Here is a 144,179-nt window from a genome sequence, read left to right on the forward strand (position 1 = left end):
GTCAGAGGGAGAGTATCCATTTCCAGAAGTGGGAATGTTTGCTGATGATTGCGTAATGTTCAGCGCCATTCACGACTCCTCAAACACTGAAGTAGTCCATGTCCAAGACCTGAACAATATCCAGGCTTGGGCAAACAAGTGGCAAGTAACATTCATACCACACAAATTCCAGCCAATTACCATATCCAACGAGAGAAACTAACTATCACCCCGTGACATTTAATAGTATCACTGAATCCCTCACCATTAGCGTCTGGAGTTACCATTGATCAGAAACTGAACCAGACCAGTATATAAATGTGTGGCTCCGAGAGCAGGTTAGAGGTTTGTAACCCTGTGAAGAGTCATTCACCTCTTGACTCCCCAAAGCCTGTCCATCATCTACAAGGCATGAGTTGAAGTGAGGTGGACTGCCCTCTATTGGCCTGGGTGAGATCAGCTCCAACAAGCACAACACCATCCAGGACAGAGCAGTGTACTGGATTGCAACTCCTTCCACAAACATTCCCTCCCCCTATCACCGACAGACAATGGCAGCAGTACCTCCAATCTACAGGATACACTGCAGGAACGCAGCAAGGCTCCTTCAGCAGTATCTTCCAAATGCCACCACTTGGAAGTTCCCCTCAAGTCACTCACCATCCTGATTGGAAATATATTCCACTCCTTCATTGGGTCAAAATCCTGGAACTTCCCCTCTAACAACACTGAGGGTGTCCCTACACATCAGGAACTGCAGCGGTTCAAGAAGGCAACTCACCACCACCTTCTCAAGGGAAACCAGGGCTTGGAAATAAATGGTGGTCTAACCAGCAACACCTAATAAGAACATAAGAAATAGGAGCAGGAGTAGGCCATCTAGCCCTTCGAGCCTGCCCCGCCATTCAATAAGATCATGGCTGATCTGTTGTGGCTCAGTTCCACTTTCCCGCCCTCTCCCCATAACCCTTAATCCCCTCTCTTATCAAGAACCCATCAACCCGCTTCTTAAAAATATTTAGCGAGGCAGCCTCCACCACTTCAACGGGCAGAGAATTCCAGAGATTCACCACCCTTTGAGTGAAGAAGTTCCTCCTCAACTCCGTTCTAAACCGCCCCCCTTTATCTTGAGGCTGTGCCCCCTAGTCCTACTGTCTTTTTTGAGCGGGAAGAGTCTCTCCACCTCTATCCTATCCATCCCATTCATCATCTTATACGTCTCAATGAGATCTCCCCTCATTCTTCTAAACTCTAACGAGTACAAGCCTAGTTTATTCAGCCTCTCCTCATAGCTCAATCCCCTCAACTCCGGTATCAGCCTAGTAAACCTCCTCTGCACTCCCTCCAGGGCCAAAATATCCTTGCGCAGGTGCGGCGCCCAAAACTGCACACAGTACTCCAGCTGCGGCCTCACCAATGCCCTATACAGCTGCAGCAAGACCTCCCTACTTTTATATTCAATCCCCCTCGCTATGAAGGCCAGCATCCCATTCGCCTTCCTGACCACCTGCTGCACCTGCAAGCTGGGTTTTTGCGACTCATGCACAAGGACCCCGAGGTCCCTCTGCACCGTCGCCTGCTGCAGTTTTTCGCCACGCAAGTAATAGTCCTTCCGACCATTCTTCCTACCAAAGTGGACCACCTCACACTTGCCAACATTAAATTCCATTTGCCATTTCCTGGCCCATTCGCCCAGCCTATCTAGATCCTTCTGCAGACTCTCCACACCCTCCGCACAATTTGCCTTTCCCCCAATCTTGGTGTCATCAGCAAATTTCGACACCCTGCACTCGGTTCCCTCCTCCAGATCATCTATATAAATGGTAAATAGCTGAGGCCCCAGCACCGACCCCTGGGGCACCCCACTAGTCACCAACCGCCAATCCGAATAGCACCCATTGACCCCCGCTCTCTGCCTCCTATTTGACAACCAATCCTCTATCCACGCTAACACCCTACCCCCAACTCCATGTCCCCTGACCTTCTGCAATAACCTCTTGTGAGGTACCTTGTCAAACGCCTTCTGAAAATCCAGAAAGACCACATCCACCGGCTCTCCTCTATCCACTGCCCTGTAAAATAAATTATTAAAAATCAGTGATGGTAATGTCAAGAGGGGATGGTTGGAATCTCACTTTTTCAAGTTGGTCATTATCTGGCAGCTGTGTGGCATGAATGTTACTTATCACTTATCAACTCAAGACTGGATATTGTCCATCTCTTGCTGCATTTGGACATGGACTGTTCCTGTGTTTGAGGAGTTGCAGACATTGTGCAATCAAGAGCAAAAAGTCTCACAATGCCAGGTTAAAGTCCAACAGGTTTATTTGGAATCACGAGCTTTCGGCCGAAAGCTCTTACTGTGCCCATCCCAGTCCAACATGGCATCTCCACTTCAATCAACAGAAAACATCCCTACTTCTGATGTTATGATGGAGGGAAGGGTCACTGATGAAGCAGCTGAAGATGGTTGGGCCTAGGACACCATGCTGAGGAACTACTGCAGAGATGTCCTGGAATTGGGATGATTGACCTCCAGCAACCACTTTGGTCCATTATGGACCCTGAGCATGACTCCAACCAGTGGAGATGTTTCTCCTGAATCGCAAGTACTTGAGGTTTGCCACACTCAGAAACATAGAAGGCGTACAGTGCAGAATGAGGCCATTCGGCCCATTTAGTCTGCACTACCTCTCCAAAAGAGCATCCCACCCAGGCCTCTCCTCTGCCCTATCCCCATGAACTATGGGAGGAAACCAGAGCACCCGGAGGAAATCCACACAGACACGGTGAGAACATGCAAACTGTAGACACACTGTGACCCAAGGTCAGAATTGAACGTGGGTCCCTGGCGCCGTCAGGCGGCAGCACTAATCACTGTGCCACCGTGCCAACAAACTGCGTCAAGTGCTTCCTTGCTGATATTGAGCTGCATACATCACTCTGATTGAGACTGGGCTGCATTATTCACACTGGATTACTTTCTGCATTGTCATCAGGCTGTGTCCTTGCTCAAAATTGTCACTGGGCTGCATGCATCGCTCAGGATTGAAACTCGGCTGCATGCATCACTCAGGATTGTTACTAGGCTGCATGCATCACTCAGGATTGTTACTAGGCTGCATGCATCGCTCAGGATTGTTACTAGGCTGCATGCATCGCTCAGGATTGTTACTAGGCTGCATGCATCGCTCAGGATTGTTACTAGGCTGCATGCATCACTCAGGATTGTTACTGGGCTGCATGCATCGCTCAGGATTGTTACTAGGCTGCATGCATCGCTCAGGATTGTTACTGGGCTGCATGCATCGCTCAGGATTGTTACTAGGCTGCATGCATCGCTCAGGATTGTTACTAGGCTGCATGCATCACTCAGGATTGTTACTAGGCTGCATGCATCGCTCAGGATTGTTACTGGGCTGCATGCATCACTCAGGATTATCACTGGGCTGCATGTATTGTTTAGGATTGAAACTGGCTGAATGCATAGCTCAGAATTGACACTGAGTTGAATGCATTACTTCTGATTGTCACTGGGCTTCATTCATCACTCTGGGCTAACACTGAGCTGCATGCGTCCTTCTGGGTTGTCACCGGGCTGCATGCATCACCAGGGATTGACACTGGGCTGCATGCATCGCTAGGGATTGACACTGGCCTGCATGCATCACTCTGGATTGTTATTGGGCTGCATGCATCGCTCTGATTGACACTGGGCTGTATGAATCGCTTTGGATTGACACTGGCCTGCTTGCATCGCTAGGGATTGACACTGGCCTGCATGCATCACTCCGGATTGTCACCGGGCTGCATGCATCACTCCGGATTGTCACCGGGCTGCATGCATCACCAGGGATTGACAATGGGCTGCATGCATTGCTAGGGATTGACACTGGCCTGCATGCATCACTCCGGATTGTCACTGGGCTGCATGCATCACTCCGGATTGTCACCGGGCTGCATGCATCACCAGGGATTGACACTGGGCTGCATGCATTGCTAGGGATTGACACTGGCCTGCATGCATCACTCTGGATTGTTATTGGGCTGCATGCATCGCTAGGGATTGACACTGGCCTGCATGCATTACTCCGGATTGTCACCGGGCTGCATGCATCACTCCGGATTGACACTGGGCTGCATGCATCACTCTGGATTGTCATTGCGCTGCATGCATGATTGTGTTTCCGGTTTGCGGTGCCCCGGAAGTGACGGGGAGGCGCTGCCAGTTCCGCTCGCGCTGCGTTTCCCCGGGACACAGAGAGGCCGGGCCCAGGCCCGGGACTGGGACAGAGGGAGAGGCAGGGCCGGAGGCTCCGGGACAGGCACACCGCCCGGTAAGGCCGGGGAGGGCAGCGGGAGCTCCAACCGGGGGAGGGAAGGAGCGAGACAGGGAGCGTCAGGCCCCGGGCCCCGGGACAGCCGGCTGGGTAAGGCCGGGAGCCGGGCCGGGGAGCGGCAGCACCGGGAGCCGGGCCCTGAGCACCGGGAGTCTCGAAGCCCCCGCTGGCCAGCGGGGAGAGCGACTGGCCTGAGTGTGAAATAACCCAGTGACACAGAGAGAGTTAGTTACCAATAACTAGTGTTAACCAGAATAATAAACCAGCAATACTAGCAACTGGGATTAACCAGTCCATTCTTAACTAGATTAGTGAACACCTATTGCGTTAATACCATATTATTCATAACTAGCGTTAACTAGAATAACCAGGAGCCAAACCAGCAACCAAGGTAATACAGCGAGAAAGAAACAATACTATATACTGATGTATGTGACAATAAATCAAATCAAACTAGCAGCCAAGGTCCCAGTAACTTGTGCATTCATTGTTAACACTGCTGCTGCAAGTTATTCTAGTTAATACGTGGTTAAAATATCATTGATAACCAGCATTAATCACAATAACCGAGCCCCAGGAACATTGGTGACTAGGATTATCCACATCAGTAATGTTATTAGCTGAAATAGGCGCCATCGTTGTTAAACACTGATACTATAACCAGCATTAACTAGAGTAGCAAGCAACCAAAGTAATAAGTGGTTCTAGCTTTAACCTGACCAGTGAGTTGTGCATTCAGTGTTAACGCTGCTATTTCGAGTTACTCTAGTTAACGATCAGCATTAACTACAATAACTGATTCCCAGGAACGTTTGTAACCCAGATTAAGCACATCAGTAATGTTATTAACTCAAATACGCCTCATTGTTAACTGATACAATAACCAGCATTAACTAGTAGCGTGATAATTGCAGTAGTAGTAGTTGTTATTCAGAGTAACGTCAGTGGGTGAAAGATGGCAATATTAAATAGAGGATTGCTATTAACCAGCAGTATTAACTAGAATAACAAGCAGCACTGATGCCTGTTAGTGTGTTAAAGAATTCGAGTTGTACTAGTATTCAGTTGTGCTTATACTTGTCATAAACAGATGACGGTTGATGCATCCAATAGTTGGTGGGCAGAATACCACAAATACCCACAATATCTGCAGCATCAATGATATAAGCAGCAGTAATACCACCAAACATTGTCAGGAAGCATTCATGATGGCAATATCGAAAGCATTAATTAATGTAACTCTGCATCATCTCAGCTGGGTGACGGAAAGTGCTTTGTTGCAAGAAAAGCTGCTTTCACTGTCACTGGTTTCTTGTGTGTTGCCCAACAATGTGATGTTTTAATGTCTACTGTACTATTACGTCAGTGCAGTAAGTAAGTAGACAGCAGATTTGTCATTTGACGATGTTTTAGGGGGATTTCCGCACTAACTTCATTGCAGTGTGAATGTAAGCTGACTAGTGACAAATAAACGTTAAATGTTACACAGAGCATCTGAAAAGTGGCCAGATGGCTTAACATTTGCAGATGGATCCTTGATTGGTGGTGATGGGCTATGCTTTGTAAGAATTTTGCTTCAGTATCTGATTTCGATTCCTGTTTTATCATTGGCTGATTTCCAAGCTAATTCTTGAATGCAGTATGACACGGTTAGTTTGTGAAGAATGTAAGCCTGTGTTGAGAAATTGTTTTTGTCCCATCCTTCCCGCTTTTTTTCTTCACTACCCCACTGAAAGTTTCCCTGGTCACTGGGATACATTACCACTGATTCAGATGGTCAGACCAAACGGCTGCCATTTGTGTGTGGTGGGCTTGACACTGCACAGCAGCATTGCAGCTCCATTATTGCTATTACAGTTTTCCCAGCCAGACTGTAATATTTATTCCATACCGTGCAGGAGGTGGCAATTTGGCCCATCAAGACTCTCTCTGCATTGACTCTCTCTGACAAAGTGCCCTACTTGGGTGCTTTTACCACCCTATCCCTGTAACCCTACATATTTACCATGGCTAATCTAACCTAAACGTCTTTGAGTACTAAGGGGCAAATTGCATGGCTAATCCACCTAACCTACGTATCTTTGGACTGTGGGGAGGTGAGCTGGAGCAGCTGGAGGAAACCCACGCAGACATGGGGAGAATGTGCAAACTCCACACACAGTGACCCAAGGTTGGAATCGAACCTGAATCCCTGGTGCTGTGAGACAGCAGTGCTAACCATTGTGCCAATGTGCTGCCCCACTGTGCCACTCCACTTTCTTCCCCTCCTGCCTTCTAAAGGTTAATTGCTGATATCAGATAATTCACTACATGCTCGACAGCAAATGACTACAAGCTTCGGAAGATATTGTTGCCAAGGTTGAATTGACTGGGTGGGGTGTTCTTAAGAGACATGACACATCAACAGAGTGTTTGGCAATGGAGTTTGTAGCAAGTTAGAGAACAACATGACCATACGGGAATTTAAACACGTAGATAAGAATTTTAAATGAGAAGCATTGGATAACTTGGGCTGAATGTAGGTGAATGAAATGAGGATGATGGGAGGGAGGAATGGCTGCAGAGATTGAGTGAATTGAAGATTATCAAGGTTGTGAGACTGGCTGGGGGGTCATTGGACCCTTGAGATGGCAGGCATTGAGGGGGTGAGAGAGAGAAAATACTGAGATTTAGCTTTATGACTGAAAAAGAAATTTGGAATCTTGTGCAGTTTTCCAGGATAATCCAGTTTCAGAATGGTCCTGATCCTTTTGGGATGTCCTGATGTTGTAAAAGGCACTATATAAATGGCTATTGGTCTTTAAATTTGGGGTTGTCTGTGGCTAGAGTAATACTGCTGAAATATCAGGAAATGTGACACAAACTTGTGGCTTTTTTTTCACAAGAAAGCAGAAGACTCAAGTATTTCTCTGCTGTGAAACAGTCAGACCAGAGTTTCATACGGCCTGAATGTGATTTTTCCACTCTTGTATTCTGCTGAGAGCTTTTGTAGTTCTTTTCTGTTGGTTCTGTTGATTGTTGGTGTGATTAACTGAATGTTGAGTTAAATACAAACATCTAATTTTTAATTTGTGGTTGTTTCAGCATCTAGTTGTTCATCCTGTGTGCAATTCTTGAATGTTACCATTGCTCTCATTTCAGTTTTCATTGTTCTGTACATTGTACATTATTTGGGCGTTATTGATAGCCGTGTCACCAACATCAAACAAGCAGTTGTTTTTCCACCCTGTAGTGTACAACTGTCGGGTGCTAGCTGAGAGTCTAGTTTCACCTGAGATGCTGAGAACCAGTAATTGATGTGGTTCGTTAGATTTTCTTCAGGGTATGGGTGCCACTGCAATCGTGGACAGACATGCAGGATTGGCCTTTGGTTTATTTTTTTTGAGTATTTTGATCTGTGACCTGACTTGAAATCTGAGCATCACAAGGATCAGGATTTCTGTCGATGTTTTGAGGTGTTTGATTAATTACGTGATATGGTGTATTTTGCCTACTTCAGGTTTTATGAATGCATGGTTGTTCGAGTGTTGAGTCGTCTGGTGTGTCTGTTGATTATGCTTTCAAAGTATTGGAATTTGACCAAACCATGATCTTGGTCCCTGATAGACCTTTGAATAAGATTTCATCTGTTTCATTAAAGAATTGGGCAGCATGATGACAGTGGTTAGCACTGCTGCTTCTCAGCTCCAGGGACCTGAGTTTAATTCCCGGCTTGGGTTACTGTCTGTCTGGAGTTTGCACATTCTCCTTGTGTCTGCGTGGGTTTCCCCCGGGGGCTCTGGTTTCCTCCCACACTCCAAAGATATGCGCATCAAGTTGATTGGTCATGCTAAATTGCCTCTTGGTGTCCTGGGATGTATAGGTTAGAAGGATTATGCAGGGTAAATATGTGGGGTGATGGAGATAGGGCCTGGGTGGATTGTTGCTGGTGCAGAAGGAGGCCATTCGGTCTTCTGTAGGATTTCTATGAATTAGAGGAGATTGATGCAGAAATTCAGCTTGGGTGTAAGCTATTTTGTGCTTTTAACATATAAGAACATAGGAGTTGGAACTAAGAGTAGAGCATTCTAAAAGCGAGAAGGCTGACTGGTGACCTTTTAGAGCTGGTCTTGATATTATGCAAGGGATTTGATAGGGTAGTCGTGGAGATGTTCCAACTTCGAGGGAAGACCAAAACTCTGAGCTATAAATGTAAGAAAGTCACTGATTAATCCAGCAGGGAACCTGGGGAAAGATCTTCACCTAGAGTATGTAGTTGGCAGAGATCAGTTGTTCAGACAAATAGCTTGGATATGTTTTAGGGGAAGCTAAGTCTGAGCGAGAAGAATAAAATGTAAGGCTGACCGAATGACTTGGAGAGGTGTTGAGGAGCTAGTTTGGAACACAGCTGTGGACTGGAGTTATACTTGCTACATACTCAACTGCAGGTGGTCTTCCCTCTGTCTAGGTGCTATATTCTCAGCACTTGTAGAGATGTTGCTTTCTGTTCAGCTGTTGTGAGATGGTGTCAGCTTTGGGTCAACTTGTGTGTCTCACTTTCCTCTTTCTGTTAAAGGATAAGTGCTTCTCTTCTATCTGGTATGTTCCCACAAAGGGTTTGGAACTGACCATGCTGGGAAAGGCAATGTAATCTCGCTTCTGGCCATATTCATATGAAATATTTAGCATTTTTATTTTTCTTAATGCTGCATTATCCAATAGAATCATGTAGCTTTATCTATTTTTAACTAGTTTTAATTGTGCATTTGGAGTTCTTTAGTTAAGCTGGCATTAGGCAAGTTTGACCCTTGGTCTCAACAATTGTTAGATACCAGCCAGGGCAGCAGTACATTTGGCCTCAATTTTGGGCCTGGGATGGGGGAAACCATGGTTCTGATTGTGGTCCAATGATCCATGGTGGCAAGCACCATTTGTGACATGGACATCCAGAGAAGATTTGATTTTAATGTACCTTCAGAATAAAGTGATCTGGCAGCTCTTGCTGTTCAGATCTCCAAGTTAAGTATGGTCATTCAAACACAGTGGCAGCCATGGTTTAGTCAGTAACACTCAGCCCGAGTGAGTCAGCAGGTTGTGGGTTCAAGTCCCGCTCCAGTATCTGAGTACAAAATTTAGGCTGTCATTTCAATGTAGTACTGACAGAGTGCTGCATTGTTGGAGGTATCATTCTATCTTTGAACCAAGGTCCTGATTTTCTCTTGGGTGAGTGCACAAAATTCCACAGTATCAGTTTGAATGGGAGTAGCAGAGTTCTCCATGCTGTCCTAGGCCAATCATTATCCCTTGAGCTACATTGCTAAAACAGATTCATCACTTTCATTTTGTTGCTTGTGAAGGCTTGCTGTGTGCAAACTGGTTGCTGTACCCCTAGTCACTTCAAAAATACTGTGAAAGATGTTACAGAAATATGAAAAATTCTTTCCCATCAACAGCAAATGGCTACCATCTGGCCTGCATCATTCGGCCTGTACCAGCATGAATCAGTGACTTGAGAGGAGGCTATAAATTTTGCCAGAAAAAATTGATTGGAACTTTAAAATGAAGTTAGTTTATTAGTCACTAGTCAGGCTTGCATTAACACTGCAATGAAGCTGCTGTGAAATTCCCCTAGTCACCACACTCTGGTGCCTGTTCGGGTCAGTGCACCTAACCATGTCTTTCACTCTGTGGGAAGAAGCCAGAGCACCCGGAGCTTAAAATAAACCCAAGGGAGAGGGGAATACGGCATATTCCAAGTTCTGTCCTAGCTTTGATTGGATTCTAGTTGAAGCTTAAATAGAGATAAAGGCTGCATTTGAGTTGAATTCTTCATCTCTGCAGCCTTTGCTGTTTGGGGACTGTTGCTATCACTTAAAAAAAATAGGTTATGTCAAAGGCCTAAGTAATTTTTACTCCTTGTTGCATAGAGATACAGAACTTCTTGTTATCAAAACAATTCATCAGTGGATGAATGAGTGAACAAATGAATTTGTGTTGTAATGTTGGAAGGTGGACATATTTATGAGAGTAGCCCCTGACTTGGGGCTGGGTTATAGTTTAACGAGAAAGACAGTAAACTGTGATGGTACAAGTATTTTTTAATAATTCCAGGGATACATATCAAACTAATGTTTACCTGCTAGTAATTTGTTAATTCCTCCACATATTTCAAGATAAAGTAGGTGTGAATGTATTAAATAATGCAAGGTTAAATGACACCTATAAATACAATTTTAATTTTTGATTAGTCAACAATTAACATTCTGTCCCATCCTGCATATTCCTTTACTATGCTTTAATTTTGTGCCACTGTTATTCTTCCTTTTTCCCCCCCAGAGATTAATTCTGATTTGTGACTCACATCCTCTATGTTAGCAAAGCAGCATCCTTTGAACAGGAGCCCCAGTAAGTGACCATTCACCAGCTGTTCAACTGGATGAGCATTACAATTGAGACAGGTCCTGCACCCCCACACAAGCACTTTTGACTGGGTGACGACCAGGAAGAAGACCCCAGCCAACTTTTTTTTCTAAATCTAGCACCCAGGAGCAGACCCCTGTCAATGGCCTGGTTTAGTTCAGTTATGGATTAAACTGGAGACCATGCTAATCCATATAAAAGAAAACTACAGCACAGGAACAGGCCCTTAAGCCTCCCAAGCCCGTGTCGATCACAATGCCCTAACTAAACTACAAAAAAAACCTTCTGCCGTTACTCAGCCCATACCCCTCTCTTCCTCCCTATTTGTGTACCCATCCAGATGCCTGTTTAATGTTGCTAATGTTCCTCCTTCCATCATCTCCTCTGGCAGCAGTGCTTCACTGAAATGTCTTCACAGAGAGACAAGAATTATAAATATATGGTTCAGTTGTCAATTGAATTAAGCTCCTCAAAGCATATTTTCTGTCTGTGCCATCAATACCATGTTGAATGTGTTTGCTATACTTCAGTACTTGACACCAAGGCAGGAAAGAAGACATGGATCTTGCACGTGGACCTAAGCAATGAAAGTGGAGATGGTTTGAGTGGTCATTCCTACCACATTTTATGCTTCTTCTTTTGATACCTGAGTTCAAAGTATGAGGACATATTTATGAGAAAGTATTACCGTTGCCTACCATTTTACTAATTAGGTTCACTCTGATGTTTATGCTGCATGCAGATCTCTTCCCACCCTCTTCCTTCGCTCCCATCAACATGTCATAGAGTTCCTACATTGCGGAAAGAGGCCATTTGGCCCATCAAATCTACGTCAACCCTTCAACAGAGCATCTTATCCAGGCCCACCCCATCCCTGTTAATCCTGCTAACATATGTTGGGACTAATGGGCAACTTAGCATGGCCAATCCATGTAACTTGCACATCCTCAGACTGTGGGAGGAATCCGGAGCATCTGGAGGAACCCAAGCGCATATGGGAAACCATGCAAACCCCACACAGATGGCCACTTAAGGCTGGAACTCAACCAGGGTCCCTAGTGTTGTAAGACAGCAGTGCTAAGCAAATGACCTTCTATTCCATTTTCCCTCATGCTTATGTAGCTTGCCCTAAAATGTATCTGTGCTATGCACCTCAACATCTCGTGGCAATGAATTCTGCATTCTAACCACTCTGGGTGAAGAAGTTTCACCTGAATTCTGATTGGATTTCTTGGGGATTTTCTTGTATTATGACCCCTGGCCCTGATCTTATCCATCCTCTACATTTACACTGACAAACCCTTTCAGAATCTTAAAGGGCACTATTCAGCCTATCATTCTCTCAAGAAAAGCAGCAGACTGTTAATCCTTTCTCTTAAACTTGGGCTACTACGTCATTTGTCGTCAAATTATATGATTGTTGCGGTGGCCTTTTCCCTTCAGAGATCAGAATGCTGATTCAACCGTGGCCAGTTGGATGGAAGTCTCTTCGTTATATAAAGGGCCTGTGTGAAATTAGGCTTTCTCTAGCAGATATTGAGCCACAGCACTAAAGCAAAGAGACTTTGGCACCAAGTTTCTAGTCTCACTCATCATGGGATGATTCTTAAGGGGTGGGGGTAGTGTTGCAGTGCAGGGAAATATCACCTGAGTGTAGTGTGCTTTTGAGGTGGAGTAGAGATGGACAGTTTCGAGGGCAGTGATACTCTACATTTAACCACCTAAGGATGTCTCATTTGTGAGTGCAACAACGTAGAAGAGAGGGCAAATAAATCAAGCAAACTTGAATAGGTCCAGCAAACAACTTCATTTCAACTCACAGAAAATTGCAAATGGTGCATGTTGTGGGGAGACGGTTGTGACTAAAAAACTGAATTTTGAGCCATTTTTGCATTTGAATGAAGTGGGTGCTAAGAACATAAGAAATAGGAGCAGGAGTAGGCCTTCGAGCCTGCCCCGCCATTCAACAAGATCATGGCTGATCTGAAGTGGCTCAGTTCCACTTTCCCGCTTTCTCCCCATAACCCTTAATCCCCTTGCCTACCAAAAACCTATCTACCCGAGTCTTAAGTATATTTAGCGAGGAAGCCTCAACCACTTCAACGGGCAGAGAATTTTGACAGTGTCCTTGACGCTGGAGTATTTCCAGAATTTTGGTGCCATGCCAAAGTTGTTGCCACAGTAAAGCCAGAAAAACCAGCCCTGGAGCTGAAAAGCTGTCTATGGTCTAGAAAGGGTTGAGTGGCTTGTTCCTATTCAAATAAAACTGGTTTTAGAAGCTACTCTGTCAAACAAGCAAATTTATGTGAGTAAATTTAAGGAGGAGTTAGATTTTTAATTGGTAATGGGTTGAAAGGTTATGGGGAGAAGGCAGGAAAATGGGGATGAACATATCAGCCATGATCGAACGGTGGAGCGGACTTGATAGGTCGAATGGCCTGTTTCTCCTATATCTTACGAACTTTTGACTTCAGCGAAGAAGCTTCTCTGATCACTATGCTCCTTAGATTCACCAAACATTGCGACAGGTTCAAGAAGCATCTGCAGTCTGGAACTGTCTTTATAGACTTGCCATTGACATAGACCAATATCTGATGCAAAGCCCTGACATTAGAGCTTTTAGCAGTCATTCTGCGCCCCAAAACATTTATGCTTCCTGATGCCTTAACCAGTGATCGAGAGTTCTGAGTTTACCTTCGTGCTGGGACCTGCAGAACATGGATCTCAACAATGGTTTGCCATAGCATTGGTCTTTTTTTGATGTCTCAACGCCAGGGCAGATGTATCCTGCATAAAATCCCAGAGGTTCATGTATACAGATGACCACTGCTGAGGAACTATGTAGTAGAGTGCTGACCTGTGACTTGACCCTCCTAGGACTTGTTATGCCTCTGCCCTGATCCAGAAAAGACAACTGTTCCATCTAAACAATAATGTTGCTAATGCAGAACTCCATAGAAAGTGACTTGCTCATGACTCCCATCCAGAATACCCTTCTGTCATCCTGGCCAAGAATCTCACTGGCTTTATGGCTGGCATTAATGAGGTAAAAACCACAATGAACCTGGCCCAGAAGCTCTCAGGAACATCAGGGGAAACAAAGTTCATGACACCTTGTACTGCAGTGGTGGCCCTGGTTTACGAACAAAGAACAACCCAGCACGGGAAACAGGCCCTTCGGCCCAACAAGCCCACGCCGCCACATCTTCCTACACCTACTCTGCTGCTGAATACTGTTCTGCTTCCTAGTCTTGGAGCTGCCACAAGAGGTGATGGACATATAGCAAATAGCAGATGTGGGGACAGTGTCAGGGATGTTTAAGTCCATTCCAGCTGTAACTCCCTGTAGAGTCCCACGTCTCTCCACCTGCCAGTGCCATCACACTTGGTGAAATGTAACAAGGCATGAACATTCATGACTTGAAAAATCCACCAAAAAAAACTTGAAATAGCACCAGTCATTCTGGAAAAAAGCAACTGATAGAAGCCAGCTGTTCAGATGGATGGACTCTTGAGTACATGAATAAAGAACCAGCACTGTATCATTGACTGAACGATGTGGAGATGCCAGCATTGAACTGGGGTAAACACAGTAAGAAGTCTTACCACACCAGGTTAAAGTCCAACAAGTTTATTTGATAGTAGAACGTAGAACGTAGAACACTACAGCACAAACAGACCCTTCGGCCCACAAGTTGCGCCGATCATATCCCTACCTACCAGGCCTATCTATAACCCTCAATCCCATTAAATCTCATGTACTCATCCAGAAGTCTTTTAAAAGACCCCAGCGAGTTCGCCTCCACCCCCACCGACGGCAGCCGATTCCTCTCACTCACCACCCTCTGAGTGAAAAACTTACCCCTGACATCTCCTCTGTACCTGCTCCCCAGCACCTTAAACCTGTGTCCTCTCGTAGCGACCATTTCAGCCCTGGGAAATAGCCTCTGAGAATCCACCCTATCTATTCCTCTCAACATTTTATAAACCTCTATCAGGTCACCTCTCAACCTTCGTCTCTCCAGGGAGAAGAGTCCCAGCTCCCTCAACCTATCTTCATAAGGCATGCCTCCCAATCCAGGCAACATCCTTGTAAATCTCCTCTGCACCCTCTCAATAGCTTCCACATCCTTCCTGTAGTGAGGCGATCAGAACTGCGCACAGTACTCCAAGTGGGGTCTGACAAGGGTCTTATAAAGTTGCAGCATTATCTCTCGACTCCTAAACTCAATCCCTCGATTAATGAAGGCCAGTACACCATACACCTTCTTGACCACCTCCTCCACCTGCGAGGCCGATTTAAGAGTCCTATGGACCCAGACCCCTAGATCCTTCTGCTCTTCAACACAGCTAAGACTCCTACCCTTGATATTGTACTCCTTCATCCTGTTGGTCCTGCCAAAATGGATCACTACACATTTACCTGCGTTGAAGTCCATCTGCCACTTCTCCGCCCCATCTTGCATCCTATCTATGTCACGCTGCAACTTCTGACGTCCGTTCTCTCTCAGTAACCCACAGGCTTTCGGAATGCTGTTCCTTTGTCAGGTGAGTGGAAAGTTCTCCTTCGTCAGGTGTGTGGAAAGCTTGTGGGTTTACTATCATATAAACTTGTTGGACTTTAACCTGTCGTTGCCTGAACAGCAGGGGTTCCTAGTTTTAATCTCATTTGAAGACGGACAATGCTCAAGTTGAATCTTCATGGAGGGGATTGATGTAGCCATTTTGTTAGTGGAAGGCAACGGTCACCCTGAAGTGTGATTGTTGCCATGAGGCGCAGAGCGTGGAGCGCATCGCATCACTCTGAGGCACCTCACTTCTCCAACACCTCATTGGCATCTCTGGAGGCCATTGTGTGGATAACCAATTTGCCCATCCTATTGTAGGTTATTCCCATCATGTGAAAATAGCAGTTGCACTGCTGCCCCAGTCCTTGGCTTGCATTAAAAAAAAGTGTCATCTTCATGTTTTCCTGTAAGGCAAGGTGAAGATAGTTTTTTTTTGTTTGTTCCTAGCAAGGCCAGCATTGGTTACTCATAGCTAATTGTCTCCAAGGTTGTTTTATTAATTCATAGCGTATGGGTATTGCTGGCAAGGCATGTACTGCCCATCCCTAATTGCCCTTGAAGTCATGAGTTAACCAAATATTTGTGGATTTGGAGTTACGTATAGGCCAGACTAGGTAAGGATGACAGATTTCCTTCCTTAAGGGCCATTCGTGAGCCACATGGGTTTTTACAACAATCGACAATGGTTTCATTTGTCATCATTTGTCCTTTAATTCCTGATGGCAGGATTTGAACCTGGAACCTCAGAGCATTACCCTGGTGTCTGGATTACGAGTCCAGTGACTGTGTCACTTCCTTCCCCCATAGCTAGTGGAAGCTGTTGTCTTGAACCCTCCATCCGTGTGGTATAAGTGCACCCACAGTGCTGCTAGGAAGGGAATTCCAGGAATTTGATTCAACATCAGTGAAGAAATGGAGATGTAGTTCCAAATCAGGATTGTGTGCGGCTTGGAGGTGGTGATGTGCCTGTTTGTCTGCTGCAGATGCTCTTTCCAGACCCAGTTCTCAAGTTAGTGTTACATATATTCTCAGAGCTCCAAATTATTCAACAATTGGATTGACGGCCTCGAGGCTGAGGAAAAGGTGACGAAAATCAAATTAATATCAGTATGTTTATAGAAATCCCAGTAGAGGAAGAAAGCTCACCAGTGCAGAGGAGCATAAATTTCACATAGGCATCATTAATCTATGCAGAAATGCTGTCACAACCTGTCACTGTCTTGCATGCTCAGCTAAATATAATGTAATTAATTGTTGTTTGATTTTGCAAGTGCCTTTCTTTCTAGAGTTTCCCCATACTGATTCTTAGACTAAAATAAGTTGTAAAATTTAATCCAAATGATTTTGGGATGTTCAACCAAAATCTGATCTTTGTTTTGATGCTGTTTTATATGAAGGTAGTCAGTGGTGATCAGGAACAGAATGTCCAGCCAATTTTTTTGTCACCTTTTCCTCAGCCTCAAGGCCATCAATCGAATTATTGAATTCGAACCTGCTGTGCCAGGAGATCAATTTACTGAAGATATGGGTGGCCATGGTGGCACAATGATGAGCATGCTGCCTCTCAGTGCCGGGAACCAAGTTCAATTCCAGCCTTGAGTCACTGTCTGTGTGGACTTTGCACATTCTCTCCATGTCTGCATGAGCTTTCTCCCAATGCTCTGGTTTCCTCCCACACTCCAAAGACGTACAGGTTAGGTGGATTGGCCATTCTAAATTGACCCTAGTGTCAGGGGATTAAAAGGTAAATATGTAGGGTTACGGGAATAAGTCCTGGTGGATTGTGGTTGTGCGGACTCAGTGGGCCGAATGGCCTCCTTGTGCATTCACAATCCTATGCAATATGCCAGGATGTAGCAATATGGTATAGATGGTTTGCAGTCATACCAAGAGTTTGTTAATCTTCAGAGAACTAATAAATCAGGATTAAAGTCTGATTATTCAGCAGAATTTCTGCAACAAGATTGCAATTTTGTCATTAATGATGACCACCACAGAGTATCTACAGAAGAGAAACACGCCATTGGCTCAACTGGTCTATGTCAGTGTTTCTGTTCAAACTCCTCCTCCTTATCACATTTCCACCCTGTCAATTTATCCTTGTATCTTCCCTTTCTCCCTTATGCCCTGAACCAACTTTATCTCAAATGTAACTGGGCTATTCAGAACTTGAACTTATAAGTATACTTTCCATCCTCAGGATGTCTTGAAGTGCTTTCACAAATTACTTTTTGAAGAGCAGTCACCATTGAATAAGTGAACTTAGCAAGTGGATGGCTGAATGTTGGCCAAGAACAGAACACTTTTTTCTCTTCAGTCAATACCATGTGGTCATTAACATGGATCTGATCAGGTGGAAAAGGCCTCATGGTGCAGCCCTCCCTCAGCATGGCACTGACTGTACATAGGTTAAGTGCTAAAGTTTCTAGAGCCAGACTTTAACCCCCGATCCTCTCGTTATAAAAAGCTTGATATCCACATGTAATGTCTCAAATTAATTAAGAATTAAAGTTAGAGATTTTGTTCCTCAAAATGAGCATCTTGCATGAGGTGTGCAGCTGTTGGTATCCTCATTTAACCACTGTGTGTATTGTACTGCGTTTGCAAATTCATTTAATCCTTTGGATTACAAGGTTGAGGGTTGGGGGAGGGTTGGTTGAAGAGCCAGGAACCTTACTGCAGCATAGAATATGCTTTCCGGAGAGGAGGGAGGGTGATCGGTTTTGTAATGTCGTGGTTAACTTTCATTTGTTAATAGTCTCAATTGTTTTTGATTTTTTTTTACAGTCATTCAGAAGACAGTTGAAGAGGCAAAGTGACTGCTGACTTTGTAAACACTGCATCTTGTTGGGTTTGGTTAAATTTTTGTTGAATTCTCTTGCCTGTGACCATGTCAGTGGATATGAATAGCCAGAGTTCTGACAGTAATGATGAATATAATGGAGACTCTGAGGAGGAAGATCAGGGTGATATGAGTGCCTATTATGAAGGGGTGGAGAGTGACGTGGAGCAGCAAGGTGCAGACTCTTTTGATCCAGAGGAATATCAGTTCACATGCCTGTCATACAAGGAGTCGGAGAATGTACTGAACGAACAAGTTGACACCATGGCAGATACTCTGAAGGTAAGCAGATCAGAACATCTTTCTGACAAATGATAGAACTTAAGACCATTTCAAATGTCAGGTGCCTATTTGCAAGAAGTGGAAGAACTTGAACACAAGTTACAAGGTCTTAAGTTGACTTGAATTTGAGCAAAATTGTTACCAGTCTACATTCCACTTTGTAAATTTTCTTTCCTTCACCAACTTGTACTGCAGTATAATGTTTTGGATGGCAGCAACCCAACTTGCACTTAGTCATGTATGGACTAAATCGGTGTTGGCAGGGTATTCGATCACACATTGTTCAAGTTGATTCCTGTCCTCATGCGATGTCTATGCGTGCATCGTTTGCAGTAACTGTCTCTAGGAAACAGCCATCATTGGAAGAGCAGGCAGAACTACTTTGTGCTGCCCCCTTGTCTTGAAGTGGTGACCTTGCATGTGATTGCAATCCTCCAGCATAGAATGAACTATTCAACCTGTCGTGTCTGTACCAGCTCCATGAAAGACTTTCCAGTTAGTTCTAATCCTGGCTCTTTGCCTGTCTATCAGTAATTTTGTCCTCTAAGTATAAAACCACATCTAACCTCTGGTCTGGTTATGTTTAATCACATTTTGTCTTGAGTTGAAATGTTTAAAAATGAATGTTTATTCTGGATTTGTGATTAAATGACATCAATTAGGTGCTCAGGAACAGGATTAAACCAGCTATTTTGTTCATTGTAAATAATGGTATATGATTCCATTTGTTGCAACTCAAGATTATATTGTCAAAGTCGAATGCTGTGGTGAAGACTCAGTTGTGTAGTTATCATGTTACTGACCAATAATATGAAGAATGAGAGTTCTAACCCCACCATGACAGTTGGCAAATTTGAATTCACATTAAAAAGCGTTGAGAATAAAAAAGTGCTGTGATTAATGAGATTGCAATGACCATAAAAACCCAATTGGTTCACCAATGTACTTTGCGGAAGGCCATTTTTGCTCAGTTTGGTCCATGTGTCTCTCTGGTTCCACACCAACATATTTGAATTTTAATAGCCCTCTGAAGTGGCTTAGTATGTCATTCCCTCTGTAGTTAGGGTATGGATGATAAATGCAAGACTTGCCAGAAACATTCACACGTTGAGGATGAATTTTAAAAGTCGTACCCTTCCAACAGCAATATTGACCCAATGGCGAAGTGACACTGCTCACCACTGATCTCTTAAAACATTGCCCCCAAAGATCAAACAATTTCTGTGTGAGTTTCCCCTTCCTGTAAGTTTAAATTTAGTGCCAATCCAGAGGAACTCCAGGTTTCCAGATATCAAGTTGGCTAAGTAGCCAATTCTTCTAGCGACAGCAAGCCAGAAAACAAATACAATTGGTCCTCATGTTTTTTAATTAAAACGTTATGAAATTAATGATTTAGATATGCAGAAGCTGAAATATCATGTGCCTTTCACAATATAAAAGGAACTTTTTTTAATCATGGAAAAGTTTGGCAATCCATCTGCATTGAATTAATTTTCAGGGCCAGACAGATACTTTGGCAGGAATTATCAATTTAATATGTCATTTAAAAATCCAGTTCCATCTTATTCAATAGTAGTCATTCCCTATTGGATCAGCTTCTGTCCCACTCAATCCCTCGTTATGTTGAATCTCCCTTGAAGCTTAGCAGCAGCATGGGATAAATTTAATTGAGCGTTATACGGAATACATGGATATTGATTACATTTTGGTTCATGATCACTTCATGTCCAACAGGTGTCACTTACAGGACTGTGGTGATTCTGAAACTTGGAGTTTTCTGTCAGTATTCTCAGGATTATAGAGGTTTACAGCATGGAAACAGGCCCTTTGGCCCAACTTGTCCATGTCGTCCTTTTTATTAAACCCCTAAGCTAATCACAATTGCTCGCATTTGGCCCATATCCCTCCATACCCAACGTACCCATGTAACTGTCTAAATGCTTTTTAAAAAACAAAATTGTACCTGCCTCTACTACTACCTCTGGCAGCTTGTTCCAGACACTCACCACTGTAAACCTATGCCCTCTAGTTTTATACTCCCCTATCGTTGGGAAAAGATATTGGCTATCTCGCTGATCTATGCCCCTCATTATTTTATAGACCTCGAGAAGATCACCCCTCTGCTTGTCATTTTTTATCTACAACAGCAAAGTAGTGGCCTTAACATAGTGCCACCTTTTCTTGATCACAAAAGATTGGCTGAAATATTTTAACTCTTTCCCTGTTTCCCCCCTTCCTTTTCAAGTTGTCATAAATGGTGAACAATGAACATCAGAAACAGCTTCACCATTTAGTACTGACCTTCTGTCTTTGTTTCACTTTCCTGACTGCTCCCCATTTCCCTTAATTCCCAGAAAGGTCAAAAGTGTGTCCATCTTGGCCTTGAATGTACTCTGTGGAACATCCACATCACTCTGGAGTAGAGAATTCCAGACATTTACAGCAATCTGAGTGAATAGAATGCTCCTTCTTTGTCCTAAATGGTTGTCTCCCCATCCTGAGACTATTGACCTCCACCTCAATCCAGGTTGTAGATCCTCCAACCCCTCAGTGTCCACTCTGTCAAGCCCCTTCAGAATTTTGCCTTTCCAATTTAGTTTACTTTTCTAATTTCTAATACTTCTGAATCGTGATATAAGGAGGTTCCAAGTTGCCAATGATCAAATATGTCAATTTATGGGGACTCTGTATTTGAGGAATATCTGTATGATGTGGTAGCCTAATTAAAATGTATGTTTTGTTGTCTGAAGTAATTGTATCCACTCGATAGTTTCTTGAACCTTGCTAACTCTCCTCCTCTTTTTCTTTCTTCCCTTTATGGGGAATTGCCAGACCACAGTCCCATGTCTCTTCCGAGTTACTGTTGTTGAGACAAGACGCCTCTGTAATGATGAACAAGTCTAAACTGGAATCTACCATTCTGGGACGTGGGAGTTGATTTGTGCCACAGAATATGACTGATTTGTTTCCATTTTATGTGGTCTGGTCACTCCAATTCTCTGAGCGTCAGTTATGATTGTAGACTTATTTTTCAGTCTGCCAATCCTGATACATTACATGCAAAAACTTAATTAACTGAATTGTGGAGTGAGTGAATACAACTACAATGCTTCCCTCACAATTTCTAAGAAATGGTCAGATACTGAATTGGGTCTTTTTGCCAGTTGCCTCATTCTTTGTATTAATACAAAAACAAAATGCTGCAGAAGCTGGAAATATAGAATTAAAAAAAAATTGGAAATACCTGCCAAACAGCATCTGTGGAGAAAGAGACAAACAAAAGCTACCTGTTCAGGTTGACCTTATGTTAAAGATGTAAAGGGTATGAAACAAGTATAGAGAAGGGGAAATGAGAGTGGGGGAGAGAACAAGAGAGAGGCCTGATAGGTGGAAGATTGAGTGACAAAGAATGATGGTACAAAATGGTAATAGGATAAAAGCATGGCAGTACAGTGGCTAGTGCTGCTTTCTTACAGCGCCAGGGGCCTGTGTTCAACTCCCAGCTTGGATTGCTGTCTGTGCGGAGTTTGCAGAATCTCCCCATGTCTATGTGGGTTTCCTCCCACAGTCTGAAAGATGTGTTGGTTAGGTGCATTAGCCATGCTAAATTCTCCCTCCATGTACCCAAACGGATGTAGGAGTGTGATGACCAGGGGATTTTTACAGTAACTTCATTGCAGTGTTAATGTAAGCCTACTTGTGACACTAATAAATATACTGAACTAAGTAAAGAAATGCAAAAAGTTTCTGCCAGATGTACAACTTTGATTTTGATCTATTATTGTCACATGTATTAGTATACATTGAAAAGTATTGTTTCTTGCGCACCATACAGACAAAGCAGGCCGTTTGTAGAGAAGGAAATGAGAGGGTGCAGAATGTCATGTTGCAATCATAGCTAGGGTATAGAGAAAGGTCAACTTAATGCTAGGTAGGTCCCATTCAAAAGTCTGGCAGCAAGGAAAAAGCTGTTCTTGAGTCAGATGATGCGTGACCTCAGACTTCTGTATCTTTTTTCTGATGGAAGACGTTGTAAGAGAGAATGACTGTGATGGGGTCCTTAATTATGCTGACTGCTTTGCCGAGGCAGTGGGAAGTGTAAACAGAGTCAATGGATGGGACGCTGGTTTACGTGATGGATTGGGCTTCATTCACAACCTTTTTTAATTCCTTTGAGCAGCAGAATTACTAACAGCTGCAATCTATAAACAAAGAAAGGAAAGATTTTATCTCTCGTTGAGTCAGGAAAGCTGTGCAGGGCTGAGTCGAAAGACGAAGTGCTCTTTTTCAAACTTAAAGTTTAATTGGAACAGCGTAGGAGGCTGAGGGCAGAGAGGTCACAGTGGGTGGAGAATTAAAATGTTGGGTTACTGAAGCTTAGGTTTGTGCTTGTGACTGAATGGGGATTCCGCAAAAAAGTGGCCTAACCTGCATGTGGCCTCTACTTTGTTGAAGGGGGCAAGTGGATACAGGATGCTCAACTGAAAGAATCTCAATTGTTAGGGTGCAGGAGGGGGCCATTTGGCCCATCGTGTTTGTACTGGTTCTCCAAATGGGTATTGTAGCTATGGTCTAGTGGTATCATCCATTATACTATTAATCCAGAAACTCATTTAATGTTCTGCGGATCTGGGTTTAAATTCTGTCGAGGCAGATTGAATTTGAACTCAAAAAAAATCTGGAATTAAGAATTTACTGATGACCATGAAGCCATTGTCTATTGTCAGAAAAACCCATCTGGTTCACTAATGTCCTTAGGGAAGGAAATATGTCATTCTTTCTTGGTCTGGTTTACATGTGACTCCAGAACAGCCACAATGTGATTGATTCTCAACCGCCCTCGGGCAGCTAGGGATGGGCAATAAATGCCAGCAATACCCAGGTCTTATGAATGAATAAAAAATACCATTTCCTGTTTATTCCTCATACCTCTGCACTTTTTTCATTCAAATGAGCATGTAATGCTTTGATTGACCTGTCTCCATCAAACTTCCAGGGAGTGCATTCCAGCCTTTTCACGTTACTCTTACTTCATAAAACGCTTTAAATCTGTGCCCCCTCATTTGAATTTCTCTTCATTGAACTTCATCTGCCATCTGTTTGCTTACTCTACCAACTTGTCCATGTCTATATAATACTGTGAATAGAAATTGCAGGGGCGCTGATGTAATTTTCCAGGCCCCCTCTTGACTTGGGGGAGGTTTTGGAGGACCGGAGAATCTTTAATGTCATGCCCTTGTTCAAAGAAGATTGAGAATAAGCCCGGCTGTTATAGATAAGCCAGATCTCCACAGTTTACTGTACTCCTTACATACTAACAATCGTGGGCAATTTCCCTTCCCCCCAACTCAATTTTCAAGCTTGCTGATGACACCACTGCAGTGGGTCAGATCTCAAATAATGATGAGACAGAGTACAGGAAAGAGAATGTGGGGAATCATGTGATGACAATAATCTCTCCCTCCAAATTCAATAAAACGAAGGAGACAGTCATCAACTTCAGGAAGCATAGTGGAGAACATGTCCCTGTCTACATCAACAGTGACAAAGTGGAAATGGTCAAGAACTTCAAGTTTCTAGGTGTCCAGCTCATGAACAACCTGTCCTAGGCCCTCCACGTTAACACTGTAGTTCAAGCCTATCAATGCCTTCCCTGGGTCAGGAAGCTAAGGGAATTTGGATATCTGCTACAACCCTCACTAACTTGAACGGATGCACAGTAGAAAGCAGCCTTTCTGGATGTATTGCAGCTTGGTATGGTTCCTGCTCAGACCAAGACTGCAAGAAATTACAAAGGGTTGTGAAAATAGCCCAATCCATCACGCAAACCGGCCTCCCGTCCATTGACTCGGTCTATGCTTCCTGCTGCATTGCGAAAGCAGCCAGCATGATGAAGGACCCCACGCACCCCGGATATTCTCTCTTCCACCTTCCACCGGGAAAAATATACAAATGTCTGAGGTCTGTTATTTTCTATGATTCTGTTGCTTTTCCTTCAGACTGTGAGACATCTGACTCCAGATTGTGACTTGCCTTAGATTTTGGTGTAAAGCTGTGGTAAGATTTCATTTTCTTCCCATGCCTCGATTCTGCCAGCACTTGACTGGACTGCCCTTGGGCAATTCCTCAGGGTTTGAGTGAGATGCTTTGGCAAAAGGCCCACACTCTGCAATAATTGATGCATGTTGTGATGCAAAGTATCAACAATAATGCTGAGGTATTGTGGTTTACAGATCAAATAGGTGGTATCACATCTTTGTGGTAAGAAAACCCGTTGACTTTAAAAAGCCAGTTGTTTCTGGCTTGCTAATTGGAGTAAAGTTATAACCTTTGACAATCTAATTGAAGTCATTTGAAAGAGCAGTAGAGGCAATGCAATGAAAAGTGGTTTTATCAGATATCACAGTAAGATGTGAAGGCCCTGCCTCGCAGTCTAGTTGCACAGAAATCAGACTCATGGATTTTTAACTCTGACCATTTCTCCCTCGATACAGACCTTCCCAAACAGACAGAGTCGGTTACAGGGTGAGTGGGTGTGGGTGGGAAGATAAAATGATATACATTCTGCAAATCTGTTGGGCCAAATAACCAGCATTTGAGTTTTATGCCCATGTAAATGGGTTTCAGCCACAATTCTAGGCAAGTAACTCTGGGGCCAGGGAGGAGAGTATTGGATTTATCGAATAGAGGTAACAAAGGTATAGAAAACTGTTATAGCTGTAAATGAATTGAGGTAAGGGCAGAGAAAGATAGTTGGAAGGCAGCAGTCTTAATGGTGCTGAAGAGATGAGTGAAAAGCTGAACTCTGTCAGATAGGATACAATGCTTACTAACTTTCTGGATCAGCTTGGAGAGTAACAAAGCACTCGGGGGATAGAATAGGTGGCAGGGAAATGGAGTTTAGGCATGGATCAAAGTTGGTGGATTCCATGTTTCCAGTATTCAATTGGAGGGAATTTCTGTTCATGAGATGCCAGATAAGAGTAACAAAATGATGATTTAGGGGGTTTTGGAAGAGAAGGTTCAAAAATACATGTGAAACCTGATTAGTTAATGTCTCTGAGGGGCAGTGTATAGTTGATAAACAGGAAAACACCATCTCTGTACCAAGGAAAAGTCAAGTTGATTGGCTACCCTCTCGTGGCTCTGACATCCATCATTATGAAGTGCTTTGACACACACCAACTCCAGTCTTCCAGATTTCCTGGGTTCGCTATAGTTCACCTATCGATGCAACAGACCCACAGCAAACACCATCTCCCTGGCCCTACACTCACTCTGGAACATGTGGATAACAAGGACACTTATGTCTGACTCCTATTTATTGACTGCAGCTCACTCTTCAACACCATAATGCCAACAAAACCCATCTCCAAACCGTAGCCTAGGGCTCAGCTCTTTCCTTTGTGGTTCCCTTACGAATCCACAGACCGCAATCAGTAAAGATAGGCAACAGCACCTCCTCTACCATTATTCTCAACATCAGTGCCCCACAAGGCTGTGTCCTCAGCCCTCTCACTATACTTTTTATACAGGTGACTATGTGTCCAACTCTGTTTTCAGGTTTGCTGATGACACCACCATGGTCATGTCATCAGCAAACCTCAAACCGTGATGAGACAGAGTACAGGAAGGAGATGGAGAATCTGGTGAACTGGTGCGATGACAATCTCTCCATTAATATCAGTGAAGCGAAGGAGCTGTTCATTGAATTCAGGAAGCATAGTGGAGGACATGCCCCTGTCAACATGGATGCTGACCAAGTGGGGATGGTCAAGAGCTTTGAGTTTCAAGGTGTCTGGATCACCAACAATCTGTCCTGGTCCCTCCGCACTAACGCTATACTGAAGAGCCCATCAACATTTCTACTTTCTCAAAAGACTAAGGAAATTTGACATGTCTGCTATGACTTTCACGGGTTTTTACAGATGCACCATAGAAAACATTCTTTCCACATGTATCACAGCTTCATATGGCTCCAGCGCTGACCAAGACTGCAAGCTACAAAGGGTTGTGAATGTAGCCCAGTCCGTTACAGAAACCAGCTCCCATCCATTGACGTTATCTACACTTTCCACTGCCTCGGAAAAGCAGCCAGCATAATCAAGGACCCCATGCACACCGGACATTCTCTCTTCCACCACCTTCCGCCGAGGAAAGAGATGAAAAAGTCTGCATTCTCAAATGCCTGTGTAGTGTGCAAGAAACAATACTTTTTACTGTTTCCCAATACATGACAATAAAAAATCAAATCAAACAACAAGGATAGATATGAGTAATGTCAGAGGCATCATTGTGGAAATAAAAGCGCAGAATTATAATAGTAATAAAACTGGTGAGCTATTCTGTTTTACCAGCTGTATGTTAGTGTTAAATCTGCAAAACATTTGGTGTGCAAAATGACATGTAATGCCTGAGACTTCAGTTCCTGAAGAGGGCCAAGTGACAAAGAAAATGTTTGGGAATCTCTGTCAATTGAAAAAAGCACCCCTGTGACACTGGGATATGCGGGTCCCTGTTAGTCCGTTTGAGTTAGGCCACCTCAGCAGAAGCAGTTATAATTATCCTGGAGTTTGCTACAGGAATGCCAACCAGGGTTTCTGTTCCCAGTCACCACCCAGTACAGCATGCTGGAACATGTGTATTGTTGACATGAGATGTGACCGTTGTCTTCTAAAGTTGTTTACAGTGAATTGCCACATAGATATAGTATCAGATGGCAGACTGTAAGAGCTGTTGTCCAGTCAGCTTGCTGCCTTTGGGATAGGAAGGGAGGAAATTGAAGGAAGAAGCTACCAGTGAATTAGTAAGGGAAAACAGTAAATTTACTTAAGGCCTTTATAAGCATCAGCTTTGCTGAGAACTGTTTGGAAGGTCATGGATTAAAGTTCGATTCCAGGAATTTGGCACTTAAGGAAAGTGGTAGTGTTTCTGAACTGGTAATCTAAGGGCTCAGAGGGATGGGGAGATTAAAATTCAATCGTTTAGCCAGGGTGGGATCAAATGAAATGAGTGGATTGTCATAAAAACCCATCTGGATGTCTGCCTTTCGTAGGAAGTCTGCTGACCTTAGTGAGTCTGAACTACACTTGCCTGCAGACCCACAGCAGTATGGTTGATCCTTAAATGCTCTTTGAAATGGCTTTGCAGGACAATCAGTTCTATCAAACCATGACAGAAAAATGTTAAAAAGAATAAATCAGGCAGAGCAGCCAGCATCAACTGAGGCACAGAAAGGTTCACATGGAAATGACATGGAAAAACTGTACTCAGTCAGCCCCACAAAAGTCCTCACTAATATCTGAGAACTTGTGCCAAAATGCCTGCCGTACAGTTGAGTCAAGCAACAGCCTGACATAGTTATACTCACCAAATACTTCACAGCCAGTATCCCAGACTCCTCCATCACCAGAGCTGGTGGTGGCACAGTGGTATACAGTCAGAAAGGAGTGGTTCTGGGAGTCCTCAGCATCAACTTTGTATGCCACGATGTCCTGTGGCACCAGGTCAAACAGGCACAAGGCTGATTTCTTCCTCCTGCTCCCCCTCAGCTGATGAATCAGAACTCCTCCGTGTTTAACACAACTTAGAAGAGGCATTGAGTTAGGAGGTGGATGTCCATGTCCATTATCAAGAGCAGCTCAGTAGCACGATTGTTCAAATTCCTGAAAGACACGTGCCATAGTCGGCCTACGTCAGCTGTTGCGGGAGCCGACAAAAGGGAAAAAACGTGCTTGACCTGGTCCTTACCAGTTTACAAAGATGCACGTATCCATGACAATATTGATAGGAGTGACCACTGTACATTCCTGGTGGAGATGAAGTTCCATCTTCATGTCGAGAAAGCAGACTGTTTTCCTCAGAGAAATGTCCTCAGTCCAACTATTTTCAGCTGCTTAATCGATGATCTTCCCTCCATTGTAAGGTCAGAATGCATAAGGCCACTGTGCATATTTCGGATTCCTCAAATACTGAAGCCTCAAGTCCAAATGAATCAGGAACTGGGTAACATTCAGAATTGGACTGATAAGTGGAAAATAGCATTTATGCCATGAGTGCCAGACAGTGGCAAGCAAGTGTCAAGCCATCTCCCGATGACGTTCTGGCAGTCTGATTGCTATTCCCCTCTTTATCAGTATCGTGGGAATTACCAGTGACCATAAACTGAACTAAACTAGCTATGTAAATACTGTGGCTACAAGAGCAGATCAGAGGCTGGGATTCCTAAGGCAGGTAACTCATCTCTTGATTCCCCAAAGTCATTATCTACAAGACAGGGCAGAAGTGTTACGGAAAACTGGATGAGTGTAGCCCCAATGACACAAGAAGTTCACCATCACCCCCCAATTAAAAATACACTCCCTCTACCACTGACCTACAGTAGCAGTACTATGTACTGTCTGCAAGATGCCCTGTAGTAACTCACCAAGCCTCCTTTGACAGCACCTTCCAAACCTGTGGCCTTGGATCAACTGGAAGGACAAGGACAACAGATGCATGGAAAGATCATCACTCAAGTCACATACAATTCTAATTTGGGATTGTATCATTCCTTCACCTGCTGTCAAAATCCTGTAACTCCTAGAAGCACTGGGTGGACACCATCTGGATTGCAGCGATTCAGAAAGATGCCTTATTACATCCCCCTGTTGGAGGTGCAGTCTTTTGTTGCAGATGTTAAGCTGATTGCCTGCTCAAATGGTCATAAATTACCCTATGGCAATCTTTGTCCTCTTCTCCCATCTCAATCTCAGTCTCTCTTTGAACTAACACAGGATATATGAATTCTTCCTGTCGTCTATCCCTCAACTGGGTGCAACGTTTTGTCTGGCCGTTCATTTGCTATCTATAGGCAATTGTGTGCAGAACATTGAATGCACTTAAATGGAACTCATTGCTACAAGCTGCAGTTGAGAAGTGCGTATTTAAGGGGAAAATGGATGAGCACGTGAGAAAGAAGTAGAAGACTATGATGAGATTAGATGAAGATGGGTGGGATGGTGGTGGGGAAGAGGCTTGTTTGGAACACAGTGGCCTGGTGAGTGGAATGATCTGTTTATATGCTGTAAATACTATAATAGTTTGGAAAAACAGTTCATTGGCTTTAATGTACTTTAAATCCTGGAGGCATGCAAGGTGTTATATCAAGTCTCATTTTACTTGCAATTGTTTCTCTTTTCATTTCTTTCAGAGAGGTGATGGCCTAGTGGTATTATTGCTAGACTATTAATCCAGTCTGGGAACCTGGATTTGAATCCTGCCACGGCAAATGGTGGAATTTGAATTTTTTAAAAATGTGGAATTAAGAATCCACTGATGATCATGAAGCCATTGATGATTGTCGGGAAAAACCCATCTGGTTCACTGTCTTTTAAGGAAGGAATTCTGTTGTCCATACCTGTTCTGGCCTACATGTGACTCTAGAGCCACAGCACTGTGGTTGACTTTCAACTGCTTCCTGAAATGACCTAGTATGCCAGTCAGTTCCCAGGGCAATTCAGGATGGGGCAGGACAGTGGCACAGTGGTTAGCACTGTTACCTCAGTGCCAGAGACCCAGGTTTGATTTCCAGCTTGGGTCACTGTCTGTGCGGAGTCCCCATGCTCTCCCTATGTTTGCGCGGGTTCCCTGTGGGTGCTTGGGCTTCCGACCACTGTTTGAAAGATTTGCCCGTTAGATGCATTGGCCATGCTAAATTCTCCCTCAGTGTACCCAAACAGGTGCCAGAGTGTGGCAACTAGGGGATTTTCACTTCATTGCAGTGTGAATGTAAGCTTATTTGTGACACTAATAAATAAACTAAACATTGGTCCAGCCGGTGATGTTCATGACCCACGAATGAATAAAAAAAATTCACATTTCCTCCTCTTTATGCAGTGCTGTTTCTATAGTAGTGCTTGTGCAGTGAGGAAGATAATATAATCAAGCTGCTTTTGTACAATTGTTCCACTTTATTTTCTCGTTTTGTCAATTTGAAGATGAAAGGAAGATATTTTGTTGCGTGGAAGTTAGCACGTTGTTGTTAATGTGCTGGCTGCTTGCTGTGTCTGATGGTTTATTTGCAGGCATATTACATCAGTGTTGTTAGGATGTGTTTACTCTGGTTGAAGTGTAAATGGCAAGATAACAACTAGTGTAGGCAAGCTTAGAAATAACATTGGCCTGGACTCATTTCAGTCACCTGGTGGTCAGAGAGTAATTCCCCAGATTTGTTTCCTCAAATTGGCCTGGATTTTTCTATGTTTTGGTCTCCAGGAGATCAAGATTTTGTTGGGTGAGAGTAGAAAGTGTATATATTGTGATGTGTGTAGAACATGCTGGGTGGACCAGAGGAATACCTTCATGTGTGTGCCTAAAGTTATACTCAATCCCAAGGTTACTTTTGTCCTGTTTTACCAAAGGAATGAAATGATAACTTGGCTGCAATTACACTATCTTTCACCAGCTTTTAACGTTCATCGATTTCCAATGAAACATGCTGGACAAAAGCAGCATGGCCATCAATGTTTGAAGGAGGTTTTTTAGATTCCAGCTCTTTAGACACATAATCTCTACCAATCATTAACCTCCACAAGTAACTCTTTGGTACAGTGACAAGCATGCTCTGCTTTTCCAGGATTTTGTTTACTGTGTTGGAGCACTCCTCATTTTTATTTGTCGAGCAACATGCTGTAGGACTTCAGTAGCTCCATTAGAACATGTCAGTCAAATGCAGGTTGTATCTATTAACTCATCAAAAAGTTGACGAAACACTTTTTTTAGGTTTGCCCAGACAGAGGTGGCAGCCCTCGGTATTTTTAATCGGATGAAGTAGTCAATCTTTGTGCAGTACAATCGCTCAATGTTGCCTATGAGCTAATTTGAAAAGCGAGCTTCCGGTTCTGAGAGCAGTCTGTACCTGCAGAGTGCGTGGCTCTCCAGTCGCTGACATCTCCAATTGTGTTTTTGCTCGGTCTACAATAGCTACAGTCTTTCAAATGAACAAAAGCTGCTAACTGGAAAATGGTTTTGTGCTCAGACTCTTCATTGTACAAAGCATTCCTATTTTCAGTTACTGCGACTTTGGAACTCTCTAGGTTGGAAGGCGTTGAGTATTTTTAAGGCAGAAGTAGATAAGTTTCCTTGCCTAAGAAGGATCTTAGATTGTCAGGGGGTAGATGAGAACGTGGAAGTCAATGCAGACAGATCAGTCATGATCTTATTGAATGGTGGAGCAGTCTCCAAGGGCTGAATGGCCTACCTTTGTTCCCATTTCTTATTTTGTACATCGCAGTTGATTTTTTATTAGTTTCTGTTATTAAGACGGCGTTAGCCCTATGGAATGGAACACATTGGCATTTTGGGTGTCTCATAGCAGATTTAAACACTCTTCAGATTTGACAAAATATGTACTAGATGTCAAGCAAAGCTCCAGATATCCTGTTGTCACAACCCCCTCTCTCCAAGCTCCTGCACAGTAAATGTTCCTCCTGCAGCTTTTTAATGGTGCCTCCGGATGAGATTCTCCAATCAAGTGTCAGATTACAATGCTGTTGTGTTTCTTTCCCGTTGGAAATGCGGTTGAGATTGCATTGCATATTTCACCCAGCACCCTGACAGCCGACAGAATGAGACTTTCATTCCTTTCAATTAGAACTTGGGCTGCTGCTGAGAGGCACATCTGCTAAATGGCTGTGCCAAGTAGCTCCCCCTCCTCTCCATCTGCACCTACTGTTAATGAATGATCTAAAAGCAATTTTTACTCGTAGTGGGAAAATATTTCCAAGTTCGTGCAAGCTGAATATTGTGAATGCAAGAGCTGTAATTGGGGTAATGGTAATCATGCCTTGTCGTGCCATTGGAGTTAAGGAAATGTGCTTAAACTGAGTGTGACAAGTTGGCTGTCCAGTCAAGCTGTGGTAGCGTGGAAAGGATTGCTGCATTTAAGCCTCTAACTAGCATTGCACTTGATACAGATTTGATTTATTTATGACTTGATCTATCAAATTTACTGGCTATTCTCATTCACTTGTTTGTTTTCAGGTTCAACCATCTGTAGCCAAGCTTATTTTAGTTAATTTCCATTGGAAAACGTCCGATATTTCAGAACGGTAAGGAAGCTTACTTTGTATGTACAGCTTGGTATGTTTGCACAGTCACCTGATTCTGTCTCAATATAATCCCCTTTTTTCTTTTTGCTGAGAACACAACTTTAAATAAATGATCTGACCACAATCTGTTTATATTGACATCTCTGAAAATGCTTTTACATATATAGTCAGTGGAGTATACTATTTATTATCTGTAGCAAGTTCAACTTGAGTGACTAAATTTCTAATCTCATTTATCTTTAACATTTTTTGCCTTGAGCTGTTTGTTTTTTTTTGTTAACCTTACACGCAGTTATTACTAACCAAGGGAAGAACTTAGTCAAGTCAAGGCGCATTGTGAAGGACAAAACTTAATTCGGTGAATCAACATGTGGGGCTGGTAGATTGTTGGAGGAAGGAGAAACAGGGATGTAGAGAGCATTATAGTTAAAGTTCTGAGAAAGTAAGTTGGGATGGGATGTGTGGGTCAAAGACATGATCTCCTCTTGATCTCAGCCCCTGCCAGTTCCCTCCTTTTACACAAAGGCCATTTCAGCCTTTGATTGCCTCTTAACCTGATTAAACTTCACAGGCTGCTTCTGACTTGAATTTTGACTGCCCAAGGAGATGTTTGGTTTGTTGCAGGTAACAGGCATGTAACCATTTGGCTGAAGTTATCCTTCAGCGGTCACTTTAGAACCATGCGAATATTATTAGTTTTTGTGTCTACCAACTGCACTCAGTTTTTAAGAGCAGTGATCTAGGTGGTCTGATTCGGAGGGCTTGTTTGAAATTTGATCTGTTATCCTCTGACAGCTTGTTTTGCTTTTTGTTGTAAAAACAGGCCAAGTTAGCATCTATAACGAGAAGCTGAGTCTTATCTCTGTGAGAATTACATTAGTCCTTGGATATGTCATTGAATGGAATTGCTGAGTGATTAAAGGTCACACGTGGTCTATTGTGGGCAACATATTTGAGAAGTTCGTAGTCCTTGTTATCTGCTTGCAAGTTGCAGGGTCGATCTGGCTCTAGGAGGGCTACATAGAATTATGTAGCATGTGTGTTCTGATGTTCATTTTCAACAGACACTTGATCTGACTGGTTTGTACCTTTGTTTTGCTTCACATAAGCCTCCTCCTACTATGCTTCATCTAATTACCTATTAGCATATCCTTCTATTTCTTCATCCTTGTGTTTTTATACCTTAAACACATTTGGAGTCATCGATTCATTACCTCACTGAAAGAGGCCCTTTGTCCCATGAAGTCCATGCCAGCATTCTGTCGACCATAACCTGTCCCATTCCTCCATACTATCCCTGTTGCTCTGCAACCTTATTTTGCTGTAGTGCCCATAACGGTTTGAAAGGAAATTGTTCTTCATCTCTGATGCCCACCAGCTTTGTAGGTATCAAGTTCCAGGCCATTATCTCTGCAAAAATATTGTTTTCATTCAAGCATCCACCCCCCCCCTCCACACACACACACACACACACACACACCTGTTGCCAAATGCTTTAAGTGTATGCCTCTAGTCCTAGTCCCCAGTTGTTCATAATCCGGAACACCCCTGTACAATTTCTCTTCAATCTCCTTTTATTCCACAGTGAAAAATCCAGCTTTTCCAAACTAACGTTGTGACCCTCATCCCTGGAACCATTCTGGTAAATCTCTGCACCCTTCAAGGATCCTCATACTCTTCCTAAGGTGTGGTGACCAGAACTGGACACAACGTTCTGATTGTGCACTGCCAGAATTTTATAGAAGTTCAGCATAACTTTTCCTGCTTTTACATTCAGTACCTTTTATTTATGAAGCCCAAGATCCCACGTGCTTTCCGAATGGCTCGGTCAATATGTCCTTCAAAGGTTTATGCACATGTGCTCCCAGGACCCTCTTTTCCTGCATAGACTTTAGAACTGTGCCATTAGAACTGCGGCACAGTAGCACAGTGGTTAGCACTGCTGCTTCACAGTTCCAGGGTCCCAGGTTCGATTCCTGGCTCGGGTCATTGTGTAGGGTTTGCAGTCTCCTCGTGCCTGCGTGGGTTTCCTCCAGGTACTCCGGTTTCCTCCCGCAGTCCAAAGATGTGCAGGTTAGGTTGATTGGCCATGCTAAGAAATTGCCCCGTAGTGTCCAGGGATGCGTAGGTTAGAGGGATTATTGGGTATAATATGTAGGGATGTGGGGGTAGGGCCTGGGTGGGATTGTGTTTGGCGCAGACTCGATGGGCCGAAGGGCCTCCTTCTGCAGTGTAGAGTTCTATGATTCTATTTAGTCTATATTGCCTCTCCCTGTCCCTTAATGCAAAAGTGCACAAACTCTCAATTTTCAGCATTAAATTGCATCCGCTACTTGTCTGACCACCGTCTGTGTCATTCTACAGACAAGAGTGCCTAAGTTTGGTATCATCACGTTTTGAGATGTTACTCTGTATTCCAATATGCAAATAATTTATATATATTTTAATAAGTGATATTAGCACTGACACTTGGGGAACACCACTGTCTACCATCCCCAGTGTAAAAAAATGCGCATTTAACATGATGTGCACTTCTCTGCCCCAAAACCATTTTTTAATCCAACGTGACTGAGTTTCCAATGTTCACTTTTATTAACAGCCTTTTCTGTGGTTATGCTAGTTACTTCATTTACTTCACGTTCTAACAACTCTCCAGGTAAATAGTTAATTAAACGGATGTGAATTTGGCAAAGCAACCACTTGAATGTTATCCTCTTTCTTTCAGGCACAAATCTAACCCGACTCAGCTTCTGGTGGAAGCCAGAGTTCAGCCAAAAACAGCAAAAAATGTAAGTGCTTGGAGTGCGCAACTGGATTTAGTTTTCAACCAGTTTCAAGAAACGGAAAACACTGTTGGTGTAAAATGGTGTTGGTGCTCAATGCAGCTTGTGTATTTCATTTGTTTCCCAGACGTTTATCCATTCTTCTCATCATTGTGGTGTATGCCTGCAGTCAGTTCGGAAAGAGAATTTGCTGTCCTTGCCCTGCCACCATCCATTCTGCCGCAGTTGCTGGGAACAGCATAGCACTGTACTGGTGAAAGATGGAATCGGAGTGGGTGAGTCGAGGACTCAATGTTGCAATAAAGATAACGTTTATGGGAGTCATTATTCCTCATGTCAGCTGGCAACTTTTAGATGCTGCAGCAGTTTTTCTCTTTATAGTTCAAATGAGTTTCTGTCCAAAATGCCTTTTTAAATTTAGCAACAGCATGTGTCTTTGGAAATTTCATCTGCCCCCAGTACATAGCCAGCTAGTCAAGGCATTCCTTTTGGCAGCAGAGTGGCAGAACTTGGGTTCATGCCTAAGATTCCCCAAGTATCTGACCTTGTTTATATCATTGGGGCGAGATGGCAATTAGGAACAATTGTTCTTTTGTGCCTTAGACAAGGGTAGTTATCCTGGGCCCTTATTCCATTTGTTACTGGCTGACTCTATCTCTAATACTGGCAGGGACCTTCGTGTTTATTTTGATTTTGACTTGCTTTGGAGGTGAAGGATAAAAATATTTTCATCCCCTCCGATCTATCCCAAAGACTGACCAAGTGATATGTTCTTAAGCAGTTATTAAGGAGGCTGTTTATTGAGAAATGCGATGATAGCCTGGTTATCAATAAGCAGTAACTTAAAGATCCCCATCTATTCTAATTGAAAACAAAAAAGTGTAAAAATTATCCTTACAACCATCACCAGTATACTGAAAATTATTTCAGCCAGATTCTCACCCTGAGGAATGGAAGACAACAGGGTTCTTTGCCTGATGGTATCTAAGAGATGAGTTACAATGACAGTCTCCCATTTCAGCTTGAAAAAGTAAAAATGGATGGAGGTGAATGAGGTGTTGTCAGTCTGTAGTTTAATAATAGGATGAGGTTAGCTCCTGTGGCGGGTTTCAGATTCCAGTCATGCACCTGGAAGTTGTGGAGTAGAAAAGTAATGCCACCTTTGTCAGATAAAGTTGAGGCGGGACTGTGCATTCCAGAAAGTGGTTGAATGGGCTTAGACCAGTTGTTTACCTCTCCTCGAGAATGTGCCCAAGCAAGACTCTGAAAGTTACTCCTCATAAGTACTCCCAAACCTGGAGAGGTGTAGAAGGCTGACCAGCAAGGCATTGATTGAGTGACGAAGCAATGAATTCACTGAATACAGTACTTCCCCTTTAGAAATGATTGATTTGCTATTATAACACAGTATTTTCAGATTGAAGAGGAAATTAATGCTTAAAACACAAATTGGAAGAATAATAGTTTACTATTTTGAGTTGGAGGTTCTGTTGGAAACATTGAAGGGAAACTAACTGGAACGGAGAAGTTTGAACTTTTTACTACTGATTATTAAAAGATCAGCATTCTACTGTTCCCAAATGCTCACTGAGGAGGTGAATAAAAAGTTGTTGGAATAAACACTATGATTTGTATATTGTGAGCACTAAACTAGCTTAAAATTAGATATTGCATCTTTTTCTTTAAAGCTTCTGTGTTGTGTTCCTTCCTGTGTTTTTAATGCTTTATTTTATCGTGATTGTAGTCGTCAATGACTGTAGCAAATTGGATATAAAGCAGTCCAGTATGGAAAGAGATCCTTGCTGTGTTCAAGTGAATGGCTAATCTTTAGTGACACAGTAAATCCTGTCAAATGACTATATTCAGAGCTGTCAGGAGACATTTTATAGACCAGCGTTTGCTTTAGTGGTTTCTTAATATTGGCTTCCTAAAAATCAGCATGTTCCTATTACAAGGTTCTCTCTCCAAATATTTTTTTGACCAGCATGAACCATGTGGCTACTTGATGCACTCTCTTGGATTAAAAACATTTAGTTGTCAAAGTTTTACACTATCTAAACTGTGTTGTATGTTGTTTGGTAAAAAGCTTTGAAAACTGATCTGTTTCCATATGAATTGAATTACATTGATGTGTGCCCCTGATTGCAGCAGCTAGACAGAGTGTTGTTGTGAACTGCTAGCTGCATACAAGTTATCTGGAAATTAATTGCTCTGAAATGGTTACCGTTAGTCTCCCTTTGATCGAGTGTTGTAATATGCAGGCTGTGGCTGCTTTTGGCCGTTTTGATTTCTTTTGCTTCTTGATTATTGCTTATGCTGTCTGCCTGTGGTCAATGCTTTCCACATGGGCTAAAATTTGTGCTCACTAGGGTTGCTTCTAAGTCATTTTGCTTGACAATTGTGGCTGAGAGTGAGTGAGATGTTATTTTTGGCACAATAGCCTGACTGTATTTGAACCCTGATTAAAGTATTCACATCTCTCTCCCCCGCCACTTGCCCTAACCACCTCGAATATTTTGAACGCGATAATCCTGCACTATTAACCATGGGCAGCAGAAACCCAAAATGTCCACTTCATTTTGTAATGACTATTGGAAAGTTATTTTGATACTTTTTGAATCCTTTGGTCCTTTTTCTCTTGAAGATGCTGATTCTTGGCTGGGCTATAGGCCCACATACGTTGAATGCTCTCTGGACTCTTGTCCAAGTGGCTATAATTTGTGATGCTTGACCATGTATTCCATTAGGACGTAAACCATGATGAGCAGTGCAACTGAGCGCTGCTCCAACATCCACTGAGACACTCTTCCATCAGCAGCTGAAATCTGATAACTTAGCCAATGAACAGAACGACATCACTGTTATTACTCTATTAGCTAGGCCCCAAGGAACTTGTGTATATTTTCATTTAGGTAAATTGGGAAGCAAGAATGCCCCCCTTCTGCTTTACTTCTAACATCTAATAGGGCTAAAGAACATCCTCTCAGCCATTAATGTTGTGAACTGAGCAGAACAATACCGTGTCATTAAATTTCATGTCTCCCTTGGTCCCTGTGAGAAGTACTTGACATTTCATGGAGTAGAATTGGAGCTGGGAGTACATGAGTATTTGGGCATGCTGTGGCCATCAGCGCTGATTCCTAGGCGAAATTGCGGCACATAGAGGTTTACAGCATGGAAACAGGCACTTCGGCCCAACTTGTCCATGCCACCTTTTTTTAAACCTCTAAGCTAATCCCAATTACCTACATTTGGCCCATATCCCTCTATACCCATCTTACCCATGTAACTTTTGAAAAGACAAAATTGTACTCGCCTCTACAATTATCTCTGGCAGCTTGTTCCAGACGCTCAGCACCTTCTGTGTGAAAAATTGCCTCTCTAGACACTTCTGTATCTCTCACCTTAAACCTATGCCCTCTAGTTTAGACTCCCCTACCTTTGGGAAAAGATATTGACTAGATGATCTGTGCCCCTCATTATTTTGTAGACCTGTATAAGATCACATGTCAGCCTCCTATGCTCCAGAGAAAGAAGTCCAGTCTATCCAGTCTCTCCTTATAACTGAAACCATCAAGTCCTGGTAGCAAACTGGTAAATCTTTTCTGCACTGTTTCTAGTTTAATATCCTTTCTACAATAGGGTGACCAGAACTGTACACAGTATTCCAAGTGTCTTGTACAACTTCAACAAGATGCCTCAACTCCTGTATTCAGTGTTCTGACCGATGAAACCAAGCATGCTGAATGCCTTTTTCACCATTCTGTCCACCTGTGACTCCACTTTCAACAAACTATGAACATGTACTCCTAAATATTTGTTCTATAACTCTCTGCAATGCCCTACCATTAACTGAGTAAGTCCTGCCCTGGTTCAATCTATCAAAATGCATCACCTTGCATTTATCTAAATTATACTCCCATCTGCCGTTCGTCAGCCTGCTGGCCCAATTGATCAAGATCCCATTGCAGTTCGAGATAACCTTCCTCGTGTCCACTATTCCTCCAATCTTGGTGTTTTCTGCAACTTGTTAACCATGCCTCCTATATTTTCATCCAAATCATTAATATAAATGACCAGCATTGTCCCCTGAGGCACACCATTGGTCACAGGCTTCCAGTTTGAAAAACAACCCTCTGCAACCACCCTCTAGCTTCTGTCATCCAGCCAATTTTGAATCCATTTAGCTACCTCACCCTGGATCACGTGAGATTTAATCTTATGCAAAAACCTACCATGCAGTATCTTGTCAAAGGCCTTGCTAAAATCCATGTAGACAACATCAACCACACTGCTGTCATCTACCTTCTTGGTTACCCCTTCAAAAAACTTAATGAAATTTGTGAGGCATGATTTTTCACTCAAAGCTGTATGTAGTTCCATTAAGGGTCTGTTAATTCAAACATGGTGGTAAGATTGTTGTGTGGTGAGTGTTGCAAGTGGACTGTGTGCAAAGATTTATTTTTCAGAACCTGATCCTGTTTTAAAATATTGTCAGATTTTGTTTGAAGGCTTGATGGTAACCAGTCTGTGTACCTTGCTAGGCATATCCTGTATGGCACAAGATTGCTTGCTCCGAACTCCTGAGGATTTTGCTTTTCCTTTGATTTCTAACGAAGAACTGAGAGAGAAATATAGGCGCTACCTCTTCAGAGATTATATAGAGGTGGGTGATCTTAAACATGTTTTAAACATTTGATGGAATGGGGATGTAATAATTGACAAGGTATGTATGTGTTAAAAGTTTGTTGACGTGAAACAGGAGAAGGTGACTATCTTCGTTATCATAGAATCCCTACAGTACGGAAGGAGGCTATTCAGCTCATTGAGTCTGTACTGACCACAATCCCACCCATGCCCTATTTCTGTAACCCCATGCGTTTAGCCTGCTAATTCCCCTGACACCAGGGTCAATTCAGCATGGCCAATCTACCTAATCCGCACATGTTTGGAGTGTGGGAGGAAACCCACGCAGACGTGAGCTATCATTAATTATAAATTCAACTTGAATCAAAAATGCGCTGACGATAGTGAATCAAAAGTAAAAATTTTTCTTTTCTTGGACTCCCAGCTTGTCTGAGGGCAAAGATGTGACTCTACTGTCTTGGCTAATCTCAGTGCCCTTGGTCCTGAGTGGGAGGTTCGATTACCTGAGGTTCCCACTCTTGGAGGCTGTCCATTGAACAATGGTGGTAAGCATCAGTAGAAGTTAGGCAAGAATAAATTAAGCTTGGTGCTGATGCCACCCAGTTGCCATTGTAAGTACACTATAGAAGCTCTGGACTAAATAGTCAAGGGGCATATGTTGAAATGTACAGTGACAGGAGCTGATCTCTTGTAGAGGGACATTGTGGAATGAGTGGAAATCACATCAGTAATTCAGGTAAATATATTTACATATGATTTTAGAACTAAGATGGTATTTCTCCTGCATTAATTATTTTTCCGTGTCCACTTGTCCAAATGGTACAAATCTGATGAGCAATAATATGAAATATCTTGGTTTACCTTCTGTAATATTTCAGTGCACTTGGAACTGTCACGGAAAACTAGTTATTTCCTCAGCAGGAATTGACTGTACTTGATTCTGTGCCTCTAATTGGTGACAATCGCATATTGCATTGCTGGCTACTGCACTGAGATCTGAGATGAAAGTGATATTGAACCTGCAAATTAACTCATGTATTTGTCAGAGACCAGAAATAGAAGAGCTCTCAGGAGTGTGACCTAAGCAATTTCAGCGAGTAAAAGAGTGGAGTATTTTCCTCCCACTCTCGGTTAGCTAGCTTCACACTGAATCTCTACTTGAAAATGAGCTAAGGAACTGAACCCTGAAGAATAAAATCCGCTTCAGCTGAGGGATTTGTTTTACCACAAAGGTACATTGAGGCAGTGAGAAAGCAAAGCCTTTAAGTTTGACTGGAACATGCTAGAGTGCACGCTGATTCTTTTTTAATCAAGCTTGAACAATTGCCATTCTCTTGAGCTTGTCCTAAAGTAGCACTCTGTTTGCTTTCTCCACTGCCCAACTCCCCTCTTCCCTTCCACACTCCTCTCCAAACCATCCAAGGGTGAGAATAGCAACATTGGAAAGTTGGTAGGCTGCGAGTAGTTGCTCCCAGAATAAGTGAAGCTTTGGCACTGTGTAGGCATAGATACAAAGTGGAGTTGAATTGCAGATGATCTCAGGCCCATATTGTGAGCACTGTTTTCTCATTATATCCTTCAGTTCTTCCCAGAGGTTTTTCTGAAGTACAGACATTATGGTAGAAAACACACAAAGACCAAGTAATTTCAGCACTGACTCATAGCTAAGAATGGGTTATGCAATCACTTGCACCCTTGTTGACAATTTAAAGATTCTGCTGCCCTGCTTCCTCCTTGATTGTTATGTTTCTTTCTGTTTTAATTCCCCCTCCCTCTTTTGCAGTATGCTTTGATAGTTAAAAGAACCACTTCTGTGAATGTTACCCGCAAAACTCTTGTAGGCGATATTCATTCTAGTTTGACTATTGTTAGCTGTAATAACTTGTGTTCACCAGTTCAAAGAGAAACAACAGACTTATTTACAGGCCAAGACTGTACAAAGACTTGCAGCCTCATGGCTGCAGCCAGCTCCTGAGATGGTTCTGGAACAAAATCCTCTGATTACTGGGGAGAACCCCCAACCTGGTCCTTGATTTCCTGGCTCATGTGACCCTTAAAGGGAACAGTTACCTCATTTAGTTAATTGAGAGGTGGTGATTATATATAAGTTAATGAGAAGGTTTAATAGAATGGCCCTGCAGCATAAAATAACTCTTCAAGGAACCAGCTTCACTGAAATTGAGGAAGGATTTGATTGTGGTAGCATTAGCAAGAGTTGGCTGCATTGTTTTTTCAGTTGTTGGCCAATTCAGTGTTAACAGAAGTTTGAAGATTGTATTGCTCACCCATCAAGCTTTATAATACCGTTAAAGAGCAGATTTTTAATTTTTATTTTAAATTACTAAATAGTTGTTGAATGAATTGTATTGTTAATGCGTTATGACTAATAGAGGATAAGCTAGCTTACTGAGTGAGGACTTCAAATGTACAACCCTTAAATTAGCATGAAGCAGGAACTGCATGATTCAGCGCTGAATGTTGAACATCATTTGGTTATGACTGCCACTTTTGCATTGTCCACTAGACAATAGTATTTGATGTCAGAGGGACATCAAAACAGGGACAGAAATGGCTTTGATTCATGCGTGTAATCAGAGGGGGCCATAGTCTTGTGAGGGCACTTTTTACTCATTGTTTCCTCATTCCATATTTAAAAATGTCTTTCTGGCCCTTTCACCAGGTTTTTTTTTAAAAAAAAATCTTACTCTGCCCTTAAAGTTACAAAGCCAATGCTCAGAGTGGACCTAACAAACCCTAATCCGTTCTTTGCTTGTCCCAAAAACCAAATTCAAATTGAAAGCAATTCATGGTTCCCACAAAAGAGACAAACAAGATTCAAGTTGGCAAGAGAAGGTATCTTGGGCTTGATCTAAGCCAAAAGGCCAAGATCATTGTTTGACCCCTGCCAAGTAAGTATTTTAAGCTGATGGGTTAGGTTAATCAGGCTGATTAACCTAACCAACCAGGGGGCGGCATGGTAGCACAGTCGTTAGCACTGCTTCTTCACAGCTCCATGGCCCTGGATTTGATTCCCGGCTCGGGTCACTGTCTGTGTGGAGTTTGCACATTCTCCTCGTGTCTGCGTGGGTTTCCTCTGGATACTCCGCTTTCCTCCCACAGTCCAAAGATGTGCAGGTTAGGTTGATTGGCCATGCTAAGAAATTGCCCCTTAGTGACCAGGGTTAGAGGGATTATTGGGTATAATGTATAGGGATATAGGGGTAGGTAGGTTAGGGGGATTATTGGGTATAATGTATAGGGATATAGGGGTAGGTCCTGGGTGGGATTGTGTTTGGTGCAGACTCGATGGGCTGAAGGGCCTCTTTCTGCAATGTAGGGTTGTATGGTTCTGATGTCGGAAACCCATCAATTGCAAGCTACCAAAATTTGGAAAAGCAATCAGATTGCTCAGTTTCTTTCAAAATTCTTGATTGAGAAGCGGAAAATTGCTGGCAATCTTTCCCAATTTCATTTGCTTTCCGCATTTTCTCAGCCAATAAACTAATAGATGCAAATTTTAGTACAGTTAATCGCTTAAACATTTAAGCAATAGTAGTTTGCAGAGAGAAAATAATATTGCATGGAGTTGGTTAGCAATCGACCTTGTTCCCTGCTTTTATTTGTGATAAAACAGCATGCTATGTCTGGGAACATGGATTTTTCGGCCCAGATGTCCAGTTGATCTATAGCTATCAGTATGTCTTGTAAAACCTCATTAATACAGCTGTTTATCGATGTGTTTTTGTGAGAAAACTGCTTTATGCTGGCATGCTTTTGTTGTATCTGTCGGTGCTTGGTATAAGTGAATTAAAAATTACCAAATAGCTTTGCAAAACTTAAGTTGCAGCGATTACAGAAAATCTGTATAAAATCGGTGCTTGAAAGTGATTAGTGTACTAGATATAACACAACTGATGCATTTTAAAATTTCAAATAATTAGAGTTACAGAATTTAATTCTAAATCAAAATCAAAGATGGTTACATACTGTGAAAGAAAGTGACTTTTCCTGAACCCCTCAAGCTCAACTGCACTAATTTAATGCACAAGGCAGAACGTTTTAATACTTATGTTTTTCTTTCCATTTTGTATTTAGAAAATTGACCTAATAATTTTAATTTTGAGGAAGGTGGATGGTCCCACACCAGCAGTTGTTCAACCTTGACGCCAGATGTTTTTTCTCCCTTGTAAATTGAATGTGATGCTCAGACCAAGTCACGTGATGAGCTCGTGTCCCAGAATTTGGCGTAAAACCAGATTAGGTTGACATACTCCGATTGTTTGGCAAATGCCCATAACTAAACTGCAAGTTAATCGTAAATGATAATCAGAATTAAACTTTTCTGCAAGTAATGTTATAGGGGTTTGATAAACGCAATCTATTCTGGCATGGTCAAGTATTGAGAATGGCTACACGAACATTTTTCAGTTTGGGCAGAGCTGCCAGTGTATTAAGTGAAACTACACGTTCTGAATCTGGCTGGTGAACAGCCTTATGTTCCTTGAGCTTTGACTTTGGGAGTTTTTGTGTTTGCAAGAGAGCGATATGATGGCCAAACTCATACTTTTCTCTTGGATTCCACTGCTATAACTGAAGTAGAGGTTGAAGATTTATCTAGAGTCAGGGAGTTTTGCCAATGTGCGGTGCAAAATTTGTTTCTTTGGCAACTGGGACTTGCTGATGACAAAATGATTGCTGCATGGAAAGACCTTTTGAAATGTTCAAAAGATGTGCCAAGGTGGTAATACAAGTTTGTATTTTCTTCCCTTCAGTGGACTCAGCTGGATCTGGTGTGGATCAATTTTGTCAAAAAAGCACAACTTGTACCACTGTCCCTTTCCTATGTTGAAAATGCAAGAGGCTGTTGTGAAATCTGAAAGGCAAATCTTTCTCTCTTTGCTAACTGTTGCTTTGGTTGTTCTTAAAATAGAGCCACTATCAGTTGCAGCTGTGTCCTGGTGCTGACTGTCCCATGGTAATTCAGGTACAAGAACCCAAGGCTCGACGTGTGCAATGCAGCCGCTGTAATGAGGTCTTCTGGTATGTGTCTGACGTTGAAGTTAAATCCTGTTGAACAAAGATTAGTGCCCCCCTCAAGGCACTATTGCTTCATTGGTTGTTGAAAATCTCAATGCATGACTTAGAGTAACAGTGAATTTTCCTGGTGTTTTTGGTACAATTGCTCCCCAGATGAATAGTGCCAAGAAAAATGATTCAATTTATTGCTGGCTGTTGGATGTCTTTTGTACGTGTCCGCATAAGCCACTGCACTTCAAATGTTATTTACTTGATGTGAATCACTTTGCGATGTTTGAATAAGGTGTAATACAAATGTAATGCACTCAGTCTCTTAACTATGTTTAGCAATAATTAATTTCACACGAGGAAACCTATCACTATTCAAAGTTCCCCTGTATATTTATTTTTGATGCTTATGTGATACCTCTAGTGAATATTCTCCAAAACTCCATGTATAGAGCTGTGGTTTACCTTAATGAGTTCTGCAAACCTTTCAGTGCTCTGAATAAGTTGCCATAGATCAGTTTTGTACATCCGTAGACCCAGTTGTGGTGTTAGCAGAAGGTTGAGGGGAGACCTGAGACAATAAAAGGGTTTCATAGGGGAGACATGGAGAAGATGTATCGCCTTGCAGGGGAGAGTGGAACTAGGGACCATAGGTACTAGATAGTCACCAATAAATCACATAAGAAATTCAGGTTAAATTTCTTTACTCGAAGTGTGGTTAGAATGTGGACCTCACCAACACAAGGAGATGGATAACACTTGCATTTAAGGGGGTTCTGGATGAGCACAAGGAAGAAAGGAACAGCAGGATGTACTAACATTGTTAGAGGAAGAGGAGTGGTAGGAGGCTCCTGCTAATCATAAAATTCGGCAGGGCTGAATGTTTGTTGCTGTGCTATTAACCTTAGGCAATATCTGCATTCTGCTTTAAGAGAAGTAAGTTAGTTGCCAAAGGTAGTTGCAGAGGCACGTACGATGTTGTCTTTTAAAAAGCATTCAGATAGTTACCTGGGTAAGATGGATATAGAGGGATATGGGCCAAATGTGGGCAATTAGGACTAGCTTCAGGGTTTTAAAAGATGGGCGGCATGGACAAGTTGGGCTAAAGGGCCTGTTTCCATGCTGTAAGTCTCTGTGGCTCTATGAAACAGGAATGAAGCATTGTTCCTCTTAGCATAACAGATGGTGCAATACTAGGAATATGTTGGGCAGAGTTAAAAATAAGTTGTATTGATGTAGTTGTGTGTTGCATCACATCTCAAATCTTTGTGTATAGTGAATTGCAATTATTGTAGGTATACTGCTGTTTTGCACAGTTCAGCTTCTCACACACATGAATAAAACTGGTCTTTTGTTTTAGTGCTGACAGCTGATAGAGGAGGTGTTGAGAATCTCGTCTATGTTAAATGCAAAGGTATCCCAAAACCCACAAGGATACCTTGGAACACTGATTCTTAGTGGTGATATAATGAGGAAAGATATGCAAATCAGTGAGGACAAGTCAAGTCTTGTAATCAATCATACAAAGAACAACCCAGCACGGGAAACAGGCCCTTCGGCCCAATGAGCCTGCGCCGGTCATTAGAACAAAGAACAAAGAAAATTACAGCACAGAAACAGGCCCTTTGGCCCTCCAAGCCTGCACTGACCATGCTGCCCAACTTAACTAAAACCCCCTACCCTTCTGGGGACCACATCCCTCTATTTGCATCCTATCCATGTATTTGTCAAGATGTCCCATAAAAGTCACTATCATATCTGCTTCCACTACCTCCCTCGGCAGCGAGTTCCAGACACCCACCACCTTCTGTGTCAAAAACTTGCCTCATACATCTCCTTTAAACCTTGCCACTGCACCTTAAACTTATGCCCTCCTCAGAATTAACTCTTCCATCCTGGGAAAAAGCTTCTGACTATCCACTCTGTCCACGCCCCTTATAATCTTGTAGACTTCTATCAGGTCGGTCCTCAATCTCTGCCATTCCAGTGAGAACAAATCAAATTTCTCCAACCTCTCCTCATAATTAATGCTCTCCATACCAGGCAACATCCTGGTAAATCTTTTCTGTGCCCTCTCCAAAGCTTTTACATCCTTCTAGCAGTGTGGCGAGCAAAACTGAACACTATATTCCAAGTGCGGTCTAACTAATGCTGTATAAAGTTGCAACATGACTTGGTCATAGAATATTTATTACTTTAAAAGAAAAAGACAATAGTACTTGTAACTACAATAATGACTACACACTCTATTTCATGAAGTTAATTCTATTCCTGTCTATCTGTTGTCTGAAGTCTGAGAAATGTCCCTTGTCTCATTCAGAATCCTACACAATGGGGTGGGATTTTGCACAACCTGCCATGTATTTCATCGAGGTGGCTGCCGTTGGCTGGTGGCAGGATCCTCTCATCCTGCCATTGTCAACAGGGCTTCCCATTGAGTGCACCCCATGCTCCTGTGCAACCCACTCCCTCATACTGTCGCCAGTTAACCCTACAGTGAATTTTATTTTGCCTTTTTGATAGTATTCTATCTCAGTAACCCGCTTGGGCTAGACTTCTGGCATATAGGTGTAAACTGTATTCTCCTCTGTCCATGTCTATAGTTCTAACAGCATTTGTATCTGGCTGCTAAGCTAATTCACATGTCAAAAACCCCATTCACGCAGGTGGACTCATATCAATCTTTATTTTATCCAAATCATATTTTTAATCTTTTATTTTATCCAATTCTTAAATCTTCATTTTCTTTCAAGACCTTTACATTTGGGCAGAGGCATCAAATATATATCCTTTTTGACTAATGCAAAAGGACCTTTACCTTTCCAGGCCAAACACATTGGGACCTTGACTCACCATTACATTTGAGGGACACTTCCGACCAGTGTAGCAGATTATTCGTATTGCGCTGTGGTCTCAGCATGACTCATACCTTTGGTATCTGGAATGGGACTTGAACTGTAGCCTCTGAAGAAGGCAATGCTGAAATTGCCACCATTTTATTGGCAGCAGTTGTCTAAATTTACCTGGAAGCAATACTGTTACTTGAACCCTAAAAACATTTCTTGTCTTGCAGCTTCAAGTGTCGCCAGATGTACCACGCTCCTACTGACTGTACCACTATTAAAAAATGGCTCACCAAATGTGCTGATGACTCTGAGACGGCAAATTACATCAGCGCGCATACGAAAGATGTAAGGAGGTACCAATATAGTGCACCCATGTATTAACTGTAATACTGTTCCAATGATCCAAAGATATTTATTTTCTTAATTCTTGGCAGTTGGCATCACTGGCAAGGCTGGTAATTATTCTTGGTTGCCCTATGAAGGGTAAAGGATGGTTTTTATTTTCAGCTTTTTAAAACTGAGTTCAAATCTTCTGGATTAAGAGGTCAGACATCAGGTTTGCTGGCCCAGGATCATAATCATGACACTACTGTAACAAGTTATGAAATTGATTTCAGTTACGCTGGTCAACAAAAGAAGCAATTGTGGTGAGAGAGTAGAACCAACATAGAACCCAACAGTGCAGAAGGAGACCATTCAGCCTATCTAGTCTGCACCTACTACAATCCTACCCAAGCCCCTATCCCCATAATCCCATGCATTTACCCAAGCTAGTCCCCCTGACACAAAGGGGCAAATTAATATGGCCAATCCACTTACCCGCACGTCTTTGGACTGTGGGAGCACGTGGAGGAAACCCGTGCAGACTCTGCACAGACAGTGACCCAAGCCAGCAATCGAACCCGGGTCCCTGGCCCTGTGAGGCAGCAGTGCCAACCATTGTGCCGCCGTGCCACCCCTCAACATTGAGTCATAAGGGTCATCTGACTCAAAATGTTCTCCATCCACTGACACTGAGATTTTCCAACATTTGCTGTTCTGTTTGATTCCGATGAATAAAAATTTCTTTTATTAAAGAAGCAATTGGTTTGTTTTTATAAAGCTGATCTTTTTCACTGATATTCAGTGGCGAAAGGAAACTGTTGGTCTGCTCCATGTGCTGGTGTTTTAATGCCCTCTAAAGCAGTCATGAAAGTTGTGACTCGGTTGTGAAACAGTCACTATGCCAGAAGGCCATTGCCACTTTCTCGATAATAAATAAAGCCTAGATCATGTATCCCATGTTCAGAGAACAAATGGGAGCTAGGCCATGAATTATTTCTCTACAGGGATGGAGTATTATAACAACCAATGAGCAACAACATTGGATGATTTTTTTCTTATTTTCATTACTGGCCAACATCTGCTCAGAGTTCCAGGAAAACGTGAATCACTTGGTGGGGGGAGAAACTTCATTAGACAATAGAATTTATTTTTAAATGAGGCGATATGCAGTAGTTTTATTAACACTTGCCTCTGCTGCGTTATTCACTTGGTCTTATTCCCAGACAGAAGGTGCTAAGTCATCACATTCTGTCCAGGTGCTTTTTAGGATGCCATGATAGGTAATCATGTGAATGGCATCTCGCTCCATCAGGAAAGTTGCTGCTAATGGCAGTTTTAATATTACATGACCTCAATTGGCGCAACTTAATCAAGTTTGCAGTTAGTTGCAATCTGTTACCACAATTACAAATGCATTTAATAAGAACCTTAATATATATTTTTTTGAAACTGAGTCAAACCTTAATTTTAAACTTAAAAAGCTTCCTTGTTTGGTGGAGGGTGGGAGTGTGGTGGTGTGGGTTTGTTTCTCCTCTGTTTAGTACTGCTACTATCAAGGCAAGTACCTCTTTTGGTACCTTGTACTGGAAAAAAATGGGGAAATCTCTGCACAGGTTTTTGTTGAGGTTTATCACCTCACCACCACCACCCCCCCTCCCTCCCCGTCATTGATACAACCCTTCTTGGTAATTCAAGCTGCTAATATACTCTGGCCCTAGTTCTAGTTTTCAGTGGAAAGTTATTTTCTTGTGTAAGTTGAGCAGTTCTGTCTGAACTTGCCTGTGGTGCATTATTGAACCAAAATGTGTCACAGCCAGTGGAGTACTTTGGAAGTACTGCTGTCATATGGGAGATGTATATGCATGGTAAGATTTTCTTCTCCCAGTTTCCACCAAAATGTTTTAAAATTTCTATTTGCCTTGCTGATGTCAAGTTTTGCACAGCAACATACCAAGCTTGTGTTGTGAAAGTGGGCTAGGGTCATTTTTAAAAAAGAACATACACTTTTCATAACCTCATGACAACTCGAAGCACTTTGCAGCCAATGAGATATTTTTTGAAATATAGTTATTGGAGGAAACACGACAACCAATTTATGCACAGCAAGCTTCCACAATTGCCTAAAGACCAGATGATCTGTTTTAGTTATGTTGGTTGAGGCACAAGTATTTGCCAGGGCACTAGGGTGAGTTCCTCTTCAAAATGATGTCTGTCCTAAAAGATGCACCGCAGGAAGAAAATTTAGGAGATGAGAAGAAATTGTCAGAAAAATATTTGTATCTCTTTTCCCCTGTAATCCATTGCATATTATTTCCATTGGAAACCCATTACAATAATAGCTTTTTGGTTCATGTCAAGCTGCACTAAATTTAACCATACATATACCCACAACAGATTAGCTCCTGATGCAATGCAGCAAATGTTCAGGATCTATCGGAAATAAGCTGTTGGTCAGTGGTGACTAGTGTTTTAATGTTAGTTAGATCTCTTCCACCTTTTGGATGAGCAGACTCACCCCAAGTTTAAATAAGAATCAACAACTTGAAAACCAGACTGTAAGAATGACACTGTTTATCACAGTTATGAGTGCTGCCAATGGTAAAATTCTCCAGTGCAATAGCCTATTTTCTAGAGACAAAATTATTATTCTAATTGCTTATTTGTTTTAATCTTGCAGTGTCCTAAGTGCAATATTTGCATTGAGAAAAATGGAGGGTGCAATCACATGGTGAGACAATTATGCACAATTCATTCATTTTCATAGATCTTCCAATGTGCTGAGGGTTCTGTTTTATCACTGATCAATTCTTTCTGATTATGTTTCAGCAATGCTCAAAATGCAAGCATGGTAAGTAGAGAAAAATGAAAATTATATTGAATGTTAAATTTTACGTGCACTGCCCCAAGAGTGCATACCTAGAAATGATAATGGTCCTGATCAGTGATTTTTCTTGGATGATAAACTGAGGTGTTTTGGAATTCCTCAGTGTGCCTTAGGAGCTCAGAAACAGGAACCTTGCTCCTTAATATCTATGACCTTTTTTTCATGAGAAAAGTATATGTTTTTGCGAATGGATGTCCCAGTGCAATTACTGAAATTGCCATTTTTCGAATGAGAATTTAATCTGGTAAATGCAGCTTATGGTATTATTTGAAGGGGAGGTAGATTCCGACATTGTGATCAATGTTCATTCCTGAACATTTACCAAGGGGCGGCACGGTAGCACAGTGGTTAGCACTGCTGCTTCACAGCTCCAGGGTCCTGGGTTCGATTCCTGGCTCGCGTCACTGTCTGTGTGGAGTTTGCACGTTCTCCCTGTGTCTGCGTGAGTTTCCTCTGGGTGCTCTGGTTTCCTCCCACAGTCCAAAGATGTGCGGGTTAGGTTGATTCGCTATGCTAAAAAAAAATTGCCCCTTAGTGTCCAGGGATGTGTAGGTTAGAGGGATTAGTGGATATAATATGTAAGGATATGGGGGTAGGGCCTGGGTGGGATTGTTCAGTACAGACTTGATGGGCCAAAGGGCCTCTTTCTGCACTGTAGGGTTCTATCATCTATGATTTTCTAAGGGGCATGACTGATGGAGTCGGATTTCACTGCATTTGCTATTGATGCAATGTGTGTCTCATATATTCCTTTGATTTTAATTTGTGTTCCAACATTTTGTACATTTAAAAAAGAGTATTTTGACAAATTTAGACTGATTTAATTCAGTTGCATGTAGCTTAATTACAGGATCCCAAATTAACTCTCTTAAACTGTCTAGCTCAACAGAGATATAACCATCACACGGACTCAAGTACTGAATTAACAAACAATATCAAAGTTTATTGAATAAAGGATAAAATAAAGCAACAATATCCTCATAAGTAAAGGAGCAAATGAACAGAAGGTTCTTGAAGTCTTCAAAACTTCAAATGGATGGCCGGTCCGGAAGATGTGGAAAATGACCTCCGTTCTTCTTGCTGTCAGCAGCAATTCTGCCTGTGTCTTGGGTGGAAACTGCACTATCCGAGGCCCAAGCCAAGAGGGATTATGCCCCTGTCCCTGGCCTCATTGTTACACTACTCATTCTACTGCCAACAAGAGTTCCATCTCTGTCCTTGAGAAAACACGACAGAGCTGATTGCCCTTCACTTGCTGTATGCAAAAATGATGGTTGCTGAAATGCACTTTTATACCAAAATCTGGCATCACCCCACCTTGATCCAAAATTGTTTCTAACGGCCGGTTGTTAATAATGTAAGGGTTAACTTCATTGAATTTGCCCATGTTGCCTTGTTTGGTAGCAGGCGTTCAAGTCACAGAATGGCTTTGATTAGATGAGGTTTTATTACAAAATAGTGGCTTGATTTTGTTAGCAGATTTGTAGAATGCAAGTGTTTGTAAAAGCCTGTAAAATGGGAAAGTTAAGCAGGCAGCCGAAATCCGACTAAGATAAAATCTAATATCTCGGCCAGCTTACACACTCGCGCTAATGGATCATTTTGGATATATGGTGGAAAAATATAATGTGTGGATTTTTGAAAGTTTTAAGAGTTAATCGTTAGAAGGAAAAAAAGCACAGGTCAAGGGATGGACTAAAAGCTGGTACTATAAAATGCACCATCATTTATATTGTGCTGTTCTGAAGTTGGTTCTTGGGTTTACCGAATCAGGTTGCATTATGGAGTACTTTACATGCAAGAAATGGTCTCAAAGTGACTTTGTTTGTGGATTAAAAGCGTATGATACTGAATATGTTGATTGTGGAGTCCTGAACCTCCAATGGAATGGATGTTAATGGGATAGGGTGGGCAGAGAGGGCTTCTGTCAGATAGTTGGTGCAGACTTGATGGGCCAATTGGCCTCTTGTAGACTGTAGGAATTGTATGGTGATTACTTAGCGCTACAGAAGTGCTGGGGATTATAGTCGTGTTCGCACTTCCTCCTTGGCTAATGTTAATGGATTGGATTTGGGAGTTAATTTTCCTGACAGGAGAGAAAATTTGGGGCTAGCCACTTGATTATGTATTATGGAAGTTTGCCAAGCTCTCCATTTTAAATTCTTTTCAGATTTCTGCTGGATGTGCCTGGGGGATTGGAAAACCCATGGCAGCGAGTACTATGAGTGCAGTCGGTACAAGGAGAATCCTGACATTGTGAACCAGAGCCAGCAGGCACAGGCCAGGGAAGCTTTGAAGAAATACTTATTCTACTTTGAAAGGGTAAGAGATGCATTGTCTGAATGAATGTTAGAATCTGTAACTCCCCCCCCCCCCCCCCCCCCCCGCCGCTATCCTGACAACGCTGGTTAAATTCCCAGGGGGCCAGCAGCTGTTTTTGGCCATTGATCGCGTGTAGTCTGAGGTTGAGTGTTGGCTGTTTAACTTGGAGAGCCTTGCGACCACACCTGACCCATTTATTTTTGTGCTTACCCTCGCCTACTCACTTCTGCTTTCTTTGTCAGTATAAAGTGTGTGCCCATTATTTAAGAGGCAGTGGTTTGAATCTCAATCCTGCAGAAGAGGAGGTATTGAGCACTGAATTTTCCCATTTTTGTCAATGTTGCTCTGGAAGGAAGGAATTGTAACCCAGTGATGATCTGGGCTCCTTTTGTTTTAGTGTGAATTTTTCTCTTAGCTGGGGAAGTTGGGGTTTTAAGAGGCGTAAATGAATTTTACCTTGCTTTATTCTTTCTCTTTGTAGTGGGAAAACCACAATAAGAGTCTGCAGCTAGAAGCACAGACATACCAGAGGATTCAAGAGAAAATCCAGGAACGAGTTATGAACAATCTGGGAACGTGGATTGATTGGCAGTATTTACAGAATGCCGCCAAGCTCCTTGCCAAGGTATTTAGTGCTCAGTCATGTGCCCACAGGTTAGTAAAACTAGGACATGCAGATTAGTTATGAGATAAGCAAAGTACAAGATGCCCATGAAAGTACAAATCAATCCTGAATTTGTAGACCATTTAGAATGGAGGTGAGGAGACATTTCTTCACCCAAACAGTGGTGAGCTTGTGGAATTCATTACCACAGGAAGTAGTTGATGCCAAAACATTGAATATATTCAAGAGGTGGCTAGATGGGAAGAATCGGATCAAAGGTAATGAGGAGAAAGCAGGATTAGGCTATTGAATTGGATGATTATGATGAATGGTGGAGCAGACTCAAAGGGCCAAATGGCTGCCTCCTGCTCCTATCTTCTATGTCTTATGAAGTCGCTGCAATGACTTCAATGCACTGTTTTTGATCTCTGCAATTTCAATCTTAAACTTTGGTGTATCCTGTTGAAATCTGTTAAGGACTAGGTCAGAAACTCCTTGGTAAATTATGAAATTAGCCTCGATGCCAGCTTTTTTGATTTTGGCACTCGGGTGAGCATAAAATGTTTCACTGCAGGTCTGATTCGTTTGACGCACTAGGAAGCTTTTATTAAAACCAACTTTACTTAACAACGTAATTAAAATCTCTCAAAGAATCAGCATAACTTTTACCAGTTGAAAGTAGTTAAGCATGACAAAGTATAATTCTTAACAGCTGGCTATCTCTATTCTTCCAATGTAAGTAATATCTTCACAGCCATACATCCATCTTCAGAATAAATTAGCATGTAAAAAACATATCAGCTCCTGTGGGTGCGAGATTTCCAGCCTTTTAACCCCTCTGGACAGATATAGAAAGATGCATGTTTTCTGACTCCCATATAGCAGCCTCGAGAGGAAAAGACTTATTTCCTGGTGCCCAAATAAAGGGAGAGAGATAAAGAAAGCAACTTCTCTAAAGAGCAACAGAATTGATTTTGCTGTGTAAGTCTAATCCTTCCCAGTCACATCATCTTTCCTGTCAATTAATCAATCAAGCCTATTCTGAAAAACCCCAGGGGAAAACACTAAAATAATAGAATAACATTAGCCCAGATTAAAAGAAATATTTTAGCAATTGCAATTGCTTATGCTGCTGTAGTAACAACAGGGCTGCTGGTTATAGACAAAGCGGCACAGATTGATAGAACTGATTGCTAAAACAAATTCTGCACAAGAAACATTACACAAATACATTTCTTAAAGATACACAGATCACCCAAGCAAGTAGATATTAGAGAGGCTTTAATCCTGGTTCTCCCTATCTGTCAGTGCTACAATCCTCCAAAATGTCTGCACTCCTCCAGTTCTAGCCTTTTGCACATCTGATTTTCATTCCTGTACCATTGGTGATGGTGTATCCAGCTAACCTCTGGAATTGCCTCATTAGTCTTTCTGCCTTTTAACTGTTCCCACCTCTTCCAGGGTTCTCCTTTAAAACCTACATCTTAAGCTTTGGTTACTTTTTCTAATATCCCGTTATGCAGCTCCTTCTGTTTGATGCATCTTGGGAATATTTAATACTCAGGAGGTGCTACATAAATGAAAGTGGTTTTTACTCCCTTTATTTCATTGTCTAGTGGGTAAATGCACTGCTCAGTCTGTAATCGAGCAGGGTTATCCCAGATTTGATTCCTAACATATATGGAATTGACTTTGGCCAAGGATCCTGTTGGTTAGCTTGTGACCACTACTGGAAGTTCCTGTGTGCAGGCAGCTGGTGACCACAGAATTAACAGCGAATAACTGCACAGTTAGATTGTAAGAAGTCTCACAACACCAGGTTAAAGTCCTTCAACCTGATGATGTGAGACTTCTTACTGTGCCCACCCCAGTCCATTGCCGGCATCTCTACATCGTAAGTAGACTGTGACCTTAAAGAATGTAGCAGAGGTGACATTAGTCCCATGTTTGGCTGGATTGCAGCTCAGTTCCCAGGTATGAACAAAGGCACTTCTTATAGTTAGGTCTTCATGTGCTGGGAATTGAATGCAAAAATAAGTGCAGATGGTGAGGCTGATTTGCTCATCCTCTCACAGAGATCTGTGTTACCCACCTGTTCTGTGTTGAGACATATTTTTAATGGCTGTGTTCTCAGTGGGTCTGAGCATACCCTGCTTTACCAGGATAGGGCATTGTACCATGTAATCTGAGTATATTACTTGTATGGTATTATGTAGCCATAAACAATCACTTCAATGGATATTTGGATTAGTCATGATTCTCTGACTATTCATTACGATGAAATTAAGCAGTAGTGAGAGGGACACAATTCCTATTCATGTCACTCATTTGGTTTCTATGTGCTGTACGGTAGTGTTAAGTATGGCGAAGGCTGAAGATGTTTGCTCATTATGAAAGGGTTCTTGTTAGATATATTTACTGATACCATTTACATAGACGATCTGGAGGAGGGGGCTGAGTGTAGGGTAAGGAAATTTGCTGATGACACGAAGATAAGTAGAAAAGCAATTGCGTGGAAAGGCGCAGAAAGTCTGCAGAAAGATCTGGATAGGCTGAGAGAGTGGGCAAGGACATGGCAGATGGACTATAATGTTAGCAAATGTGAGGCTATCCACTTTGGGAGAAATAATAGGAGGGATTATTATTTAAAGGGCAAAAAGCTGCAGCATGCTACGGTGCAGAGGGACCTGGGGGTCCTTGTGCACGAATCGCAAAAACCCAGTCTGCAGGTGCAGCAGGTGATCAATAGGCGAATGGAATGTTGGCCTTTATAGCAAGGGGGATAGAATATAAAAGCAAGAAGGTCGTGCTGCAACTGTACAGGACACTGGTGAGGCCGCAACTGGAGTACTGTGTGCAGTTTTGGTCGCTGCACTTGCGCAAGGATATATTTTCCTTGGAGGGAGTGCAGAGAAGGTTCACTAGGCTGATACCGGAGATGAGGGGATTGGACTCTGAGGAGAGATTGAATAGACTGGGTCTGTACTCATTGGAGTTTAGAAGGCTGAGGGGGGGATCTTATAGAGACAAATAAGATAATGAAGGGGATGGATAGGGTAGAGATAGAGAGATTCTTCCCGCTCAGAAAGGATAGCCGAACTAGAGGGCACAGCCTCAAAATAAAGGGGGGGGGGTGCAGTTTAGATTGGAGTTGAGGAATTTCTTCACTCAGAGTGATGAGTCTCTGGAATTCTCTGCCCATTGAAGTGGTGGAGGCTACCTCGCTGAATATATTTAAGTCACAGGTAGATAGGTTTCTGATGAGACAAAGGAATTAAGGGTTATGGGGAGAAAGCGGGAAAATGGAACTGATCCACTTCAGATCAGCCATGATCTTATTGAATGGCAGGGCAGGCTCAAAGGGCTAGATGGCCTACTCCTGCTCCTATTTCTTCTGTTTTTATGTTCTTATATCATTACTTGTTGCCACGGTTGGTTGGTTCGGACTTGCCTTTGCTGCACAAGATTGATAACAAAGAACAAGGTACAGCACAGGAACAAGCCCTTCGACTGTCCAAGCCTGTGCCAGTCATGAAAGCTACCTGATGATGGGCAGCTCCTGCTTACTTTCCATTCGGAGTTACTGAAGGTATGTGTGGGCTTTTGGTGTGAAGACTGGCTGCAGTGCTCATGGCTGACTGGCTTGCTATGTGCTATCTCAGGTCATTTGCTCCGGGGGAGGAGACGGAAAACTTGGGTGCGAGAGAGGAAACATTGGACCACTTCTGTGAAACTGGGCTCTGCAACAAAATCAGAAGTTTTGTTTAATGTTGGAGGGAAAGTCTTTTCCTTCAGGGCATTTCCCTGTACCAATTTACAAGAATTGCAGTCAGTGCTATCCTGCGTTCCTGTCGTAGGAGGTTTAAGGGGGCAAGGAAGCCATTTTATGCCATCTGTTTTGAGAAAGCTGATGTAATTGTGGTTTGCTCGTCATCTTTAACCTTTGAAATCTCTGTGACTTGGCAGTTTTGACTTTATGCTCGTTGGCTGACGTCCCTAATGAGCGCATCAACAAGAGTTCCAGCTGGCTGCAGCCTCACACTCTTTCCCCCTGAATCCAGCGCATCCCTCTAGTGGCGAGAATAAAATGTGAACAGTCAGATATCTTCCAAGATGTGGTCCCGAATGTATCTGACAGGTCGGTCAGTCAGCAAAACTATATAAAGTTTGCTGATGAATCGTTTAACAAGAAGATTGATTATACTACCACTTTGTCAAAGTCTGGAACTCGTGTCCCTTTGGAGTCTCATTGTTGTTGATTACATCTGGTGGTCAGTTCTGTGTAGAGGCTGAAATCAGTTTGCAGTTTTTTTAAGGTTGCTGGAATAGAGATTTTTTTTAATTGGCGGGAACTTGTAAATTGCTCAACTACACCAAGATCAGGGAGAGCTAGCAGAAAATGACTAGACTTGTGATTTATTTCTTTTTCCATTACTTCTTTTAAAAAAAAACAAACTTGCATTTGTAACACTTAAAGTGCAGCTAACCACCTATTATGTCAATAATTATTTTAGATAATATATCTTTGTGAAAATGGAATTCCTACTCCTGGAAGTTGATCTGCTGGGTAGTGAACGGCAGCAATCTTTCTTTACAAAGTTACAGTCCCTCTGTTCTTGTGTGAGTTTTCATTACCATCCTGTCTGATTGGATGAGCTGATTGTAAATTTCTGCAGCCCCTGTTAGGTGTGTATCTGGGAGCTCTGCAGTTGATTCTGGAGTGGCTCGGTGGCACAGTAGTTGGCACTGTGTCTTACAGCACCCGGGTTCAATTCCCAGCTTGGGTCACTGTCTGTTTGGAGTCTGCGTGTTCTCCCCATGTCTGCGTGAGTTTCCTCCTGGTGCTGCGGTTTCCTCCCACAGTGCAGGTTAGGTGGACTGCCCCTTAGTGTCAGGGAGGCTAGTTAGGGTAGATGCATGGGGTTGTGGGGATTGTGGTCAGTGCAGACTTGATGGACCGAATGGTTTCCTTCTGCACTGTAGGGTTCTGTGACTCCCAGTTTGCCATTATTGTATCAGGAGTGTCTGGTTTCTCCTCGCATCAGGAGTGCAGCTTGGAAAGAATGCTGGACAAAATCTACATCTGTCATTCATTGATAGTGAGCAGTGGGGGCTGAGTGAGGAGACTGATCTTAAAATAGGCACAGACTAAAGTTTTTGTCATTGACTGAACATGCTTTAACTGGGTTTGACCTTCACTTGAATTGTATCTAGTGCATGTTTTGCCTTCCACTGGCATTCACGATCTCTTGGTTGACCTTACTGGCAAAATGTGCTTGTGGAAGTTTAGCTTCTGTCACTAGCAACTTCCTAATGATGGCGAGTCAGACCACCGATTTCAGGCAATGAGGTTGAGCTGGAAATGCAAACTTTGACAGAGAAGAAATTAATTTTACTGGGCTTCCTTCATGAGAATACGTACAGATCATTTGCTTGCAGGCATTCTCCAGAGATACCGGTGGCACGGTGGCTTGCACTGCTGCCTCACAGCTCCAGAGACCTGGGTTCCATTCCTGGCCGCGGGTTACTCTCTGTGTGGAGTTTGCACGTTCTCCCTGTGTCTGTGCAGGTTTCCTCCCACAGTCTAAAGATGTGCGGTTAGGTGGATTGGCCATGCTAAATTGTTCATTAGTGCCCCAAGGTGTGTAGGTTAAGGGATTTGGCCAGGATAAATACATGGGGGCACAGGGCCTGGGTGGGTTGCTCTGCCTGAGAGTCGGTGGCCGAATGGTGGCCTCCTACGCCGTAGGGATTCTATGATATTAATTTCACGTAAAATCATAGCTTTTTAATGCAAAGAAGTCCTTTTGCACCCACATCAATGATACTCAGAGAAATGTTTCTCTTTCTTTCCTTCTCCATTCTCCTCCCACCAAAAATAATTTAAACTGTTTTTTCCCAAAGTTTAATTAAAATAGCCTTCTAATGTGCATCTTTTACAGTAATATTTTTCCTTGTTTTCCTTCCTACAGTGTCGTTACACTTTGCAGTATACATATCCATATGCATACTATATGGAGTCTGGGCCTAGGAAGAAACTGGTAAGAGCTTTGCACAGACACATTCTAAATTGTGCTGCCTTCTCTGTTCAAAATATAATTTAGCAATTCACTGTGGAGTACAGACCCTTTGCAGTTTTGAATGCAATTCCAAAAACTGCCATAATGATTTGATGCATCCTGTTTTGAGGTATGGTGTTTTTATGATGTATTTTAAACTCTCCCTAACAGCACAGTGGGCGTAGCAGCACCACATGGACTGCAGCACTTCAGGGAGAGCACTCCCTGCCACCTTTTCAAGGGCAATTAGGGATAGGAAATAAATGACTTGGCAACATGCTTACATCACAAGAATAAATTTTAAAAAAGCCAGAAAGTGCTAAAAACCAGGTGTGGCAGCATGTTCAGAATCTGAAAGAGAGTATTACAGACTCAATGTTAACTCTGTTTTTCCCTCCACATATGCTACCAGACCAGCTGAGTTTTTCCAGCATTTTCTTTTTTTATGTCAAATTTCCAGAATCCCCAGTATTTTATTCCAAAGAGGAGCTGTGTAACTGTGATAGGTTACAACTGTGCACGGGTTTAAAAAGAGACCAGCAAAGTACAGAACTGTGATTATGAATAGAAATGTTGGAAATGCTTTGTAGTCAGATAGCATCTCTGTGGGGAGAGGGAAAAACAGTTCAAGTTGTGGATTAATGACCTTGCATCTGTATGTTAATTTTGTTCATATTTTTGATGAGTGTTGAGTCTTTGTAATATTATCCCCAGAGAGCAGTAGAAGCGGTGTCATTGAATACTTTTAAGGCAGATAGATTCTTGACTAACAAGGGAGTTGAGGGTTGGGATAGGTGGGATTGTGAAGCTGAGGCCACAAATGGCAAAGCAGTCTTGTGGGGCTGAATGGCCTAGTCCTCCCCATTCATATGCGTGGGTGACTGTGTGGAGCTTAAATATTCTCCTTATGTCTGCATGGGTTTCCTCTGGGTGCTCCGGTTTCCTCCCACACGCCAAAGATATGCAGGTTTGATGGATTGGCCATGCTAAGTTTTCCCTAACCTATGTAGATTGGCCAGATTAACCATGGTAAATGTGGGAGGTGTTATGAGATAGGATGGAGGGGAGGCCCTGGCTCTTTTGGAGAATCAGTGCAGATTTCATGGACCAGATGGCCACTTTCTGCACTGTAGGGATTCTATGGTTTGTATGTTGTCTACCTTCCTATATATAGATGATGCCTGATCAAAAGTCACAGAATTGTTAAGATAAATTGTCAAAGTTAGGAATGCTCAATTTGGAAAGGAGAACGCTGAGAGAAGATTTGATAGAGATCTTCAAAGTCATGAGGACTGGGCAGAGTAGATGGGGAGAAACTGTCTCCACTGAAGAAAGATTTGTGAATGAGGGCACAGATTTCGAGTAATTTGCAAAAGAAACACAAGTGATATGAGGAGAAACTTTTTCACAGTGAGTGGTTGGGGTTTGGAATGAACTGCCTGAAAGTGTGATGGAAGCAGGTTTAATCAAAGCATTCAAAGGAATTAGACTGTTATCTGAGAAGAAAGCATGCATAGGCTTATGGGGAGAAGTTGAGGAAAGAGCACTAGATGAGTTGCTTATTCAGAGAGCTGGTGCAAACATGATGGGTCAAATGGCCTCCTTGCAACTCTTAAGATTTGAATTCTGTGAACATACTTCAGCAAAGATGTTAAAGGTCTTGGAAAGAGAACTGAGGACATTCACCAAGAGATGTCAATAATCAGGAGTCTTTTATTTAAAAAACAAATTATTGCCAGAAGATCTAGAGGGAATTATTATGTTTTTCCAGAGTTGTCTGGATTTGGAGCATTTTTATCTGGAAAAGTGGTGGATGCTGATTCCACGAATAATTTTACAAGGGAATACATTAGCAACTTAACTATGTGCAACTTGCAGTGTTATGGACAAAAAGTATGACTAAGTGGCAAAAGGCAGGGAATTATAAGCCGGTTTGTTTAATGTCTGTTATTGAAAAATGCTTGGATCCGTCATCAAAGGAGAAATAGCGAGGCACCTAGAAAAGAGTTGTTTGATAGAGCAGACGCAGCACGGATTCATTAAGGGGAAGTTGTGTTTGACGAATTTATTGGAATTCTAAGAGGATGCGACTAGCGCGGTAGACAGAGGGGAACCGGTGGATGTGGTGTTTCTTGATTTTCAAAAGGCGTTTGATAAGGTGTTGCACAAAAGGTTGCTTCAGAAGGGCATGGAGTTGGGGGTAAGGTGTTAGCGTGGATAGAGGATTGGTTGTCTAATAGTAAGCAGAGTTGGTATCAATGGGTGCTATTCTGATTAGCGGTTGGTAACTAGTGGAGTGCCGCAGGGATCGGTGCTGGGGCCTCAACTATTTACCATTTATATAGATGATCTGGAGGAGGTGGCTGAGCGTAGGGTGTCGAAATTTGCTGATGACACAAAGATGAGTGGAAAAGCAAATTGCGCGGAGGGTGTGGAAAGTCTGCAGAGGGATCTGGATAGGCTAAGCGAGTGGGCGAGGACCTGGCAGATGGAGTACAATGTTAGCAAGTGTGAGGTTATCCACTTTGGCAGGAATAATAGTAGGAGGGATTATTATTTAAAGGGCGAAAAGCTGCAGCATGCTACGGTGCAGAGGGACCTGGGGGTCCTTGTGCATGAGTCGCAAAAACCCAGTCTGCAAGTGCAGCAGCTGATCAAGAAGGCGAATGGGATGCTGGCCTTTATAGTGAGGGGGATAGAATATAAAAGCAGGGAGGTCTTGCTGCAACTGTACAGGGCACTGGTGAGGCCGCAGCTGGAGTACTGTGTGCAGTTTTGGTCGCCGCACTTGCGCAAGGATATTTTGGCCTTGGAGGGAGTGCAGAGGAGGTTCACTAGGCTGATACCGGAGATGAGGGGGTGGGACTATGAAGAGAAGCTAAATAGATTGGGTCTATACTCGGAGTTTAGAAGGCTGAGGGGGGATCTTATAGAGACATATAAGATAATGAAAGGGATGGATAGGGTAGAGGTAGAGAGATTCTTCCCGCTCAGAAAGGACAGCAGGACTGGAGGGCACAGCCTCAAGATAAGAGGGGGGCAGTTTAGAATGGAGTTGAGGAGGAACTTCTTCACTCAAAGGGTGGTGAATCTCTGGAATTCTCTGCCCGTTGAAGTGGTGGAGGCTACCTCGCTAAATATATTTAAGACATGGGTGGATAGGTTTTTGACAGACAAGGGAATTAAGGGTTATGGGGAGAAAGCGGGAAAGTGGAACCGAGCCACTTCAGATCAGCCGTGATCTTGTTAAATGGTGGAGCAGGCTCGAAGGGCTAGATGGTCTACTCCTGCTCCTATTTCTTATGTTCTTATTATGTAAGCGTTTTCAAAGAACCATCGTAGACGTGACGGGCTGAATCGTCACCACCGCTGATAAGTTCTTGTGATTCTGAAATCTGCAAGCCCAGGAAAGCAATTGGTTTTGGTTTCCTGCCTGCCTTGTACCTTCACTGACTTTAAAGTTGTCTTTTCCAGTTTGAGTACCAGCAAGCACAGCTGGAAGCAGAGATTGAGAACTTGTCCTGGAAGGTGGAACGAGCAGACAGCTATGACCGAGGGGTAAGTGACACACTGAGGCGGATTGAGCCATCTGACAGCTATTAGGATCTGTGAGTATAGAGGAAAATGATAATGATTCAACAGTTAAACGTGAGAATAAATTAGTGGGAAGGTGCAAAATTTATTGGCCGGATGTAATTTGTACAAAACTGCTTAAAAAAAAAAATTGACTGATACAAGTATAGGGCTGGTGCAAATAATAGTTTATCTTTGATAAATGCAGCGTTAACGATGAAGCTAAGATGAAATGAAACTTTTTCTGGTAAATCATTGACCAGAGAAAGGCATTCAAACATTTTAAAATGTGTACTTGAATGTAATAAGGAAATGTAACGTGCAAAGGATGTTCTAACCAACTGTTTTTAGTTCAGTGTGTACAATTTTATTCCCTAAACCTGTAAATCTTGGCATATAATCTGTATTTCTCTATCTCAATACCCCAGAAAATGAGATGTCACATGCCAAGTGTATATTGTACTTAAGTACAGAATTTCTTAAGTTATAAGAACAGGAGTGGCCCCTCATGCCTTCTCCACTACTCATTAAGACCAAAGCCGATCTTTTACCTAACTAGAATCTACAGCAGTGATGGGCCATGCAACTCAATGTTAATTCTGTTTCTCTCGCCACAGATCCTGCCAGACCAGCTGAGTTTTCCCTGCATTTTCGGGTTTTCTTTCATCCAACTCCACTCTCCTGACTTTGCTCCATATTCCTCGATTCCCTTAGTGTCCAATGGTTTGTGAATCTCAGCTGTGAATATACTCAGTGGTTAGGCATCCATGATCTCTGCACTCAAGAGGATAGCAAATCTTTGGAATTCTCTAACGTCGAGGTTTCTTCTCAACTCTAAATGTTTTACCCCTTGTTCTGAGGCCATGATTCCTGGTTTTAGACTTCCTGGATTGGAAGCACAGAATCAAAATGTACTTGAAACAAATCCTAGAATTTGTAGCCTTGAATGCAATTAACTCTTTGTGCGCTGGGTGAGAGAAGAGTAGGTTTGAGACTTATGGCATTTTGTATCCTTGAAATTAAATAATACACTAGACTCCTTTCATGCTGTCCTGAATAACTGTAGGTAGCATGGTGACACAGTGGTTAGCACTCCTGCCTCTTAGCGCCAGGGTCCTGGATTTGATTCCCAGCTTGGGTTACTGTTTGTGTGGAGTCTGCACGTTCTCCGTGTACCTGTGGGGGTTTCCTCTGGGTGCTTCGGTTTCCTCTCTCAGTCCAAAAAACATGCTGGTTAGGTGGATTGGCCATGCTAAATTCTCCCTCAGTGTACCTGAACAGGCACTGGAGTGTGGGGACTAGGGGATTTTCACAGCAGCTTCATTGCAGTGTTAATGTAAGCCTTGTGACACTAATAAAAGTAGATTTTGAGTTAAATTCCAGATGAACCTTTACCTCTGCAATTTTCGCTTGAGAGTCCTTGAAGGCATTGTTCTGTTCCAGCACAGTGATTCCACCCAACCCCATTGTGTCACAATAATAAGGTTTGATGGACCATAGCCTTCCAATAGAATTATCAGATGTTGATAAAGTATTGAAATAATAAGAGACATGAGGACATAACCCAAAATCCTTACTCAACAATATTTCAAGCAGCTTGCTTGATTGGCACATTCAATCCCCCCACCACCATGCTCAGTAGCAGCAGTGTGTACTATCTTCAAGATGCACTGTAGCAATTCACCAAAAATCCTTAGACAGCATCTTCCAAACCCACGACCACTTCCATCTAGAAGGACAAGGACAGCAGATACATGGGAACACCTGCAACTTCCCCTCCAAGCTACTCACTATCTTAACTTGGAAATATATTGTTTCTTCAGTCGCTGGGTCAAAATTCTGGAATTCCCTCCCTAATGGCATTGTGGTCAACCCACAGCACATGGACTGCAATGATTTGAGAAGGCAGCTCACCACCATCTTCTCAAGGGCAACTAAAGATGGGCAATAAATGCTGGCCAGCCAGTGACACCCATATCCTGTGAATGAATAATTAAAAAAAATTATGCAGTCTTTCATTAAAACATGAACTTTTCAGACGATCAGCACATCGTGCCAGTGCTGCAGCTTGATCCGTAGGGGAGTTAACTAGGCCCATGTCCTTGCCCGATCCCCAGAAAGGTCCACTATGGGACTTGAACACGCAGTCTAGGGTGAAACCTCAGTGCCTGATCGGGTTGTAAATTCAAAGAAGGCAGTGAGAATTATTCCAGTTTTCTGACCAATCATCCCTCAACCAGTGCCACCAAAATAGGCTCATTGGTGCCTTAACATTGCTTGTTATTTGTTGGACCTTGATGTGAGCAAATTGTCATTATGTCGAACTACAATTCAAAACTTTATTTATTGTCACAAGTAGGCTTATTGCAGTGAAGTTACTGTGAAAATCCCCTGGTGGCCCCAACACTCTGGTGCCTGTTTGGATACAAAAAGAATTTAGCACAGCCAATGCACCTATCCAGCATGTCTTTTGGACTGTGGGAGGAAACCCATGAAGACACGGAGAACATGCAAACTCCACACAGGCAGTAACCCAAGCCGGGAATTGAACCTTGGTCTCTGGCGCTGGTAAACAGCGTTGCTAACCACTGTGCTGCCCTAAAGCAATGCTTAGGGTGATATTGAGAATGCAAAAGATGGCACAATCCTAAACTCATTGTTCCTCCTTCGATTTGAAAATCCAAGGGGAGCAACATCCAGCATATGTTTGATTTTAGTCTTGTGCATCTGTTTGAAGGAATGTGGATTTTATCTTGACCATTTTACTTCTGCTTTACATTTCAGGATCTAGAGAATCAAATGCATATAGCAGAACAGAGGCGGAGAACATTGCTCAAGGATTTTCATGACACATCAGACTAAAGGAGCCCTTTTGGCGCATTGAAAAAGGCGTTGGCTGGGGAAGAAGACAAAATATTGTTTTAATTCCTTGTTTCTTTTCATCTGCCGTTCCTTTGGTTTTCTTTCTTTTTTTTTGCTGGAATAATCAGCAACGCTCATGGGTGATTCCATTCACGAGCTGCAATAGTGTTAGAATTATTTTTAGGAAAAAAAGATGTATTTCTTTTTTTAAGAAAGAAGAGAAAATAATATGCGCTAACATTGAAAAAGGAGATTCTTTAAAAGTTTTAAAGAAGCCTGGGCTTTTACAAGTGCTTTCATTAGAGATGGAAGGATTGCAGAAGGCTCAACTTCCCACAGACTTTTATGTATATTTTCACTAGAACAAAACTATTTGGGGCATTTGTGGCACAACCTAATTATAGTGCATACTGGCACCAAGGCACTCTGCTTAGGCGATTACTGGGAAATGCAGATTGCTTGGAAAGAAGTCATTTGGGAATGATTTGGTTTTCTGGTATCTTGTGTTAATGTACATTATTTGCCAGCTTTGTCTGGGAGCAATTTATTTTTTCAGTGGGGCTAATGGTGTTCATGATTTTTTTTTTGTTAAGGAGGCAATCTGTCTGCATGAGGTGCCGTATTCTGTAGTGTAGGGTGCTTCCTAATGCCTTCTGGAGAACACAGTCTGCCACGTTTCTGGTCATGGGTGAGAGGGGAAAGCAATAGTTAAACAAGTACCCATTGTTACTACCTCTGCTATGAATAGACTAACAGCTGGCTTGCACTGCATTGCAAGGTTCATGAATGTTTGATAGGTTCATGACATACCTGACTTGTGCAGCCCTTCCCCACTATCCTCAGCAGCTTGTTGTGACCCCATTATCCAATTTGCAAAAACAAAACCCAATTTTTTAAATAGTTTATACTTTTTTTAAAAACAAAAGATAAATAAATAGTGATTTGAGCTTTTGTCCTCACCCTTCCTCCCCCTTATAATGGTTTAGTTGATGTACTTGCTATTGGTGAGATGGGGATCCCGGCTGTGTTTTAGGATATGTAATAAATACGTTTTTATACATTTCAAATTTGTCATGCTACCTCGAGTGCACTCAGCACTCTGATCCGCAATGGTAAGAGTGAAAATGTTTTTTTTGGGGTATTTATGATGTGAATCTTTTTTTATTTCCCAGATGTTGCAGCTGAGAGGTTATGTAACTTCTGTAATGTTTTCAACTACTTGTGCTTTCTGCAGCAATAGAACCACTGTATCGTTCATTACTGATATAAAAATTATTTAATTCCACTTGCTTGCCATTGTCTGACCTTACCAGACCCCCTTCCCTTCCACCTCGAGAGGCACGCTCAGCATCTGAACTGAGCTAAATTTGCCCCTGGTGGTGGTATTCTTTTTGACTTGCGTTCATCCTCTGGCTCTCTGACCATATGCCCTCACAAATCCGCTTAACTCCTGGTACTGGTGGTTGAGACTCCCAACTGCTCGCGAGCTGTCACATATCACCATAATCAGTGAGGCTGGCACCAATGTCGTTGAGCTTGGAACAGCTGCTACATGGTGTTGATTCCTATTCCTCTTCATTATAATGCTTCACTCTCTAACAAGGCAGAGATTGGAAGGCATCAGACCCATGGCTTTGTTTTCCTTATGCTCATTTTCCCCAGCGGCAAGGGACCCCTTTTATTTTACGCAACCAGTATAATCAAGCCCTTTTCTATTCTGCAGTGTAACTAGTTGATTGGACAATAATTTAGCCTTGAGTTTGTCATTGTGCATGCTCAGGGTTTTGCAGTGTTACTGAAGCCACTTAATTGAATTATTATTACCTTGTAGCTGTTGCCCTCTTACCCCTTAAGTTAGCCAAATGGCTCAGCTTGCTTTGAATAAATCTAGTAGCCATCTAGATTAAAGCTTAACTCTTCTGCTTCCTGTTTCCATTTTGATTTCAGGTTATGTGCCGGTCAAGGAACTATTTCAATAAAAACTTGCAATAGGATAAGGAAGTTCTGACTCAGTTATGGTTGCCAGTGTAGGTCGGAGGGTGGAAGGTTTAATCACCCAATCTCCACTATTGATTGCCAAGAAGTTCATCACCCCTCACTGCCACTAGTGATCTAATAGACTATTTACTACCTGAAGGGACGATTCTTCATTGTCCGGTCACCTTTTTCCCATTCTTTATTATAACTAATATGTGAGTGTTCCAAGAATGTGAAAATGAAAGCCTTGTGTTTTTTAAGGCTTTTCTCTTTGGTTTTCTCACAGCAGTGACCTGTGGATAAATCTTTAATTCCTGGAAAGTCCCATGCAATCCATTGGCAACCCTACTGCAAGTTGATTGATTTTTGAATACTGGTCGCTCTGTGGGAATTAACAGTATTTTTGACTCTACCTTCCAAAGACAAGCATTTTGATTTAAACATCTACTAACATTAGTGATCCAAAACATTAACTCTTTGGTTTCCTGTGCTGCCCATTGGACATAATGCTACATACTTTAAAAAATCAAATTGTCCGAATGATTTCTCCAAGCTGTTTGTGAAACCTTCTAAATAAACATTATCCTCTCAATGCTTTAAAGTTTTACTGACACTCATAATACTGTCCCAAGCTGTAATGCTGAGCTGTGGATGAATGTTGGCCCAGCATGTAATCGAGTAGAGAATCATAGAAGGACACCACTTCCCCATTGTGTTTGTGCTGCCTTGTTGACAAGAGAGATTCCATTAGTCCCACTTCTTCCCCAAAGCTCTGCAAATGTTTTCACTTGTTTTTCAATTTTATTTATCAGGTTCCTTTTTTGAAAGTTAGCATTAAATCTGCTTCCAGTTGCCCTTCAAACAGCACAGTCACAAGTGCCGCCTATTTCAGTATCAAATGTTTACCTTGTCTTTATTTTGTTCTGTGCCACCCCTTTTCTGAAAATCTTATTGGGAAACCTTGCACTTGTTGACCTTCCAAGCGAGGTGTTTGAGAGACAAAGATATGTCTACCCTCACTATCCGGTTCTGCCCCTGAATGACTTGAGAATTCTGTGGATGAATTTGAGAGGGGGAAGGGGGCGGTGGAGGAACCATGACAACCTTTAAAAATGACGTAAATTGTGTTTCTTTCTCTCCCCATGTGGTTCTTTCATTCAAATTCACCACACCCTGATCTTTAAATAGGGTAGCGGTGTTATGTTTTTGTACCCGAGTTCCTTCCCGTAATTATTCCTGGCAAAGTGGTCCAGAATGAACTTTAGTTCACGGGCTGAAGTGTAAACAGTTATGTTGTCCTCATGGGTGAAAATTAAGTATTGTTGCACCAAGTAGCAGCTGCTCCTCATCGCTGCTACTGATGGCCAGATCGGTTATTCAGAGCTGTTGGGCTTTGGAGCACAATACAGTCTCTTGCGGCATTTTCAACAAAGACACTTCAGTGAGTTTCTAATAATCCAGCAATGTATTTGAGCAGATGGAAGGATAATGCGGATCAGTATTGGAGCTGCCACAAGGGATTAATCCAGGGCCATCAAATCGCATGAAAAGGTGAGGCACTGTGGCCGTGAGGAGTAAGATCTGACCTCCTTTGCAATTTCAGGTGTTTTTTGTGTGTACAGTTGATCTGTCATCCTGTATCCTAATCACAGAAGCGTACAGTACAGAAAAAGGCCATTCAACTCAGCGTGCGTGTGCTAACCCTTTAAAAGAGCTATCCAGTTGGTTTCACCCCTTTCTCCATGCAGCAAATCTTTCCTTTCTATCCAACTCCTGCTTTTGATATCCAATCCAAATCTTTTTGCAAATCCCTATAACAGGAGAAAGGCTAACCTGTAAGTAGAAAACAAGTGAGAGAGACAGTGTTCTGTTAAAACTTTGCTGCTCTACATTCTGACCTGTGCTGCTGTCCATTGTGATGGGTACGAGTGCTACCTCCCTGTCTTTGTGAATGGACTGTTTGTGACTGACTGCTAAACGGTCATGCTGAATATTCCGAGGGACTATCTTTACTGAAGCAGAGGCATGACCCTTAAATAATAATACATGACACAAGAGAATTGAAATCCACCAATCACAATTTTTTTTAATCCTTATTGGCTGTTGCAGTCCCCTAATTTTGAATTGGCCTTGCTTCCAGAGTGCTGGTGCTTCATCTGCTAAATCCACCTTCCTCTTCTGACAGCACAATAATAGAACCAAGGAAAATGGGTTCTGCCAGGATTCCGCAGTGCCAATGTTAGAAGCTTGCTGAAGAATGCCAGACAAATATGTAGGCAGCTTTTGATGGCGAGACATTTTCTTTAAGAATTTAATTTGATTGTTGTGTTGCTGAGCCTTTTTGCATTTTTGGCACCAATGCACTATGGAGGGTTGGGGGGGGAAGGAGAGAAGGAATGCAACTCGTGTTTCCTCAGGTGCAGTACCCAGAGTCGATTGCCAGTTTCTCTTCTCTTTCACAGCTATACACTGGTATCCGTGCAGTTAGAACGCAGACGAGCTCTGGGTAATATTTGGAAGAAAAGCAAGATTAGTTTCTAATAATCCAGCCTTGCAGAAGGGAACATAATGCGGATCAGTGTTGGAGCTGCTTCAGGAGCTTATACCTGGGCGAGCACGTTGCGCGGAGATGAAATGCGTTTAACCCTTTATATTGTGCTATCAGAGTACAGCGGCTCCCAAAGTCCACAGAGAAAAGCTGGATAATTCTGCAGATGGTTGGTGTTCATAGTCCAAGTAGGCATTGTTCAATAATTTCACACACGCTTCCATTTGTGTTTTGCTGACCTCTGAGTGATGAAGTAGGTCCATTTAGCAGGTTTAATCTACTCCAGTGTCTAGGCCTAAATGGTGAACTATAACTTCGCATGAAATTTCTCTTTCCAGTAAATGTGCATCGCTTAGATTCACTGGTAAATCTCACAGATATAGTGCTTGGCAGCCTGTTTCTAAGTGCACTGCAAATGTGCTGATGACATAAATACCAAGAAATCTCTATCCCCTGACCCTGAAGGTGCCCTGCCCCCACTCCCTCGCCATATCCCCTATATGTTGCAGCTATGCATTTGTAAGACAAAGTGATGTGTTATTGTCCACTGAAATAGAGCAATTTCAAGGCTGTATTAAGTGATATGTTACCACTTACATGACTTGGGATTTAGCATGATCACTGCTGCTGTGACTTAAAGTAAAACTGGTGAGTGGGCAGTTAATTATGACATTTTTATTCATTCCATGGGATGTGGGCATCACTGGCATCGATTGGCTATTCCTAATTGGTGAGAGGTTGCAGAAATATAAGAATGTCACTTTGCCCTAGTACCGTAACGTTCAGCAAATTTGTGTGTCAGTTTTGGCAAATTAAGTTGCAAATCTGATGTTAACTCGAATACTGCGATTGCGATTTAAAGTTTTGTTCCTTTTTAAGTCCTAACACATGGTTAGCTGAGAGGAGAGGATGTGTGGACACTTGGCTCCCAGGGCTTCTTTGGATCTGAATTTATTCAGTGACTTGCAATTACATCGTGCCATTAATATAGAATGATGTAACTTAATTTAATGTCCAAAGGGTATTATCAAACAAAATTTGACACTGAGCTATGTGAAGTGGTGTTATGATTGGTGACTTAAAGCTCGAACAAAGAGGTAGGCTTTACAGAATATCTTAAAGGAAGCGAGAGACCTAAGGAGGTTTAGGAAGGAAATTCTGTGTCTGAGGACCTAGGTAGCTGAAGACATGGCCATCAGTGGTGGAGGGAGGAAAGTTGAGGATGCTCATGAGGCACAATTGGAGAAACACAGCAATCTCAGAGACTTACTTAGGCTGCAGATTATTTAAAAGGTTGCAAGACAGACGCTAGAAACATTTTGCCATTCATAATGACTCCTAAATATCATTGAGAGCAGTACAGATCAAGTTAGTTCTCATTTTGATGGTATGTTGGGTGATAGTTAAGATTTATTTAACAAAGAGCATTCCTTTTTAGCATCAGCCATAATTAACTTTTAAGGACCGGGTAAAGAATTTTTGACTGACTTAATGCACTTGTTAGTATGAATCCTGATATTGCACAGCTGTTGTAAATATGCTTTTAAATACTTTATGCATGTAGAAAGTTTGATGTACTTTTAAGTTTCTTCAAGCAGGCTGCTTTTTGGGAGTTTTTCAAATTTTTAGAGGTCCCTTTGTTCAACAGTAGAACCAGATATGAGACAGCAGCATCATATTGGATGGGTGGATAGAAAGGGTCAAGAGTGCTGTCAAATTCTTTGAGCACTAACTATGGATGGGACAGTGGTTAACACTGCTGTCTCACAGCACCAGGGACCCAGGTTCTATTCCAGCCTTGGGTCACTTTGTGTGCTGAGTCTGCACCTTCACCTCGTGTCAATGTGGGTTTCCTCTAGATGCTTCAGTTTACCCTGTCTGAAAGAAGTGCTGGTTCGTTGCATTAGCCATGATAAATTTTCTGTGTACCTGAACGGGTGCCAGAGTGCTGCAACTAGGGGATTTTCACAGTAACTTAATTTGCAGTGTTAATGTAAACTAATGACACTAATAAACTTGAAATGGAGAGGCACAATTCAGTCAGTGTGCCCTGTAGGCTATGTTTTAGTTGAGGGGTAGGAATTTGTTTCTTTTTCTACCCCTCCTGACTTTCCTTTCCCTCCATCCAACCTCCATCACCACACAGCACGCCCTCTTATCCATGGCTCAAGTTGGTAGATCCCTTGCCTTAGCATTAAAAGTTGTGGGCTGAAGTCCCCTTCTGGATACTTCACAAAATCTAGGCAGACTGTCCCAGTAGGGGACTGAGGGAGTGTTCACCATCACAAGTGCAGTCATTCAGGTGAAATGCTTACACCAAGGCCCAACTGCTCTCTCAATCCTGAAGGTTCCCATGGTTGACTTTGAAGAAGACCAGGAAAGTAAATCCCTATTTAGCCCTCGAATCAACTTTGCCATGAAGGTCTACCTGGCTGTTAGCGCATTGAGGTTTGTAGAGCTTGGCTGCTTTTTTGTAACCTGCAGTACAACAACGACTACACTTCAAAGCTGAAGTACTTTGGGAGGCCTATGACACTATGGAAAGTGCAAGTCTCTCTGCCTTGCCGCCCCCAAAGAATTCTGTGATTTTTCCCTTTTAAGTTGCAATAATTTGTGATTGACAACAAATATAGTCAGACTATTACATTTTTGTTGTTCTGTTCCTTTGAGAGTGCGTGGGGTGTGGGAGCCGGGGTGGTGGTGGAAGTGGCAGTGGGATTAGCAAAACACATTTAAATTTTCAGGAACTAGGCTTTTCTTAATCAGGGTTTCAAAGTAACACTAACTCCTGAAAGTGGTACAGAATGTGTTTTGCTTTTTATTTTCATTACTGGGCGTTGTCCTCTCACGACAATCTTGGCTCTCGTGCTTGGTGTTAATTTGGGCAGATCAGTGCGCTTGTATACATCTCAGTCATAGCTTTGTTCCTGGGTCTGTTTTTTTTTAAGCAGCAATACTTGCCAGTATGCAATATTGATGTGTTGTTGTACCATGAAGTCCTTGCCTCCCCACTAAGTATTCACATTTAAAATAAAGCTATTTTACTCTATCGATATTTTAAAAGGCTGTTAATGGCACTTCACCCTGACTTCCAGATTCTGTTAGAAGTTTAGTTGCTGGATTGATATACTTTCAACTGGAACGTATAGAATTCTCTTCCTGTTGTGTTTTTCCCTGTTTTGGGGTTCATGATCAGTATTGTACATGATTTTGCTCACCCCAATTGAACAATATTTCAGCCCAGGGATCTTGTCTGCTTTGTTCCTTTGCATTTGTTTGGTTTCTTCTCCAGAGTATGATTAATTTATTTCTTTGGGAAGAGGGTGGGGACAGAGATTGTATCTGTATTTAACTTTATAGAGGGGAGAGCCCTTTTTGACTTGTGGAAACCAGCATTTGGAGGAGAGAAGTTATTTTCCAAGAAACCAAATTTGGTCATTGACTGAGCTATGATTTTGAGAATCCCCTTGTGTTAAAATTCATCGCATGATGGGACAAGCTTGAGTATTTTCGAGGATAATTACAGGAAGGGAAGAAAATCACAAGCCTGTCAGGATAGGACAGGGGAGGAATTGGATAATTCTCTCAAAGAGCTGGTAAAGACACAGAGGGCCAAATGGCTTCTTTCCAAACATCTAACAGTATTGAATGATTTTTTAGTCATTAAGTGTTCACTTACAATCCCTAATACCCTGCTGCTCTGGCTCCTGTACCCCCCTCCCCCTTCCACCTTACTCTGCATGCTGTGGTTGGAAGCATGAAGTGGTTCAGACCTGGGACAGAACACCTTGCTCGCTGGTTGCAGATGTTCTCTGATCTCGTCAGCAGACTGGGCAAGAGGCTTTCCCTGTTGGGTGCTGACAATATTTGCTTGTGCTTATGTTCAAAGGCCTGTACAGTTCAATTACAAACCCTTGCCTTGGTTTGGATCTCTTGGGGTATTTCAGACAGTCCTTGTTCACAAGTGTATTTGAAGCAATGACAAGTGTGTTGACTTTTTCCAGATGATTACTGTGTAAAATGAGTTACTAAGAGGTATGGTAGGAGCCTTGCTCTTCAGTGTGCTGTGTTGGGCTGAATGGGTTTATTTGGTTTTTTAATAAACCATGCATTTGTTAAATTTATTTTCAATGTGTTAAGTTCACATTAAAAATACATTGGTTTAATATGCACCCAGAGCAGATTAAAAAAAAACTCCAATTTTTCTAATTTTGATAGTTGTCGATTTTTATTGATAAAGATTCAGTTGCATTTCACAATTTTTTTATATGCGGGTGTGTTTTACAGTTATATACAAGTACCCATTCTCTCAAAATCAAATGCAAGGGAAATCTTCCCTAATTAATAATTAGCTTCCCAATTTTTTTTGCATTTGAAAATCAACTGTCAACTGAATAAGGCTTGCACAGATTTAGCTGCCTCAACTCGCACTTGCATCTATGCACACAGACAAAATGCTCACGCACACAGTATGAAATTGAGTGTCTCCTTCACAGGCCCTGTACTGAGGAGAGTTCTGCAGACCACTCTTCCACTATGGACTTTGTATAAAGAACTAGATATTTATGGACAAGTCACAGAAGTGTTAAGTGAAGTTTATTTCAGTTTATTTGTGTGTGACCAACTGTGGAGAGAGCTGCCGTGTTTGGCCACCTGTGTGCTTTATCAAGGCTCCATTGCTTAGTGTTCTGTTCCCACTCCAGCCCCACGTTTGGCTTGGTTCAGGAGGTTTTGCCTGAACCGTCTCTGCAATCACTGAAGTTTAAGCTGGAGTATTTGAAATAAATAATTTGAAGAATTTCTTAAATGCTACTCTGCTTCAATTTCACAGAAACATAGAAGATAAGAGCAGGAGGAGGCCATTTGGCCCTTCGAGCCTGTTCCACCATTCGTCACGCCATTCCCTGTTAGCTTTGAAGGGGAATGGGATTTGTTTATACAGTACTTCTCAAAAATAAGACCCAAGTATTTTCCCTTTGAATTGAGGCAAATTGTGTAGATCAAAATTTATATCAAGGTTAGATAGGTTGGGTGGAGGGTCATCGTGAGTGAACCACTCATAGGCCCTAAGAACCAACCTGCTTGTTCTTGTGTTCCACACCCCATGTAACAGACACTGGTGCTTGGGGACTTTGTAGAAATTTAAGTTTGCATTTGTGCCTCTCTCGCTTTCGTCAGTTGTTATTTTTGACCCCCCCACCCCCAGCATGTTACAAACACCCCAGCTGAGGTGGGGTGAGGTAGACTTAAGAGGGAGAACATGCCCTTCTATTATCTTTGAACAAATTCTTGCTGGGCTGTGGTTCCTTTTGTCTCTTGTGTTTTATATAGTTGGAATTTGGGCTGTGTTTTTGGGGATTGTTTTGACTGCCTGCTCCTTCACTACGTTAATCATGGCTGTCCGTTTACAGCAAGTGTACAGGCAGTGGGACCTCCAGGTGAGGTTAGAGCTTTCTCCTCTCCCTCCTCCCAGATCGATCTCTCTGTCATGCAATCTGATATCATTATTACACCAACATCATTCATGTACGCTTCTGATGTTAACTACCCTCCCACTCCAAAACCTGGTAAGTCTTTGCCCCATCATATTTGCACCCTCCTATATCTGATACCTCCTTTGTGTTTTACTAAATGTAGCCACGTGAATGTGGATGGTAGCCGTTGACTATTGGGAAAAAAAGGCCCAACACTCTTGTCACCATATTTTCAACAAGAGAGGCTGGAAACCTTACAGCCTTTAAAAGGTATTTGGATGGACACTTGAAACATCAGCATTCAAGAACAGGAGAAACAGAAAATGCTGGAAAATCTCCAAGTCTGACTGCATCTGTGGAGAGAGAATAGAGCCAATGTTTTGAGTCAAGATGACCCTTTGTAAGGACATGGGACGAGTGCTGGAAAATGGGATTAGTGTGACTTCAGTGGTGTTGGTGCAGACTCGATGGGTTGAAGGGTCTTTTCTATCCTGTTTGCCTCGACATGGAGACATAGCTGAAAGGGCATTACGCAGAAACTTTCCCTACTTTTTCTAATCTGCCTCCACCCAGGCCATTGCATTGGAAGGATTTTAGCCTGGAATCTTAACTGGATAATGTGCCAGAGGATAAACTTGAGGGATCAAAGATTTATGGGTGTTGGTTTGTGGGTGTTTTTTTTTATTTAGGGCAAAACTGGTTTGATTACTTCTGTTTGTTTTTAACCCCCCTTTTACAGGGGAAAATTTCCTCCTGTATCCCCCCCTCATCTTGTACATCTTCCTTCAGCCAAACAACATTGAGATCTCGATACCCCTTCAGTTCTGGCCTCTTGTGAGTCCCTGATTTTAGCTGCTCCATGATGGGTGACTGGGCCTTGAGCCACTGAGACCCTTTGCTCTGGAGTTTTCTCCCTAAATGTTTTCTGCCTGGCCTTCTACCTTTTTTTTCACCTTCAAGCCATTCCTTAGAATCTACACCTTTGACCAAGCTCTTGGTCGCTTGCCCTGAAGAGCTGCTGACTCTCAAAACTTAACAGATTAAACGCTCCAGGAAGCACTTTGGGATAAATGTAAGTTGTTAGAGATGAAACGAGCAGCTTCACTTGGCTGCCACACCTCTCATCATTATGTGCTGCTGTTAGATTGCTTCAACAGAAGCCCTTGGACAGGGAATTTAATTCGATGAGAGGGAAAAGAATGGTTTTACACAGTGAATTACAATGCACAGTGCACTGGAAATAGATTTGGTAATAACATTTTAAGAGGGAATCGGATAAATACTTAAACAGGAGTATTGAAAGGAATAAAATTGCAGGGTTACGTGGGAGGAGCAGGAGAGCGTGGCTAATTATAAGGGCCACAGCAGGCATGATGGGCCAAATGGCCTCCTGCTGAATTTTAAGATTCTGTGTGATTTAAAAGCAAGAAATGGAAAGTGCAGTTCTGGAAATGTGCAACTACCTTAGCCAGTGTGTAAGATCTGTTAAGAATTCAAGTGTGTTTCCCAAGTTAGAGTCAGCCTGTCCAACTAACGCCCTCAGTCATTTGCTATTACACGTCTGGTTTTAATTTAGTTTCCGGCATTTATGGCTTTAATTGATCGCCAGATCAAAAGATTTTTGCGTCTAGCAGAACTCCCTTGAGTTTGTCCATATTGTTCTGAATTTAAAAACAAAATCCCTTAAATACAGTTCTTCCCAGCGTAAGAATGTGCATTACTGCACAGCAAAACCAAGATAGCAAGAGGGGTCTTGTCAGCTGTTTTGTGGAAACTTAATGCTGCAAATGATTATTCTTGCTGTGAATGTATATGTTTTGTTGTTGATGGTTGATGATATAATGTATGAATTTGGTGTCAGGCATGACTCTGTCCTCTGTGTCAGGAGGTTTGAATACCATTTCAGAGATCGGAGTACGTTATTCAGGTTGATGCTCACTCAGGGTAACTGAGAGAACAATCTGTGAGAAATGAATTGTCTCACTGAAGGAATGGGCATAGGTAGCAGGAATAGTTCAGCGCCAGCAGCTGCCAGTCAAGAGGGTCTAGGTCTATTGAAAAGGGGATAATTTCTCAGTCTAACGTGGGCGAGGATTGTGCTGATAGTTGTCCGTGACAAGCAGCTTGTGATTTGATGCTGATGCAAAGTCTTCAACCTGCTGAAATATTGATTTGAATTGATTTATTTTTGTCACATGTATTGCTTTACAGTGCAAAGTATTGTTTCTTGCATACTGTATAAAGTACACTGTTCATAGAGAAGGAAAAGAGAGATTCACAGCTAGAATGTGGGGAGAGATCAATTTAGTGTGAGGTGGGTCCATTCAAAAGTCTGATGACAGCAGTGAAAAAGCTGTCCTTGAGTTGGTATGTGACCTCAGACTTTAGTACCTTTTTCCCTAACGGAAGAAAGTGGATGTGTGTGTACCTCTTCCACAGAAGAGGAAGAGGCTCCCACTTCTTCCTTGGGGTCCTGGATTATGCTGGCTGCTTTTCGAAGGCAGCGGGAAGTGTAGAGAGAGTCAATGGATGGGAGACTGGTTCGTGAGATGGATTGGGCTTCATTCATGACCCATTGTAATTTCTTGTGGCCTTGAGCAGGTCAGGAGCCATACCAAGCTGTGGTAAAACTAGAAAGAATGCTTTCTATGATGTAAATGTTGGTGAGAGTTGTAGTGGATATGCCAAATTTCCTTAGTCTTTCTCAAAATTAGAAGTGTTGTTGGGCTTTCTGAACTATAGTGTCAGCAGGGGGGATCAGGACAGGTTGGTGATCTGGATACCTAAAAACTTGAAGCTCTCAATCATTTCGATTTTGCCCCCATTGATGTAGGTAGTAGAGCAAATTCTCCACTCTGCTTCCTGAAGTCGATGACAATCTCCGTCCTTTTGTTGACATTGAGGGAGAGATTACTTCACCAGTTCACCAGATTCTCTGTCGTATTCCTGTGGACCACTGCAGGAGGGTTCCTCCCACTGCAAATAAACAAGTGTTCTTCCCAAACATTTGCTCACCAAAGCAATTATTAATTATCTGCCTCTGGGAGGGTCCAAAATGCTGCCCCATAGTATTTACAAAACCTACACCAGGAGGCCATTCAGTGCATCGGGCTTGTCCTGCTATTCTATTGGATCATGGCTGATCTGTGCATTCACTCTAGTTGCTCTCCTTGACCGTGATGAGTTTATCCAAAAATAAACGTACTTATCTCCAACCCAACATCCAGTCTTTAAGGGTTTGGAGCTGTTTAAATTTCTATCACCCTTTGTGCAGGGAAAAATGATCTGGTGGTCGTCAGTGCACCAGGTTTGGTATTGCAATATGGGCGTAATTCACACTCTGCTCTGAATGGGGGGTTAATTCTACTAAGTGTAGGCATGCTGTTTGCAACTGATTTCCTGCAATTGTAATTCTACGCAGCTTTGGGCAACGTGTGTAGAGGGCACTCTGGTGGTAAGTGTGGGGAATCGCATTTGAATCTTTGAAAGACAATGGGGTTGGGGAATTCTCACCCCTAACATGGGCAGGCTTGAGTGAGGGATGTTGGGGATGGTTCAAGTGTTACAAGTCTGAACAAACTATGTTGAAGGCAGACAAGCCCCCAGGGCCTGATGGCCTACATCCTAGGATATTAAAGGAAGTCATGTTGTGGACAGTAAGAAGACAGGCACAGTAAGAAGCCTCACAACACCACGTTACAGTCCAACAGAATTATTTGGTAGCACAAGCTTTTGGAGTGCTGCCCCTTCCTTCATAGGTGAGTGGAGAGTTGGGTTCACAAGCAGAGCATATATGGGCACCGACTCAATTACAAAATAATGGTTGTAATGTGAGTCTTACAGGTAATCAACTGATCCTGGAGGCTAAGGATAGGACTCTTACCAATTTTTACAGATTCAGCATTTCTATCACAGTTTGGTACGGCTCCTGCTCAGAGCAACAGTGCAAGAACCAGCAAAGGGCTGTGAATGTAGCCCATTAATCCATCACGCAAACCAGCCTCCCAGCCATTGACTGTATGTACTTCCAGCTGCCTTGGAAAAGCAGCCAGCATAATCAAGGACTTCACTGTATCTCAGACATCCTTCCATCTCCTTACATTGGGGAAAAAGATACAAAAGCCTGACATCACATACCAACCAACTCAAGAATCGCTTCTTCCCTGCTATCTCGCATTAAATTGGTTTTTCTCTCTATTCTAGCTATGACACTACATTCTGCACACTCTCCTCCTCATTGTGTGTAATAAACGGTATTTGTCTGTATAGCAGAAGAAACTACTTTTCACGGTTTACTAATATATGTGACAATAATAAAAACTTCATCAGATGGCTGTAGTAGCCTTTATTGGAATCTTGTGATGATATTCTGCATACTAATTAGTATCATAGCTGGAAGTTCTCCAAGCCGTACATCATCCTGACTTGGAAGTATATTGTCACTCGTTCCCTCTAACAACTGTGGTTGGAGAAGTCAGCTCACTGCCACCTTTTCAAGGACAATTATGGATGAGGAATAAGTGCTGTTGTAGCCAGTGACATTCCTGTCCCAAGAATGAATTTTAAAGACATATTTGGAATCCTGGATCCCTATTGTAAGTTTTTGGATGAGGTATTAAACTGAGGTCATGTTAGCCTGGTCAATGGATGTCAAAGATTCTCAACCATTATCCCAGGAAGCATCAGGAGTTTTTAGAATCTTCAGTGCAAAAGGAGGCCATTCGGCCCATTGAGACTGCATGGCAACAATCCCACCCAGATTCTATTGTAACCCTGTATATTTACCCTCCTAATCCCCCTGACACTAAGGGGCAATTTAGCATAGCCAAACCACCTAACCTGCACATCTTTGAACTGTGGGAAGAAACCAGAGCACCCGGAGGAAACCCATGAAATGTGCAAACTCCAGACAGACAATCACCCGAGGCCGGAATTGAACCCAGTTCTCTGGTGCTGTGGGGCAGCAATACTAACAACTGCCACTGTCCCGTTCTTCCTGATATCCAGGCCAATGTTTATCCATCAATCAACATAATTAAAACAGATTGTCTTGCATTTATCTCGTTTGTGGGAGTTTGCTGTGTGTAAATTGACTGTTTCCCTAAGCTACAACAATGACTGAACCCCGATTGTGTTTCATTTACTGCAAATAATAAAACAACATCATGATGTTGTGATGAGTGCTGTATAAGAAATAGAAGAATGAGTAGGACATATAGCCTGAGCCTGTTTGCCCATCGTGAATGGAGCCCAGTCTGTCACGCAAACCAATCTCCCATCCATTGACCCTGTCTGCACTTCCCGCTGCCTCGGCAAAGCAGTCAGAATAATCAATGACCCCATGCACCCCGGACATTCTCTCTTCTGTTGGGAAAGGGATACAGAAGTCTGAGGTCACGTGCCAACCGACTCAAGAACAGCTTCTTCCCTGCTGCCATCAGATTTTTGAATGGACCTACCTGGCAGTAAGCTGATCTTTCTCGACACCCTAGCTATGACTGTAACACTACATTCTGAACTCTCTCCTTCTCTATGAATGGTATGCTTTGCATTGTTCTCAAAAAACAATATTTTACACTATATACTAATACATGTGACAATAACAAAATCAAATCTTTTATTTCAAGTTCATTTTTCCACCTTACTGACACGTTTATTGAATTCCGAAGTGGTTCGGAGAAAATCTCATTCTAAGAGTTGTTTATGAACATGCACCAGGTGGTGGCATTGAGCCAGATTTCCACTTGGATTTAGTGAAGTTAAGCCTTTGTGGAAACAGCTGCTCTGGACAGTAAAGCTATTACAGATTGTGAATTAAGATAGCTTAGGATAATATTGACACATTCTGATTCACCATTTAAAACAAATGAAGTATTTGCATTAGGAATAGAAGGAGGGAAATCTTACCCGGTCTGGCCTACATGTGACTCCAGACCCACAGCAAAGTGACTGACTCTCAACTGCCCTCAACTATAGCCCAGCAAGGTCTACAGTTTAAAGGCAATAAGTGCTAGCTTTGTCAGCAATGCCCACATCTCCTGAATGAACAAATTAAAGTGGCCATTCAGCCCTACCAGCCTATCCCGATATTCGATTAGATCATGCTTGGTCTTGGCTCCATCAAATATGTTTGGTAATTAATGTTCTTTTGTGGATATTAAAGACACAATCAAAATGTATGGATAGCCAGGTTCTCTTTCTTATTTCTGAGAGAAGGCCGAGGGACGACCTGTAATGACTATTGAAGGTGGTGGCTGGGGTGTCTATCAAGTGGGCCACTTTGTCCTGGGTGGTGGTGTTCTTCTCGAGTGTTGTTAGAGCTGCACCCATCCAGGCAAGCGGAGAGTATTCCATCACACTCCTGACTTGTATCTTGTCGATGGTGGACAGGCTTTGGGGGGGGGGGGGGAGGGAGGGGCACAAGAGGTGAGTTACTCACTGCAGGCTCTCAGTCCCTGACCTGTTCTTGCAGCCATAGTATTTATATGGCTAGTCCAATTCATTTTCTGATCAATGGTGACCCTCCCCTGCCCGAGATATTGATCATGGGCCTTTCAGTGATAGTAATGCCATTGTATGTCAAGGGGGAGATGGTGGATGCTCTCTTGTTGATGATCATTATCCAGTACTTGTGTGATGTGACTGTAACTTCCACTTATCAGTCCAAGCCTGAATGTTGTCCAGGTCTTGCTTCTTGGACTGCTTCAGTCCCTGAGTCATTGTGAATGGTCACGGTGTTTTATAGCACAGAGACAGGCCCTTTGGCCCATTGTATCTGCCAGCCATTAAACATTTATTCTCACCCCATTTTCCAGCACTTTCTCCGCAGCTTTGTCTGCTATGGCATTTCAAGTGCTCATCTAAATACTTCTTAAATCTTGTGAGGGTTCCCGTTTCTACCACCCTTTCAGCAGTGAGTTCCAGAGTCCCACCAGCCTCTGGATTAAAAGGTTTCCCCTCAAATCCCCTCTAATCTCTTGTTCCTTACTTTAAAACTCTGCCCCCCTGGTTACTGACCCCTCTATTGAGGGGAAACGTTCCTTCCCATCCCTCATAATTTTGTACACCTCCACCAGGGTCCCCCCCACCCCCTTCAGCCTTCTCTGCTCCAAGGAAAACAGCCCCAGCCCAGGCAAGTCTCCTCTGAAGCTCTGGAGCTGCAGTAATTCAGGTGCAGCACAAGGTGGCAGTATTTTCCACTTCCTATTCCAAAGTACTGTCCCTGAATAAGCTGAAATGATGGTGTGGGAGCTGCAATAAAGGGGGAACATCTCTTGCATTTAGATAGTGCCTTTCACAACTGCAGGATATCTGAGTGCTTTACAGCCAGTATATTGTGAAGTGTAGTCACCATTCTAATGTATAAAGTACCCCCCCCTCCCACCCCCCACACAGTAATGTGATAATGACCAGATCATTTGCTTTAGTGATGAAATATTGGGCAGAACTCCCCTGCTCTTCTTTAACATACAGCCGTGGAAACTTTACTGTCCCTCTCTGGGAGGGCAGAATGAGCCTTGTCTTAATGTGCTGTGACTCCCGGGTATACTGGAGGGAGACGCAGACAATCACATAACAGCAGGGGGTGCTGCTTTCCCAGGCTGGTCTTCATGTGAAACAAGCTGCAATCAGTGACACTGTTATTCCCGATGGGATTGGAGCTGCTGGAGTGATCACAGTGGGTTGGCGCTGCTGCCCCACAGCTCCGGCGACCTGGGTTCGATTCCCGGCTGGGGTCACTGCCTGTGCGGAGTTTGCACGTTCTCCTCGTATCTGCGTGGGTTTCCTCCGGATACTCTGCTTTCCACCCACAGTAAAAAGTCTGACAACACCAGGTTTTAGTCCAACCTATTTATTTGATAATATACTCACTAGCTTTCGGGGTTACCCCCTTCGTCAGGTGACTTCGTCAGGGGGTAACCCCGAAAGCTAGTGAGTATATTATCAAATAAATAGGTTGGACTAAAACCTGGTGTTGTCAGACTTTTTACTGTGTTTACGCCAGTCCAACGCCAGCATACCCACATCGTTCCACCTACAGTCCAAAGATGCGTGATTGGCCGTGCTAAATTAACCAGAGATGCATAGTTAGAGGATTAGTGGGTAAAATGTTTATGGAGGTGGGGGTAGGGCTTGAGTGGGACTGTGGTCAGTGCAGACTCGATGGGCCGAATGGCCTCTTTCTGTAGTGCGGGGCTTCTATTCCTCCCACCATTTGAAAGACATAGTGGTTAATTGCATTGGCCGTGCTAAATTCTCCCTCAGTGTGCCCGAGCAGGCACCGGAATGTGGAGAGAAGAGGATTTTATAAAATAAATTTTAACGATACTTTGTATTTATATGGTGCCTTTAACATAATAAATCACCCCCAAGAAACTTCACAGGAGTGTTCTGTATGAAGCAAAGTCTGACTCTGAGCCAACTGTGTCGGAGGACACAACCAAAAGAGGTAGGCAGGTAGAAGAAGGAACATAAGAAATAGGAGCAGGAGTAGGCCATCTAGCCCTTCGAGCCTGCCCCGCCATTCAATAAGATCATGGCTGATCTGAAGTGGATCTGTTCCACTTTCCCGCTTTCTCCCCATAACCCTTAATTCCCTTGTCTATCAGAAACCTATCCACCTGTGACTTAAATATATTTAGCGAGGTAGCCTCCACCACTTCAATGGGCAGAGAATTCCAGAGGCTCACCACCCTTTGAGTGAAGAAGTTCCTCCTCAACTCTGATCTAAACTGCACACCCCCCCCCCTTATCTTGAGGCTGTGCCCTCTAGTTCTGCTATCCTTTCTAAGCAGGAAGAATCTCTCTACCTCTACCCTATCCATCCCCTTCATTATCTTATACGTCTCTATAAGATCCCCCCTCATCCTTCTAAACTCCAACGAGTACAGACCCAGTCTATTCAATCTCTCTTCATAGTCCAACCCCCTCATCTCCGGTATCAGCCTAGTGAGCCTTCTCTGCACTCCCTCCGAGGCCAATATATCCTTGCGCAAGTGCGGTGACCAAAACTGCACACAGTACTCCAGCTGCAAAGGAAAGAGCGGTAAAGAGGCGGTGAGGTTCCGGAAGGGAATTCCAAGGGGCATTTTAGCACGGCAAATCAATCTATCCCGCACATCTCTGGAGTGTGGGAGGAAACCGGAGCACCCGGAGGAAACCCACACAGACATGGGGAGAATGCGCAAACTCCACACAGACTCACACACACAGCGATCCGAGCTGGGAATTGAATCCGGGTTCCTGGCGCCGTGAAACAGCAGTGCTAACAACTGCGCCGCCATACAGCCCACACTATTAGGTCCAAACATTTTTTTTCTTGATTGGGATGAAGTCACGGATGTCCATGATGTAGCGATTAACAACCAAGAACTCTCCTTCACTTGCTGTGTTTTGCTGGAGAAATCAGCACTGACGGTGACTACACTTGGAAAGCACTTCATTGGCTGTACAGCACATCGGGATGAGAAAGGTGCTTCATAAGTGCAAATCTCTCAGATTTATTTTGTAATTAGATTTCGGCTGCAGATGCCCCCATTCGTGAACAGAACTCCCACTTACTTGACGAAGGAGCGGTGCTCTGAAAGCTAATGGCTTTTGCCACCAAATAAACCTGTTGGACTTTACCCTGGTGTTGTGAGACTTCTCACAGGGGAGGTCCCAAAGGATTGGAGAATAGCCAATGTTGTTCCTTTGTTTAAGAAGAGTAGCAAGAATAATCCAGGTAATTACAGGTTGGTGAGCCTTACATCAGTGGTAGGGGACTTACTGAAGAGGATTCTTCGAGATAGGATTTCCTCCCACATGGAAATAAGTGGACGTATTAGTGAGAGGCAACATGGTTTTGCGTAGCGGGGGTGGGGGGGGGTCGTGTTTCACTAACTTGATTGAGTTTTTCGAGGAAGTGATGAAGATGATTGATGAGGGTAGGGCAGTGGATGTTGTCTACATGGACTTCAGTAAGGCCTTTGACAAGGTCCCTCATGGCAGACTGGTGCAGAAGGTGAAGTCACATGGGATCAGAAGTGAGCAGGCAAGGTGGATACAGAACTGGCTCGGTCAAAGAAATGATGTGGATGTGCCGGCGTTGGACTGGCGTAAACACAGTAAAAAGTCTGACAACACCAGGTTTTAGTCCAACTGATTTATTTGATAATATACTCACAAGCTTTCGGGTTAGTCCCTTCGTCAGGTGAATGGAGAGTTCTGGCCTCAGACAGAGCATATAAAGCACAGACAGTTTAGAGATTACTGATTAGAATGCGAATCTTTACACCTAACCTGCTGTTCAAGTCCTGAAGTGGCTGACAATGTGTGTGGAAGGAGCACTGATCACAGGTTACAGAGATGTGTATTGTCTCCAGACAGTACAGTAAGTGAGGTTTTGCAAACCCAGGCAAGTCACGGGGGTTACAGATAGTGCGACATGAACCAAGATCCCTGTTGAGACCGTCCTCATGTGTGTGGAACTTGGCTATCAGTCTCCGCTCAGCGACTCTGCGCTGTCGTGTGTCGTGAAGGCACAAGTGAAGAACAGTGACCACAATACCACACAACCCTGCCACAGCAACCTCTGCAAGACATGCCGGATCATCGACATGGATACCATCATCACACGTGAGAATACCGTCCACCAGGTACATGGTAAATACTCTTGCAACTCGGCCAACATTGTCTACCTGATACGTTGCAAGAAAGGATGTCCCGAAGCATGGTACATTGGGGAGACCATGCAGACGCTACGACAACGGATGAATGAACATCGCTCGACAATCACCAGGCAAGACTGTTCCCTTCCTGTTGGCGAACACTTCAGTGGTCACGGGCATTCAGCCTCTGACCTTCGGGTAAGCATTCTCCAAGGCGGCCTTCACGACACACGACAGCGCAGAGTCGCTGAGCAGAGACTGATAGCCAAGTTCCGCACACATGAGGATGGTCTCAACAGGGATCTTGGGTTCATGTCGCACTATCTGTAACCCCTGTGGCTTGCCTGGGTTTGCAAAACCTCACTTACTGTACTGTCTGGAGACAATACACATCTCTGTAACCTGTGATCAGTGCTCCTTCCACTCACATTGTCAGCCACTTCAGGACTTGAACAGCAGGTTAGGTGTAAAGATTCGCATTCTAATCAGTAATCTGTAAACTGTCTGTGCTTTATATGCTCTGTCTGAGGCCAGAACTCTCCATTCACCTGATGAAGGGACTAACCCGAAAGCTAGTGAGTCTATTATCAAATAAATCGGTTGGACTAAAACCTGGTGTTGTCAGACTTTTTACTCGGTCAAAGAAGACAGAGGGTAGCAATGGAAAGGTGCATTTCTGAATGGAGGCTTTTGACAAGTGGTGTTCCTCAGGGATCTGTGCTGGGACCTTTGCTGTTTGTAATATATATAAATGATTTAGAGGAAAATGGTTTGATTAGTAAATTTGCGGATGACACAAAGTTTGGTGGATTTGCGGATAGTGATGAGGACCATCAGAGGATACAGCAGGATATAGATCAGTTGGAGACTTGGACAGAGAGATCGCAGATGGAGCTTAATCTGGACAAACGTGAGGTAATGCATTTTGGAAGGTCTAATACAGATAGGAAATACACAGTAAATGGCGGAATCCTTAGGAGTATTGATAGGCAAAGGGATCTGGGTGTACAGGTACACAGGTCACTGAACGTGGCAATGCAGGTGGGGATGGTAGTCAGGAAGGAATACGGCAATGCTTGCCTCCATCAGCCAGGGCATTGAGTTTAAAAATTGGCAAATGGTATTGCAGCTTTATAGAACCTTGGTTAGGTTGCACTTGGAATATAGTGTTCAATTCTGGTCACCACACTACCATAAGGCTGAGGAGCTTTGGAAAGGTGTTGTGCCTGCCGCACAGTCTGTTTCAATCCTTATACGGTGAACAAATAACTGTGAGTAGACGTCTTGTTAGTACAACCAATATTTATTGAAGACACACATCAATAATCACCCTCCCAACCAACAATAACTTAATCTTACAGGAGAATACTAGAGTTCAAGTCCAACACATAAGAACATAAGAACATAAGAAATAGGAGCAGGAGTAGGCCATCTAGCCCTTCGAGCCTGCCCCGCCATTCAATAAGATCATGGCTGATCTGTCGTGGCTCAGTTCCACTTTCCCGCCCTCTCCCCATAACCCTTAATCCCCTCTCTTATCAAAAACCCATCAACCCACGTCTTAAAAATATTTAGCGAGGCAGCCTCCACCACTTCAACGGGCAGAGAATTCCAGAGATTCACCACCCTTTGAGTGAAGAAGTTCCTCCTCAACTCTGTTCTAAACCGCCCCCCCTTTATCTTGAGGCTGTGCCCCCTAGTCCTACTGTCTTTTTTGAGCGGGAAGAGTCTCTCCACCTCTATCCTATCCATCCCATTCATCATCTTATACGTCTCAATGAGATCTCCCCTCATTCTTCTAAACTCCAACGAGTACAAGCCTAGTTTATTCAGCCTCTCCTCATAGCTCAACCCCCTCAACTCCGGTATCAGCCTAGAAAACCTCCTCTGCACTCCCTCCAAGGCCAAAATATCTTTGCGCAGGTGCGGCGCCCAAAGCTGCACACAGTACTCCAGCTGCGGCCTCACCAGTGCCCTATACAGCCGTAGCAAGACCTCCCTACTTTTATATTCAATCCCCCTCGCTATGAAGGCCAGCATCCCATTCGCCTTCCTGACCACCTGCTGCACCTGCAGGCTGGGTTTTTGCGACTCATGCACAAGGACCCCGAGGTCCCTCTGCACCGTCGCCTGCTGCAGTTTTTCGCCACGTAAGTAATAGTCCTTCCTACCATTATTCCTACCAAAGTGGACCACCTCACACTTGCCAACATTAAATTCCATTTGCCATTTCCTGGCCCATTCGCCCAGCCTATCTAGATCCTTCTGCAGACTCTCCACACCCTCCTCACAATTTGCCGTTCCCCCAATCTTGGTGTCATCAGCAAATTTCGACACCCTACACTCGGTTCCCTCCTCCAGATCATCTATATAAATGGTAAAAAGCTGAGGCCCCAGCACCGACCCCTGGGGCACTCCACTAGCCACCACCCGCCAATCCGAATACAAGACCTTGACTTAACTTTGCGTGACTGGCAGGTACCCAAGCAGGAATTGGCCTTTATCTGTGTGCTGGTCTCGGTCGTCCTCTGTGTAGTCTGGTCCTTTGGTCTGGTCTGGCACTTTGGCTCTGGTCTTCCTTCCTTCTCGGGTATGGTGGCTCTCCTCATGCTGGTCGTCGCTGGCGATGGTCACCGGTGTTGTAGCTCGCTCGTGGGGTCAGAGAGAGAGAGAGAGCTTCTTCTGTTGTACAGCAGCTTTTCCCCCTCCCTGGTTTCGTGTCCTTTTGGGTGGTCTCTTGATTCTTGCCAATTAATCGAGCAGGGCTTGATCACCCTGATCGATAAGAATCCAATCAGGTGCTTCCACACTGACCTCTGCGTGTGTACCCAGATGTAACCAGGTGTAAACCTATTGGACTTTAACCTGGTGTTGTGAGACTTCTTACTGTATGTACCCAATGGCCATGCCTGTAGGTGCTGGAGGCACATAGGTCACAGACTTCCCTCCCAAATACAAGGTTAAGGTAAACAAGTCTGTTTGACCAGAAAGTGACGTGGAGGTGCTGGCGTTGGACTGGGGTAAACAGAGTAAGAAGTCTCACAACACCAGGTTAAAGTCCAACAGGTTTATTTGGTAGCAAAATCCACTAGCTTTCGGAGCGCTGCTCCTTCGTCAGGTGAGTAACTGTCCCTTGACTTTGGGATGGCCTATTTCCTGTGTATTCAGTCGCCTGAGTTGCAGCCTGTTTGTCTCTGTCTTTTAGGCTGCAGCCTTCATTTTAGTTCTTGCCCAGTTCTCCCAGAGTGCTTTACAAATCACCATTTTAGGTGGCCCATTTGGCCACAGTCCCCCCCTTTGACCCTGAACACGAAGCGTGATGGATCACAAATTCAGGACCAATATCAGTCAGGAATTCCCCAGTCACTCAACAGTCAAGCAAGGCACAGGCACAGTAATAATACATCCCTTGCATTCCAGAAACTACATTCCAGATAATAACACTTTACAAATACAACCACATATTCTAAACACCATTATTACAATAGGCTAATCACAAACCAATATTTGCGAGTCCTGGGTACATTCGAAAATCAAGATTTTCAATTGTCCGTTATCATCCAGTAGCGCAAAGTACAATTTGATGGTTTCCCTGTAAACATTCTTCTAATGAATTAAAGGGGACCGTGATTCAAGGGCAGACTCCACGTCTTGTCACTGTGCCAAACCACAAATAGCCCAGACGTGAAAAGTTCATCTTGCTCGGAGTGTCCTGCACGCTTACCCCGATGATGAGTCCGATGAGTTAGATCCTAGGTTGCATCTTTGTCATCGTCCATCGTTGTCCTGAGGAGATTAATGTAATTTCTGCCCTTATCACGTCTAATATTTGATGCATTTACATGTTCATTCCCCGCCCGTGTTATTTTTATGAAGCTGCGTTATATTCAGATAATCCACTGGCAAAAGATTTGACTCCCAAGTGGCAATGTTCTGTTCAAAGAACCATGTCAGCTGATGAAAGTACAACAAATGACAATTGATTTTTGAAAATCAGTACACTGTTTTCAGGAAATGAGTTTTAAAACAAAAGACCCTCAGTTTACTTTCAAAGAGACTTGTAATAAGTTACAGGAAGACGCTGCTGTGTAGGGAGATCTTTTGTTATATTTCAGTGGCAAGGAAAATGACTCAAAAGTATCTGAGTACATTGCTGTCAATGTTCAATCCCTCGACAGGTGCCGATTTTCCAAGTGAAGGCATTTAAATAAAAAAACTTCTAATGAATTTAAAGAAATGTTCAATCTTCATAAAGAGTTAACTGAGTCAACAATTGGATAACAAGGTTAATCAAGGCAAAAATAGTTCTCTAGCATTTTACCATAGAGGCAAATCAACTTTCATCCGATACTGCGGTTCCAGGAGCTATGTTAGGAATGAGGTGGGAGGTTGATCTGGAATCTTGCAGAAATGCTTCTTTTTTTCATAAAACCCTACAGTGCAGAAACAGGCCCTTCTGCCCATCGAGTCTGCACTGACCACAATCCCACCCAGGCCCTACCCCCATATCCCGCTAGCCTACACATCCCAGGACACTAAGGGGCAACTTTAAGCATAGCCAATCAACCTAACCCAAACATCTTTGGACTGTGGGAGGAAACCGGAGCACCCAGAGGAAACCCACACAGACACGAGGAGAATGTGCAAACTCCACACAGACAGTGACCCGAGCCGGGATTTGATCCCTGGTCCCTGGAGCTGTGAAGCAGCAGTGCTAACCACTGTGCTACCGTGCTGATCTTGCTTTGATCAGTCATATTCCCTGTACAAGTGGCTTCCGTATCTATCATTGTAGTTATATCCACCATGGCCCTTGTACCCACCCAAATATCTATCCCATCTCCTGTATCGTACCAGCTCCACCATTATAGCCGCTCCTCCTGTCACTATCCCAATAGCCACCTCCTGCTGCCACTGTTACTGTAGCCGCCACTACAGCCACCTTGACCATACCCGCAGCTGCCTCTATTCCTGGCTCGACCCACTCAGATTTGGCGCCCATCGAGGGATTTTCCGTTCATTACCCGCAGCGCGTCCCTGCTGTCCTCTGGGGTTTTTGAAGCTGAAACCACGGGATGCCCTGGCGTCTTTGTCTTTTAATCACCCCCACCTCAGAGGTTTACCCGTACTTGGAGAAAACCTCTTTCAGGGTCTGCTCGTCTGTGTTGGAGTTCAGGCTGCTGGCAAACAACTTTCCTGTTTCAGTCACGGTGACCGGATTGCTGCGTACGTGAAGCTCTAGGAGCTGGTCTAACTGGTGGAGCCAGTGGTCTTGGGGACCGTGTATGTGGTGGGGGGGTCTCCTACAATCTCGGGTGAAGTGTCCTGGCTGCCCACAATTAAAACACGTCCCTCTATCTCTCCCCGGAGCTGCTGCGTGCGGAGGGGCTGTACCTCTCTGGTGTTGAGGATCCCTTCTACCCTCGGTCCTCCCTACTCCAGCCTGGCTAGCCCTCTTTGGAAGCATTCTCCACTCCCTCTCTGACTGTGACTGCCTGTCACGAGGGACCTTGTCAAAGGCCTTACTGAAGTCCGTGTAGACAGCATCCACCGCCCTACCCTCATCAATCATCTTTGTCACTTCCTCGAAAAACTCGATCAAGTTCATGAGACACGACCTGCCCTGGTGGAGTGGTGTTGCCTGGCCCACAGTCTGCTTTAATCCTTATACAGTGGACAGTAGACGTCTTGTTGGTACAATCAATATTTATTTAAGACACACAATCAATAATCACCCACCCAACCAACAATAACTTAATCTTACAGGAAAATACTAGACTTCAAATCCAATACAAGACCTTGACTTAACTTTGTGTGACTGGCAAGTACCCAAGTAGATATTGGCCTTTATCTGTGCGTTGATCTCGGTCGTTGTCTGCGTAGTCTGGTCCTTTGGTCTGGTCTGGTCTTCTTTCCTTTTTGGGTGTGGCAGCTCTCCTCGTGCTGGTCGTCGCTGGCGATGGTCACCGGTGTTGTAGCTCGTTTTTGGGGTCAGAGAGAGAGAGAGAGCTTCTTCTGTTCTACAGCAGCTTTTCCCCCTCCCTGGTTTTGTGTCCTTTTGGGTGATCTCCTGATTCTTGTCAATTAATCGATCGGGGCTTGATCACCCTGATCGATAAGAATCCAATCAGGTGCTTCCACACTGACCCCTGGGTGTGTCCCCAACAATAAGAAGTCTCACATCACCAGGTTCAAGTCCAACTGGTTTACTTGGTAGTAACCGTCACTAGCTTTCGGGGTTCTGTCCCTTCGTCAGGTGAGTGGGGTGTTCTGATCAGCCATGCCTGTAGGTGCTGGAGGCACATAGGTCACAGACCTCCCTCCAAAATAAGGTAAACCAGTCTGTTTGACCAGAAAGTGTCCCTTGTCTTTGGGATGGTCTATTTCCCATGTGTTCAGGCATCTGAGTTGCAGTCTGTTTATCTCTGTCGTTTTTAGTTCTTGCCCAATTGTCCCAGAGTGCTTTACAAATCGCCATTTTAGACTGGCTGTTTGGTCATGGAGGATACAGAAAAGATTTACCAGGATGCAGCCTGGTACAGAGAACACTAGCTAATGAGGAGAGGTTGGAGAAACCTAGTTTGTTCTCACTGGAATAACAGAGGTTGAGGGATGACCTGATAGAAATCTACAAGATTATGAGAGGCAGGGACAGAGTGGATAGTCAGAAGCTGTTTCCCAGGGTGGAAGAGTCAATTACTAGGGGGCACGGGTTTAAGGTGCGAGGGGCAAGGTTTAAAAGAGATGTACGGGGCAAATGTTTTACACAGAGGGTGGTGGGTGCCTGGAACTCGCTGCCGGGGGAGGTAGTGGAAGCAGATACGATAGTGACTTTTAAGGGGTGTCTTGACAAATAAATGAATAGGATGGGAATAGAGGGACATGGTCCCTGGAAGGTTTAAGGGTTTTAGTAGGGCAGCAAGGTTGGTGCAGACTTGGAGGTTCCTGTGCTGTAATTTTCTATGTTTTTTTATCTTTGGACTGTGGGAGGAACACAAGTCTCACAACACCAGGTTTAAGTCCAGCCAGTTTATTTGATAGTAATCCCACAAGCTTTCGGAAACAGTGTTCCTTCGTCAGGTGTGTGGAAGGTTCCAGAGCTTCTGACGAAGGAACACCGTTTCCGAAAGCTTGTGGGTTTACTATCAAATAAACTGATTGGGCTTAAACCTGGTGTTGTGAGAGTTCTCACTGTGTTTACCCCAGTCCAACGCCGGCATCTCTACATCTGTGGGAGGAAACCAGAGCACTTGGAGGAAACCCACACCGACACGGGGAGAATATGTATTGTCACATATATTTGGGATACAGTGAAAAGTATTGTTTCTTGCACGCTGTACAGACAAAGCATACCGTTCATAGAATACATAGGGGAGAAGGAAAGGAGAGGGCTGGCAATGTAGTGTACAATCATAGCAGGGGTGCCCAGAAAGATCAACTTAATGCGAGGTAGCTCTGTTCAAAAGTCTGATGGCAGCAGGGAAGAAGCTGTTACGAGTTATGAACTCGTAACGAAACCAAAAAGTCTCTCTCTCTTTGGAGAGGGGACAGACAAATTTGGTCTCTCTCTAAAGGGGACAGACAAATTACAGAGTGGAGATCTCTTGGTTTAACCCCTGCTCTGCATGTGTGTGTGTGTTTTTTTGCTGGTTGTGGTGTGACAGGCTGGGACCAGGAAGAACTAATTGTTCGCTGATTGGCCCGCCTCTTATTTCTTCTCGCATGACACAAAGCGATTACATTCTTGGAAAGTTCCTGGAAATATATCAAAGGCATTTCCGCCTCGGCATGTGACGCATTCTTGGCCCAGAGCCTGAGCAGAAACTGAGGCGTGGAGGGAATGAGTCTTAAAACAAGAACACACAACTGGGGCTTGCAATGAGTTAAGACAGCACACGCTCCAACCCACACAAGGGACACAGATCCAACAGCGCCCAGGTAATAGGCAGGGCTCCTGATCTTGTCCCCATTCTTTGTATCCGTTCACGGTTTGCTGGCTAGAATGTAGCAATTCTAGGAATTTCCATTCTTGGAATGGGTATTATTGGGGCAACCGAGTGGCAGGTTACCTCCTCCTCCTCCCTATTTCTACCAATTCTCACTCTCGCCCCCAGTCAGTCTGTCTTCAAGCCTTTTTTGAGTTTACAGTAGCTAGGAGCTGGGCACATTTACCAAACCTGCCCTCTTACATTTCCAGCAGAGATAAAACTAGCTGGGTGCTAAAAGAAGTTTTTTTTAAAATTTTGAATTCTTGTGTGGTTTAATCGATATTTATTTATTCTTAAGTTAACAGACACACAGGCTCTCTCTCTCTCTCGCCACAAATCCACGTTTAAATCGTTGGATTGGAAGAGTTTTCTTTGGGCAGTTATACCATTCTGAGCCTGCCTCCCTTTGGAAGACCATCGACGCTTTGTGAAGGATCCCATCGGATGCAGGATTGAAGGAGTTCAGTCCTTTACAAGCCTCCTCTGGCAGTATTCACGCGTCCGCTGACATGCTGCTCTGCCTACAGGGGTGAGTAGAAGTGCCACTGCTGTTTCCTTTTAAACACCTCCCCAATCGATTTGATTCCCTGGCTGTCGCTGTTTCGATCCCAATAAAGAGGAATCTGGGGAATACCGTGTGACTTTGGGACGGGGTCTGCACTCCAGCACAAGTCGTTGTTTAAAGGGCAGAACAGTTAAATCTCCTGCGATTTTACAGAATTAGTTAACTCTCAAAATGAGAAAGGAGCCTTTGTGAAAACTCCGGGGTTTATGTTTGACTCTTTATTACAATTGACAAGCAAATGAGACCGAGAGAGAGTTTTACTTAGACTGGGTGAGAGAGAGAGGTTAACTTAGACTGGGTGAGAGAGAGAGGTTAACTTAGACTGGGTGAGAGAGAGAGGTTTACTTAGACTGGGTGAGAGAGAGAGGTTTACTTAGACTGGGTGAGAGAGAGAGGTTTACCTAGACTGGGTGAGAGAGAGAGGTTTACTTAGACTGGGTGAGAGAGAGAGGTTTACTTAGACTGGGTGAGAGAGAGAGGTTAACTTAGACTGGGTGAGAGAGAGAGGTTTACCTAGACTGGGTGAGAGAGAGAGGTTTACTTAGACTGGGTGAGAGAGAGAGGTTTACTTAGACTGGGTGAGAGAGAGAGGTTTACTTAGACTGGGTGAGAGAGAGAGGTTTACTTAGACTGGGTGAGAGAGAGAGGTTAACTTAGACTGGGTGAGAGAGAGAGGTTAACTTAGACTGGGTGAGAGAGAGAGGTTTACTTAGACTGGGTGAGAGAGAGAGGTTTACTTAGACTGGGTGAGAGAGAGAGGTTTACTTAGACTGGGTGAGAGAGAGAGGTTTACTTAGACTGGGTGAGAGAGAGAGGTTTACCTAGACTGGGTGAGAGAGAGAGGTTTACTTAGACTGGGTGAGAGAGAGAGGTTTACTTAGACTGGGTGAGAGAGAGAGGTTTACTTAGACTGGGTGAGAGAGGTTTACTTAGACTGGGTGAGAGAGGTTTACTTAGACTGGGTGAGAGAGAGAGGTTTACTTAGACTGGGTGAGAGAGAGAGGTTTACTTAGACTGGGTGAGAGAGAGAGGTTTACTTAGACTGGGTGAGAGAGGTTTACTTAGACTGGGTGAGAGAGAGAGGTTTACTTAGACTGGGTGAGAGAGAGAGGTTTACCTAGACTGGGTGAGAGAGAGAGGTTTACTTAGACTGGGTGAGAGAGAGCGGTTTACTTAGACTGGGTGAGAGAGAGAGGTTTACTTAGACTGGGTGAGAGAGGTTTACTTAGACTGGGTGAGAGAGAGAGGTTTACTTAGACTGGGTGAGAGAGAGAGGTTTACTTAGACTGGGTGAGAGAGAGAGGTTTACCTAGACTGGGTGAGAGAGAGAGGTTTACTTAGACTGGGTGAGAGAGAGAGGTTTACTTAGACTGGGTGAGAGAGAGAGGTTTACTTAGACTGGGTGAGAGAGAGAGGTTTACTTAGACTGGGTGAGAGAGGTTTACTTAGACTGGGTGAGAGAGAGAGGTTTACTTAGACTGGGTGAGAGAGAGAGGTTTACTTAGACTGGGTGAGAGAGAGAGGTTTACTTAGACTGGGTGAGAGAGAGAGGTTTACTTAGACTGGGTGAGAGAGAGAGGTTTACTTAGACTGGGTGAGAGAGGTTTACTTAGACTGGGTGAGAGAGAGAGGTTTACTTAGACTGGGTGAGAGAGAGAGGTTTACTTAGACTGGGTGAGAGAGAGAGGTTTACCTAGACTGGGTGAGAGAGAGAGGTTTACTTAGACTGGGTGAGAGAGAGCGGTTTACTTAGACTGGGTGAGAGAGAGAGGTTTACTTAGACTGGGTGAGAGAGGTTTACTTAGACTGGGTGAGAGAGAGAGGTTTACTTAGACTGGGTGAGAGAGAGAGGTTTACTTAGACTGGGTGAGAGAGAGAGGTTTACCTAGACTGGGTGAGAGAGAGAGGTTTACTTAGACTGGGTGAGAGAGAGAGGTTTACCTAGACTGGGTGAGAGGTTTAACCTGGACTGTCTTTGGTTTTTTTCATATACAAATAACCTGTATCCACCCTGGGTTAATGTGGGTTTAATAAAGGCACTGTTGAAAAAAACACAGCCTTTAAACAAAAACTAAGTTACGTTCAAAGTGAGAATTCAAACGAGTACATTTTAATTTGTTTTTGTATTACAAAGTGAAATAAAGCCAAGTGTTATAGACCCGGAGCAGGAAAGACTTGTCCCATGGTGAATAAATCCAGATGTTTGGGCTGATAGAGGAACGGGCTGTGGTTCTCGGGGCTCTGGGGAATTATTGGATCTCTCAGCTTCTGGTGGGTGCTAGCCCCAAGCTTTTCAATGTAGCAGAATGTTGGGCTCCAAGCGAATAACTATTTGACTGTTTGGCTGAAGGTGTCCTGGGCTGCTGCCACCCAGCTGTACCTACTATCGGTACAAATGGACTGGGTGTCAAAAACAACCCGGGGGAGAGCGTGTGCAGGGTTTTTTTGTTGCACTTCCTACCCCCACCCCGGCTTTGAAACGTTCATTTATATCTGAGTTTCTCTGGTTGTTATCTTAACCTGAGACCTGTCAGGGAAATGAGTCATAAACCTTCACAGCTGGGTTCCAAGAAAGCTGTATGAGTGTGTGGAAGGTTCCATTACCTGTAAGTTGGGGTAGCCGCAGGGAACTAAGAGTCAACATGTTGCAATCCGTTGTCACACTTCAGGGATGCCTTTCACTTATTCCTACCTGTGAGATAATCTAAGCAGCCTTGAGTATGCCATGTGTTATCATGGAAATAAATTGTGATGTTTCTTTGTCTGAGCTGAAAGGGCATTGATGGGTAGATGCTGGCATTGGACTGGGGTAAACACAGTAAGAAGTCTCACAACACCAGGTTAAAGTCCAACAGGTTTAAAGCCACTAGCTTTCAGAACTGGCTTTTCCCTTGTCGGGTGGGTGGGAGTCAGGAAGTGAGCGTTCGCATCCCAGGCTGGTGTCTGCCTGCATTAAAGCAATCCCCAATGTCTCACATGGGTGCATGGCCAATCTATGTTGTACATGTAGCCAGCTTGCTGTTTGACAACAAGGGGTCAAAACTGGACACTGGGGGGTGCACTGAGTATCCTCAGCCCTCCTCCACCAAGGTAACTTTTAAAAAAATCCTTAATAAAAACAGAATGCTGCAAATACTCTGGCAGTAACCGTGGGGAGAGAAATAGGATTAATGTTTCGGTTCAGTGACCTGTTACTAGAAATGGGTGGCATGTTGACACAGTGGTTAGCACTGCTGCCTCACAGCGCCGGGGACCCAGGTTCGATTCTGGCCTCGGGTGACTGTCTGTGTGGAGTCTGCACATCCTCCCCGTGTCCGCTTGGGTTTCCTCCGGTTTTCTCCCACACTCCAGAGATGTGCAGGATAGGTGGATTGGCCGTGCTAAATTGCCCCTTAGTGTAGGTTAGATGGATTAGCCAAGGGAAATGTGTGGGGTTACGGGGATAGGGTGGGGGGGGGAGATAACCTGGGTAAGACACTCTGTCAGACAATTGGCGCAGTCTGAGTTGGGCCGAGTGGTCTCCGTCTGCACTCTAGGAATTCTGTGATTAAGATATGAAGTTAAGAGATGAAATCATTTTGGAGAAGAGGAGGGATTAAGAGATGAAATCATTTTGGAGAAGAGGAGGGATCAGTGAGGGGGTGGGGGCGGGAAGTCTGTGATATGATGGAAGGCAAGGGAGGAAGGAAAGAGCAGAGGTAGTGTGAGGACGAGGGGGAGATGGTGATGAGACAAATAAAGAAATAAAAGTCGCTTTTCGAGGAAGGATGGATGAGAAAAACTGCAACTGTCACTCGCCAAGAGCTGCCATCCAAAAAAACAAGAACAAACCTGGAATAGAGTTTATGATTTGAAGGAGTTGGACTCAGTGTTGAATCTGGAAGATGGATAAATGCTGAATTGTTCATTAAGCTTAAATGAAGCTTCATCAGAGAAATTTATGAGAGATCAGAGCCCAAGAGATCAGGTGACTGCGAACTCATGGTCACACTTGTGGACGGAATGGTGTTAAGTGAAGCCAGTGAAGTAATGGTATTGTCAGTGAACTAGTAATCTAGAGACCCAGGGTAACGCTCTGGGGACCTGGGTTCGAATCTCACCACGGCAGATGGTGAAATTTGAATTGAGTAATTGGAATTAAAATGATGACTGTGAAACTACCATCGATGGTTGTAAAAATCCCTCTGGTTCTCTAATGGTCCTTTAGGGAAGGACGTCTGCCGTCTGGTCTGGCCTGCATGCAACGCTAGACCCACAGCAATACTCTCTGAAACAGCCCAGCTGGCCACTCATAAGGGCAGTTAAAGATGGGCAATGAATGCGATGCTTGTTCCCTACAAATGAGTGAAAAAGAAATGAACACTAGGATGGTCTAGTCGGGCAGAATGGCCAGTTTTCGTGCCCAATATCCTGTGTAAACCCCTCTTCAGAAATGGAGTAAGAAATCTCACAACACCAGGTTAAAGTCCAACAGGTTTATTTGGTAGCAAAAGCCACTAGCTTTCTGAGCGCTGCTCCTTCGTCGGATAAGAAGGGGCAGTGTTCCAAAAGCTAGTGGCATTTGCTACCAAATAAACCTGTTGGACTTTAACCTGGCGTCGTGAGACTTCCTACTGTGTTTACCCCAGTCCAGCGCCGGCATCTCCACATTCAGAAACGGAGACGAGGGGGAGGTGAGGCAGGGAAGGGATGAATCCAGTGAAGGTGGAGAGGTGGATGGAAGTGAGAAGCAGCTTTCCAGGTCAGTGCTGGTGCAGGAACTGCCACTGATCCAGCCATCAAATGTACTGGAAAAGGAATAGGGCGGGAACAAATAATCTTCCACATGACCCACACAAAGACAGGTGTAGCTTGGACCCTTGCGGGGCTTACCCATGGCAACACCTTTTTATTTGAAGGAAGTGGGTGGAGTTCAAATATAAACAGCAAAAAACCCTTTGCAGGTCTGACACCATCTGTGAAGAGAGAGAGAGATAGGTGGAGTTGACATTTTGGGTCATTAGAACGCTTTTTATTGTTTCTTTCCTTACCGCCCACTCCGAGCTTGCATCATCATCTGTCTTGTCATTTAAACTTTCCTTCCCTTATCAGGCAGCTCGCGTTTTCATTCTTTCACCACTCGCCGCATTCCCATTCTCCCATCGCCCCATCGCTGTTCTGTCCCTGTCTGTGTGCTTACTGCTGAATCTGTTTAACTTATTCCAGTTCAGACGAAACGTCAGCGGTGACGCTGTCTCTCAGTTTCTCTCTGCCCGCTTGCTGATGGCTGACTCGCTTTTCCTTTCATTTCAGATTTCCAGAATGCTTTGGTGTTCTAAAAAAAAGAGACCTCCTCCCTTCTAATCTCATCACGATCTCCCCCCCCACCCCAGCCTCTGCCTTATCTGGTCACGATTACATCAGACTTTGTGGGAGCTTGCTGTGCGCCAATTGGTTGCCCTGTTTCCCACAACACATTGGTGACCTCACTTCACAAAGTGGCTGGAAGGCCTTTTGGACAACATGTGGGCTGTGAAAGTGGCTATATAAATTCTTTACACCTCTCTCCGGTTCTCTCCCCATCCTTCTGCCCTAAAAGGAAATATAACTCACAACCACCATTTGGGGTTAAAAGGTAAATACTTTTTAAAAACAACGTTTGATTCTCATTCAAACACAGTGGAGATAAGGAACTTGGCACACGTTCTTACAATGCAGCGTTCCCCTTCCAGTTAACACGGTACAGACCTACTGGCGGAGAAACTTAACACAAACAAAGTGTTGACTTAGTTTTTGGACTAACTTGTGCATTGGTAGAGAGAGTGTTAATCAAATCCGCGACAGAAGGTGCTCCGTATACAAGGACCCACACGAATATTGGAGCAACTGTACGCTTAGTGTAACCTTTCCCCAGAGTTACTTATGTAACATGCATAAAAATTGGAAAGCAGAAGGTGGTTATTGTGCTGGTTGACTACGACAGGCCCTGACTCGGGGCCATGGAAGGTATAGGCTGTAAGCGCGACGCTGCCTCGCGACAATCAAGAAAAAAATCCAGGAGCTTGTCACCCCCTAAGCTGCTCTCACACCAGTAACTTGGCAGCGCACCTACATGGAAAATATTGAACGATCCTATGGGGGCAGAGCAGGGAATAAAAGAAAGATAAAATGCGACACAGATAGTTGGGAAGAGCGTTGTGAATGTTGCTGCAGATAGAGGCGCTCCAAAGATTTTTAACTGACACTCTGGACAAATGTAAGAATGCCAAATTTCAAATGGGCACCTGTCCTGATGAGTGCAGGTTAAGGGCCCATTGAGTCTGCTCCGCCATTCAATCATGGCTGATATTTTTCACACCCCCATTCTCCTGCCTTTTCCCCATAACCCCTGATCCCCTTATTAATCAAGAACCTGTCCATCTCTGTCGAGCCAAATGCACTGCAGGACCCTATGATTCTCTCCTTCTCCCCTGTGTACTCTATGAATGGTATGTTTTGTCCGAAATAACACGCAGGAAACAATACTTTTGGCCGTATTCCAAAGCGTGCGACAATAATAAATCAAATCGAGGGGAGAGGATTAGCCACTGGCTGAGATTGTGTTATATTTGCTGTGTGTCATTCCTCTGGGAGCAATTGTGCTATCTCTTGGCTGAGCTTACACTCAGTGTTCAGTGTTGATGCCGGATAAATCAGCGCAAGGCCCATTCTCAATTTCTCTCCACTTGCCAGAGAGCCACAATTGGATGTTTATTTAGGTAAAGATTGTGCAATCCAATCATCTCCGGAATTGAAATGAGGCGTCATTTGAAAATAAACAGGTTTTATTTTCCCACATGGGTGTGAATGACAGCCACTGATCAACATGCTGTTAGGAATGAGCCTTATTAACAATCCTGATACTTTCAGTCACTTCCTCAGAATCTTTCCAAACCGGTTTTAATACCTGCAAGAATGTACCTCCAGTGAAACACTAGTGTATGTTTGAGTGTTGGCATGGCACATTCCTACAGTACAACAAGCCAAACAAGCTTGGCTGTTTTACTGCAATCGCCTCCCGCTGCCTCCCAAAGGCTGAACAGAGAATGCCTGAAGCTTTGGACCCAAAGTGGCATCCTGCGTTTGATGGCAGCAACTGAAAATCCAAAAGAATTCTGCTCCAGCGGTTGATGGGGTGGGAATAGTGGGATGACAAAAGACCATTCAGCCCCTCCAAACAGCCCATTAACTCTCCTGTCGTCTCCCCGATGGCGGTTGGCACTGCTGCCTCACAGCGCCGGGGATCAGGTTTCATTCCTGGCTCACTGTCTTGAGCGGAGTCTCCACGTTCTCCCGGTGTCCGCGTGGGTTTCCTCTGGATCTCCGGTTCCCTCCCACAGTCTGAAAGACGTGCTGGCTGGGTGCATTGGTCATGCTAAATTCTCCCTCAGTGTACCCGAACAGGCGCTGGAGTGTGGCGACCGGGGGATTTTCAGAGTAACTTCATTGCAGTGTTAGTGTAAGACTAGTTGAGAGACTAATAAATAAACTGTGCAGTAACTGTCCCCTTGACCCTGTTGTAAAGAAACTCACATCTTTCCTGGCTAGGTACATCTCAATGAGATTTGCAATTAGTGATGCATTTCAGGTATCTTGCTGTTTTACACATTGTGAGCTGTGAACTGGTGGCGAGGTTGAGAAACCCAAGTTTTAAGTCTAATTGTGTTTTGTAATCCGATCAGGAATGGAATGGAATAATATTTGGGAATTCCAAACCTGCTGCTGAGTTTCGATCCCTCCCGTTGTCCAGTCTAATAGTGTTGACTCCGACAGGTTGAACCTGGGGCATCCCCTGCACACACTATCCTGTGGCATGGTCTTTGGAAAACATTACTGATGAAATTAATCATTGCTGAGTTTTAATCTAATAAGTAAACTTAAAATATCTCAAAGCAGGAGAGAGGGGCAGTGAACTGGAGGAATTTTGGGAAGGATTTCCGGAACTCAGAGCCCTGGCAAAGTGGCAGTGGCAAAGTGATTGTAAAGCCAGCGATGTTCCAAAGTCTAGTGTTTGAGGAGCTGGGAAAGTTGTGGCTCTGGAGGAGATTACAGGCGTAGAGAGAGGCCAGGCAGTGGAGGGATTTGCAGAAGCCAAGAATTTTAAAATCAAAATATTGCTTAACTGGTTCAAAGTTGGAATAACTTCTGGAATCCGGTCACCTGTTTGATGACTCATGTTACACACTGGCTTCCTTTCCCAGCTGTACAAGTGGAGATTTTCCAATTAATGATAGAATCATAGAGTCCCTACAGTGCAGAAGGAGGCCATCGGGCAACAATCCCACCCAGGCCCTATCCCTGTAACCCCTCGCATTTCCCCTGCTAAACCCCCAACACTCAGGGTCAATTTAGCATGACCAATCAACGTAACCCGCACATCTTTGAACTGTGGGAGGAAACTGGAGCACTCGGAGGAAACCCACACAGACAGTGACCTGAGGCTGGAATCGAACCCAGGTCCCTTTTGCTGTGAGCCACTGTGCCACCCCATGTTTCATTGCCATTGATAATCCATTTGATTTTGAATGGATTCAGGCCAGTGGAAAATCTGGGTTATGGTTTCAGATTCATGTTGGTTTAATGGGTGGTCTTGTGGTGCAGTGGGTAGCCTCCCTGTCTCTAACCCTGTGGGGAGACAGTGGCTTGGTGCTTTGTCACTGGACAGCTAGGTGCCATAGAACAACGTGGTGGCACAGTGGTCAGCACTGCTGCCTCATAGCGCCAGGGACCCGGGTTCGATTCCCGGCTCGGGTCACTGTCTGTGTGGAGTTTGCATGTTCTCCCCGTGTCTGTGTGGGTTTCCTCCGGGTGCTCCGGTTTCCTCCCACAATCCAAAGCTGTGCAGTTTGGCTGGATTAGCCATGCTGAATTGCCCTTTAGTGTCCAAAGATGTGTAGGTTAGTTGGATTGGAGGCGGTTTGTGTGTGTGTGGTCCACATTAAAGTGCTCTGTCAGAGAGTCGGTGCAGACTTGATGGGCCAAATGGCCTCCTTCTGTACTTGTCATTCTATGAATTACAGACTGGTAATTCATCTGGGCCTTTCTCTAACGCCCCTTACCTGGTCTGCCTTACATGTGACTCCAGACTCTTAAATAAACTATGGACAAGGGCAATTAGGGATGTATTTCACCCCAGGCAAAGCTAGCACCCTCATGAGTTTGTTCAATAACTAGTTGCTTACTATTGAAGGCCTGCATTCACGACATATGGCAGCATTCCTCGCTTTTCCCCCGTGGCTTCACTTGCTTTTTGTTGGTTAAAAAACCAGCCTCCCATCCATTGATTCTGTCTACACTTCCCGCTGTCTCGGCAAAGCAGCCAGCAGAATCCAGGACCCCCAGGCACCCCGGACATTCTCTCTTCCACCTTCTTCAATCGGGAAGAAGATATAAAAGTCTGAGGTCACGCACCAACCGACTCAAGAACAGCTTCTTCCCTGCTGCTGTCAGACTTTTGAATGGACCTACCTCGCATGACGTTGGTCTTTCTGTACACCCTCGCTATGACTGTAACACTACATTCTGCACTCTCTCATTTCCTTCTATGTGAGTGGGTATGCTAAGGTTCATTTAGACTCGAAACGTCAGCTCTTTTCTCTCCTTACAGAAGCTGCCAGACCTGCTGCGATCTTCCAGACTTTTCTCTTTTGGTTTTGGATTCCAGCATCTGCAGTAACTTGCTTTTATGTTGGGAAGGAAATTGCAAACATCCTTTTCCCTGTGTTTATGAGAATCACGCTCCACTGGGGCAAAGGTTAGATAGCTAATAACTCCCACGAGGGATTAGAAATACATTGTGAAACTCAGACCATGACTTAATATCCTCAGTGACTGTCTCGTCATCCTCCAGCCCCTACGTCTGACAGCTCCATTGGAAGGAAATGCATTCAGGCGCAGCCACTGTTGTAAACTAGGAAATGATGTGGATGTGCCGGCGTTGGACTGGGGTAAACACAGTAAGAAGTCTGACAACACCAGGGTACAGTCCAACCGGTTTATTTGATAGTAAACCCACAAGCTTTCGGGGTTTGTCCCTTCGTCAGGTGAATGACTCTCCACTCACTAGACGAAGGGACAAACCCCGAAAGCTTGTGAGTTTACTATCAAATAAACCGGTTGGACTGTAACCTGGTGTTGTCGGACTTCCTACTGTGTAAACTAGGAAACACAGTGTGCACACAGCAAGACCCCACAAACACCGTGAGGCAGCACGGTGGCACAGTGGTTCGCACTGCTGCCTCACGGCGCCAGTGACCCGGGTTCAATTCCCGGCTTTGGGCCACTGTCTGTGTGGAGTCTGCACATCCTCCCCATGTCTGTATGGGTTTCCCCCCACAGTCCAAAGATGTGCGGGTTAGGTTGATTGGCCATGCTTAAAATTGCCCCTTAGTGTCCTGGGATGTGTAGGTTAGAGGGATTAGTGGGTAAATGCGTAGGGATGTGGGGATAGGGCCTGGGTGGGATTGTGGTTGGTGCAGACTCGATGGGCCGAAGGGCCTCTTTCTGCAGTGTAGGGTTCTATGTTCTATGTGGAAGAGCCAGTTGGTGAATGAAATGGCATTGGTCAGCGAATTTTTATACGGTTGTGAAAAGCTACAAAGCATGTGACAAATGGGGAAAAGTGAGTTGCTGCTGTGCATGTTGGGTATGGTACGTATCGCTGCGACTGAGTGCCGGTGATAGAGGGAGTGAACATTGGAGGTGGTGGATGGATTGGGTAACAATCAAATGGGGACTACTTTATCCTGGGTGGTGATGAGCTTCTTGAGTGTTGTTGGAGCTGTGGGGGAGAATCCTGACTTGTAGGCAATGGACAGACTTTTGGACATCAGGGGATAATGCAAACCTCCCAATCTCTGACCTTCTCTTGTAGCCATTGCAGTGTTAATGTAAGCCAAATTGTGAAACCATTAAACTGTGGATGGAGCTGGGGCCTACAGCCCTGTGGTTGGAGCTGGGGCCTGCAGCCCTGTGGATGGAGCTGGGGCCTGCAGCCCTGTGGATGGAGCAGGGGCCTGCAGCCCTGTGGATGGAGCTGGGGCCTACAGCCCTGTGGATGGAGCTGGGGCCTGCAGCCCTGTGGATGGAGCTGGGGCCTGCAGCCCTGTGGATGGAGCTGGGGCCTGCAGCCCTGTGGATGGAGCAGGGGCCTGCAGCCCTGTAGTTGGAGCTGGGGCCTGCAGCCCTGTAGATGGAGCAGGGGCCTGCAGCCCTGTAGATGGAGCTGGGGCCTGCAGCCCTGTGGATGGAGCTGGGGCCTGCAGCTCTGTAGATGGAGCTGGGGCCTGCAGCCCTGTGGATGGAACTGGGGCCTGCAGGCCTGTGGTTGGAGCTGGGGCCTGCAGCCCTGTGGATGGAACTGGGGCCTGCAGCCCTGTGGATGGAGCTGGGGCCTACAGCCCTGTGGATGGAGCTGGGGCCTGCAGCCCTGTGGATGGAGCTGGGGCCTGCAGGCCTGTAGATGGAGCTGGGGCCTGCAGGCCTGTAGATGGAGCTGGGGCCTGCAGGCCTGTAGATGGAGCTGGGGCCTGCAGGCCTGTAGATGGAGCTGGGGCCTGCAGGCCTGTAGATGGAGCTGGGGCCTGCAGCCCTGTGGATGGAGCTGGGGCCTGCAGCCCTGTGGGTGGAGCTGGGGCCTGCAGCCCTGTGGATGGAGCTGGGGCCTGCAGCCCTGTGGATGGAGCTGGGGCCTGCAGCCCTGTGGATGGAGCTGGGGCCTGCAGCCCTGTGGATGGAGCTGGGGCCTGCAGCCCTGTGGATGGAGCTGGGGCCTGCAGGCCTGTAGTAAAATTGCAGAACCAGCAAAGGAGGCCTTATGGATAACACCTGTACCATTGGCCCTGAAGTTCTGGGTTTGAGTCCGACAGTAAGATTTGCTGCTCAGAGAAGGAGTGTTCACAATGCGGTTCAAGGGGCTGATGATAATGAACTCTTTAAAAAAAAATACTTTTTAAACTGGCTGCTGAGCCGTGAGGATAGGAGACGGGTACTTTGTGCAGACGGGGGGGGAGTGGGGGTAAAACCCATGTCGCTGTCTTCGCCACGGCGCCTCGGGTCGATATTGCGGGCAGTTAAGTGAGATGTTTTGTGGCTTCCTGCATTAACGAGGGACGTTCTCCTTTCCTCCCCGTTGCCAGACCTCTCCCCACTCAGCAAGCAGCAACGAACATCCCTCTGACCCGGGCCGCGGCTGACGTCATCCTGATCACGGAGACGCGGGAAAACCGGGCTGGGAGGAACGTGCCCCGAATGACGTTCCAGGAGGAGAATTCCGCGCCCGTGCTGGTGAATCAGCAAAACCAGGAAGCTGCCGAGAAGAGAGACCCCGAGGCGGATATGCAGTGCATCACCACCACACTTCGGCAACTGGATCTATCAGGTTAGAGCGTTCACCAAAACCTTCCCCCACCCCCTGCATTTACCCCATGCCCTTTTTGAAAGTTATTGCTCCAGTTATTTTGGGCGGCGCGGTGGCACAGTGGTTGGCACTGCTGCCTCACAGCGCCGGGGACCCGGGTTCGATTCCCAGCCTCGGGTCACCGTCAGTGCAGAGTCTGCACATTCTCCCCGTGTCTGCGTGGGTTTCCTCCCGGTGCTCCGGTTTCCTCCCACAGTCCAAAGACGTGAGGGTTAGGCTGATGGGCCGTGCCAAATCGCCCCCCTGAGTGTCAGTGGGGCATTATAAATACATGGGGGTGACAGGGATAGGGCCCGGGCGGGATTGTTGTCAGCGCAGCCTCGATGGGCCGAATGGTCTCCTTCTGCACCGTAGGAGAGCTTCTCCCTTCGAACTCCCAGGAAGTGAGTCCCGGATTGTAACGAGATGGATTTTCCTCAGCTTCCCGCTTACTTTTGGCCGATTATCTTGAATATTTGCTCCCTGTTCTGCCGATTCAGTTTCTTGGGGGCGAAATTTACCCTTCCACCTGCCGGGGGGAATTGGAGTGAGCGCGGGGTGGGCTGTGCAAAGGTCCATTGACCTTGGATGGGGGACTTTCCAGTTTCGGCGGGGGTGGGGGGGGGAGCGAGTGTGGCTGGAAAATCCCGCCTGTGTGTGTTGTAATCCTTCACAGTTTTGAATATCTCAATATGTCACATTTCACCTGAACCTTCTCCCCTCTGAGGGGGTGGGGGGTGAGTGGGTGGGGGTGGGGGGTGGTGTGGAGCTGTAGTGTATCTGGTATTCCCACGAAACTGACGTTCCTGTCATCGTCTTCCGGCATCTTTCCTCTCCCAGGCTTTGACACGCTCTGAGCTTTATAGAAATCATAGAAACCCTACAGTGCAGAAGGAGGCCATTCTGCCCATTGAGACCGCCCCGGACCACAATCCCACCCAGACCCTATCCCCACTTAGTCACCCCGTTAATCCCTCTAGCCGATCACACCCCGGGACACCAAGAGTTAATTTAGCGCGGCCAACCAACCTGCCCAGCACGTCTTTCGGACTGTGAGGGGGGGAAACTGGAGCACCCGGAGGAAACCCACGCAGACACGGGGAGAATGTGCAGTGACCCAAGGCTGGAATGGAACCCTGCCTGTCAGGCAGCAGTGCGAACCACTGTGCCGCCCATTTGCTGGTGAGCAAACACAGGTTGAAGAAATGTTGGTGATGGCGAGGGTGATAGGCTGTGGGCAGACTAACCAAACTCAGATCTGGGCAACTGCTGAGTGGAGTTGTCTTATCGCCCATCTGGGTACCCAAGACCCAAACTGGAATAACACCGCACACACCCTCCTCTGTGTCTCCAGGGCAGGGGGGGGGGGGGTGGTGGGGGTGGTCTCTGGAGCAGTGGGTGGGATCTTTGGGGTGGGGAAGGGGTGTCCAGGGAGTGAGGAGGGGTCTTTGGGGCAGTGGGTGGGGTCTTTGGGGCAGTGGGGGGGAGGGGGTGGTCTTTGGGGTTATTGGGGTGGGGGAGAGGTCCCCAGGGCAATGAAGAAGATCCTCTGGGACAGTGGGGGAGTCTCTGGGGCGGGGGTGGGGTCTCCAGGGCAGTGGGTGGGGTCTCCGGGGCAGTGGGTGGGGCCTTCAGGGCAGTGGGTGGGGGTCTCTGGGGTAGTGGGGTGGGGGACAGGTGTCCAGGGCAATGAAGGGGGGTCTCCGTGGTGGTGGGGGAGGGTCTCTGGGGCAGTGGGGAGGGTCTCTGGGGCAGTGGGTGGGGGTCTCTGGGGTAGTAGGGTGGGGGAGAGGTGTCCAGGACAATGAAGGGGGGTCTCTGTGGTGGTGGGGGAGGGTCTCTGGGGCAGTGGGGAGGGTCTCTGGGGCAGTGGGTGGGGGTCTCTAGGGTAGTGGGGTGGGGGAGAGGTGTCCAGGACAATGAAGGGGGGTCTCCGTGGTGGTGGGGTTTCAGGGCCCACTGCCCAGTAGGCAGCAGTGGGACCAGAATTCTGATCTCCCAGTGTTTGTTTGCGTTCACTGTTAATGTGTACAAGAGCAGGTGGGACCAGTTCTAATTCCCAGTTTTTAACTGGGTTATTTTCCCTTCTGGGTGGACAGGATGCTGAGGGGAGTTGGGACGAAGCCCAGACGAGGGAAATTGATTGGGCCGGTTAGATACTAGTAATACTAGAGGCTAATGAGTAAACTTGCCTGAGGGGGAGTGGGGAGGCGATTGAAGTCAGTTCACCTCCTGTTGGGTAGCATGGACCAGCTGAGTTGGTCTATATCTGTGCAATAAGCTGCCAACTGCACCCCCCGCAAATAAACTCCTCCTGTGGGGGTTTGCAGGGCCATTGTCTATTGGTAAAAGCCTGGTAGAAAGGTGAGCAGTTACTGTGTACAATGGCGGAGAGACCGCCTGGGTGAATTTGCCAACAGTGTCTAAAGGCGAGGTTTGATGGTTATCTCTTGAACTTTAGGGTGGTACTGGGGCTCCCTCACGGCCAGCGAAGCCAAGCAGCAGCTCAACAAGATGCCGGAGGGCACTTTCCTCATTCGGGACAGCTCGCACCCCTGCTACCTGCTGACCCTCTCCGTGAAAACCAACCGGGGCCCCACTAACGTCCGCATTGAGTACAGCAACGGCAAGTTCTGCCTGGACTCTTACTATCTGGCGAAGCCCAGGATCCTGGCGTTCAGTGAAGTCCTGAGCCTCATCCAGCATTACGTCTGCTCGTGTATCGTGGACCGGTACGACAAAGTGGCGGACGCGCCAGGCCTGCCACCCAAGGACACTGCCATCCACCTGAAACTCATTAAGCCTCTTCACCGAAAGGACTCCTTCCCCTCACTGCAGCACTTGTGCCGATTAACCATTAACCGGGTAACTCACCAAGTGGACAAGCTACCTTTGCCGAAACGCGTCCAGGATTATTTAGCAGAGTACCCTTTCCTCCTCTGAGACGGCGGGGGGGGGTCTTTATTATTCTCCTGTCCGAGAGGGGGGGAGGTCGAGGCGGGAGGGGGTTTCTTAGTGACGGCAGTGTGCGGTTTAGCGGGGGAGGGGAGTGGGGTTGGGGGAGGGGGTTCCTCTTGGCTGAGCGACGGTCGCCCTGCAGAGCTTCCCAAGGTGTTGAGACAGGGTGCAGGCAACATTGATATTTGAACATTCTGCACAGTTGGATAGACTTGTTGCTTCATTGCGTGGGAGAAGAAGTGGACACTTTGACAAACTTAAATGTGAACAAAATACATAACTAAAGCGGCAGACTGGACATTTCCCACTGAGTAACCACCATGTGACACAGATCTGCAAAAAAAAAACTCTACAGCCTTTGTATTATTGAATGCACTTTGAATATTTTTAGAATGAATAGTGTTTTTTTTTTAAAAAGACCAAAACTATAAAGTATTTTCTAATAAAGTATTATAAATTGCATTAAAAATTTCTCTACGAGAGAAGTGTTCACTGTAAAAGGAAGTGTTTGTGTGATTTACGCTGTCCAGGAGGGGGAATGGGATTGGTTTCTTTCTAATTTATTTGTGTCACAAGTAGGCTTACGTTAACACTGCAATGAAGTTACTGTGAAAATCCCCACACCCCGTTCAGGTACACTGAGGGAGAATTTAGCACGGCCAATGCACCCTAACCAGCACGTCTTTCAGACTGTGGGAGGAAACCGGAGCGCCCGGAGGAAACCCACACAGACACGGGGAGAACGTGCAGACTCCGCACAGTCTCTCAAGGCCAGGAATTGAAGCCGGGTACCTGGCACTGTGAGGCACTGATGCTTGCCACTGTGCCGCCCCAATCTGATCATCCTGTTGAATGGCGGAGCAGGCTTGAGGGACTGAATGACCTACTAATGAATGAGTGGATGTTTTCAAGAGGGTTGCTCTGTTCAACAGTCCACAGACGATGAGCTGGCAGAAGGAAATAAGATTTGTCTGAAGATTAGGGTTGTTCTTTTTTTATATAAAAAAATTTTTATACACTGGGGGGACATGCGCTGGCTGGCCAGCATTTATTACCCATTCCCCGTTGTCTGAGTGCAATTGAGAGTCCGTCGTACTGCTGGGACGCTGGAGTCATATTATAGGCCAGACCAGGGAAGGACAGCAGATTTCCTTCCTTAAACGACATTAATGAACTGGTGGGTTTTTCTGACAATGGTTTCATGGTCATCAGCAGATGCTTAATTCCAGAATTTATTTTTAAAATGCAAATTCCACCATCTGCCGTGGCAGGATTTTAACTCTGACTCTCCACCCGCCCCCTCCAAGCCCACGCCCCACCCATGCCCCCGCGCGCACCCCCCCCCCCCAAAAACATTGGCTGAGTTTCTGGATTAATAGTCTAGCAATAATACCATTAGAACCTCACATTCTTCTGAGTGGGAGGTTTAATAGCGGTTTTTTTAAAGTTCGAGGGAGTTTGATGGAGTAAATATTGAGAAACCTTTCAGCAACAGCTGTGTCTGTAGCTAAATAAGGCAGGTTTAAACTCACTGAGCCCTGAAGGGGGCGGGAGGCAATCTGGTTTACAGGTCCTGTCAGCAAATTCAATAAATTTAATCTGGCATTGAAATCTTAATATGAGTAATAGTGATGATGAAGCTATCATTGATTGTTGTAAAAACATGCCTGGTTCATTAATATCCTTTAGAGAAGGTGCAGAGGAGATTTACAAGGATGTTGCCTGGATTGGGAGGCAATGCCTTATGAGGATAGGTTGAGAGAGCTCGGTCTTTTCTCCCTGGAGAGACAAAGGATGAGAGGTGACTTGACAGAGGTGTATAAGATGTTGAGAGGTATAGATCGAGTGGATTCTCAGAGGCTATTTCCCAGGGCTGAAATGGTCGCTACGAGAGGACACAGGTTTAAGGTGCTGGGGAGTAGGTACAGAGGAGATGGCAGGGGTAAGTTTTTCACTCAGAGGGAGGTGAGTGAGTGGAATCGGCTGCCATCGGTGGTGGTGAGGCAGATTCAATAGAGTCTTTGAAGAGACTTTTGGTTAAGTACATGGGAGTTAGTAAGATAGAGGGTTATAGATAAGCCTAGTAGGTAGGGACATGTTCGGCACAACTTGTGGGCTGTAGCTTTTCCATGTTCTAATATCCTTCAGAGAATAAGATGTGCCATTCCTCACTGGGTTTGGCCTCTATGTGACTCCAGACCCTGCAGCAATGTGGTTGACTTGTTACGGTGCAAAAGGAGGCCATTTGGCCCATTGTGGCTGCACTAGCTCTCCAAGAGAGCATCATGACTCAGCGTCATTCCCCTGCCTTTTCCCCGTACCCCTGTACATTGTTTCCATTCACGTAATCATCTAATGATGTCTTGGATGCCTTGATTGAAGCTGCTTCCACCACACTCCCAGGCGGAACATTCCGGACCCTGAACCACTCGCTGTGTGATGAAAGCTTCCTTCTCCTATCATAGAGTCAAAGAACAAATTACAGCACAGGAACAGGCCCTTCGGTCCTCCAAGCCTGCACTGACCATGCTGCCTGACTGAACTAAAACCCCTTATCCTGCCGGGGACCGTATCCCTCTATCTCATCCTATTCATGTATTTGTCAAGACGCCTCTTAAAAGTCACTACTGTATCTGCTTCCCCTATTTCCCCTGGTAAAAAGTTCCAGGCAACCACTACTCTCTATGTAAAAAATCGAACATCTCCTTTAACCCTGTGCCTCCTAGTAATTAACTCTTCCACCCTGGGGAAAAACTTCTGACTATCCACTCTGTCCATGCCTCTCATAATCTTGTAGACTTCTATCAGGTCGCCCCTCTACCTCCGTCATTCCAGGGAGAATAAACCAAGTTTCTCCAACCTCTCCTCATAGCTAATGCCCTCCATGCCAGGCAACATCCTGGTAAATCTCTTCTGTACCCTTTCCAGAGCCTTCACCTCCTTCTGACAGTGTGGCCACCAGAATTGAACACTATATTCCAAGTGCGGTCTAACTAAGGTTCTAATAAAGCTGCAACTTGACTATAAAGTCATAGAGGTTTACAATATGGAAACAGGCCCTTTGGCCCAATGTGTACATGCCACCCTTTTTAATCACTATCGCATTGGCTTCAGAGTGAGATCCTCAGATCAAAGGACAATTGGGGATGGGCAACAAATGTAGGCCTTTCCAGCGACATCCACATCCTGTAATTGGAGGGAAGATGGGGAGAATTATTTTATTCAGATACCTCTGATCTGACATGCAGAGCTCGAGAGGACGGTGGAAGCAGATTCAATGGGTGATTTTCGCACAGGAATTGGATAAAGGTTCGAAGGGGACGAAGTTTATGCATTAGGCACAAGTAAGGCTTACATTAACACTGCAATGAAGTTACTGTGAACTTCCCCGAGTCACCACAGTCCAGCGCCTATTCAGGTCAATCCACCTTACCAGTACGTCTTTCACACTGTGGGAGGTAACCAGAGCACCTGGAGGAAACCCATGCAGATACAGGGAGAATGTGCAAACTCCACACAGACAGAAACCCAAGCCAGGAATCGAACCCAGGTCCCTGGCGCTGTGAAGCAGTAGTGCTAACCACTGTGCCGCCTGTATGGCTATGATCGATGAGCAGGGGGGTTAGGGATTCAGGGTCATAGAGGTTTACACCACGGAAACAGGCCCTTCGGCCCAATTTGTCTGTACTGCCCCTTTTTTTAAACCCCTAAACTAATCCCAGTTGCCTGCGTTTGGCCCATATCCCGCTATACCCATCGTACCCATGTAATTATCTAAATGCTTTTTAGAACAAAGAACAAAGAACAAAGAACAACACAGCACGGGAAACAGGCCCTTCGGCCCAACGAGCCCGCGCCGCCGTCCCACTGTCTCAGTGTCCTATTCATGATTTTAGTCTACGCCTAATGTGCGAGGATCAGGGAGGTCCAATTTAGGGACAATTTAGTACCCAATCAATCAGCCTAAAAGCACATCTTTGGGGGTGTGGGAGGAAACCGGAGCACCCGGAGGAAACCCACGCAACCACGGGGAGAATGTGCAAACTCCCACAGACACAAGCCCAAATCCATGTGTCCGCACAGCAACAGAGATAGTCTCTGAGCTGTCATGTTGCCCTCGAGATGGTCCAGTTTAAGCACACTAACGACATGAAGCAATAGGCAACTCCCGAAGCAACGTCCAAGAGCAGCCCACTACAACCTGCCGCATGCATGCCCCTTGCTGGACTTAAATGCCTGTGGAGACAAAAAATTCATTATTAAACAGGCAAAGACTATAACATCCCTGAGGCCAAACGTATTCCCAAGCCTACAATGTTTAGTAAGGCCTACTATATCCCCCTATATGTAGCCCGCTCATGTGGCTGTCTAAGTGACTCTTAAACAACCCTAGCGTGCCTGCTTCCACCACCTTACTCGGCAGTGCATTCCACACCCCCACTACCCTTTGCGTGAAAAACTGCCCTCTAATATTTGTCTTATACCTAGCCCCCCTCACCCTAAGCTCGTGACCCCTCGTTCTATCCATTTCTAATAACGGAAAAAGCTTACCACCATTTACTCTATCTATCCCCTTCATAATCTTATAAACCTCTATTAGATCCCCCCTCAGCCGACGTCTCTCAAGGGAAAACAGCCCAAGTTCATTCAATCTTTCCTCGTAAGACAGCCCTTCCATACCAGGCAGCATCCTGGTAAATCTCCTCTGCACTCTCTCCAGGATCTCTACATCCTTCCGGTAGTACGGCGACCAGAACTGGACGCAGTACTCCAAGTGAGGCCTAACCAACGTTCTATACAACTGCAACATCAGACTCCTACTCTTATATTCTATACCTCTTCCTATGAAGGCTAACATACCATACGCTTTCCTCATCACATTCTGCACCTGCACCGACACCTTCAGGGACTTGTGCACTTGCACCCCCAGGTCTCTCTGCGTATCTATACTCCGGATAGTTCTACCTTTTATCGTATAACTCCCCTCCACATTATTCCGGCCAAAGTGCATCACCTCGCATTTCTCCGGATTAAATTCCATTTGCCATCTATCTGCCCAATCTACCAGCCTGTCTATGTCCTGTTGCATTGCCAGGCACTGCTCCTCAGTACCCGCCAATCCAACCATCTTAGTGTCATCAGCAAATTTGCTGATCACACCACCTACCCCCTCTTCCAAGTCATTAATATATACCACAAATAGAAGAGGTCCTAGTACCGAGCCCTGCGGCACACCACTGGCGACAGACCTCCAATTGGAAAAGGAGCCTTCCACTACTACCCGCTGTCTCCTCCTCCCAAGCCAGTTCTCCACCCATCTACATACCTGGCCTTGTATCCCATGAGCCTTCACCTTTTCTATCAGCCTACCATGAGGGACCTTGTCAAACGCCTTACTGAAATCCATATAGACGACATCAACGGCTTGTCCTTCGTCAACCGTTTTTGTCACCTCTTCAAAAAATTCCACTAGATTCGTAAGGCACGACCTCCCTGTAACGAAGCCATGCTGCGTATCCCTGATCAGATTGCAGCGCTCCAGATGTTCATACATCCTATCCTTGAGGATCCTCTCCATTAGCTTGCCTATAACTGAAGTCAAGCTCACCGGCCTATAATTCCCTGGGTTATCCCTCTGACCCTTCTTAAACAATGGTACTACATTTGCAATCCGCCAATCCTCTGGGACCTCACTTGTGTCCAAAGAAGAGACAAAGATTTGCGTCAGAGGCCCAGCAATTTCATCCCTCACCTCCCTTAGCAGCCTGGGATAGATGCCATCAGGCCCCGGAGATTTATCCGTCTTTATACTGTCTAAAAGTCCCAACACCTCTTCCCTCGTGATGACTATTTCCCTCAACGGATCCTCAAACTCCTCAAGCACAGCACCAGACACCAGGCCCCTCTCCTGCGTGAATACCGACGCAAAGTATTCATTCAGGATCTCCCCCATTCCCCCAGGCTCCAAGCATAGTTCCCATCCTCTGTCCCTGAGAGGACCAATCTTCCCTCTAACCATCCTTTTATTTCTAACATAGGAGTAAAATGCCTTAGGATTTTCTTTAATCCTACCCGCCAAAGCCATTTCGTGGCCCCTTTTTGCCTTTCTGATGCCCCTTTTAAGTTCTCTCCTACATTCTCTGTATTCTTCTAATGCTATCTCTGTCCTCAAATGCCTAGATCTAATGTACACCTCCCTCTTCCTCCTGACCAGGTCCTCAATATCCCTAGTTACCCACGGCTCTCTAATCCTACCCTTCCCATCCTTCCTCTTGACCGGCACATGTCTTTCCTGCAAAGTTTTTAGAAGATAAAATTGTACCCGTCTCTACTACTACCTCCGGCAGCTTGTTCCAGACACTCACCACCCTCTGTGTGAAAAAATTGCCCCTTTGGACATTTTTGTATCTCTCCCCTCTCACCTTAAACCGATGCCCTCTAGTGACTGGGAATGCCTCAGAGGATTCTCCGCCATCCAGTACTCTGGCCATCATGGAACTGGTGTACCATCTGAATGAACTTGTGGGGGGCGGCAGCTGAACTTTGACATGATCCTCCACAGGCCTTGTCGGCTTACAGTGTCGAAGGCTTTCGCGAGGTCAACAAAGGTTGTGTAGAGCTCACGATTCTGCTCCTGAAGTTGGCGCGCAGCAAAAATCATGTCAGTAGTCCCACGACCTTTACGGAAACCACACTGTGACTCTGGAAGCAAGCCCAGCTCCAGATGAGTGACCAGACGATTTAGCAGGACTTCTTGCCAGGGTTTTTCTTGTGATGGAAAGCAGCGAGATTCCTCGGTGGTTGTCGCATACTTGCTGATTGCCCTTCCTCTTGTAGAGGTGGCCGATGGAAGCATCTTTACGTTCCTGAGGAATGGATCCTTGCTTCCAAAAGGACTGGAACAACTCGGTGAGCTTCTCGATAAGTACAGGACCAGCAGCTTTGTAGATCTCTGCGGGTATGGCCTCTGCCCCTGGGGCTTTGCCATTGGATAGCTGGCTGACAGCTTTCATGACTTTGGCTACTACCAGTGGGTCATCCATGGAGCTGTTGATATCAACTTGGGGCATCCTGTCTATTGCCTCATCGTTAATAGAAGTTGGTCGGTTGGCATCAAACAGGGTTGTGTGCTCGCACCCACGCTGTTCAGCATGATGTTTACTGCCATGCTGAATGATGCCTTCCAGGACAGTGTTGCTGGGATCAGCCTCAAGTACAGAGTGGTTGGGAAGCTCTGAGGAGACTTCAAGCCATTACCTAAGTGAAGGAGACTGTTCTGAGAGACTTCCTCTTTGCCGATGACTGCGCCCTGTATGCTGGCTCACACAGTAAGAAGTTTCACAAAACCAGCTTAAAGTCCAACAGGTTTATTTGTAGCAAATGCCACAAGCTTTCGGAACAAGCTGTTCCTTTGTCAGGTGAAGGAACAGCTTGTTCCGGAAGCTTGTGGCGTTTGCTCCAAATAAACCTGTTGGACTTTAAACTGGTGTTATGAGACTTCTTTCTGTTTTTACCCCAGTCCAACGCCAGCATCTCCACATCATGACTACTAGCTCAGAGCCAGGGATACAAGTCAGTATGGACAAATTTTCCACGGCTTTTGACAACTTTGGACTCACCGTCAACATTAAAAAGACCAAAGTCATGTACCAGCCTGCTCCTCATGTACCGTACACAGAACCCATAATCACAATCAAAGGGCAGAAACTACAGGCAGTGGACCAGTTCACTTATCTTGGCAGCACCCTCTTCCAAGCAGTGACTATTGATACAGAAGTTAACTGCAGAATAGCAAAGGCAAGTTCCGCTTTTGGTAGACTGCGCTGCACTGCATGGGAACGTTGAGGAATTAGCCCAGCAGCAAAACTGAAGGTCTACAGTACCCTCCTGTATGCCTGTGAAACGTGGACAGTGTATAGAAGGCATGCAAGACAGCTCAATCATATCCACATGACTTGTCTTCGCAGAATATTACGCATCTGATGGCAAGACAAAATACCAGACGCTGAAGTTCTCTCTAGAGCAAGTCCACAAACTGCTGATGAGAGCGCAGACCCAATAGGCAGGTCATGTTATCCGTATGTCAGACGAGCGCATATCCAAGCAACTCCTTTTTTGGGAACTCTGCTGGAAGACACTCGCATGGAGGTCAGAAGAAACGTTTTAAAGACACACTGAAGGCCTCCCTGAAGTCGCTTGACATTGACACGGTCACCTGGGAAATGCTGGCACAAAACCGCCCTGCCTGGTGCTGCCTCACCCACCAAGGCTGTCAAGCTCACGAAGCAAGGTGTATTGCTGAAGCACAACTTAAGCGCGAGCTGCGCAAGTCCAGAGCCACCAGTGCAACAACCACAGTGTCTACACAAGTCTGTCCAATATGCGCCAGGACATTCCATGCCCGAATTGCCCTGATCAGTCATCTTCGGACACACCGCAACCAGCCTCAAAATGACTAATGGTGTCGAGGTCCTCATCGATGACGATGGACGAACAACAACAATGCCCTCTAGTTTTAGACTCCGCTACCTTTGGAAAAAGATATTGACTATCTACCTTGTCTATGCCCCTCATTATTTTATAGATCTCTATTAGGTCATCCCTCAGCCTCTCCTTATAACTCAATCCATCAAGTCCCGTAGCATCGTAGTAAATATTTTCTGCACTCTTTCTAGTTTAATAATATCCTTTCAATAATAGGGTGACCAGAATTGCACACAGTATTCCAAGTGTGGCCTGACCAATGTCTTGTACAACTTCAACAAGACATCACAACTCCTGTATTCAATGTTCTGACCGATGAAACTAAGCATGCTGAATGCCTTCTTCACCACTCTGTCCACCTGTGACTCCACTTTCAAGGAGCTATGAACATGTACCCCCAGATCTCTTTGCTTTGTAACTCTCCCTAGTGCCCCACCATTAACTGAGTAAGTCCTGCCCTGGTTCAATTTACCAAAATGCATCACCTTGCATTTGTCTAAATTAAACTCCATTTGCCTGTCGTCAACCCACTGGCCCAATTGATCAAGATCCCGTTGCAATTGGAGATAACTTTCTTCACTGTCCACTATGCCACCAAACTTGGTGTCATCTGCAAACTTACTAACCATGCCTCCTATATTCTCATCCCAAATGATTCACTGAGCATCTCAACCAAAGGACTTGCTCCGCTATGAAGGGCGGAATGGCCTCCTTCTGCACTGCTCTGGGGGAGATAGTGGAAGCGGACAAGTTAGTGACGTTTAAGGGGCGTCTTGACAAATGCATGAATAGCTTGGGAGTAGAGAGATATGGTCCCCAGCAGGGTAGGGGGTTTTAGTTAATCTGGGCTGCATGGTCAGTGCAGGCTTGGAGGGCTGAAGGGCCTTATTCCTGAGCTGTAATTTTCTTTGTTCTTTGCCCGATTGTAAAGAAATGGAAAGCACAATTCTGGAATTGCAGGTTTGGCCAGTACGTGAAAGCTAGTTATGAGGAAGTTCTGTGAGGCTCCCGTGGATTTGGGTGTGAGTGAAGGATTACCCTCCCAGCCCATTGGCTCATTTGGATTCGAGGGCTCACCCTGGTGTTCCTTTGATTTGAATTTGCAGGTGGACGGAGTTGGATCCTTCCCCCACACCCCCAATACAGCTCTGCGGTTAGATTAGCTGCCGAGTACTTGGGCAAATGGTTTGGAAATATGAGTTCAAATGACAACTGGGGAATTTAAATGTAATTAAATAAATGCGGACTCGAAAGCTGGCCCCAGTCATGGTGACTGAGGGCTGGAATTACAGGATGCTGCCACCTCCCTAACTAATAAGTCAATTCGGTGGCCACTCATGAGAAACATAGAAAATAGGAGCTTGGGGGTTGGGGGTGGAGGCCATTCGGCCCCCCCCCCAAGCCTGCCCTGCCATTCAACAAGACTGTGTGGACTCACCTCCACTTTCCTCGATAACCTTTGACTCCATCCTTGGTCAAGATTATATCCAATCTGATTGGCCGGCAGCCCTGCGGTGGCGACGGGGGCAGGTTTTGGTCACGACCAGTTCCTGTGGAAGAGGAAGTTGTAAAGGCCTCGGGTTAAGTGGGGAGTGTCAGTGGGGCCTGGCTGGCAGGCTTCACCCAGGAGAAGGAGGGAGTTGGTCTTGAGAGGCTGAGCAGAGGGTATTTGGGGGGGGGGGGGGTGGAAATGGGGTAAGGAGGTATATTACCTTGAAGAAGATGTCTCCAGTGGGCACAGGGGCCCCCACCCCCAATTGAAATCTCCCCAGTTCTTGCCGAAAACCAGCTCGCCCAGGCCAGGCCTTCTGTTTGGTCTGGGCCTGCTGTGGGTATATCAATGACGGGGTGAAATGAGACACTTGAGAAGCTAATAGTTGGCCACTCAATTGCCTCAATAGGCCCAAGGGCGAGTGGTCTGCCTGAGGCCTCCTTTTGAAATGGGAGACGGGTTGGGGGAGGGAGGGAAGGAGGCGAGCCTGCTGGTCACATGCGGCCTTTTACAAGCCCACCCCCTCCTTCAAACACACCGGCAGGGCGCGTGGCAGCCCCAGGAAACAACTGGAAAAGCACATCTGTTTCACCTTTTAGGGAAGGAAATCTGCCGTCCTTACCCGGCCTGGCCTACACGTGACTCCAGAGCCACAGCAACGTGGTTGACTCTCAACCGCCCTGTGAAATGGCCCAGCGAGGCACTCAGCTGTAACAATCGCTGCAAAGTCTCAAAGAAATGAAGCCGGATAGACCACCTGCACCGACCGAGGAAAAGACAGCGGCAGAACAAACAGTCCTGTCGACCCTGCAAAGTCCTCCTTACTAACATCTGGGGGCTAGTGCCAAAATCGGGAGAGCTGTCCCACAGATTAGTCTACAAAAGGTCACGAATGTAGCCCAATCCATCAGGCAAACCAGCCTCCCATCCACTGACTCTGTCTACACTTCCCACTGCCTCGGAAAAGCAGCCAGCATAATTAAGGATCCCACGTACCTCGGACATTCTCTCTTCCACCTTCATCCTTCGGGAAAAAGATGCAAAAGTCTGAGGTCACGTAGCAACCGACTCAAGAACAGCTTCTTCCCTGCTGCTGTCAGACTTTTGAATGGACTTACCTTGCATTAAGTTGATCTTTCTCTACACCCTAGTTATGACTGTAACACTACATTCTGTACTCTCTAGTTTCCTTCTCTATGAATGGTATGTTTTGTCTGTATAGCGCGCAAGAAACAATACTTTTCACTATATGTTAATACATGTGACAATAATAAATCAGATCAAATCAAGCAACAGCCTGACATAGTCATTGTCATAGAATCGTATCTTACAAATAACACTCCAGACACCACCATTACCATCTCTGAATATGTCCTGTCCCATCAGCAGGACAGACTCAGCAAAGGTGGTGGCACAGTGCTATACAGTCAGGAGGGAGTTGCCCTGGGAGTCCCTGGACTCCATAAAATCTCATGGCTTCAGGTTAAACATGGGCAAGGAAACCTCTTACTGGTTACCACGCGCCAAACTCCTTGAATCAGGATTCCTCCATGTTGAACAACACTTGGAGGAAGCACTGAAGGTAGCAAAATGTACTCTGGGTGGGGGATTTCAACGTCCACCACCAGGAGTGGCTGGGCAGCAGCACTACTGATCGAGCTGATCGGGTTCTAAAGGACGTAACTGCTAGACTGTGTCTGCAGCTGATGGTAAAGGAACCAACAAGAGGAAATAACATACTTGTCCTTACCAACCTGCCAGCTCCAAATGCATCTGTCCATGACAATATTGGTAAGAGTGACCACCACACAGTCCTTGTGGAGATGAAGTCCTGCCTTCACATTGAGAATAACCCCCATCGTGTTGTGTAACATTATCACCATGCAAAATGGGACAGACTTCTAATCGAGTTAGCAACTCAAGACTGGACATCCATGAGGTGCTGTGGGCCATCGACAGCAGTGGAATTGTACTCCAGGGCAATCTGCAACCTCGTGATCCGACATAGGACCCACTCAACCATTACCATCAAGCCAGGAGATCAACCCTGGTTCAATGGAGACTGCAGGAGTTCATGTCAGGAACACCACCAGGCTTACCTAAAAATGAGACACCAACTTGAAGCTATCAAACAGGACTACTTGAATACCAAATGGCAAAAACAGCAAGTGATAGACAAAGCTAAGCGAGCCTACACCCAATGGATCAGGTCTAAGCTCTGCAGTCCTTTCACATCCAGTTGGGAATGGTGTTGGACAATTAAACAACCCACTGAAGGAGGAGACTCCATAAATATCTCCATGCTCAATGATGGAAGACCCCAGCACATTATGCAAAAAAAAGGCTGTGCAGCAATCTTCAGCCAGCAGTGCCAAATGGATGGCCCATCTTGGCCTCCTCCAGGGGTCCCCAGCACCCCAGATGCCAGTCTCTAGTCAATTCAATTCACTCCACGTGATATCAGGGAACGGTTGGAAACTGGATAGTGCAAAGGTAATGGGCCCTGAATACATTCTGCCAATAGTACTGAAGACTTGTGCTCTAAAACTTGCCAAGCCCTTCCAGTGCAGTTACAACACTGATATCCACTCAGCAATATGGAAAATTGCCCTGGTATATCCTGTACATTAAAAGCAGGACAAATCTAGTTCGGCCAATTACTGCCCAATCTACTCTTGATCATCAGTAAAGTGATGGAAGGGGTCATCAACAGTGCTATCAAGCAGCACCTGCTCAGCAATAACCTGCTCAGTGACGCCCAGTTTGGGTTTCGCCAAGGTCACTCAGCTCCTGACCTCATTACAGCCTTGGATCAAACATGGACAGAAGAGCTGAATTCCAGAGGTGAGACGACAGTGGCAGACCTTGACATCAAGGCCACATTCGACCGAGTGTGGCATTAAGAAGCCCTAGCGAAACTGGAATCGATGGGTATTGGGGGCAAACTCTCCGCTGGGTGGAGTTATATCTAATACATAGGAAGGTAGGTTATGGTTATGGAGGGTCAGTCATCTCAGCTCCATGACATCTCTGCAAGAGTCCCTCAGGGGCAGGTCCTAGGCCCAACAATCTTCAGCTACTTCATCAATGACCTTCGATCGTCGTAAGTGGGGATGTTCGCCAATGATTGTACAATGTTCAGCACCATTTGTGATTCATCAGATATTGAAGCAGTTCAAGTCCAAATGCAACAAGATCTGGATAATATCCAGGCTTGGGCTGCCAAATGGCAAGTAATATTCACACCACACAAATACCAGACAATGACCACCACCAATAAGAGACACTCTAACTACCACCCCTTGATATTCAAATAGTGTAATCATCACTGAATCCCCCACTGTCAACATCCTTGGGGTTACCATTAACCATAAACTCAACTGGACTCGCGACATAAACACAGTGGCTACAAGAGCAGGTCAGAGGCAAGGAATCCTGTGGCTAATTAACTCACCTCCTGATTCCCTAGAGCCAGTCCGCCATCTACAAGGCACAAGTCAGGAGTGTGATGGAATACTCCCCATTTGCCTGGGTGGGTACAGCTCCAACAACACTCAAGAAGCTCGACACCATCCAGGACAAAGCTTGATTGGCACCACATCCACAAACCTTCACTCCCTCCACCATCGACACTCAGTAGCTGCGACGGTGCAGAGGGACCTCGGGGTCCTTGTGCATGAGTCGCAAAAACCCAGCCTGCAAGTGCAGCAGGTGGTCAGGAAGGCGAATGGGATGCTGGCCTTCATAGCGAGGGGGATTGAATATAAAAGTAGGGAGGTCTTGCTGCAGCTGTATAGGGCATTGGTGAGGCCGCAGCTGGAGTACTGTGTGCAGTTTTGGGCGCCGCACCTGCGCAAGGATATTTTGGCCCTGGAGGGAGTGCAGAGGAGGTTTACTAGGCTGATACCGGAGTTGAGGGGGTTGAGCTATGAGGAGAGGCTGAATAAACTGGGCTTGTACTCGTTAGAGTTTAGAAGAATGAGGGGAGATCTCATTGAGACGTATAAGATGATGAATGGGATGGATAGGATAGAGGTGGAAAGACTCTTCCCGCTCAAAAAAGACAGTAGGACTAGGGGGCACAGCCTCAAGATAAAGGGGGGGCGGTTCAGAACGGAGTTGAGGAGGAACTTCTTCACTCAAAGGGTGGTGAATCTCTGGAATTCTCTGCCCGTTGAAGTGGTGGAGGCTGCCTCGCTAAATATTTTTAAGAAGCGGGTTGATGGGTTTTTGATAAGAGAGGGGATTAAGGGTTATGGGGAGAGAGCGGGAAAGTGGAACTGAGCCACGACAGATCAGCCATGATCTTATTGAATGGCGGGGCAGGCTCGAAGGGCCAGATGGCCTACTCCTGCTCCTATTTCTTATGTTCTTATGTTCTTATGTTCTATCCACAAGATGCGCTGCAGCAATTCACCAAAGATCCTTAGACAGCACCTTCCAAACCAGCAATCACCTCCATCTAGAAGGACAAGGGCGTCAGATACATGGGAACACCACCACCTGCAAGTCCCCCTCCAAGCTACTCACTACCTTGACTTGGAAATATATCGCCGTTCCTTCACAGTGGCTGGGTCAAAATCCTGGAATTCCCTCCCTAACGGGTCAACCCACAGCACGTGGACTGCAATGAATTGAGAAGGCAGCTCACCACCACCTTCTCAAGGGCAACTAGGAATGGGCAATAAATGCTGGCCAGCCAGCGATGCCCATGTCCCACAACTGAATTAAAAAAACACCATCCCAAACGCGACCACAGGGTCACACTGTCTGAGTTACTGATGGGACATGATATTCCCAAATTTGGCAGGGAGGGTACAAGCTGGGCAAGATTCCCAGATGGAAAATTATGATTCAGAAAAAAAAATTAGAGCATTCAGTCTTGGTTAGAAAACTTGCAACAGGCCCAGCAGGAACAACTGTGGAGAGAACAGGACTGTTCTCCATCGTTGTGGAGGTACAAAGCTGCAGGAAGCACTGGAACCACCAAAAGTTAATTTATTGGTCACAAATAAGGCTTACATCAACACTGCAATGAAGTTACTGTGAAATTCCCCAAGTCGCCACATTCCAGTCCCTGTTTGGTCAATGCACCCTAACCAGCACGTCTTTCAGACAGCAGGAGGAAACCGGAGCACCTGGAGGAAACCCATGCAGACATGGGGAGAATGTGCAGACTCCGCACAGACAGTGACCCGAGCCAGGGATTGAACCTTGGACCCTAGCACTGGGAGGCAGCAGTGCTAATCACTGTGCCACCAGGCTGCTCCCTGAGGAGGAGAGCAGTAATGGACACAGGGGATCTGTAGGTAGATAATTCGATGTCAGGCCTGGTTCCTGGGATTTCGGTGGAGGATGTGGGAACAGAGTAACTGATGCTTGTGGAGACTGAGGAACCAGAAGCTGTGAAGGCTCACTAAACCCTGGATGAATAAGTCTGCTTTTGCCATAGAGCCATAGAACACTACAGCACAGAAACAGGCCTTCTGGCCCTCCTTAGCTGTGATGTATCATTTCTCTGCCTAGTCCCATTGACCTACTCCTGGACCATATCCCTCCACATCCCTCTCAACCATGTACCTGTCCAAGTTTTTCTTAAATGTTAAAAGTGAGCCCATATTTATCACTTCATCCGGCAGCTCATTCCACCCTCCCACCACTCTCTGTGTGAAGACCACCCCCCCCTACCTAATATTCCCTTTAAACTTTTCCCCCTTCACCCTTAACCCACGTCGTCTAGTTTTTTTTCTCCCCTAGCCTCAGTGGAAAAAGCCTGCTTGCATTCACTCTATCTATGCCCATCAAAATCTTATACACCTCTATCAAATCTCCCCTCATTCTTCTACGCTCTAGGGAATAAAGTCCCAACCTATTCAACCTTTCTGTGTAACTCAGTTTCTCAAGTTGTGGCAATATCCTTGTAAACCTCCTCTGCACTCTTTCGACCTTATTAATACCCTTCCTGTAACTAGGTGACCAAAACTGCACACAATAAATTGGCCTCACCAATATCTTATACAACCTCACCATAACATAGAACCCTACAGTGCAGAAAGAGGCCCTTTGGCCCATCGAGTCTGCACCAAACACAATTCCACCCAGGCCCCACCGACATATTCTACCCACTAACCCCTGTAACCCATGCACCCCAGGACACTAAGGGGCAATTTCTTAGCATGGCCAATCAACCTAACCCACACATCTTTGGACTGTGGGAGGAAACCAGAGTATCCGGAGGAAACTCACGCAGACACAAGGAGAATGTGCAAACTCCACGCAGACAGTGACCTGAGCTGGGAATCGAACCCACGTCCCGGGAGTTGTGAAGCAGCAGTGCTAACCACTGTGCTACTGTGCCGCGCCAACATTTCAACTCTTATAGTCACTACTTTGATTTATAAAGGCCAACGTTCCAAAAGCACTCTTCCCGACCCTATCTACCTGTGGCGCCACTTTTAGGGAATTATGTATCGGTATTCCCAGATCCCTCTGTTCTACTGCACGGAATCGTCTGATACCATCTGGTCTTGTAAACGTAGAAGTGTCTACCGCTGCAACAAGGCACACTACCAGAGTCTCCGGACTGACTGAAGCTTTGACACATTATCCAGAGGTTCTTCCTGATCCCCGTTTACCTTAGAGATTGCGTATCTCACCAAGCCTGTTCTTTGTTTCTCCTCAGGAGTATTTTGGATTTTAGGGGGAAGGAGTGAGTAGCATGTCCCTTTAAGGCAGGGGGGGGTGGTATTTCCCAAGGGCCACATGATCGGTGACGGCGCTATGGATCATCCTGGAAGGAAGCTGAGTTAATTGGGAGCAAGTTCAGGCCAGGGGTTGAGGAGGAACTGGTAATTGGAGCCAGGGAGTTGAGTTGAGCAGTCCAGATGCATTGTAAACTAGTTTGACCTTGGGATTTGGCAATAAAGCCTAATCATAGAATCTGACAGTGCAGGAGGCCATTCAGGCCATCGAGTCTGCGCCGACCACAATCCCACCCAAGCCCTATCCCCACATATTTACCCTGCTAATCCCCCTGAACCTAGGGTCACTTTATCATGGCCAATGCAGCTAACCTGCACATCTTTGGAGTGTGGGAGGAAACCGGAGCACCCGGAGGGAACCCACGCAGGGAATGTGCAGACCCCACACAGACAGTGACCCGAGGCAGCAGTGCTAACCTCTGTGCCGTCCCCGTGCCATCCAAAATAATATTAATTAACATTGACAATATCGATTCAAGCCACACCGATCTGCCTTCGATCCATTACACCGCTCACCCTTAATTGCAGGCAAACAGGAAGAGGTGGGGGGGGGCGGGAGGGGGCCACTGACATTTTATATGATCCCTCAATTAAAAATCAAATGGCTGTCGAGATGGAAAAGCAGAATTTGGTATTCCTGTTAGTAGTCCCAGTGAACTCAGTGCCCCGGCACAGATACTTAGGTTGTGCCATGCCATTTTTACCATACTGGGTGTACCTTCACCTCAGGGACTGCAGCGGTTCAAGGTGGCGGCTCCCCACCTTGTGGATTAGGGGTAGGGCAACGAATGTTGGCCGAGACAATGGCGTCCACATCTTGGAAATGAATTTTAAAGAATCCTCCCTCCCCCACATCTCCTATTCCATTGCACCCCAGCTCTGTTCACCATCAAGTCTGGGCGAGCACCTCCCCCTCTGTCAGAATTCTTGGTAAGTCCTCCTCTTCCGTAGGGCGGCACGGTAGCACAGTGGGTTAGCATTGCTGCTTCACAGCTCCAGGGTCCTGGGTTCGAGTTTGCACATTCTCCTCGTGTCTGCATGGGTTTGCTCTGGTTTCCTCCCACAGTCCAAAGATGCGCGGTTTACGTTGATTGGCCATGCTAAGAAATTGCCCCTTAGTGTCCAGGGATGCGTAGGTTAGAGGGATTAGTGGGTATAATATGTAAGGACATGGGGGTAGGGCCTGGGTGGGATTGTTCAGTACAGACTCGATGGGCCGAAGGGCCTCTTTCTGCACTGTAGGGCTCTATGATTCTAAACGTTCATCCAGCTGTAAGGATACTTCAGTTGCAAGCAATAAAAGAACTAACAGAACTAACAGAGTAAGTCAAAGAAATAAAGGTTAAATAAAGAAACTTAACTGCACCATCACTGGAGCCAGGCCCTGGGCTACAAATACTCCCCACAATCCCCATCTGTTTTCTATTTATCCTGGGGTCAGCTGATCACCACATCATTTTGCTATTGGTTACATTATAATAGATTCCAATGTTATCACTGAACAAAGAACAAAGAACAACACAGCACGGGAAACAGGCCCTTCAGCCCAACGAGCCCACACCACCATTTTAACACTGTGAGTGCCCTCTCCACCCATGACCCTTGGCTACGCTTATAGCACTCCATACTGGAAACCAGATTGAGGGGAGACTAATTTAGGGACAATTTGTTACACCAATCAGCCTAAGGGCACATCTTTGGGGTGTGGGGGGAAACCGGAGCACCCGGAGAAAACCCACGCAAGCACGGGGAGAATGTGCAAACCCCCACAGACACCGGCCCAAATCCATGTGTCTGCGCAGCAAACAGTGATAGTCACTGAGCTGTCGTGTTGCCCATCAGCTGGTCCAGTTTAAGCGTACAGAGCATTCCATACCCCCACAATCCTCTATGTGAAAAACCTCCCTCTAACATCCGAATTATACCTCGACCCCCTCACCCTAAGCCCGTGGCCCCTCGTATTGTGTGTTTCCAATCTAGGAAATAGCTTACCACTGTTTACTCTATCTATACCCTTCATAATCTTATATACCTCTATTAGATCTCCCCTCAGTCGCCGTCTTTCTAGGGAAAACAGCCCCAATTTGCTCAATCTTTCCTCATAACCCAGTCCTTCCATACTAGGCAGCATCCTGGTAAACCTCCTCTGCACTCTCTCCTGGGTCTCCACGTCTTTCCGGTAGTAAGGCGACCAGAACTGGATACATTATAACGGAGTTATAGAGGTTTACAGCATGGAATCAGGCCCTTCAGCCCAACTTGCCCATGCTGCCCAGTTTTTAACACTAAACCCGTCCCAATTGGCCGCGTTTGTCCCGTATCCCTCTATACCCATTGTACCCATGTAACTGTCTAAATGCTTTCTAAAAGACAAAATTGTGCCCACATCTACTACTACCTCTGGCAACTCGTTCCAGACACTCACCACCCTCTGTGTGAAAAAATTGCCCCTCATGTCCTTTTTGTATCTCCCCCCTCCCACCTTAAACCTATAGTTTTAGACTTGCCTACCTCTGGAGAAAGAACCCACTGAAGACCTGTTCCCTCTCCTCCCACATTCACTCCGGTCAAATTCCCCAATCACCTTCTCCTCCTTCGATGTACAGGAATGCAGGCCCATCACGTCCTGATTGGTCTTCATTCCCACCTTGCTCTCGGCCCTATTCCTTCCTTCTCTTCTTAGGCAGTCCCTCGGAGTCGAGGGTGATTCACTTCACACTACAGACGGGTTCTTGGGTGACTGAGGAATCCAATACCCAACCTACAGCCTCTGCCACAGGTGGGGCAGTTGGAGGAGCAGGTGGGTGGGGTGCCCGGGTGAGTGTTGTGCCCAGGTGGGTGTTGTACTTGGGGGGACTGGTGCCCAGGTGGGTGGGGTGCCTGGGTGGGTGGGGTGCTTGCGTGGGTGGGGTGCTTGGGTGGGTGTTGTGCCTGAGTAGGTGTTGTGCCCGGGGGGGGTGCTGGTGCCTGGGTAAGTGTTGTGCTTGGTGAGTGGGGTGCCCAGGTGGGTGGGGTGCTTGGGTGGGTGGGGTGCCGGGGGTGTGGTGCCCAGGTGGGCGGGGCTCTCGAGTGTGTGGGTGGAAAGTGGTCCACGTTGTCCACGGCCTCATCATGTCCCCCCTGGGGTGGGGGGGGGGGGGGGAGGGGGACAGTGCGGTGTGGAGGGGGCGGGCAGGTTGATAGAGGACCTTTGTTTTATGGATATTTAGTGTAAGGCCCATGCCTCCCCTCCCTTACTGAAGGTGTGGGCAATGGCTTGGAGATTGGTCTGTGTGTGTGTGTGTGTGCACTGACACAGCACCATCTGTAGTTCAATGCCAGAGGGTGGGGGTGGCCTTGGGTCCGGCCCCCAGGTGGCAGAGGCTGGACAGGCCTCTGTTTGTTCCGTAGATGAGCTCCATTCCAGTGGTTAGCTTGCTGAGGGTGAGATGGAGCATTGCAGCAAGGAGGATCGGGAAGGGTGTCGGTGCGATGATACAGCCTCGCTCGATCCCAGTCGGGATGTGGGTTGGATCCATTGTTCAGGATCACAGTGTCATCACGGAGCAGAAGGAGACAAACTGCTTCATTTCTGTTTCTTTAGACTCAGACTCAGTGTGAATTTTTGCAAACAATACCAAGCATCAGAGGCCTGTTTGTTGCCTTGTGAACCATCCAAATGTCTTCCTGTAACCACTTTTCCCCCAATAGCTGCTTCTTCTCTTGTTTGGAGGTGCATGAGATGAAATGTGAGCTCATCTGGAACTCGCTTGAAGGCAAGGCTATCGCCTAAGGAGAATCATTCTGCATAGAATCATAGAACCCGACAGTGCAGAAAGAGGCCCTTCGGCCCATCGAGTCTGCACTGAACACAATCCCACCCAGGCCCCTACCCCCATATCCCTACATATTTTACCCACTAATCTGGTTTCCAATGTGGAGTGCCATAAGCATAGACAAGGGTCACGGGTGGAAAGGGGACTCACAATATTGAAATGGCGGTGCAGGCTTGTTGGGCCGAAGGGCCTGTTTCCCGTGCTGTGTTGTTCTTTCTAACCTATGCATCCCTGGACACTAAGGGGCAATTTCTTAGCATGGCCAATCAACCTAACCGGCAGATCTTTGGGCTGTGGGAGGAAACCGGAGCACCCGGAGGAAACCCCACGCAGACACGAGGAGAATGTGCAAACTCCACACAGACAGTGACCCGAGCCGGGAATCGAACCCAGGACCCTGGAGCTGTGAAGCAGCAGTGCTAACCCCTGTGCTACCGTGCCGCCCAAGCACCAAGCAAGGCTAACTGGGGAATTCTCCCATCTCACTGCCTGCCATTGGAAGGATTTGCAGGTTGTTAGTCCACCCGTTTGGCTAGGTTACGAACACACTTTCCATGTCAATCAAGTCCTGAGTGGGACTTGTGCAAGGGCACAAAACACTACGATCACAAGGTCTCTCTTCCCTACAACTCCAAGTGTGGAATTGTATCCTGGGAAAGCCAACGGGAATGGATTGGAAGCCCAGACAGCAGTGAGACTCCAGGACATGTTGTCGATTGGTAGACTGCATGTTGACTCTCTGTGCTAAATGCATAGAGCTGAAGAGGTTCTTGGTTGGGGGCAGAGTTTGCCTCATGCAGAAGGCGAAGGACAAAGAGTGAAGAGACTCTGAAGTGTTTTCAGAAGAATTTTCTAGATATTTCTAGCCCACTAAGGAAGGGGAAATGGTTCTGGGAAAGGATGTGAGTCAAGTATCAGTCAGGGGTCTTTCAGAGGACAGAGATCACAGTATCGAATGGTTTAGGTTAGCAATGATGAGGGAACAAAGTTCAGAAGTTAAATTGGAGAAGGAAGGAGAGGCTGGATAGACTGGGACTTTTTTCCCTGGAGTGTATGAGACTGTGGGGTGATCTTATAGAGGTCTAGAAAATAATGAGGGGCATAGATCAGTTAGAGAGTCAATATCTTTGCCCAAAGATAGAGCAGTCTAAAACTAGAGGCATAAGTTTAAGATGGGGGGAGAGAGATACAAAAGGGTCCAGCGGGGCAGTTTTTCAGCCACAGGTGGTAAGTGTCTGGAACAAGCTGCCAGAGACAACAGTAGAGGCAGGTACATTTTTGACTTTTAAAAAGCATTTTGGACAGTTACACGAGTAAGATGGGTATAGTGGGGTTTGGGACTGACTAGCTTTGTGGTTTAAGAAAGGACAGCATGGACAAGTTGGGCAGAAGGGTTTGTTTCCATGCTGTCAACCTCTGTGACTTTATGACTCTATGACCAAGTTCGGTGGGGCGATAATAGTTCTGGCTCAGGTAAAATTGGAATCAAAGACTGGTGAGCAATACTGCAATAAAACGCTGGACTGCCTTTAGAGAGGCGATGGTTTGGATACAGCCAGGATACACTCACTCTAACAACCAAAGCCAGAGCTCCCCGGAGGAGAGCAGAGAGAGAGACTGAGATGAAATAGAGGGGAATATGGCAGGTCAGCTCAATAAACTAAATGAGAACTAGACAGAGTGGAGACAAAGAAGGAAATCAGAGAGGCAAATAGAGAATATGAGCATACAGATTCAGAGCAGGAGTGGGCCATTCTGCCCATCTACCCTGTCCTGACCCCCTCATGGCTTTGAACAGCCTCAATCAAATCTGCTTCCAACCTTCTCTTCTGTAAGGAGAACAACCCCAGCTTCTCCAGTCCATCGCTGTAACTGAAATCCCTCATCCCTGCAACCGTTCTCCTAAATCTTCCCACGTCCTCTCTGTGAGGCTTTCACATCTCTTCCGAAAGTGTGATGCCGCAGTCAGATACAGGATTCTAACTGAAGCTGGACCTGATTGTTACGGGGGGGGGAGGTTCACCATAACGCGCTTGCTATTGTACTCTACGCCTCTACTTGCAAAGGCTAGGATCTTATCTGTCTTTTTAACCACTTTACCAACCTACCCTGCCATCTTCAATAACTTGTGCCCATGTATCCCTCAGTTCCCTCTTTAGAATTGCACCTTTTAGTTTGAATGGCAGGGTGAGCTCAAGGGGCCAAATGGCCAACTCCTGCTCTGAATCTGTATGCTCATATTCTCTATTTGCCTCTCTGATTTCCTTCTTCGTCTCCACTCTGTCTAGTTCTCATTTAGTTTATTGAGCTGACCTGCCATATTCCCCTCTGTTTCATCTCAGTCTCTCTCTCTGTTCTCCTCCGGGGAGCTCTGGCTTTGGTTGTTAGAGTGAGTGTATCCTGGCTGTATCCAAACCATCGCCTCTCTAAAGGCAGTCCAGCGTTTTATTGCAGTATTGCTCACCAATCTTTGATTCCAATTTTACCTGAGCCAGAACTATTATCGCCCCGCCGAACTTGGTCATAGAGTCATAAAGTCACAGAGGTTGGCAGCATGGAAACAAACCCTTCGGCCCAACTTGTCCATGCTGTCCTTTCTTAAACCGCAAAGCTAGTCAGTCCCAAACCCCACTATACCCATCTTACCCGTGTAGCTGTCCAAAATGCCTTTCCCATTGGTGGAATGAAGCAGAGGACAGTGAGCTGAGGTAAACAGCGAAAGAAGCAATATCGATATTTGGAAAATCTTTTGACGCAGTCAGTAATGATGGTCTGGAATGCATTGTGGTGGAGGCAGATGCAATCATGGGCTTTCAAAAGGGGATTGAAGACAGTTCATAAAATCCCTAGAATCCCCAGTGCAGAAGAGGCCATTCAGCCCATCGAGTCTACACTGACTCTCTGACAGAGTATCTGACCCAGACCCTCACTCCCACTCTACTCCCATAACCCTGCGTGTTTACCATGGCTGATCCATATAACCTACATATTTTTGGACACTAAGAGGCAATTTAGCTTGGCCAATCCCCCTAACCTAGACATCCTTGGAGTGTGGAAGGAAACTGGAGGAAATATGGAGGGGGGGGTGGGGAGGAGACAGATAGCTCAGTAGGCACTGGCGTTGGGAGCGAGTTGGGTGATAGGGTAAGTCTAGATGATAGGAAAATCTCCCAGGAGAAGGAGGATCCGAGTGGGCCTGTGGGTCTCCAGTGCATCTGTTTTAATGTGAGGAGTGTGACGGGTAAGACGGATGAACTTAAGGCCTTGATGCTCGCGAGGAATTTAGGTGTGGTGGCAGTGACAGAGATGTGGTTAAAGGAAGGGCAGGACTGGCAGCTAAATGTTCCTGGGTATAAGTGTTTTAGGCATGACAGGGGAGGGTCGAAAAGAGGAGGGGGAGTGGCGCTGTTAGTTAGGGAGCACATCACAGCGGTGCAGAGGGAGGATAATATAGAGGGGTTAGGAATTGAGTCTCTGTGGGTGGAGTTGAGGAATAGGAAGGGGGCCATTACTATGCTAGGGGTGTACTACAGGCCGCCTGACAGCCCATGGGCAGTGGAAGAGGGTATATGCAAAGACATTTTGGATAAGTGTAGGAAGAACAGGGTTGTTGTAGTGGGAGATTTTAATCTCCCTGGGGTGGATTGGAAGGTGCCTAGAGCTGGAGGTTTGGACGGGGAGGAATTCGTAAGATGTGTATTGGAAGGGTCCTTGGAGCAGTATGTAGATAGCCTGACTAGAGAGGGGGCTATACTGGATTTAGCTCTGGGCAATGAGCCAGGTCAGGTGGTTGAGGTTGCGGTAGGTGAACATGTGGCTAATAGTGACCACAACTCCGTCTACTTTAGGATACGAATGGAAAAAGATGAGTGTTATCCAAAGAGGAAGGTGCTAAATTGGGGGAAGGCTAGATACAGCCGGATTAGGCAGGAGCTTAGGGATACAGACTGGGATAGGCTGTTGGAAGGCAAGACCACGTTAGGCATGTGGGAGTCTTTCAAGGGAAAACTGCAATGGGTGCAGGAAAGGCATGTGCCGGTTAGGAGAAAGGATGGGAAAGGTAGGATTAGGGAACCGTGGATTACTAGAGATATAGAAGACCTGGTTAGGAAGAAATGAGAGGCATATGTTAGGCCTAAGCAACTGGGAACAGAGGAATACAGAGAGAGTAGGAGGGATCTCAAAAGGGGAGTTAGGAGGGCAAAAAGGGGGCATGAAATGGCTTTGGCAGGTAGGATTAAGGAAAATCCAAAGGCGTTTTACTCCTATGTTAGAAACAAAAGGGTGGCTGGAGGAAAAATCAGTCCTCTCAGGGACAGAGGGGGGGAATTGTGCTTAGAGTCCAAGAGAATGGGGGAGATCCTGAATGAATACTTTGCGTCGGTATTCACGAAGGAGAAGGGCTTGATGTCTGGTACAGTCTTCGAGGGAGCTGTAGACCAATTGAAGGAACTATCGATTACGAGGGAAGAAGTGTTAGGGCTTTTAGGTAGCATTAAAACTGATAAATCTCCGGGGCCTGATGGCATTTATCCTAGGCTGCTTCGGGAGGCGAGAGATGAGATTGCTGGGCCTCTGATGCAAATCTTTGTCTCTTCTTTGGTCACAGGTGAGGTCCCAGAGGACTGGAGGATAGCGAATGTGGTACCGTTGTTTAAAAAGGGTAGGAGGGATAACCCTGGTAATTATAGGCCGGTGAGTTTGACGTCTGTGGTAGGCAAGTTGATGGAGAGGATTCTTAGGGATAGGATGTATGAGCATTTAGAGGGTTGCGATCTGATTAAGGATACGCAGCATGGCTTTGTAAAGGGGAAGTCTTGCCTTACGAATCTGGTAGAATTTTTTCAGGAGGTGACAAAAACGGTCAACGAAGGACGAGCCGATGATGTCGTCTATATGGATTTCAGTAAGGCGTTTGACAAAGTCCCTCATGGTAGGCTGGTAGAAAAGATTAAGGCTCATGGGATACAAGGCCAGGTATCTAGATGGGTTGAGAACTGGCTGGGTAAGAGGAGACAGAGAGTCGTAGTGGAAGGGTCCTTTTCTAGCTGGAGGTCTGTCACTAGTCCAACGCCGGCATACCCACATCATGACTAGTGGTGTGCCGCAGGGCTCAGTACTGGGGCCTCTTCTCTTTGTAGTGTATATAAATGATTTGGAAGAGGGAGTAAGTGGTGTGATCAGCAAATTTGCAGATGACACCAAGATGGCTGGATTGGCGGGCAGTGAGGAGCAGTGTCTGGCAATACAACGGGATATAGATAGGCTGGTTGATTGGGCAGATATATGGCAAATGGAGTTTAATCCTGATAAATGTGAAGTGATGCATTTTGGCCGGAATAATATAGGGGGGAGTTATATGATAAAGGGTAAGCCCATAAGGAGTATAGAAACGCAGTGGGACCTGGGGGTGCAAGTGCACAAGTCTTTGAAGGTGGCAGTACAAGTGGAGAAGGTTGTGAAGAAAGCCTATGGTATGTTAGCCTTTATAGGAAGGGGTATAGAATATAAGAGCTGGAGTCTAATGTTGCAGTTGTACAGAACGTTGGTTAGGCCGCATTTAGAGTACTGCGTCCAGTTCTGGTCGCCTTACTACCGGAAGGACGTGGAGACTCTGGAGAGAGTGCAGAGGAGGTTTACCAGGATGCTGCCTGGTATGGAAGGACTGGGGTATGAGGAAAGATTGAGCAAATTGGGGCTGTTTTCCCTTGAAAGACGGCGACTGAGGGGGGATCTAATAGAGCTATGTAAGATTATGAAGGGTATAGATGGAGTAAACAGTGGTAAGCTATTTCCTATGTTACAGACACACATTACAAGGGGCCACGGGCTTAGGGTGGGGGGGAAGAGGTATAACACAGATATTAGAGGGAGGTTTTTCACACAGAGGGTAGTGGGGGTATGGAATGCTCTGCCAAGTAAGGTGGTGGGGGCAGGTTCGCTGGAGTTGTTTAAGAGTAACTTAGACAGGCACATGAGTGGGTTGGAGATGGGAGGATATAGGAGATTGTTTTAAATAAGGGTCATTAGCATTGGAATGTCCCTGGTAATGTAAAAGGATGTGGTATGATAATAATGTATTTCTCTTTTAATTCACAGGTTTTAAGTCGGTCCGCCTTGTTGTCCAATGAGGGGCATACACGCGATGGGTTGTACTTGGGCTGCTCTTGGTTGTTCGAGATTAGCCTAGTGCTTCATGTCGTTAGTGTGTGCTTAAACTGGACCAGATACTGGGCAACACGACAGCTCAGTGACTATCACTGTTTGCTGTGCAGACACATGGATTTGGGCTGGTGTCTGTGGGAGTCTGCGCATTCTCCCCGTGCTTGCGTGGGTTTTCTCCGGGTGCTCCTGTTTCCTCCCACACCCCAAAGATGTGCTATTAGGCTGATTGGAGGTAATAAATTGTCCATAAATTAGTTTCCGTCAATGTGGATGGCCATAAAACAATCGATAAGGATCATGGGGGTGCAGAGGGACCTCGGGGTCCTTGTGCATGAGTCGCAAAAACCCAGCTTGCAGGTGCAGCAAGTGGTCAGGAAGGCGAATGGGATGCTGGCCTTCATCGCGAGGGGGATTGAATATAAAAGTAGGGAGGTCTTGCTGCAGCTGTATAGGGCATTGGTGAGGCCGCAGCTGGAGTACTGTGTGCAGTTTTGGGCGCCGTACTTACGCAAGGATATTTTAGCCTTGGAGGGAGTGCAGAGGAGGTTTACTAGGCTGATGCCAGAGTTGAGGGGGTTGAGCTATGAGGAGAGGCTGAATAGATTAGGCTTGTACTCGTTAGAGTTTAGAAGAATGAGGGGAGATCTCATTGAGACGTATAAGATGATGAATGGGATGGATAGGATAGAGGTGGAGAGACTCTTCCCGCTCAGAAAGGACAGTAGGACTAGGGGGCACAGCCTCAAGATAAAGGGGGGGTGGTTTAGAACAGAGTTGAGGAGGAACTCCTTCACTCAAAGGGTGGTGAATCTCTGGAATTCTCTGCCCGTTGAAGTGGTGGAGGCTGCCTCGCTAAATATTTTTAAGACGCGGGTTGATGGGTTTTTGATGAGAGAGGGGATTAAGGGTTATGAGGAGAAAGCGGGAAAGTGGAACTGAGCCACGACAGATCAGCCATGATCTTATTGAATGGTGGGGCAGGCTCGAAGGGCTAGATGGCCTACTCCTGCTCCTATTTCTTATGTTCTTATGTTCTTATGGGTGGAGGGGGGGACTGGTGGTGTTAAAACGGCAGCGCGGGCTCGTTGGGCCGAAGGGCCTGTTTCCTGGGCTGTTTCTGTTCTTTGTTCTTTGAAACCCAAATCGGGAATCGAATTCGGGTCCCTGATGCTGTGAGACTTTTGCTACCAAATAAACCTGTTGGACTTGAACCTGGTAATGTCTTGCTGTGAGACAACAGTGCTGACAACTGTGCCACCGCGCCGCAGCGAAGTGGGATTAGCTGAGTTGCTCCTGTAGGGGGCTGGCACAGCTGCGATGGACCAAATGGCCTCTTCAGTGCTGCAATCATTCTGAGATTCTATAATTTTTCACTTAGTGCTCAGATTTCTTGAACTAATTTTGGTCTCCTCGGGGGAATGCAAGAGGAATTTTCAAGATTTTTTCCCACTTACAATTCCTGTTATTTTGTGCCTCTCCTGGGGGATTGTGTGTTGGATGGTGGGAAGTTAGGAAGCATCTCGCATGATGCTTCGGAGAAATCAGAGTCTTTGAAATGTTTTTGCTGAATAGTGCAGTTAGTGATGGTTACGTTGGCACAGTGCTGTAGAATGAGATAACGCTAATAGGGTGCTTTTTTCCCATTGCTATCAAACTTCATTTCCTCTGATCTACGTTGAACAAAACCAACATCTTACCTTTAATGCCGTAAAATGGAGGGTTGAAGTTTATCTGTTAGTGTCACAAGTAGGCTTGCATTAACACTGCAATGAAGTTACTGTGAAAATCCCCACTCCGGCGCCTGTTTGTGCACACTGAGGGAAAATTTAGCACGGCCAGTGCACCTAACCAGCACGTCTTGCAGACTGTGGGAGGAAACTGGAGCACCGGGAGGAAACCCATGCAGACATGGGGAGAACATGCAAACTCCACACAGACAGTGACCCAAGCCAGGAATTGAAACTGGGTCCCTAATGCTGTGAGGCAGCAGTGTTAACCACTGTGCTGCCCTTATATGAGGCAATGGTAGGATTTGAGGGCAAATCAAAAGAGCAGCCATAGTCATATTGAATTGTGGAACAGACTCAATGGGCTAAGTGGTCTACTTCTATTCCTCATGTCTGTGGCATTTTGGTTGCCAAATCAGTATTATCCATCTCACATCATTCCACAGTGAATATCTTTGGGAAAAGATATTGACTATCTAGTTGATCTGTGCCCCTGATTATTTTATAGGCCTCTATAAGATCACGCCCCAGCCTCCTACGCTTCAGGGAAAAACGTCCCAATCTATCCAGCCTCTCCTTATAACTCAAACCAGTAAATCTTTTCTGCACTCTTTCTAGTTTAGTAATATCCTTTCTATAATAGAGTAACCAAAACGGTGGCACAGTGGTTAACACTGCAGCCTCACAGTGCCAGGGACCCGGGTTCGATTCCCAGCTTAGATCATTGTCTGTGTGGAGTCAGCATGTTCTCCCCAAGTCTGCATGGGTTTCCTCCAGATGCTCCGATTTCCTCCCACGCTCCAAAAATGTGCGGGGTAGGTGGATTGACCCTGCTAAATTTACCCTTAGTGTCCACAGATATGTCGGTTAGGTGGATTAGCCATGCTAAATTAACCCTTAGAGTCCACAGATATGTAGGTTAGGTGGATTAGCCATGCTAAATTGCCCCTTAGTGTCCACAGATGTGTAGGTTAAGTGGATTAGCCATGGTAAATGAACAGAGGTTACGAGTATAGGGCAGAGGGAGCAGACTCGATGGGCTGAATGGCATCTTTCTGCACAGTAGGGATTCGACAGTTCAATGGTCCCTCAGGCTTTCTGGTTTCTGGTGGTTTATATCCATGTCCCATGATGCCTGTACCCACTGAGACATCATGGGAAGCAACATTGCGCTGTCAGAGCGTCAGATTGGCCGAATGATGTTTCCTATGAATGTGCCTGTGAAACACCTCTGAGATATTTATCGAGTTGGGACATCTTGTTGAAGTTGCACAAGACATTAGTAAGGCCACACTTGGAATAGTTTTGGTTATTCTATTATAGAAAGGATATTATTAAACTAGAAAGAGTGCAGAAAAGATTTACTGGAATGCTACCGGGACTTATTGGTTTGAGTTCTAGGGAGAGGCTGGATAGATTGGGATGTTTTTCCCTGAAGCGTAGGAGGCTGGGGCGTGATCTTATAGAGGTCTATAAAATAATCAGGGGCACAGATCAACTAGATAGTCAATATCTTTTCCCAAAGATAGAGGAGTTTAAAACTAGAGGGCATAGGTTTAAGGTGAGAGGGGAGAGATACAAACGGGCCCAGAGGGGCAATTGTTTCACACAGAGGGTGGTGAATGTCTGGAACAAGCTGCCAGAGGCAGTAGTAGAGGTGGGTTATAATTTTGTCTTTTAAAGTGCATTTAGACAGTTACACGGGTACGATGGGTATAGAGGGGTATGGGCCAAACGTGGGCAATTAGGACTAGCTTAGTGGTTTAAAAAAAGGGTGGCATGGACAATGTCATGAGCTGTTACCCGCGTGCTTGGGAGAGAAAGATGCAGGAAATTCAATACCGATTCCAAAAGTGGATGGGATATTTGAGGGGCTGTGAGGAGAGAACATGGGGGATGGAATGTTTACTTGCATAGAGGGCCATCGTCATAGGATCGATGGGCTGAATGGCCTCATTCTGTACTATTTCTACCATCCCTCCTTTTGAATTTCCTGTTAAATCGAAACATCTTCTCTACTCCGAGCGTGTTACACAGTCCCGTGAGCTGCTGTTAACTTTGGGGATTGTTTGAGCGCTTTAAGTGTGTGTTGGTTTAAACTGTACACCGACCCTAGCCAAGCCTCTCCAGTTAACCTGAATGTCAGGGGTACAAGGGAAATTGAGCTGGCATCCCTTGGCAATGCCCCTTATCTAATTTCTCAGAAAAGTGAGAGAACAGTTGCAAAGGTCTGGCACATTGGGTAGATTAATTCAGATGGTGAACTTTGAACCTCATAACTTGACAATATAATCCAATTTATCAATTCAAAGTTCCAATGGAACGGTTCCTCAGAATGAACACTTCCTTATCAATTTGACATTTGCAGCTGAACTGCTGTCTGTAAACAGCCATTGCAGTGCTGAAGGCTATTCCTGGAGATGCTGTTTTATAAGAGACACCCTTATTCGAGTCATCAAAGCTACCAAATTGCTGTAGAAACCCAGTTTGCTCACTAATGTTGATCAGGACTTGAGAGGCTGCTGGCTTGGCCTACGCTCCAGTTTTGGGTCTTAATCCTATCAGAAATGTCCTCTTAAAGGACATTTGGTTTGCAGCCACCATCGGTCATGTGCTTAGAACAAAAATGTTGTAAAAATGGGAGGGATGTTGAGGCCATTCAGGCCATCTAATATTCCATTTCTACTGCTAGCAATTGTGGAGTTGCATTCAAATTTCTTTCCCCACATGTCCCACACAGAAGATGCCCAGCAGCAACTTGTCTAGCCTCCCTTTGACAGAATCCTCCAAACCTGCAGCCTACCGAAAACCACACGGACTGCAGTGGTTCAAGAAGGCTTGACCCAAGTACGGTGGCACAGTGGTTAGTACTGCTGCCCCACAGCACCAGGGACCTGGGTTCAATTCTGGCCTTGGGTCAGTGTCTCTGTGGAGTTTGCACGTTCTCCCTGTGTCTGCGTGGGTTTCCTCCAGGTGCTCTTCTTTCCTCCCACAGTCCAAAGATGTGCAGGTTAGATGGATTGGCCATGCTAAATTGCCCCTTAGTGTTCAAAGATGTGTAGGTTAGATGGATTGGCCATGCTAAATTGCCCCTTAGTGTTCAAAGATGTGTAGGTTAGATGGATTGGCCATGCTAAATTGTCCCTTAGTGTTCAAAGATGTGTAGATTAGATGGATTGGCCATGCTAAATTGCCCCTTAGTGTTCAAAGATGTGTAGATTAGATGGATTGGCCATGCTAAATTGCCCCTTAGTGTTCAAAGATGTGCAGGTTAGGGAGATTAGCCATGGTAAATGTTTGGGGTGGGATGAGGAGTTGGGCCTGGGTAAGATGCTCTTTCGGAGAGTTGGGCCTGGGTAAGATGCTCTTTCGGAGAGTTGGGCCTGGGTAAGATGCTCTTTCGGAGGGTTCAGTGCAGCCTCACTGGAGCGAATGGCCTCCTTCTGCACTGTCTGGATGCTGGGGGATGGGCAGCAAAAACTCTCCCTGGTGGTGACACATCCCGATGAAAGAATAAACTGAACACAGTAGAGTTAGTTCCCTTCCCAGGCTCTGTGTCAGTGGCGAGAAATGAACTAACAGGGGATTATAAGGAAATGAGCGGAAAAAAAGCAGTGTTTGCAAGTCTGTAACTGTCTGAGAAAGTGTCGCTTCATTAAACTCTCTGGTGTGAGAATGCTGATCGATGTTGTACATGGGTCACACCTGCAGAGCTGGCTAATCCACCCCCAAACTGAGTACATCACAACATATGGCTGGCTTCCAGCCCTTTTCAACAGAAAAACCACAGTCTATCCAACAGGCTGTTGCATTTTTGGTGCAAACCAGCAAACTTACCCACAAGCTTGATTTGCTTTTTAATACAAAAAAAACCCCATTTGAATAAAGCATGATGTTCGCAGCCTTTTATGTTTCAACTCTATGATCAGCACACAGTTTCGTTACACATACCGGCTACAGAGTTAAAGTAGCATTTTATTTATGAGAGCCGCAAGTTACATTTAACAGCACAATGAAGTCAGTGTGCAGATCCCCTGGTCACCGCAATCCAGTGCCTGTTTGGGTACACGGAGAGAGAATTTAGCATGGCCAGCCAGTGCCCCTAACCAGCACGTCTTTCATGCAAACTCCACACAGACAATGACCCAAGCTGGGAATCGAACCCGGGTCCCTGGCGCTATGAGGCAGCAGTGCTAACCACTGTGCCACCGTGAGTCCCTGGCGCTATGAGGCAGCAGTGCTAACCGCTGTGCCACCGTGAGTCCCTGGCGCTGTGAGGCAGCAGTGCTAACCGCTGTGTCACCGTGATTTGATTGATTGGATTTATTATTGTGACATGTATTAACATACAGTGAAAAGTTTTGTTTCTTGTGTGCTGTACAGAAAAAATATACCATTCATAGAGAAGGAAAGGAGAGAGTGCAGAATAGTCATAGCGAGGGTGTAGAGAAAGATCAACTTAATGCAAGGTAGGTCCATTCAAAAGTCTGATGGCAACAGGGAAGAACATAAGAACATAAGAACATAAGAAATAGGAGCAGGAGTAGGCCATCTAGCCCTTCGAGCCTGCCCCGCCATTCAATAAGATCATGGCTGATCTGTCGTGTCTCAGTTCCACTTTCCCGCCCTCTCCCCATAACCCTTAATCCCCTCTCTTATCAAAAACCCATCAACCCGCGTCTTAAAAATATTTAGCGAGGCAGCCTCCACCACTTCAACGGGCAGAGAATTC

At 45.2% G+C, this 144,179-nt stretch overlaps 2 protein-coding genes across 3 annotated transcripts; both read left to right on the top strand.

Annotated features, from left to right (window-relative positions):
* Positions 1-4,200: 4,200 nt before the first annotated feature.
* On the top strand, positions 4,201-75,208 carry arih2 (ariadne homolog 2 (Drosophila)). The gene is made up of 15 exons (XM_080218718.1): positions 4,201-4,316; positions 18,074-18,410; positions 32,433-32,500; positions 35,226-35,289; positions 35,411-35,558; positions 39,828-39,949; positions 44,861-44,970; positions 48,029-48,146; positions 50,803-50,853; positions 50,952-50,973; positions 53,180-53,331; positions 53,813-53,956; positions 59,908-59,976; positions 63,469-63,552; positions 66,352-75,208. Exons 2-15 carry the CDS (start codon positions 18,177-18,179, stop codon positions 66,427-66,429), a joined length of 1,464 nt encoding a protein of 487 aa, XP_080074844.1. The 5' UTR covers positions 4,201-4,316; positions 18,074-18,176; the 3' UTR covers positions 66,430-75,208.
* Positions 75,209-94,886: 19,678 nt separating this feature from the next.
* LOC145341322 (cytokine-inducible SH2-containing protein-like) lies at positions 94,887-111,016 on the top strand. Of its 2 annotated transcripts, none has more exons than XM_080186233.1 (4): positions 94,887-95,015; positions 95,364-95,594; positions 107,786-108,027; positions 110,507-111,016. In XM_080186233.1, exons 2-4 carry the CDS (start codon positions 95,575-95,577, stop codon positions 110,986-110,988), a joined length of 744 nt encoding a protein of 247 aa, XP_080042359.1. In that variant the 5' UTR covers positions 94,887-95,015; positions 95,364-95,574; the 3' UTR covers positions 110,989-111,016. The 2 variants fall into 2 exon arrangements, with proteins under 2 accessions (XP_080042359.1, XP_080042361.1); XM_080186235.1 differs by having other exon boundaries at positions 95,371-95,594.
* Positions 111,017-144,179: the final 33,163 nt, after the last annotated feature.

The sequence above is a fragment of the Carcharhinus amblyrhynchos genome, chromosome 3 (genome assembly GCF_965287045.1).
Source record: "Carcharhinus amblyrhynchos chromosome 3, sCarAmb.v2.hapA, whole genome shotgun sequence".
NCBI classification, from domain to species: domain Eukaryota; kingdom Metazoa; phylum Chordata; class Chondrichthyes; order Carcharhiniformes; family Carcharhinidae; genus Carcharhinus; species Carcharhinus amblyrhynchos.

What these genes read in the sequence shown, in the direction of transcription:
- arih2 (XM_080218718.1), top strand. Translation starts at nt 18,177, where the DNA reads ATGTCAGTGGATATGAATAGCCAGAGTTCTGACAGTAATGATGAATAT. An exon ending in CCATGGCAGATACTCTGAAG is followed by an intron (nt 18,411 to 32,432) that starts GTAAGCAGATCA and finishes GTTTGTTTTCAG; the next exon opens with GTTCAACCATCTGTAGCCAA. An exon ending in AGCCAAAAACAGCAAAAAAT is followed by an intron (nt 35,290 to 35,410) that starts GTAAGTGCTTGG and finishes TTTGTTTCCCAG; the next exon opens with ACGTTTATCCATTCTTCTCA.
- LOC145341322 (XM_080186233.1), top strand. Translation starts at nt 95,575, where the DNA reads ATGCTGCTCTGCCTACAGGG. An exon ending in ATGCTGCTCTGCCTACAGGG is followed by an intron (nt 95,595 to 107,785) that starts GTGAGTAGAAGT and finishes CCCCGTTGCCAG; the next exon opens with ACCTCTCCCCACTCAGCAAG. An exon ending in TCGGCAACTGGATCTATCAG is followed by an intron (nt 108,028 to 110,506) that starts GTTAGAGCGTTC and finishes CTTGAACTTTAG; the next exon opens with GGTGGTACTGGGGCTCCCTC.